Genomic DNA, 121,055 nt, shown 5'->3' with positions numbered 1-121,055 from the left:
TATATATATCAAACATTTCTCAATGGCATATACTATATCCCAGTAATCTGTGTTTATGCATCCAAAGTAAATATTTAAATCCTTGATTACTGTAAAAATCTTGCATATTTACATAAAATATTGTTTAAAAACAACAATCCTTACAGAGCAGTTATAGAAACTATAGTTAAACTGCATATAGAAACAAAATAATAAAAATACAAAAAAATTGTACTTGTTTTGAAATGTATTAAAATGTAAAATATAAACTACAATATTAAGAAAGAGCTGAGAGTTCCTGTGGCTCTCAGGATTTCAGATAAAGTTCTAAATGTTTGAGTCATGTAGACTTTGGGATTCTGGGAATCATGATTTCAGTGAACTAGAAGGCCAGACTAATAAACCTTTAGATTTAAAAAAATTTAACGGGGCGAATGCCTCATTCTCATTTCTTCAGTCAGCTGAATGTTAGACATGGTCAAGAAATGACTGATCACTGGAGACTTGATGTACACTTTGAAGAACTGCACTGTTCAGAATTGATTTGATGTCCTTCAGCCTCAACTAGCACGCACACCTTCATGGTGCATGTGGACGTTGGCAGTCGATGTGGAGCAAAATGCATTCTAGATGTCTGTTGTGGTGGTGTCACCATTGTTTCCAATTTGCTGTCAGTTAAATACCATATAAAAATCCAAGAGAAACAAAGAGAATTTTTGTGTGTATGTACAAAGCTAGTCGGAAAATTCAAAAGATTGTTGTGCAAGTATTTAGCCTGTGTGGGCTTGTTTCACATTGCAGATTAGCATTCAGCTGCTTTACAACCTACATATAAATGTAAGCCAGAAGAATGACATCAAACAATATTTTGTTCAAACTGCATTAATGTGAGAGCCGTACAAACTTCAAAGAATAAAAGTAAGGCTTAGTAAAGTAATTAAGGTACACTGTAACATTTCATTTCCCAGCATTGCCTGTGTGGAGGTAACACTCTGATCTTACTAAGTTCCTGGTGTTGCCAGAACTAATTTCATGCATCAGAACTAAATATGCCCAGTGTTCAACCCACTGCTCATCACCACTGTCCCCATAGTGAAGACACAGGCCAGTGTGACGGGCAGGGAACTGTTCTTGTGACCGGAGGGTTGTGGGTTTGATTCCCTGGCCTTAGGCCAAGAAGTGCAAGGCCCCTAACCCCAACTGGTCCTGGGTGCTGGGTTAGGGCTGCACCACTGTGCACCACAGTGCACCACAGCCCCCTAGTGATCACTAGTGCATGTTCTCACTGCACAGAAGGGGAAAATGCGGAAGACTAATTTCGATCGGGATGGAAATCACAATTGACAGTATTCCAACTTAATCTTAATGGCTGTTTGCTGTGCTGTTTTAATTGAAGACTTTCGGGGAGAGGGGACGCTGCCTTTGTTGTTGGTTGGTGATCTGTTGTTAGCTGCTGACATGGGAGTTTCCATTACAGAGGCATTACTGTCTGGTGTGAGAGAACTTAGCTAGACTGGGCTTGGTAGTTAACTCCACATAAGCAGCATAGAGGGTCTGAAGGGGAAAAAATAAATAATAACAGTAAATAATAGTTATTTTTCTGATGATCTATGATGTAGTGCTAAGTAATGTATTTAATATGTCCTCATAGTTTTAAACTTGCTTTTCGGTCTGCTTGTCTTTCTTACGTACTTCACTTGTGCCATATGTTAAGTTCAATGCTAAAAAGGCCTTCAGGGTAATTACTAAAGTGAGAAGGACTGAAAGCAGCAGAATGGCCTCTAGGATTCTTGTGAATCACCTTTCTGCCCTGTTTATCTGAAACATGTTTAACTGTGATGGGTTTCAGCTGCTTCCTCATGTCCTGAATCCTGCAGCATTCAACATTCCTCCACTGTGAGCAGGACATCTTCAACATTCCTCCACTGTGAGCAGGACATCTTCGATTCCTAGATTCCAATTGTTCAGTACATTGGTTTTATATGAAGCAATTTGCTCATTATGTCGATATATGGAGATACCAGAGTGCTGAAATGTTGTCACGATCGACCATCAGACACTGTTTGGGTTCTTGGGATTCTTTGTTGGTTATGTTGCTCTAAGAAAGTAAAAGTAACTAAATACAGTATCAATGTTTTTATGTAAAGTTTTTTTTTATTTACACTACAGATAAGCAAATTTTCTATTTTAACTGGGGACATTTCTATCTAAGAAATTGTGAATAATCTACTTTTGAATTCACAAACCTGCCAAGGAGACACTTAATCCCATGTGGCTCTCTGAAGGATCATTTCTGCTGTCCTTTATGATACTCCATTCTGTGATATTATCCTCCATTTAACCAGATCCAGACATAGTCAATTAAAGCCCCCTGTGTAGGTAGAGTCCATGCTGTGTTTTCCTCTCACGTCTTGCCTCCAGGGTCTTTCTTCTCCTGACCTTGTGTGTAAAATATGACTGTGCTTCGTTCTCTGAAGAGTTCCATGTGTTGATATATCATTCATCCTGCTGTGAAGCTGGGGCCGAGACACTAGACCTGTGTGTGTGTGTGTGTGTGTGTGTGTGTGTGTGTGTGTGTGTGTGAGAGAGAGAGAGAGAGAGAGAGAGAGAGACTACTGGAGTCCTTGGCTATGAGTAGTTTACTTGTTTGCTCATAAAACAGCTCTCCTTTCACTAGAAGTTGCCCAAGCATTCTCTGATGAACCTTTGGGGGAGGAGGGGCTTTGCAGGTGATGGCCTACAATTGGCCTGTTAGGTCATATTAGTCTCCATGATCTTGAAAGTGATTTGGTTGGAGTTGAAAATGTCTTAGTCTTAACTGTGATAGTATAATGATACATGATACATTAACAACATTCCTGCATCCATTTGACTCGTTCCTCCCTCTTCCGTGATGGGATGGAATTCTCTTCTATGACTATTTGCATCTACAGTTTCCATTCAGCCCTCTTCTTACCCCATAAATAGTTTTTCCTGTCACCGCTATGCAGAAATGCACTTATCATCTGCAGCTCATAACCAATCATAGCCAAACCAGTTGGCTTGAACCTCTGGCCGTACGTTGCTGAATATTTTCCTTTAGACACACGGGTTGCTGTTCTGCAGGTATCATTCCACTCCTCTGGGCTTGGGTTTGTCTTTTGTGCAGCGTGTCTCTGTGTATTTGGGAAAGCAGGACTCTGTCCTTCTGCAGCTGTCTGCTAACTGGGACCACATGGCCGTGTGACCCTTCACTAGCACCTTTGTCTCCAGTGTCGACTCTGAGGCGTCAGCTCAGTCAGGGATTCAAAGGGATTCATCCATAACTGCGTAATCATTTTGGGGAATAATATAAAATGTATTAATTTCTGAACTAATGTTTTTTTTTTCTCATACATGCCACCCCCCCCCCCCCCCCCCATCTTGTTATCTTGCTTTTTGTCATTTGAATTTTGAAAAGAAGAAACTATGATTCAAATTTTAATTATGGATACTTTGATGAAAAACTGTCTGGCACACTGCGTAGGGAGGATTATTGTAATGCCTACAAGAGGAGACCGGTGAAGTGTTTGTATATCCCATTAAAACACTAATGAGACTAGCCAATTAGCAGCTCAGCTGCACAATGTAAGCAGTCCATCTCTTCTAATTCATTTGCAACCTCAATATTTTTGACTTGAATCAAATCCCAGAGCCCCAGAAACCGCCTAAGATTATTATCCACTTATCTGAAATGTGAATAGTCTCAAATCAATAACATGATTTGTCTGCTGTGGCATTTGCCATGTACTGTGGCTGAGGCGGAGAGTGAAGAGGGAGACAGTGAAGACTCCCACAATGCCACGACCCTCCACAGACAATATGTACTTCAAAATGAATATTAAAATGTTCTTTTAAATGGTTGATCTGTGTTGTTTGTCTGCCTTTAAGATTACACAGACAAATTGCAGTGTGTGGTTTTATCTTTGCTGATAGTGGCAAATCGCTGCTGAAAGTGAAGAGATTGAGCAGCACTGGTGCTGGACACAGTGATGATGACAATATTGGCCCACCATCACCTGCCCCTGGTCCTGGACACAGTGATGACGGTACTGACCCACCACTATCTGTCCCTGGTGCTGGACACACTGATCATGGTACTGGTCCACCATCACCTGCCCCTGGTGCTAGACACAGTGATCACGGTACTGGTCCACCATCACCTGCCCCTGGTCCTGGACACAGTGATGACGGTACTGACCCACCACTATCTGTCCCTGGTGCTGGACACACTGATCATGGTACTGGTCCACCATCACCTGCCCCTGGTGCTGGACACAGTGATGACGGTACTGGTCCACCATCACCTGCCCCTGGTCCTGGACACAGTGATGACGGTACTGACCCACCACTATCTGTCCCTGGTGCTGGACACAGTGATCATGGTACTGGTCCACCATCACCTGCCCCTGGTCCTGGACACAGTGATGACGGTACTGACCCACCACTATCTGTCCCTGGTGCTGGACACACTGATCATGGTACTGGTCCACCATCACCTGCCCCTGGTGCTAGACACAGTGATCACGGTACTGGTCCACCATCACCTGCCCCTGGTCCTGGACACAGTGATGACGGTACTGACCCACCACTATCTGTCCCTGGTGCTGGACACACTGATCATGGTACTGGTCCACCATCACCTGCCCCTGGTGCTGGACACAGTGATGACGGTACTGGTCCACCATCACCTGCCCCTGGTCCTGGACACAGTGATGACGGTACTGACCCACCACTATCTGTCCCTGGTGCTGGACACAGTGATCATGGTACTGGTCCACCATCACCTGCCCCTGGTGCTCTGGTGCTGCTGGGCCTCTCAGGGTCACTCCCACTGTCCTGTTGTTGGGCTCAGGATGCCCCCACAGCTCATGTTTGGGTGCACTGCCAGGGTTAGACAACGCCACTAATTGGCTTAACATGTTTAGATGATGTTTACTGTCTTTGTGGTGTGTGTGTGTGTGTGTGTGTGTGTGTGTGTGTGTGTGTGTGTGTGTGTGTGTGTGTGTGTGTGTGTGTGTGTTTCTCCTATTTCCTCCATGAGATCAGAGGGGAGAAACAGCATTCATTGGTGGTTCTTTGCTGATGCTGCAATAATATGAACGAAAGCTTTTGTATTATTTAGCATTCAAACTAGGAATGACTTTAAACATAGCATGACCTTGCCAGAAAAAAATGGATTAGTTCTGAAAATCAAGGTGTTAGGAATTTAGAGACATAAATCTTTACTTATTTCAACTTCATAAAGGTTAACTTCTTCTCATTACATTCACTCATTCGTGCACAGAAATTCATTTAATCCCAAAAGGTACACAGCAGCCAGAGACAACAGATGCCAAGGATTGAGAGCAACGTTTGTGCTTGAGTGTGTGTGTGTGTGTGTGTGTGTGTGTGTGTGTGTGTGTGTGTGTGTGTGTGTGTGTGTGTGTGTGTGTGTGTGTGTGTGTGTGTGTGTGTGTGTGTGTTTGTAGTGGTGATGAGCCTAACAGCTGTCCTCCCTCATGCAGGCAGCAGTGTCCGGTTAGAGCCAGAGCGCGCGCACACACACACACACACACACACACACACAGCCTGAGCAAGCCTGCCCTCCCCCAGCTGCCATCACTCCACACCCAGAAGGAGGCTGAACAAAATAACACTTCAAATGGAGTACAGACAATGGCATTCAAGTGGAATGATGTTTTAATGTCTGATATCATGAAGGGTGTTTGGATTTAGATGACCGGGGCACACTGAGTGTCAAGAATTTTTCAGGAATGGTAGTTGAAACAGAGGTTTGCTGTTATAAAGGGGAGAGAGTCTGGGAACATGGTTGCAATACTGAGGTCGCTGTATTTGTGTAAGTCGATGAACAGAAGCTAAAACCAGAATTCTAGTTAAATGCTTCTGATATACAGAACCCAAGGCACCCTGTCAAGGTTTACTTAAAGGGCACATGTGTATATTATTAATGCTGATTAAACTACTTAGAATTTTAGAATGTGTTTCATCATGTTTGCACTCACAGAATCTTTGAACTGTTTCCCTCCTCCGCCTCCCCAACTGATGAAAGTAAACAACTTTTTTAATGAAAGGGCCAAAGGTCCTCTTGGTATCATTGTGAGGCCATCACAGTACTGGCACAGTGAGATAATGTGTGTGATTTAAGTATGTAAATGTGTCTATGCAACTCAGTCTACTCAACTAAAATACCTCAAGGGTTTATGACAAAAGCTGTGATCTTACTGTGATCAGTAAGAAATGTACCTAATGGCTACGTTGATCAGTTAAATGAAGCTTGCCGTGTGACACTTCCGCTTCCTTACAGGTCCCGGACCTGTCCGCTCTCAGAGAGAGACAGAAGTGTCAAAACGACAGAGAAAGAGTGAAAATAGAGCAAAAGGGATCAAGGAAAGAAGAGAGGAAGCTCCTGGTTTATTCCAGTCTAGCAGAGAATTACAGCCTGTGAAGCATTGGACTGTGGTCGCTATTTTTTATGTCTCCCCACACAGAGCACAGAAGAGCAACGTCTTCATTATGGTGTTGTGTGGGTTACACTAAGAGCGCGCGGGCCCTGTGCAGGCTCGGCAGGACGTGGTGGGGTGACGGACGGACTTGCTGCATGTAATTGTCTCTCTATCCCAGCTCCGCCACCATTAAGCCTGGGTGGAGTGCCAGTGGGCTTGCTTGTTGCCCCTTTTGTTACAGTGAGCTTTGGCCGGGGGTGACCGGTTGTCCTTGGCTAAGCCCAAGTCTATAAGAGTCTCTGTGGGCATTCCAGTGGCCTGGAACACAGAACCGCAACCGCCCTGCAGCAGGGCATGGGGTTAAAACGACTTCACCGCCCCCCCCCCCCCCCCCAACAGAGTGATGGAGAGAACGATGCCCCGGTTCACTCTGCTCATCATCTCCAATGGGATCATCTCATTCTCTCTTTTTTATAAATGGACCGATCCAAATGACTCAGTTTTAGATGAAGTGATAGATTGGTGAAGCAGGGCTCCTGTTGGGTTCATTTGTATAGAGATCATTAAGTGCCAGAGGTGTGGATTGTAAGAATGGGTGAATGTCTGCTGTTCATTTCACCCTCACACGCTGTACTACAGGCTGTGAAACACCTCTCGAAGCCTCATCATCGCCATTAACTCATCTCATGCTCTCATGCCTGGATTTACGCATTTGATCATTGGGAAATCAACTGTGCTTGCCAACTATTACACACATCTATTAAATTATATCATGTACTTTAGGGACATTAGACAATGGTTTGGTTATTCACTGAAATTACACCAAATAGAGCCTAAAGTTCTATGATGAAGTGTTGGTAACCATAACAAGAGGGGAAGTTTGTGCCTGTTCCGCCTGAGTTATAGTGTTTTGTGATTAAGGCCATCTCTCTGGAGTCATCTTAATCACAATCTGGCCCATAGCAGATGCCTTTGAAATGATGTCTTGGGCCCAGGGGCACCACACTGCTTCTCAGTGCACTAAGTACTGAATCCTAAGTACTGAATACATAGTACATTTGCCACTGAGGGAAACACAAGCTGATACTTCACTTGTTTTAATACAGACATATTTTTCATAGTTGAGTATTTGTATTCTGTAAAGTAAATACAGCTGGGCAGTACGCCAACAGACTTTGCCCAGAGAAACAAGAACTTGGAGTTTAAAGGTAGCTGAGTCCATGAAACCTCTATCATAAGACTATGACTTATTCATGAAAGTGAGATTGGAGACTGTAAAGGGATATGTTTAATCACACTGCATTAGTGGTAAAATTGTGAATGTGTAAATGTGGTGTGTGTGTGTGTGTGTGTGTGTGTGTGTGTGTGTGTGCCTGTGTACGTGATAGAGAAAGAGAAAGCAAGAAACATAGAAAGTTTTATTATATTGTTTTTGAAATAGATGTGACTAAATCTAAAAGAGGACTTTCACCCATTTACTGAGTTACTGCAGATAGTTTAGATTATTTCTGGAAGTGTTGCAGACTGTTTAAATTAAGAAGTCTAAAATAACAATTGTACATTATTTGTCTGAATTCCATAATATTTACTTTGTACCAACTCTTCATGTCCTAATTAAATTCAGCTACCAAAAAAGGAGTGTTTTTTGGACAGCTAGTTATTTTTGTGATGTTTTATATGGACAAGGCCAGCCAAGACCTTAGTGGAATGGGAGCTGAAACATCAGTATGAAATATGCATTTCTGAATTATGGATAAGCTGGAGTGAATTTGTCAAAGCTCAAAGAAGAAAAACACCAGGAGAGGCTACTTGTGTTACACTCCTGTGGGGGGGGGAAAGAAATGCTTCACGTCAAATGAGTCTGTAAGAAAAGCAGCAACCCATGAAACTGGCCAGAACAATAATAATGTAACTGTGCCATCTGCTGAAATGCTTTGGTGCCTTGGCACTAGGACTGAGCTGTAGTTTTCTGCCGGGCTGAAAAAGCCTGGAGGTGTATAATGAGCCGTGAAGACACAGAGAGGAGCTTCTGTTCTGTTTAAACCAGCACACACAGAGCCTCTTTACTCCAGCCCACGTGAAGGCACAGGCCCAGGACCGTTGAGATCAGCTCCGCGGTGAAAGAGTCCACTGGGCCCAGTGAAGGCTGGAGTCCTGCAACTGCCACCTTCACTCGGCCTTCAGCCTCCCACAGAAGGTTTCACAAGGAGATCTGGAGATCTGGAGACTGAGACTACACAAAATCTTACAGACACATTTAAAAGACCAAAAGGGGTTTAAGTGAATTTCAGTTTTGCTGCACACACTGATTATAAGTGCAGAAATTATTCTAACTTGGTAAGTAAAGCTTTGCTTTAATTGTGTGATGAACAGTTTCTTTTTTTCTGTCTCTCTGTGTCTCTACATTACATAAACTGGACAGGACTGTGATATCGCTTTGCTCTGTTGATGTGAAGAGAGTTCCACTCCACAGCTGGAGTTCTGCCCGGATGGATGAAGCTTTAGCAGGTGGCGGGACATTTTCCCTGCCTTTCTCTCTTTGACAAAGCATCAGCTGTGTTTACACTTCCTCTCTTAACGCACACCCAGCTGTCATTTGCATGTTTATTTTTAATCTTCCAGTTTTTGTTTATCTTATTAGGACAGTACACACTGTGCAGTTTTATTATATAATGCTAAACATTTCTTCAAAATTGCACATTCAGACAACACAACGTAAATTATTGCTATGATCTTCTCACACACTGAGCAGCCTGAAACACCAGTTTGCCTATAGAATTGCATTTCCCAGTGGGGCACTTCAGAACTATGCGTATGTCATGACTGTTGGAGAAACATGGCAGTGAGCTACACTGGGCCACTAAGCTGAAGGATCAGTCATGCGTGAGATGTGTTTCGTCTGGGTTCCAGCTGGCTGAGGCACGCTTGTGCCCTGCTCCTGTTAGCAGTCCTGCAGTGATGCGTCTGAATCTTCTCACACTTTCACATGCATTTACCCCTTAAGCTACCTCATTGCTCCTCATTGCCAACAGTGCACCAAGACACACTCACCATCCTGGACAGTGTGAATGGAAGCGTGCGCTCGGGACGGGCATGTCGGAGGAGTGGACGGTCCCATGCTCCTGTCCTCCGCTGCATGGCAGGAACGAGGAGTGTGAGGAGGGTCCGTCCCCACGGCTCCTGGAGCATCAGTGCCTGCACCAGTGTGACCCATCGACTTCTACTGGCACCTTTCTTTGGCTTGAACCTATTGCGAGAGCGTTTTGTTGCAGTCCGTCAAGTTTGATGGGTCATCGAGCGCAGCGCCCAGCCATAGTACAGGTCTGAATCTGCACATCCCACCAATTTGCCAGTGCTGCCAAACTCCCAGTTGCTGGTTTTGGGCCCATACGTAGAGCTGGCTAAGGAAATTCAAGATGCCTGCAATGATAAAGTTTGTCTAAACAAACTTTAAACCATATGATTACAATGGCTTATTCAAGTAGATGGTGTTTTAGTAGTGCTGTTAGAAGTATTGTAAGGTCCCATCCAAACATCAGTTTTAGGCCTGTACATAAGCACACAAGGAAGCCAATGACCCCAAACCCCTCAAAGAGGTCCCCCAGTGCTGGGAATTTATAGTATTCTGGAGTTTACGTTGCAGCACCAAGGCAGTAATATAAACAGCCTTACACAGCAAATGCAGATTACAAGAGAAACAGGCACACTGATTTCTAGGGAGCTGTATTTCAGAATTCCAGGATGCTATAAATTGCTTGCCAATGCAGTCCCATTCCAACATTCTAAAATAGTTTATATCTCTGATGTAAAATAAACATTTCAGCAATGATTTGCTGTACGGGGGAAGAAACATTCCTATAGCAAGATGTTCAAGAAGTGGAAGATTTCATTTTCACTGCAATTGTCTCATTGGTCTTTCCATGCTGTTAATTGTGGCAAACTATTAATAGATAACTGTCTGAACACTTTAACTGTCAAACTTAAAATTACTTGGACCACACCAATACAAAATAATCCCTATATAGAGACAAAGAGTCTGAGGAATCTAATTTCTGAGAAGGTGCATTAGCTGGAATAGCGATGATTGTGTTTTCACTTACTCAGGACAGTGAGTAATGGAGGAAAACTGAGCAAGCACTGCGGGTACTGTCAATATACACGTGTGTGTAGTTTACTGTCAATATACACGTGTGTGTAGTTTTACTGTCAATATACACGTGTGTGTAGTTTCACTGTCAATATACACGTGTGTGTAGTTTTACTGTCAATATACACGTGTGTGTAGTTTCACTGTCAATATACACGTGTGTGTAGTTTCACTGTCAATATACACGTGTGTGTGGTTTACTGTCAATATACACGTGTGTGTAGTTTTACTGTCAATATACACGTGTGTGTAGTTTACTGTCAATATACACGTGTGTGTAGTTTTACTGTCAATATACACGTGTGTGTAGTTTCACTGTCAATATACACGTGTGTGTAGTTTTACTGTCAATATACACGTGTGTGTAGTTTCACTGTCAATATACACATGTGTGTAGTTTTACTGTCAATATACACGTGTGTGTAGTTTACTATCAATATACACATGTGTGTAGTTTTACTGTCAATATACACGTGTGTGTAGTTTTACTGTCAATATATATATGTGGGTAGTTTTACTGTCAATTTACATATGCGTGCAGCTTTTGCATGCATGACAGGGTTAAGAACAGATGGCACATTTTTTACTCACAAAAAATGAGAAATCGCCCTTTTGAGGGATTTTTCACCCTAGAATAATCATGAGAAGGAGTTTCATCTGTGACAGCTGTAATCACTGACTCTGTGCAATTAACCAAATTACCTAGTCTTTTTTAGTTCAAAAATACCACTTACTCAAACTTTGAGGTTTTCGCAAGCTTGCAAGGCATGTGTCATTAGGCAACACTTACATGTGTAAAGTAGGCCCTGAAACCTTCCCCTGAACTGTTACCCTGAATGATCTTTGACCTTTGCCACTTATCTCTTGTTTGAATGCAGTTTCCATCTGCATTTTGTGGAAAACTTTGAAAAGGTTAAGCTCGTGGAACTTGCATTCAGTTCTTAATGCCAGTTCCCTGTTCCCTTTAAGACTTGTGTCAAAGGTCAATGTGCAAATGATGCTGAACAGAACATAGATTCATCCAGGCATGTCCGAGGAGCAGTTACTTAGTCGCTCATTAGCTGGTCACTGGGCTTCCCAGCTGACTGCAGACATGGGCCAAGCATTATAAAGGGGCTTTGGGCAAAGATCTCAAGTTCTTCAGTGCTGCAAGTTTTTAATTAAGAGGGACCCGAGGGACGCCATCCACAACCCAACGGACCGGCGAACAGGAGGCAGTGGGTGAACTTCCAGCAGGGTGTTGGTTATAATGCATACTGAGTCAACAGGGAGGGGGCCAGGCCCCAGACAGCGTGATGAGTGAGGTCAGGGCATCAGCTCGACGCAGAAGTACTCCAGGTGCTCATAGCCGCACGTGTGCATGCAAGAGTGCACTGCGTCCTAACTTGTTTGGACCCTCTAGGGGGAAGGGTGGGTCTCACCTGGTACCGTGATGCAGTAAAGCTGCTAGCCTTACTGGACCCCCCCCCCCCCCCCAACCCACCAATCAACAGCATACTTATGTGCCCCTGTTATTATCTTAATCATAGACCTTACAGCCACTGCTCTCACCACTATCTCACCACAGACAAGTGAGATAAATCTGCACAGACGCTCCTCCTATAATGTTTAAGGTAGCGTAAGGCTGTACACTGTGGTCAATTCTGAAAGTACTTGCATTTGAAAGCACTTTATCTGGAACATTGAGTTTCAGTGTTTTGTCTCTGATGTACTTTTGCTAGTGCAGAGAGGCCAGTCAATTAAGGAGGCAGGGGGTGTCCATTAGAGGTTAAGGGAGGGTAACAGTCATATCATGACACTTCATATGGCCTCACTCTAAATACAAAAATTATTTTCCCATTTATTAACTGATAATGAAGTCAGGTTGAAAAAGGATAATGACTGATAATTATATCGTAAGAGAAGCCATATGATTGAATGAGTATGAATGAATGAATGGCAAGACAACATTTAAAATATTTACAAAGCTCTTTAAATCTTGTTAGATTTTGGTTGCTTCTTATAGTATTAGTATTTCAAGACGATGCAAGGTGGTATAGAATACAGATACATTCTTTATCTATATCATACGCTGGTGGTATGTGATGGTTTATTCTTCTCCTTCATACACCACTCACTCATACGGTACTATGGCAGCTGAAATGAGCTCACAGTAATGGAGAGAGAGGCCTGCAACTTTAGTCACCATCTGTGGATTTCATTATGTGCAGGGAGAAAGCTGGTAGGCCTATCTCTTTATTTATACTGTGTATATAGGGCCTTGAGGAAAGATTGTATGTTTTTAAAGAGAAGAATATAGTGAGGCTCACCGTCCTTGGGGAAGAGAGAGGAATCAGGAAGCAGTTCAGCGAATAAGGAGATTAGGGTCGAATAAGAGGGAATAAGCCGTCTGATTGGCAGGTCTAGTCATGTGGGCAACATTAGTGAGCCAATGGAGATTTATGAAAGACATCAGGATGTGCAGACATCTGTGAGTTCACCTCACCCATTGTCAACTGTCCATGATGCCAGTTATTTATGGTTTTCCATGCAGTCAATTGAAGAAGCATCAGCCATAACCGCTATGCTGCTATTTGGTCCCATTTTGGAGACATTCCTGGCTTTTTATTAAACTGTTCACCCCCGTCTGTCAAGTCAACGAAGAGGAAGAACTTGTTGACGTTTGCCGTGCCAGGATTAAATGGCCCTTGATTTTCTATCATTGTCTGATAAACAAATTATCCGGATGTTAAGCTCCAAAGCTGGAGGACTGAATGTTTTAAACAAACTAATACCCAAGTCCTTATGATGGATGTGGACAGTGGCCTGTACAAGAGGTTAATCAACTCTTACAGCCATCAGAACGTAGTGGAGGGGAGTGAATTAACACGGGTGGAAATCATCTCCTTTGTTTTTTTTTTTTTTTTTTGAAGACCAGGAATAACTGGGAATTTTTAAACATGCATGGACTGGTTTCCTGCTGGCAGACCAGTGTGTTTATGTGTTAGCCAAATTACAGTTCAGAACACTACAAGGCAGCCACAGAAAGGCTGAGCTTTCTGTCTCGAGGCGACTTCCAGCTATAGTAACACGCACGGATGGGGTGAATCACAGTTCTCTTCTCTGCCAGGGCTCACAGCATAGTGTGTTAGACAGGTCATTTCAAAGATGACTTCAACCCATTGTAGCCCCGCGGTCTGCATAGGAACTATTTACAGGCACAAGAGGGACAGTCATTGACAGGAACAAACAGGGAAGTCCTGAGATGTTTCTACAGTATGTTACTGTATTCACTAACTCAACTTCACCCTCTCTCAAAACCTCACTCTCTCTCTAATCTCACCATCTCATTTGCTATTTTGCTTTGATTGTTTGATAATATAGAATTTGCTCCTACTACTATATAGTTTTATTCACCTGAAAAACAATGCTTCCTCTCTAGATGAAATTAGTATCTATCTAGTACCAAAAATGTTGCCAGTAGCAAAAAGGTGGTAGTATGTTCAGAGTATGAAGCACAAGTATTACACATAATCTTGAGTTCAGGGCTTGCCAAAGGTTTGTGAGATCCTGCAGACTATGGAGATCAAATGAAGATGGTTTTCCAAAAAGGTTTCTAAGATAGCTTTATTTTTCTAAAGTGAGAATTATACCCGCAGATCCCATTTTAAGTAGTGTATTTCTTATTTTGCAGCATAGTTGTGGAGGGATCACACAACACAGACCTGTATCTACATTTGCAGTACCAATGATGTGCAGGACAGCACATGTTAAAATGACCTCTAATTAATTATTTGTACATCTGGCTTCAAAGTTACATCAATACCTTTTGCCATCTTTTATGTTTTACTAAACAATTCATGATTTTATTTAAGTTCCTATTAAAGGGTCAGTCAAAGTGTCACATTTGAAAAGTAGTTGGACACAAATGTATTTCTGAACTGAACCATCATGAGTATCATCAGGCATTAAACTCTCAGCCCATCCTCAGGCAAACATCTGCAACCTCAGGAGGGAAGAGGAGCACCAGGCTCCCTGACGCCAGGCTCATGTGACCGGCTGGTAGAGGCACAGTTTGTTCTTTATGTTTTTGAGACGACCAATATGAAACTATCAACATTCATCATTGATGAAACGTAGAAAGATATGAAGTTTCCCATGACATGTTAAATATTTCTTGGGGAAAAAAAGAGAATTGCTATGCAAACATTTCCAGAAGCGTGTTTTAATGTTTTATAATGAAAAATAATTTTTAAAAGTATAAAAGTATATATTATAAGGAAAGTTTCACAAAGAAGGGGTTTTACTTTAATGAATTTTCAAAAGTAATTGTCACCCATCATCAAATTGTTTTAAAACATGGTTGCTGCACCGGACAGCAGTGAAGCGCTTTGTTACCCTTTCATACCAAAGCCTGCAATTACCTCACAGAGCATTTGGAACTTCTCTTTCAGCTGGTCTGATTACTGTTTTAGCCTTGTGAGCTTCTGACAACAGCCTCCATTACAGGCTGCTAATGACAGCCCCGGCACATCTCAGGAGGGAACGGCAGCTGCAAAACCTCTGCAGCATACCAGCCTGAACCATGACTGAAATGGGACAGGATAACTTACACTCCGTTCGTGACTGAAATGCCCACACCCAAAGACCAGGCTGGAGCTTCGCCATGTCATTCTGTTGATGCTTTTAGAAGTTGCATTCTGGGAGTCCCAGTCCCAGTGGTGGGTTTTTTTTTATCTCCGTACCAATGTGCTGCCTCATTAAAACATCTTACAACAGCACAACTACCATTTAAGAAGTCATAGGGGAGCAGTTCCTTATCTGCTGCTTAAAGTAGTTTGTGATAAAATCCTCTTTCGCTTTGGTCTAAATAGATTAAACAGTCTATGTCATTAATTTAGGTGCAGGCATTTAGCAATTCTCAGTGACGTCATCTATTTTGCAAGTAATACTTCTTGTAAACAGCTAGCCTTCAAGAAACTTTGCTAACATTTGAACTTTAATCTTTATACCCTCCACAAAGAAAGGACTTTTGATGAGTGCTTGTCAGATTCTTGAACACTGTATAAATAATCAGGAAGTTTAAAAAGCAGCTTGCCATGGCTTTTCAGAAACTGCAAAATTTGGCTGGTGCCTTGCATCCAGAAGTGTGTGGGGGGTGGGGGTGTGGGCTATGCTTGCCTGGCAGAGTATCGAAGTGTTTGTGTAATCCCAGTACCCCTCAGCCCTCCCAGTCCTCTTCACACTCCCGCAGTGAAGGGAAGAACACAAGAGGCCTTTTACTGGTCCAGTCCTGGAGCTTCAGGAGCGGTTCAGACCATGGCGGGACCGCATCAGTCCCCTTGAGCCATTTCCTGTTTGAAGCCCTCCCACCTAATACCAAACAGACCTTTCCTTCTGCATGGGTTCCCTTCATGAACTCACCAACGGCCATGCAATAGCATCAGAGAAGAAAGCAGCATGGCACCCTGAACCTGCTCAACCTCCTTATAGTATAACAGATGTTGGTGAGTATATTTAGAACATTTAGAGCATTTATGTTGCAGTGTACAGCTGAATTCCACTGTAACATACCTATACCATACCTATCAAGGAGCCGTCTGTATATGTAGTTTCACTCAAGGCCTTCAAATGGTGAGCAGGCTTCACTAGAGATTAAGAGACCGGTTGGCAGATATTTCATTATTGAGCTATACGTCATTGGCGTGATGTCTTCTTTTGGTGTGAATGTTCTAATACGCATGTGTGGTCTAAAGAGCCAGGAATATTTCAACATAGCAACTGGTGGTGGAGCACAGTTTTCCATAACTCCCACATTATTTTCACTTGAGCTGAAATTTCTGAGCCTTTTGGGGTGAACCATGTGAGCTCTGTAGAGCATGTGTTTACACTGTGTAATTCTCACGTGTTCCTGATCGAATGTAGCAGTGAACTCCCTAAGTCTCAGCCCCCTGAGTGCTGTTTCAGCATATGGCACTCTTGTACAGATTACCATTATTCAGTGGTGTTAGGTAACCTTCTACGCTAGTCTTGTAGCTAAAGTAAAAGCTGGCGGTTATTGTTGGGCAGATGCAATTATCCTGGTCAGTTTTCAGGTTAGTGGTTGTCTTGAGAAATTACAACTGCAGCACGGGCAACAATTAATGAGGTGATGGAGCATGTGTTCTTGCTTGCACCAAGAACTGAATGTCCAATGTGTTACAATATGGCATGGGCTTTGTACGTTTGTGTCCATCAGTTGAAGTACTTTGTCTGTAATCTTCCTTAATGTGCCATATCTCACAAGCCCTTGAGAACACTGGTATTGTATATCTGAAAGAGTTTCCTGTTAATGCCTTCAGCTAGATAATTCTTTTTCATATGAAGCACACCTCAAGTTCTTTGCCTTACATACCACCAATGTTAACTGAGGACCATGTAATACTTATACACCTGTTAAACTTTTAGCACCTCATTTCAACTTGGTTTGTGTTGCTTATGAACAAGTGTGATCTTGTCTCTGGTGTCTCCTCATAAGATTTTAGTATCATTTCATACAGAGCAATAATGCAGCCGTTAAACATAATATCCTCTTTATCTCTGTTTAAAAACCCCATTCTGGTGATGAACGCACATCAGTGTATCCAGCTGCTGAGTCCTGCTGTAAGGAATGCTGAAGCAATCATTCTCTTGTGCTAAAGGGGAGCGCTGGGTTTATACAGGATGAGTCCAGATAAGCCAGCCCTGACAGTCCTCCAATCCCTCTGCCTGCCCTGGATCATCCACCCCACACACCCCACCACATGTCAGCACTCTGCAGGGGAGTAAATCAGCCTTGAGCACAGGCGGACATATGCCAGCCATGTAGAGAGGTTCGGCCCAGAATGCCATCACGAATGGAGTAAACCAGAAGTACAGGAGTGGCTGGGCCTTCCTGAAGAAACAGTGTAGCACTCTTACAGTCCTCCAAGGTCCATGGGTTTTCTTTTCTACTTCCTGGCTCTGCCTGGCCCACTCCCTCACAGAACTGAAAGGAAGTTGAAGGTGTTCCTTGCGGTGTCTCTCCCTTTCTGTCTTCGACAGTCTGGCTGAAACACAGAGAATTCAAAGCATTGAGAAAGAAATGTGAATGTTTCAGTTGGAGCATTCTATTAATACCCTAACATGCCTTCTCATTTCTGCCATTTTCTAACAAAAGCACAAAAATGCTAATTTGCTTTTGACGGAATGCAACTTTTAAAAATCTGGCAATTATTCTTATACAAAGCTATTCATTCATCAAGTCATATTCTAAACCATTAATTAAATTCAGGGTTGAGATAAGTGAATTGTATCCTGGCTGCACAGGGCACAAGGCAAAACAATTGTACAGGGTTTCAGTCCATCGCAGGGCGTGCACACACACACACACACACACACACACACACACACACACACACACACACACACACACACACACACACACACACACACACACTGGGCCAATTTAGGCCCTAATTAACAAGTTAATTACTCTTAGTCTCTACAAACATCTTCCAGAGGTGATTTAGGAGGAATCAGCAATGGTCGTCAAAGGAATATTCTGAATGCTCTCAGAGTGGATCTAATCAGAGTCTATCTGGGATTACTTCTCTTGAAGATCTTCTAAAGTACGAAGTTCAACAGCAACCAGATCTTTAGCAAGGCAATAGTGGACCTTCACTGATTACCACATGTAAATAGGATTTAGTATCAAAATCAAACTAAAACTTAAAGGCTATAAAAAAAACTTACAGTTATTAATGAAATGTTGTAAAGTTCAAGTCATTTTGTCCCCACCATTTTATATGTGTATATCTTGCATATTATTGATGTACTTCACAAATTTTCATTCACACATCATTTTAAGAGTTTGAAAGCAACAGTTTTTCCATTTCATGTAAAAGGGAACATGCCCATTTTAGTGAATACTTCAGTCACCGGCTCCATTACTCCACAGTAATGTCATGTTTTATTCAGTGTGGAAAATCTTAGTTAATTGGTCTTGGGCTGACTTTTCCTGACCGTTTCCTTAACAACATGGGAAAGACTCCCCCCCTCCCCCTCCCCCCCCTCCCCAAACCCCGCCCATTTTCAGCTGTTCCTCCTTTTCCCCTCCTGCTCACTGCCTCAGTCAGAGCACCGTGAGACGACTCTTCCCGCAGTTTGTGAGACACGGTTTGAAAGGAGAGGGCTCTGTCTGGCTGTAGCTGCTGGCGGACATCTCTGCCACCTCCATGGGCTTCTGAAGTACAAAACTAAACACTTTAAGTACAGTGCTTGAGCACCGTGGAGAAGACTGTGGATTGTGCGCTTGTCCAGGAGTGTATCCGACACAGAGAAGCTCTACATTGTTTAAGTTGAATGATTTTTGTGTGGAATCAGATCTGGACCTCACAAACTTTTGAAAAATGTTCTAAGGAGAGTTGTCCTAAAGTAACTGTATGGTGAGTATAAAGCAGATCTTTTGCTACATATTTTGATGCATGCTGCAGTGAATAAATTGTGTGAAAGACTGCTGGATTATTGCATACATATTTAGTGCAGCTGTAGCATGGCTATTACATGCTTTTCCTCACCTAATATGGAACAGGATAATGTCTAAATGTCATGGAGAACTTAATGCATTCCCAAATGTGATGTGCCATATATCCAGTGGTGTAGTAAATGTGCATGAGATAACTTTCTTGTGTGCAGCGTTTTAAACAAGTTGCTAGTTACTGCATCTCCTCATGTTGCTATTTCTAAGATCTGTACATTGCAAAAATGATTTACATAGAAACTGTAAGCTGGAGTTTATTTAAAATTTAATTTAATTTAAAATATGAAATATTTAATTTAAAATTAAATAAGCTTTTTTTTTTTGTACTTCAGTTAAACCGAATTCAAATTGTGAGGGGAAAAAATTGTTCTAGCTTTTCTACAAACTAAGTCAAAGCCATAACATTCCAGCCATTATTGATAGTCCTGTGCTGTTAAAAATCATTAGAAATTTTATCACACTGACACAAACCTCCTGGCCTGCCTACATTTTTTTCTACTGGAAAAGTCAATGATAAAATAATTAGATCAGGAAAACTGAGGTGAGAGCTTTATGCTTTTATGCTTAAGAAATGTGCATTTCCTGCATTAGCAGTGTATAGGGATGTAGACAGCACAGATCCATGTACCAGGATAGCAGTGGTAATGCATATCCTGGCTTTTCTTTGTTATTTTTAACTAGCATTTCAGAATTTATTAGTGAACTACTTTAAATAATTGTCTATAATGCTTAAATAAACTCTTAAGTCAAATGAGACACCTTTTTAAAATGTGATTGTGAGACTGTTTGTTTTGACATGCTATGTTTGATGAGCTGCTTGATAGAAAGACCAGATAAGCTGTGCATCTGCTTTCTGTTTTGGGACGGCTGACTTGGAGGGGGATCAGCTCCCTGAAGGCACCCCTACCATAACCCCCTCTCCTGTGTCAACCCTCCACTGCTCCTGTCTTATCTGTCTCTGCTCTACTACTTAACATACTCTGTGGATTTAGGTGGGCCAGAGGTCAATCCTTCCTTGTTTAACTACTTGTGTAAATTCCTGTCAAAAGCACCAACCTTGCGAGTGTACACACATACACACCTTCATTCGCAAGGGACACATACCTTTCTGTAATTAGATGTGATATGTGTGTATTGCCCTAATGAACCAGAAAGCCGTTCATCAAATTGGCATTTGATTGATTCACAGGCACCTTGCACCCTGAACCTTCTGTTGCACCCTGACCCTTCTGTTCACCAGGGGATGATCTTGAGTACGATACTAGGTGTGCAGTTTATCACGGCCCACACATTCTCACTTGTCCTCTCTCCACAATGAATATGTGGTCTGCCGTGTCAATAAATAACTTCACACTCTTTTTATATAGAAATTGATTAATCAATCATAACTATTCTGTCCTCAGAACATCATTGGCCAGTTTTAGTAATACAAGCAGCTAGTGTCTGAGGGGAGCAGTGCACTGCAAGCGTGTAGTATATCCCCATGGATGGGGCAGAGTTAATGATACCCATAGCCCCATGGGAAAGACAGAGCACATGTTTTGCATTGTACAGTAATATGAAGGTCTGCATAATGGATCCAGTATGTGGGTCTGCAGGGCCCCATTGGCTCACATCGATCTGTGCGTGAGATCATGTTCTATTTGTGGAGTTTGACACCAAGGATCACGCAGGGGATTCCTTGTCCTTTCACTTACTCTGTACATACCTGCCCAAGACCTTACATGGCCTCTGAAAGTCATCTAGTTCAGGCTGTTTGTGCCTTGCTATACAAGTTGTCCGTAATGGGAAATAAATGTTTAATTGATGGAAGGTTGTTTAAGGTCATACTTGGAAAACAAATGTCTGCATGGTTGTAAAAACTGAGGAATTCTAAGTCCAGTCAAGACGGAAATAGCATCGGGTTTTGTGATTGATGAGTTGATGTCTTTAGCAATTCCCATGGATTGAGGGGCTGGAGTGATTCATGAGTTTAGATGGGATTACGGTCCTGCTGCAGATTGGGGAGGATAAGGCGGAAGGGATTGAATGATGTGGTCCATGTGGTTGTAAGGAATATGGGCCTCCCAGGTTAAAGTGTCTCTTCAGAATAAGCAAAGGACGTATTGATGCTCTGTGCTCCTCCAGACGTATGCTTGGAGCATGTGAGCCATGAGCCCCAGCCTTTATCCCAACCCAGCTCTAGCTGATGATGTGACAATGCAACTATGACTAGCTCCGTGTAAGATAACCAACTTGGAGAATGAGTCACTTGTCTTTTGAAGAAAGGCAGTCATTGATAAATATGTTATGGGCAGATGTGGAATGCACATACAGTAGCCACATGCAAGACCATAAGTGAATAGAATATGGTGGTATGGGTATTTATATTTACTGGAGTTTCATATTAAACTAAGTCTGGAGCTAATTAATTAATATTAATTGAAATTATCATCAAGGAAACAAAAAAACAGAGGAAGATTTGTATAAGTCAACATGCATATCATCCATTTCTGGAGAGACATATTTAAGCATTCAGTTGTGAAGTAGTATTTGTTTAGTGTCTGTTCAGCCAGCTGGCATGCAGTTTGAGGGTCAGCGCCATCTTGAGTGCAGAGGTCAAGGACCTGATGGCAACCACATGTCTGACCTGGTGCCAAATGAAATTCTGCCCTTACAAAAGGACCACTGGCAGGACATGTGCAGAATCCAAAACTTAAAAATGTTCTTAGAAAAGGTTGAAAAGAAACACGCATGGAAATCATACACCAGATACCTTCACCATGGACCTTCCCTGAACACTTTTACAGGCGAGTCAGGCTTGTTCCTTTGCTGCAGAAATGTGTCTGGGTTTATCAGGTGGAAAGTCACCCCCAGAGCTTCTGCGGTTTCAGAGAAAATCTTGAACTTCCATTACGCTGCTTCTTTCCTACTGACAAGGTGCCTCAAGACTCCATCAGGTGATCCTGGTTGGCTCCCATGACGCACGTCATCATGGTGTAGGCTACATGCAGCACTGTTGGCACTTTTGCCACATGTTTGCTAACACTAATGCTCAAAGACCAAATACTAATGATACAATAAAGGAATGATTAAATACAATAATGTTGACTTTTTATGGTGTTCTATAGTACTCTAGGGTGCATTTAATATAATGATCCTTCCACATACTATACATTATCCATACAATTTTAGCTTATATGAATGTGAAGTGTCCATAGCTAATGTCCCTGACCTTTGAATTTTTTTTTGCAACATGCAATAAAAGCAAAATAAATATATGCAATCAAATTAAAGTTTTTAAGATACATTAGCCATCAAATCCATGCCAGGCCCTGAACAATCCTCATGTATAGCAGTGGCTGAGCCAAGATATTCCTGCAATTTCAAGGTAATTTCCAGGCATCACAAATATCCATTTGCTTCTCTTGGCTGTCATTGTGTGCTTAGGAAAAGCTAGTTCACTTATGTTTTCTCAATTACTGCATGATTCAATTACAGTTCTAATTCACTGAGTAAATTTCTCTCATCCACTGTTATTATGTTTTGAAAGAAAGTCATGTGGTCAGATTGTTCATGAATAATTTGTCCCCAGTGTTCGAGCTTCTGTAAAAGAGAGGTTCCTGTCTTGCGGTTTCTAGGACGAAGGCTGGCTTTACTGGCTTTCTATGGCTAGCAAATCATCTACTTAGCTTCCTTATTCCTATAGACAACTTAATAAGCAACTGAGGATCACAGAGTCTAAACAGGCATGAGTAAAAGATAAATGCCCTTGGCGGTACTGGAGTTCTTCTTAAGCCGCAGATGGTCTTAGCAGACAGAAGTAAACCCAGGGGAAGGAAATGCTATTGTTGTCTTCTCATTGTGGAACGGACCTGAAATATCACCTGATATGACAGTCCCTGCACTTCCTTGTAGCTCCTCCTGCACACACACAGAAACCCACCCCAGGAGCCAAACAGCTTTGCTTTCTGTGGCCTCCTGCACCGTTTGGCTTGGCAGTGATTTGAATAGTGATAGTCCTCTGCTCTTTGTGGACAGACTTAAAATGGAGTATTCAAAGTTTATGCTTATTTTTTCTTCATGCCTTCAGTTTCTGCAATGTATAATTTAAACGTAATATCAAATGTTTGTATCTTTTAATGTTTGCTGGAAGCACCTTGATGATTGAGAAGGTTTTCCTTTTCAGGCAGGAAGAGGCTGTCCTTGACCAAACATCAGGAAATGTTGATCTAGTACATTTTTCAATATCTTTTGAGATGAGATTTTGAAACTTGGAGACTTTTGGGAACTATTAACGGTGTATCTTTAGACCCATGTCCTAAGTCAAAGCGGTATCATGTGTTTAAATCCTCAATCATTTGTGAAAACTTGTGACGGTTGGGAACGTGGAAAAAAATGTGGTCATGGCAGGAAAAATACACAACTTTACTCGAGTCATATAGATGAAGGTTATAGTTTGGAGCTGAAAGTTAGAGCTGAAAGTTAGAGTTGACAGCAGGTAGCCTGTTAATAATTTCCTCCTGAAAGGAAAAACAAAACAGAAACACAACAACTCAGCAGGTTAATGGGTGTTTAGACGTTCGGTTTTAAACAAGTCCCAGGCTGCTGTTTTCTCAAATCAATAGATGCCCGAGCCTTAGGTTTTGATTATATATTATGGTTTTGCTGACTATGCTAGTTAAGGTGTTTCCAAAGGACGGAAGTGTAGTGGTAGGATGCACTTGGTTCCTGTTACCTGGCATATCCCCCCCCCCCCCCCCCCCCCCCCCCCGTGGGCCGTCATGGTGAGAGGTGCTACAACAGTGACCTATGAATCCTGCTTCCTCCCAGTCATCTGGAGCGAAGGGGCTGCCAGGAGTCTGCAGGACCCAGATCAGTAAAACCCAGCAGGAGCTCTGCTGAACCTCTACTGGCACCTCCAGACCAGAACTCAAAAGAGAACTCTTGGTGAAGTGCATTCTTTACTGCACTTTTGTTCAGCTTTCTGGCTGAATGCAGAATGACTGGGATGCAGTTCAATTTGTTTTGGTTTGTTAATTGTGCAAAAGCAGTTCAAATTCACACCACCTGCATTAAAAGGTTGCCAGCAAGCCTTTTTATTTATCGTGTTCTAATTCAGTCTGAAATATACTCACCTTAATTTTACATTAATATTAATAAAACAAGAGAATCATATTTAATCTGTGAATGGCCATCAGTGTAAATATACTAGACGGATCATAACTTCCTGTGAGCAGAGCACCCGTTGGACATGTGTTTGCACAGGCCTGGAGTGGGCCCCTTTTTCAGCCCGGGAGTTTCATGCCCAAACCCAGCCCACAAAATAATTTTTCCCATCCAGTCAGTCCAAACTCGGGCTTGACATGAGGCGACCCAGAGAGAATCCCCCCCAATCTCCCGATTAGCCACTCCGGCTCTGTGTTTGCACTGCTGGTGCCTCACTGGCTTTGGACATGATTTGCTCTAATGTCTGTCTGTCCCTGTTTGCTCTTATCTTTGTCCAGCCAAAGGACTGAGTCAGTCAAAGGCCGTAGCCGCAAGTCCACTGGGTTAAAGGCCAAATCCAACCAGTCCTTCCAGTGTATCATGAACATGCTCTGAGAAGCACAGTTTCTATGGTAAGACAGTATGCATGTTGATATGTTTATTTAACTGACTTTGTATTGTTTGATAAATTAACAAAGACAACTGGGATAAGTAAGGGATAAGTAAATGTAATTCATTGTATAATGTAATGCAGTATCCTAAGTTGTTGTTTTTTGTGTTTTGTAAAAAGCACATAAATGTGATGGTAGATGCTTGTTCCCATGACACTTGATTCAAATACAGTTCATCCCAACATCATCAGCTGATGTGGTAGTCTTCTTCACATGAACCCAATAGTGCTGTGGTAGTCTTCCTCACATGAACCCAATAGTGCTTCCTGCTTGCTCGTTGCAGTGATGTCTTGTGTGTTGGGAACAATAGTGAGTACGACAAGAAAAACCAAAGTGAGCAGGAAGTGCTGTGTGACGCTAATAGAAGGGGTAGAGTGTGTGTGTGTGTGTGTGTGTGTGTGTGTGTGTGTGTGTGTGTGTGTGTGTGTGTGTTGGGGGGGGGCAGGGGGCAGGAAGTAGGTTAAGAGCCCAGAAGAAAACTCCTCGCTATCCTTCTATTAAAGGCTCTACCATGACCTGAGGCTGTTGTATTTCCTGTGACGCACTCTAGCAGTTCTCTTGGAGCGGAGCCAGTTCACAGCCGAGAAAGGAACAGGGACATACTGATTTCATTAAGCTAAAATCTTCCCTCATCTTTCCGGGTATTCACCCACTCATACAGTACAACGAGGGTGTGGCCTTGCTTTTTCTTTTTTGGAAATTCAAGCCTTCCCTGGGAGTGTATAAGACGGAGTCATTGTCTGGACGTGATACAAAACACAATGGAATTAAACAGGTGGTTAAAGAGGATCATCTGGTAGTGTGTACAAATTGACACTAATCCAGCCAACAAACATGCGTCTGCCTTCCAGACACGATTCATCATTTGTAAAGGAAATGGGCTTCCTTGCCTGCTGATAAAAGTGACCCCATGGTCTTACAAAAAAGGTTCACATGCTGGCTGTACCGTGAACTGTGTTTGGGGAAGAGTCAGATGTGCCATGCAGTCACTCTGGCCTGCCAGTGGTTAATGCTACGCTTCCACACACACGCCCACACCCTCCAACACACAGGGAGGTGTCGGCTGCTAAACGTTCAGTGCATTGCAGTGGAACAGAACAGAAGTGCCACTTTAGACCAAAAATCAAGGGTGGAGCTGCACTCGAGAGAGAAAATGCATTGTGTGTTGGTGCTGTGTGGTTTGCCAGTGGATTAGTAGTTGTACGTCTACAGCAAGGATCCATGAGAAACGCACAAGGTAGACGAAGATTGTAACGTCAAAACATATGCTTCTACTTATTCTGTGTTTTAATTTGGCAGTTGTGAAAACTCAGGATAAGTCGAGATGGACGCAAGAAAGAAAGAGATGGACCTTCTAAGCAACAGCATTGCTGCTTACGCTCACATCAAAGGTTACTTTCAGAACTATTTACTGATTATATTCATCAGTGCATGTTTGTTTTTGTCTGCAAGTGGTGTAATGACATGAGCTGGGATGTAACGTGTGTGCTTGTCCCTTTCAGCCAACCCCGAGAGCTTCGGCCTCTACTTTGTCATCGGAGTGTGTTTCGGCCTGGTGCTCACTCTCTGCCTGTTGGTCATCCGAATTTCCTGCAAGCCTCGGACCAAAACCGCCCCCGCCACCCCAGAGAAAAAACAGCTGAAAGACTTTTGCGAGGAGGAGGACGACGAGGAGAGTGACGACGAGGAGGAGGAGGAGGAAGAGGAGGATGTGGTGGATGTGGAGGCCCCAGCTCCACCCGCCATCACGGAGATGCCCGTGGGCAACCATCACGGCACGCCGGACGGTAGCGTGAACGTCTTCACTTCAGCCGAGGAGCTGGAGCGTGCCCAGCGTCTGGAGGAGCGAGAGAGGATCATCAGAGAGATCTGGAGGAACGGTCAGCCAGACATCCTGGGCACAGGTACTGGCACCATCGGAAGGGTCCATTACTATTAGTTCTCAGTGTTATTGAGAGGTGGACCGGCACACGACGTCGAAGGACAATGTCAAAAACCCCTTTAGGAAGGTGCACTGTCTGTTAGTTTAACCAGTGTCCAGTGCCCCAGCCCAGTACAACTGTAGCATGCACACCTGCTGCACAGGGGCATGTTTTGGTGCTATGTGATACATTGTCACTGCAGAAGTGTTGGGCGAGCTGCTGTTTTTGTAGCCATGTGAAAAGCACAGACTCCCCCTCAGGCTTCTTCAGGGTTAAGGGGTGGATATATTGCAATGTACAATGATGTTTGACATTTCTAGATGATTCCAGGACTGTGCTCAGTCTTTTGCACTTTTCAACTTTGTATCTACTCATTTTTATTGTGCCTTTGAAATGTATCTGTGTGAAAGTATTATTGTAATGTATAGTTTTATTAATAAGCGAAAGATTAATTTAGCATTTACCAACCATGTCACACTTCCAGGGCCAAATATCAAGTCTTAACAAGTTTTGATTTTTAAGTCATACAATATTTAGATTTCAATTTGAATAATTAAATTCAAGTCAAAAATGAAATTCAAATTTTATTTTAATTAGTGAACAGGGTTTGTCAGCCAAAGATTAAACTTTCTTTGTTGGTGTTTTATTTGTATTTTAAAGAACATTAGAAACTTCATTAAACATGTTTACAAAAGCCAAAATTAGGCACATTTTATCATAGAAATGGACCAATAAGCACTCTTAAGTTACAATGTAGTCTGCAAATAACTGAAGTTACATAGTTTTGTTGTTTTGGCTCTGGTCTGCATGAAAAGTTACAAAAGGTTAAGGTTCAAGCTAGTGACCTTTTTGGCATGTTGACCTTTTCTTACAACTTGTATTTGCTCAAATAACGTCTCGCATATACAGTGCTTCATTTTTTGTGAGATCACATTCATATATCATGAAGAAAAACTAAAACAAATCAAAGTGACCTGCATAGGAAGAACTGGAGAGATGAAGGTGTGTCCGTAGCGAAGGAATGAAGAAAAGGTGTGCAGAAAAGAAGGCAGGCTCATGTTCTGATTCACAGCATCTCTTCAGTGAAATGATGGATGAAGCGTGTTGGGACGACAGGAAGTATCGTAACAGATTGGACCCAACCAACTGCCTGGGACGGCCTTTGTCAATGACCGTTCAGTTTGCAGCAGAACAATTACCTCAAACAAACTGGTTTTTTTTTTCTTCACAGCCAACAAGCATATTTTTCATGTAAAATCATCCTACCTGAATTTTGCTTTTTTTGAAGGCTCCTCAAACAGGGTTGACCTGAAAATTGCTGCACTGATGGTCTGACAGTTTCACTAGCATGATATCTAGCTTGATGTCTGTGTCTAACGAAGTATGTAATATAAGAATTTTTTTAAGATTAGAAATTTTCTGAGGGTTACTTGAAATGGTGGTGGCTATGATCTAAATAGATCTAAATGGCTATGATCTAAACAGCCATAAATTAAGATCTGCACTTTAAAACCACTATGATTTAAAATTCTATTAAAGTCTTTGATTCTACTAATTCTGTGTGAGAACAGAGCCAAAACAACAATCCAATGTCCAATTAGTGTTCCTTAATTAAAAGAGCATTCTACATGAGTGCTACTGTATTGTTCTGGTGGAATAATGTCCTACTCACATTTCTGTGTGATTGTACTTTAAATCAGTTGAAATTTTTTAAATATTTTTTTATCATGTTTTCAGGTAACATGTGCTTGCATTCCAATTTGACTATTCCTCATGCTATATGCTGAATAAATTTGCCAGGAACTGATTGAATGTAACATGTAGCAAACAGTGACAGTTGGATGAAACTGTGAGGTATATTTATTAAGGCGTTACCCAGAAACAGTGGTCAAGACACTCATTTGAAATAGAACAATGAGGAAGCCACAGCAGACATGTTCCTTATGTGCCTTTTAGTCTTTCATCAAGTAAATAAATTTGAGGGCCATATAATAGACCTAAAATAACAGTCCTGAGAATTAGGTGAAAAAATGTGGCCTTCTTAAATCAAATAGTGGTACCACTGGAATCAGTTGTATCCATAATACATTTATAAGACCATGTGAAATCATTTAGCTTCTATTGGATTTTGCTCAAGATATTCCACTCCTGTTGATTAGTCAGTAGCAGGCTTGCATGTTGTCCAAATAGGACTCTTAGTTAAGTAATCATAAATCATTACACTTCACAACCTGAATTCTAAGGTTCCTTTATGGCATTAATTGTTTAGTAAATATTGCTTTTGTCCACAGATTAAAAAAAAATGTATTCAGTTATTCAGTTCAGCGATTTGCTTGTGTGATAATATTTCATAACCTAAAGCCAACCAAATTGTCATAAGTGACATCTGGGAAACAATATTAGAGCAGAATAAATGTTGTTTATGAACTGGGCTGTAACTGTGAATTATTCCAGGGCACTGACAATTATTTGCAGGTAGGCCTATTGCTTTGTTCTAACTGTTACAATGATTTCTTAAAAGTCAGAACCACTACAGCCAAAGTGTCAATTATGAGTAAGATGAAGTGAGATGCAGAGGTTTGGCTGATTTCTATTGTGATATTTCTTGTTGCACTTGCATAAAAACCACCATAAATATTCCTGCAATCTTAATTCTTGAAGAGCTGATAACTGTCACCCTCTTTATGATAACAGAGTATTGCAGCCAGGTAAATCCAGAATGAATGGAACATGGTAAAGATTAGGGAGAAAGTAAGCTACAAAATGCTTTGAAAAAATGAATGTTGCTTATCAACTTAATTTTGCCCTGAAGAGAGGAGGAAACATTATAGCAAGGTAAAGTGTAGTAAGTTATTCAAATACCTTTTAGGAAAGAACACCACTGAGAAAAAAAACATTTCTGTTACAGGAGACTTGTCACCTTACAAGCTGAATTCCTGTGTAGTGTTAAACTATGAATTCACCTTATTAGATAGATAATGCGTAGATAACTATACATCTCAGAACCTAAAGGAAGACCTTAGAAAAATTTTTTTCCAGATGAGAGTATTTCACAGATTTCTAATCTCATGTTGTGTTGTTGTGCATGTGTGTGTGCACATGTGTAATTTTTTAAAAGTTGAGAGAACTGTCAAAGTTCAAATTAAGACCAATACTGATAAAGGGTATTTTACACAGCTAGAAACAGATATACTCACTTTTAACATAGACTCACCATTAAAGCCCATTTAGCTTGTAAAGGTTTTTTTCTTTCTTTCTTTAGAGTCCTTTATACATGTATATAAACACATATAACTGTTCTTACTACCATGGACATCAATATTGTTCTTCCCAACACCATTACAGAAGAGGTTTGTAAGTTGGTTCACCTGTAGGAATTGGTTGCATCAATTTCTAAAGCTTAATTTACATGGGTGCAGTATTTTAACCAATATTTTAACCAATATTAACCAATATGTTATGCGAATAAGAAACAAGATCTGGTAACCACACACACAGGGCAAGAGGAAATATGCAATGTTTTATTCATTTATTCATATATAGTAACTCGCACCTTAAAAATTGTCTTGTATCTAAAGTAGGTGAATTCTATCTATAAAAAGTCATTAATTCATAAATAATAACAGGCACCTTAATCATGGATATTATTTATCTAAAGTGGGTGAAATATTCTGTAAAAAAGTAAATAGGTAACTTGCACAGCAGAAACATTATGATTCTAGAAACATGGGATCACATCAGCAAATCTGAAAGAACACTCCAAATAATTCAGAATATTTAACTGAATCAGATCAAAATATACATTGTGTTTGTCAGTTACCTTCATAAACGTTTACACTCTGCTTTATTAAAAGCCAGCAATGACATCAGAACATTTCAGTGGAGGAGGTCACATCTCTCTCCTCTATATTTGTGTGAATAGCTTTAATAATGGAAGGCCTTAGACCTTAGAAATGTTTGTTCAGTTGAGTCTTTTACAGATTTCTAATCTCATGTTGTGTTATTGTGCATGTGTGTGTGTGTGTGTGTGTGTGTGTGTGTGTGCACATGTGTAATTTTTTTTTAAGTTGAGAGAGCTGTCAAAATTAAAACTCAGACCAATAACTACTGATAAAAGGGTTTTTACGTTGCTATTCAAGAAAGTTTTGCAGTCATGGATATGGGTGATGTAACTAGGAGCTTCTATAAGTATAATGTCCACACATTTATTATTGAGAGTCCAGTCTGGGAACAAACATCTGCAAACTCAGACTACACAAACTGTTTATTTATAAAAAATAAAATGCACCACACTGTTGCTTCCAGGTCAATAACTGTTCATAACACAGATAGTCTCATCACAACCAGCTTAGATTTATACACATTAAATAACACATCATGTAAATATAAGGCCTGTGAACAAGAAAATCCCACTTGGTGTCACAGAACAAATCCCCAGGAAGCACCACATGTCTGTGAAGGCATAAAGCAGACGTTTGACCAAGAAGATCTACATGCACAGATGCTAGATGTAAAGAGATGTGTATGACTCATAAATAACATGGCTCAAACTCAGGGAGAAAAGAACAAAAAAGTAACACTGGTTCATTCCCCATATATTAGCCTTTAATCAGTGAGTTCTATATATACAGTGTGTTAATTTCACCCATCAGTATCACAGATCCTTATATGTACAGCCATGATTCTGGATCCTTCTCCACAGAGACATAAAGGACTCGGTTGCCTCTGAGCTGATGAGAGTGGAATTAGAGGGTCACAGATGCTGTGTGTCTGAAGGATCCCATGTCATCTATGCTGTTGCCACACACTGTCATGCTGTTTCAGTATCCCAGTGGGGGCAGCAATATAAAAACAACATTCTTAACGAGTCAGAGTCCAAACGACTGCTGGGTCTTCTGGGGTTACTTTTGTTTTTTCAGTAGCTGTACCTCATCCTGCAAACATGGATCATTTTAATATCTGCTTTAATAATTACTTACAAATGCTCCACAAAAGCTGTCAGATTCTCATAATAACTTTCAGTAGTGACTACAAAAGTGTTTAATATAGTAAAAACTGAATATTTTCATTATAGCATTTGTAAATCCACTCATTCGCATAATACATGCCATCCATTATTCTACGTGTAAAGTTTAATACACTTCTGCCCTCTAGAAGCTGGCTGGGTACAGCCATGAACTGCAGGAACATCCTCATGAATATGTCCTTATGAATCATATGGGTACTTTGTAATTTTGTAATTCGTACTGTGATCAGGTCAAGGCAAACTTATTCATAAAGTGCTTTTTACACACATTTTGTCATGTATGGATCCAGATCCATGATGAACAAGCCATGAATACTGACTGAATAATGTAACTATGACCTGGAAAAAAAAAACTTTCAGTAGCCGACTTACCTGCAATTTCATTCGTTTGTTCCTCTCCTCACTGAGCTCATTCTTAAGATCTTGTATGTCTATACTGTTGGGAATAAAACCATGAAGCGTATTAAGTGTATTATGATGATGAAATGTGAGCTACGTGCTGTGGTGTGGTATTAGACTCATAGCCTCTGGCCTCTGACGGCGCAAGCATGGAAGTGCTACTCACGTGTGGCGGGTTTTGAACAGTTCCAGTGCCATGCGCAGTTCCTTAACCTCAGCCAGCACCTGGTCCAGGGAAGGTTTCTCCTCCGGGGACGTGGCTTCATTCTCAGCTGTGGCTGGAGTGGGATGTGGGGGTGCTGAGGCGATGACAGGGTGCTCTTCCTTTGTAGCTGATGGTAAATGGTTTTCAGTGTCCTGTAAAAAGATCATTTTATTTTACGTATTGAATATTTCTTACATGTTGAAAACCTAGAATTTGAATTAGACACAAATTACTTTAAAATTTATGAACCTTGAACATATTATTAAATGTAATATTTGTTAATGTGAATTATGTATTCATGTATACATAATGTATACGTATTCATTATGTATCAGTACATAAAAACTACTGTACATAGCCTTTATTGTCATACCAGAATATTGTCTGAACATTTACACATAGTCATTTTCATAATGTCTATTGGAAGCAGGAAGCATTTTCTGGCTAATCTTCTTGATTTCAAACCTTGGCAGGAGCGGGAACCTTGTGAGAGCCTGCATCTGTTTCTGCTGCTGCTTCACTCTGATGCCCATCAGTGGAAACCTTCAGAGAAACACAGGCCATTAACCACATGTCCACACCCGTGTTACTGAACCACATCTCCATTCTGAAGCCTACAGTACTAGGACTCAGCAATTATAATGACATAATCTTTGAAAATTCTAATCAAATCGAAGTACCTTTCACCTAAACAGTTTAATAACAATAAAATCATCATTTTCAATAATTGTCCACCACTGTCCAAGGCCAGGGGCCAGTACTTTGGAGCTGCTTGTTGTAATATAATCAGATAACATTTTCAGGCGTGCTTGGCTGTTTTTTTTCGCACACATAATGCCTGTAACAAAGACGTCTATGAGCGCTGGCTTTAAAAGCATAATCACATTAGTCAGTACTCATTTCCCTGCATTGTGTGACATTTTCAATGTTTTTCAGAATGTCACATGAAGCAAATTCCCAATCTTGAGCAACCTTACACATAAGCAGTGATGGCTTAGTTACCTTGAAAAAGTAATTTGATTACTGATTACTCCTTTAAAAAGTAACTTAGTTACATTACTGGTTAGGCCTTCTTGATTTTAAAAGTAACTACGTTAGATTACAAGTTACTTTATCATTTTTAACAGTAACAATGTATCTCCTGACATTATGTTTGTGTCGCTGCGCTGTATTATTTGTAAATGTATTTGTAAACGTAATACAAGCGAACTATTCAGTCAAGTAGCTATTTGTTGTTAAACTAAATACAATTACAAGTTTAAGCATTTAAAAGTACTTTAGCCAAAATTCCAGCACTTTTCAAACCTGGAACACAAAGCAACATTAAAATTGGTCAGGTAAATGTTCCTTCCCCTGTTTTTGAGGGGTATTTCTTTACACTACCACATATTGTTACGGAGAACATGGCATAGAATGACGTGAACACACTCACGCTCTCACAGGTTCGCGCGCAGCGTACGGAGTCGAGCGCTACAGCCAGATGCAAAAGTATAACTGAGCCAAGAAGAAAGCAAAAATAGCCTATATGTTTTTACTAAGGAAAATAAAAATAGTAACGCACAGTTACTTGGATAAGTAACTTTCATCTGATTACTGGACTGGAAATTGTAACTCATTATATTACTGGTTACTGGAAAAAGTGGTAAGATTAGAGTAACGCGTTACTGTCATCACTGCACATAAGCACCTGTTTATGGTTTTCAATTTCCTGTTCTGAGGACAAACTAGGACATTAATTTGTTTTACTGGTACTAACGCATCTGATCCAATTGAATAATTGCTTGATGATTAGGTCCTAAGAAAACACTGCGGGGTGGTGGGTGTTGTGGACAGGGAGCAAACATTTCTCTACAGGACCAGAATTCATAAGATTGAACTTTAGTAATTAAATAACAGGATGTTTTTACTTGACCGCTTGTGCCGACATTTGTTGGTGGTCTCCTCTGAGGTGGCTTGGCCCTGTAGGCTGTGGGATGGCTAAGTTTGGCTGAAGACACGTCTACTCCTTCAAACTGTCCTGAGTCTTTGGCTTTATTCTCTGGAAGCTTTGGTGAGGGAGGAGGTTGTTCATCACCGGTCCTAAAATATGAAAATACAGCCCTGTCTGTAAGATTGTGAGAAACCTGCATGGCGTCATACATGCATGGCTATAACAAGTCTTCATTTGCTGATAACATTGCAGGTGTAGACAAACAGGTCACCCAGACACATGAGAACTTGTTCTAAATTTACCATGAAATCTGAGCATTCATCTTTAAGAAGTATTACTAAAAAGTTATTATAATATAAGGTTAATATGAATGTTATTTATTTAAAATGTGTCATGACATAACAGTAAATTTTTGATACAATAAACAAGTTGCTCTAATGGTCTGTGAGGAATTCCTGGATCAATAGTTTCCACAATGTGTCAGTGTTACATGAGCACCGGGTGATGTTTCTCCTGATAAGTGGTATATAGTCTACACAGTATGCATGCTTGAAGAACAGGAAACACTCATTTTAGTTGCAAAGTGACTCATCTAGTTTTTTCATTTCTTTCCTTTCAGATTTTCTAAAACCTACTTTCAGACACCTCTAGTCTGGCTTTTTTAACACAAGAGAAAACATATATGTCAAGGACGAGTCTCTTATTAGTCTGCAGAGGTGGGACCAAGTCAGTGTTTTGCAAGTCTCAAGTAAGTCCAAGTCTTTATACCTCAAGTCCCGAGTCAAGTCTCAAGCAAAGACACTCAAGTCAAGTCAAGTCTCGAGTCAAGACAGGCAACAGTCAAGTCAAGTCCCAAGTCTGAAACTTGGAATTTCAAGTCCTTTCGAGTCTTTTTTTTTTTTTTTTACCAATGTTGTAGGTATATTTTAAATGTAAATATGCATTCTTTTTTAAATCTGTATTCTCCTCAAATCTTGATAAAACATGTGCAACTGAAAACACGAAGTATAAAAAAAAATTAAAATTACACCTCTTTATTGCACAGTTCAATTTGTTAAACTTAGCTGCAAAAATATTCATACTTTAAACTACAATTTACCAGAAATAAATATTCTGTGAAAAAGTCATAAGTAGAACTCCATGTTCAAATAAAAAGTGCTGATATTTTCACAGTACAATACAAAGAACCAGCATTTTCCCTCTCTTCTCTTATCTGGTTTCTTGGAGAACATGTGTGAGTGACACAAGACAAACAAATATAAGAACTGAACAATTAACAGGAATCTGCAACTTTAGACATTTCAGTAAACTATTCTGCATTGCATTTGCTGGCCAAAAGTCTGTATGTCATTTGTGCATGATGAATGATGTCCCCACTTTTGTCAATATATTTTTTTCTCGGTAGATGTCTTCAAATACACAATCCATGCTGAGATAGAACTGGATATTATGATGGTGACAGAGAGAGGCTCTCTTCCCCGAGTTCAGATACAGAACCCAGGGTTGCCAACTCTCACGCATTAAGCGTGAGACACACGCATTTGACCGTCTTCACACGCTCTCACGCCACACATCCGATTTCTCACGCCGGAAAAAAATCTAGTTTATTTACCTCTGATCCACATCTATGATTCAATGAGTTACTAGTTCGCTCTGGCACCAACCACTGGCGATCGATCGACCGCGATATAATACTTAATTTGTGTCCATTTTACACCCCGCCCGGTAAAAATTTACGTTCGCCAACCCCCCATTTGATTGGTTGTGCTGCAGCTCACGCACACACACGTACAGAGTGTGGAAAAGCAGAGGACTGGTCTGCGTCAGAAGGACGGAAATGAAATTAATGGGGCGCACTTTATAAATATTAATATGCGTTTTAAAATTTAAATTTGGGGTAAAAAAAAATCAAGTCTTTGCAAGTAAACAGGTTCAAGTCCAATTCAAGTCCCAAGTTATTGGTGTAAAAGTCCAAGTCAAGTCTAAGTCTCTGAATATTTTTTCAAGTCAAGTCAAAAGTCTTAATATTAATGACTCGAGTCTGACTCGAGTCCAAGTCATGTGACTCGAGTCCCCACCTCTGTTAGTCTGTATTTAATAGGTGTTACATTTAAATATTAACACAAAAACATTTTAACCAAAAAATAGCAACCATGCTTTCGATGCTTACATAGGGACCATGCTTTCTCTGTATTTCATTACACATGACTATTTAATAGATAATATTCACTGTAAGTGTGTTTACTAACTGTATTTACTATATTCACTGTATAGTTTCTAAATATAAGTACACTATGAAGTGAACATGGTTTTGATGTTGAAAAATACGATGTTTAGAGGTACGATGTTTTAATAATCTCACCTTCAGATTATTCTCAGTAGCACAATGAAAGATGTACAGGGTCCATTTGCAGAAGATGTCTCGTGTGTCAGCTACAGAGGGTCTGATGCTCACCTGGAGAAGATGTCTCGTGTGTCAGCTACAGAGGGTCTGATGCTCACCTGGGGCCAGATTTGTGGGGTTTGTCCTTCACTGGAGGAGGTGGGAGTTTCGTCATGCCAGGCAGTTTGATTTTACCAGGCATGTCTTTGACTTGTGGCTTTCCATCTGCACATAAGAACAAAGCGCTCATAATCACAGTGCATTGTCAGTCCATACTGCACAAAGAATTAGGGATTCTTCTAATAAGAATTAAAATAAGTAGTTCAGAGTACATGTATTTTATTACTGTTGTTTTTCGTATTATGTGAAGCCTTCATTTCACAGCCATTGATGGAGACAAAGGCAAAGTCATGGCTATGATATAATGGTTTCAAAAGCACAATTATTTGACATGGCAGGTTTGGCATTTATAGTCATCTTTGGCATAAATGTGCTCTTCACACTGACGACACTCTTACCTGTGGTGTCAGTCTTCACAGCAGCCTCAGCTTTGCTCTTCTCCATCCCAGACACTTGTTTTACTGTCATATAAAGATTTTCATTTCATTGTTGACTCCAGGGAAAATGTTAAACAACATTAATGCACATACTGTTGCAGCTGAGTTAACTAAATAAAGAACGTTTTACGGCATAGTTCTAATGACATGGTGTGAGCTCAGGAGCTCTGGAACCAGCATGAGAATGTCAGAGGTTTCCTGATGGAGGAAGTGACATGCTGTTTCCTGGGGCTACTCAAACTTTTCACGAGAAAAAAAAAAAAACCTTGGGAAATTCTTCACTCTGTGAAACTTCCTGATGGGATATCGCGAAGTCACATGGTCTAGAACTCACTGCTAATGTATTTTGTTTAACGATCCATTAAACTGCATTCAACAGTTTGGAAAATCACTGTTATGTCAGAATTTCCACTGTGTACTGCCTCTAGTTCCCTAGTGTCTCACAAACAACTGAATTGGATTAAAGTCTTAAAGTCATGGAATTAATTAATAATAGAGCACTTGCATCTGTTTAGGTTTGCCTGATAGAGTAGTTCATAATGTGACCATCTTACAAACAAATGCTCATCCTTTCTAGTTAGACATCTGCAGAAACGGTTTGTGACCAGAACAGTGTGGGTGGTTGGGTCTTAAATACACCCAGAGAAGCTACATTTTATACTGTTGCTTTGCTAATGTCCAAAGTTATCCAAGTTGTGAATACATTAAACAATTAAACATAAAAAACTAATGAATCCTTAAAGGATTTCTAAATGCTACTACTTTGTAGATATTAATACTCTCATTTAGCACAATATTAATCTCTACAAAGAATATTTACATTTTACCTAGAGTGACATAGATTTATTAGAGAATTCATTTATCAAAGAAAACCTATTTAAGTGACAACAGCTACTGTATGTTAAGTGAGTCTACATACCCTGTCAGAGAAGGGCAAGTCTTGCTTCTAGCTCCTGCACATGTCACAAAAACACGCTCAAGTGAACGTGCACTCCAAGTGCTCAGCTCACACAATGTCAGCAAGGCCTAGAACTTCCTGTGTATCGCACACCTAGAAGTGCTGGCTTAATGTGTGTGGCAGGTTCTGTGAACTATATCACGGCGAACGTGCAGATCTAATAAGAACATGAAGGTTATCTTGGAGAAATCAGGAAATCAGTGCTTTTAAACCATCCAACAGAAATAAATCGAAGAAGTCTTTACTTTTATACTGAAATTCCTTTTAATGTAAAACAGTTTCTGAAGGGGGGGAAACAGCCAGAGACAGGTGTTCTTGTTTTTTTAAGCTTATCTCTGTCAAAAAGCCACTTCCTGCTCCTGTTGTGACAGCTGTCAATAAGCATTTCACATCCTTTTTCACAAGCTGACACAGTAAGTGCTGCATGAGTCAAAGCGTGTTGTGCATCTCTGATTACAGAGCATGAATATCAGTTTTCGCAAGACACAGACCAAAACCCAACCTTGTAATTGCAAAGGATAAATGAAACCACAATTTGAGGGGTTTTTTTTACGGGGGGAGGGTGGCAGAACAATACTGTCAAGACATTTATAACTTCAGCTTCTAATATTAAACAGAAGCAGTAGCAGAAAAGGTGTCATAGTGCACCTGTCCCAGGAGGGGCAACTCTAAGCCCAACACTATACAACCATAACCCCAACACTATACAACCCTAACACTACTAGGGACACTCCCACTCCCACATACACACCTTCCTCCTCTCACTCTCATGTACCATTGCCACAGTATTAGTTCATTCCGGTCACCTGTACTTTATTTCAGTTAAACCACCTTAAGTCACTATTTAAACCCACAGGCTTCTGACATTGTAGCATTGAGTCCTGAGACTAGAAGTCACAACACAAGTCCCTACGCGGTGGCAGCGGCTGTGTGACCTACATGACACTTCCTTGCTGCAAATCCTGACTTGTGTTTGTTTGACTGCATCGTTAGCTATTTGCTTTTTATTGTTGAAAGTTAAATGAGAATAAAGACTTTAAACAAACTCATCTGCCATTTTTGACATTTATCTTTTTGTATGTTGCATGTATATGATCATTTGACACATATCACGTGACTGAATTATATCTCATGGCACTGGGTTCTAATTTCTGGGTTTGTTTTGCACAGAAAACCACAGTGGCAATGAGAGCATCTTCTAAGAGTATTGCAGAGATGTCTTTTTTTTTTTTTTTAATGTCTTTTAGATTTCCCATGCCACACTTGAAAGCATGCCTTTTCATGAAGCCCTGGTTTGCCCGGATTTGCTGAATTTTTTTTTTTGTAAGCCTACTGCTGAGAGTCATTTGAACTGCCCCCATGTGAAGTGTTTTCACAACTGAAGACATGCTCTGACTCTATGAACTTACACCCCACATTGGGGTTGCAAAAATACAGTGGCTTCCTGACACATCTCACAAAATAAATCTCCCATATGAAAAACTCAGTATATTGACAGCAAAAACTTATATGTGAAGACTTGTGTTTAAATCCAGTGAATATATGATCCCCGATTACCAGTTCTACTAGACCTACTGTTTATAAATAGAATGACTGCCTTACCTGTTTGCTTCTGTGAGCCACGTCTCAGCGGTGGCTGGCTTTTGTCCTTAAAGTGACAGGAAAAAATAAAAATAGCATTGGTTAGAAGCAGTGCCAGATTAAACCTCTTTCCATAGTAGCGACATCACGCCCCTCCTTTACTCACAGACTAATGAAAATCACTGATTCTATCCACTCAAAACATGCTTAAAATAACAGCAAAAAAATTACAGCCCCAGAAAGATTACAAGAAAGTTCTTTTCACCAAAGAAAAGTGAGAAACCAGCTTGCACCGTTTATGTGAAATAATTGCATGTGTTTAGTCAAAAAACGTTTTGGGAAAATCCTAAAGACATGTTGAGAGAGAAGACCCTCCCATTTTCATACAGAGCTAGTGTGAGAACTTTTCTCCATCCCACTCACTTGGAGAGTGTCCGTCGGGATCACCATGACAAAGTTGTCAGGGAAGAAGCCTCTCTGACCGTTCAGCTCTCCCTCCCACCATCCCTCATCATCAGTGACCTGGAGCCCGGAAGAACAGAACATTAAGCAAAGCCCTGGTGTCCTCTTACACACACACACACACACACACACACACACACACACACACACACACACACACACACACACACACACACACACACACACACACACTTACTCTAATAACAAGAATGCTAAAATGATAGGAAGACTCTTGTACTACCCCAATGCATTACAAATAAACTGTATTATACAGGGTTTAAATTCATATGATGTAATATATGTTGAAGTTAGGTATTTAAAAAAGGATTTTGAGCAATACAGCTATTGTATTTTCTTGCATGCATATCAAGCTGAAAGACTACCGGTATGTCTATTGGCTTCACAGACAGAAGAGAGCATGCAGCAGGTATCTGACATGCATATGTAATACAGCATACGGGACAGAGTTATTTAGGGCATATCAGTTTATGGTCTGTCAGTGGGAAACCTTGTTGATGATGGTGACGGTGTCTCCTTTCTTTAGATTCAGCTCATCTTCAGTAATGGCTGTGTAGTCAAACATGACCTGACAGCATTCTTTCACTGGTACACAAGAAGAACAGGAATGTTCAGTGTGTTGGGTTGACGAACACTGTGACAGGGTGCTAAAGGAATGTCTAACTGGAAACTTGGGGAATGTTAATCATTACCAGCAGAACGGGAGGCAAAAACTACAATCTCACACACAACCACTAAGACCATTAGCGTGAAACATCTTCAGAGATTTATCTTGTATGTCCTGTATCTTAACAAGTGCCATTATGACAAGTGGAGATCAGTCATTGTAAATCACTGATCAATCATTTTAAGATGAAATATTTTTTAAATGCGACTACTCAAGCTGCCAGCTCATAATGTGACTATATGAGCTGCTGACTCATACATGCTGATCAGTCTTCACTTTACTGATTGTCTTCAACTTCACAACAAAGTCTCACCATCCATGCATGTAAAGTCCTTAGAACAGGACAAGTAGCATTTAAAGTGCCGGAAGGTAATTATAGGTCTGTTCTGTTGTCCAAATGTCAAACAATTTGATATATGATAAGATATGAACTCACCATTTGTTTTTTTGCGTGTGCTGACTCTCTGTGTTTGTATTCCCTAGGCAGAAACAGACTCATTAGATCTCAATCATGCATCACGTTTTCTTCTAGCCTGTGATCCAGTCTGGTACCTGTTTAATGAACACGGCCTCAGAGAGCTTGGGTCTGGATTTGCCTTCTGTCAGCTTGGCATCTGCAGAACATTGACAGGGCTCAGGTAGAGACACTACGGAAACGTCCTATGAGGAAACCGTTCATTATTACTGGCAACATTTGAGTTATGTGACAATCCATCCGTCATCAGGCGAAGGGATTACGTGACCAATCCCGGCATCATCGGGCATGGGCGAGGAACACCATGGGCAGGTCACCAGTCCACCACAAGGCCAAACAACATACATGTACACACTCACGCCTACGGGCAATTTAGAGTGACCAATCAACACACACGTCTTTGGACTGCAGGAGGAAACCGGAGTATCCGGAGAAAATCCACGCAGGCACTATGAGAACATGCAAACTCCACACAGAGTGGACCAGACCGGGAATCGAACTGAGACCACCTTGCTGTGAGGCTGCCCCGAGTTATGTGACCAACAAATTAAAATATTCAAGAATGTCCAACTCCAAGAATGTCAAACTGTAAATGAACCTTTTGGAGAGACAATTTCTTTTACAAAATTGCATGGAAACGCTCCTATTTTGCCATTTTTCTTTCCCATCCACCAGCCATCTTCAATCTGTGGACCAAAACAAAATAAAAGATTTGACAATGTGTCATTTCAAACAGCCAAAAAAACCGTGACAAAATGAGAAAAACAAGTTACAGTAATTGCCTAAATTATGACAACTGAACATTACAAAGAATGACCTTTTGAGAAACATGTTGCTAACTACCTCTTTGAGGATCTCTATGGTCTCTCCAACAACCAACTCGAGCTCATCTTCATGTGTTGGTGAGTAAGCAAATGTCACTTCGCATTTCTTACACTGCTCCTTCGACATCTTCACTGGAGTGGCTGACAAGCAAAAATAAACATCGGAGGAAGGAAGTCTGAGTTTAAACAAACAGCTAAGAAAAAAGACAAGTCGAATGGATTCCGCTTCAGTGTCACATGCCTGTTTAACACTATTTACAAGACCATTTCTGCACATATAATTAGCACTTGGCCTTCAAGATAGGATGTGGTCCCAGTGGAGGAAGAAGTCTTTCATTACTTGGTTCTGTTTATCGTTGCTGCCGACACACAATTCATGAGCAGCTACGGGCTCTGAAGCCTGCAACCTACGTCTGTTTTGATTCTATTGTCTTTTGTTTTGATATATGTAGGTCTCTACATTAGAGATACGGATGTTTGGAACATGTAGGTCTCTACGTGAGAGACACATATCTTTGGAACATGTAGATCTCTACATGAGATACACATACGTTTGGAACATGTAGGTCTCTACATGAGAGACACATATGTTTAGAACATGTAGGTCTCTACATGAGAGACACATACGTTTGGAACATGTAGATCTCTACATGAGAGACACATATGTTTAGAACATGTAGGTCTCTACATGAGAGACACATACGTTTTCTCATGCTCCGCGGCTCCCTCTGGCTGTCTCCAGTCAAGTAATTGGGCACCTCCTGAGCAAACAAAAAAAAACAGAAGTGATGAAGAAACAGCTTACTGAGAGGCTGACCACACTGTGAGAAGGCCAGCCTCCGGCCCAACCCAGACCCGACTGCACGTGAAGAGGATCAGACCTTGACAAAGTTGGAGGGGAAGATTCCTTTCTTCCCACGGAGCTCTCCCAGGAGCCAGCCCTCTTCGCCGGACGACGCCACGTTGGTCACCACGTCACCGGCGTGCACCGTCAGCTCATCTCCCATCGTTCCCTCAAAGTCGATGAGCACCAGCACCTCTGAGGAGACACACAGGCCCCCACGGACGAGAGCGCAGGTACACATACTCCATCAATCCTTGGTGCTGAGTGTCACATGCCTGTTAGTGACATGTTCACTACAGAACTATTTACAGCCACTGCTGATGTTACTCACACAACACACGCTTTTTAAATACACCATGATGTATGTTGTTTGTTAATCTGCCAAACATAGCAGTGTGTGACGTGCTGTTACACGTTGTGCCATTTAATTTTTCAAAATGCTAGATCACAGACAAGTGGGGTGATTTACCCTGTGCATTCAGCAGATATCCACAACATAATGTGTTTCAACAGGCCAGAAGGTATGTGGTATGCAAGATATGACTGCAGGTGGAGTTTGTGGTAGACTGAACTAGCTGTAGTTACTAAACAGTAGCCCTTATAGTAAATGCCTCAATTCAGCCTTCGGTAGTCTGCTTACAAATGAGTAAACTAGCCTTACACGTTTCTTATCTGTTGTTAAATCACATATTGCTCAAGTCATAATACTGAGGGAAACTCGAGCCAGAGTAGCTCAGAAAAAGGGAAGGCAGAAAGTCAACAATTCACTCCAACTAACAGCATTTTCAGCATTCTGACTACAAAATTTGGAATTGAAAGTAGTTCACTTACATAAAATATGTTCTTAAAGAAATCTCAAACCAATGAACCATCAGTAATGAACACACACTCACTCAGTCCATCTACAACATAGCTAATGTATAACCCTGGCATAATACAATCTGATTTTATATTTCAAAGAGAAACTAATTTTTTCGGTTTGAAGCATGTCAGTCACTATGAGTAGGTAAAAGTGACATAGGCTCACCCATTTCTTGTGAAAGTTGTGCTCAGTCCTTCTCTCTGTTCACAGGCAGAAGTCCTTCTCAGCCCAGCGGTCTAAAACAGCTGGAGTAAATGCAGTTGCACAAGACGCAGAAAGAGAAAAGGCTTCCTCCTTCAAATATTAACACTGAGAAGCTTCCCAGCTAGTCAGGACAAGCTACACACCTTTCTGAGGTGGATGTGGACAGAGAGAGAGAGACAGAGAGAGGGAGAGAGACAGAGACAGAGAAACAGGTGAAACAGGTTTCTGTTTTTTCTTCTCAGAAAATGACGTAAAGACTAAAAGAAATAGAAAAACAAGCAGGAACCCCTCAAGTGCTGACCCAACGTTTTAGTTTTGACATGTGAGGAACATAATATGTATGTTTGGCATTGAATCCAGATGATCCTTACAGAAAAAGCTAAAAGCTCAATGACATCACACACGATTGTGTGCTGGGCTGAATCTAAAAAGCCAAGTACAGGTTCAACTGGAAGAGCTAAAGCTTGAGAGCAAAATGTCATTCATTTCACAACCTTCTTAAGCTTTAATTGATGAAAATGATTAATTCAAAATTTATATCTAAAAGACTGACATTTATTTTACACTGATCTATATAACACAGATCTATATAAGTAGCATAAATCAATCAATAAATCAATCAGTAAGAGATCTGCCCCCAGTTTCTACTGTACTGATATAAGGGTCTATATTAAATTCTGATATCCAGTATAAGTACTATAGACCTCTATTCCTCATAATAACCCCTCTGACTGTAATGACACTAGCAGTCTATCACTCAGTCATGCATTCCTTCTTTAAGTAGGCTTTGAAATGTTTTTGTTCGCACTCATGAATCAATCTCAGGATTGTAACTCAGTAATAATCAAATATTATTTCCCTTATTGCATAGATCTGATATAAAACAAATTGCTATCAGTCCGACGTTTGCAAAGTCTAAAGTCCTAACCTGTCCAGACGCTTCCCATGTTGACTTAACATTGTACATTGTAAACATGCTACTTCACCCCACGACAAATTATTCTCTATTACAGAACACACCGTTTCATGTGGGAAAACCTTGTTTTTATTCTCGAGTCAAACAAGTTTGTATTTTATAAGAATACACACCTAGAATACAAACACAATAAATGCGTTTGTTGGACATGAAAACATGAAAAATCTAAACCATATTGTTTTCTTACATTTTTCAGTAAAAAAAAATAATAAACTTTTTACTGAGATGTTTAAGATTCCACTAGACATCCCCAAAACATTACATAAAGTGAATAAAGAAATAACAAAGTATATTATTCCAAATAGAAATTGTTCTACACATTTTAAAGATATCCTCATTAGGAAACTACATGTTCATTGACATTTAAATCATTACATATCCCTATTGCCCAAGAAAGCAATGCCTAAATAGCAAAATAACACACATTTTTTCCAAACTGACAGGCCTATGGTGAACACATCTATTATGCTTAAAAGATACTTATATAGAGCAAAAGAGAAGTTTTTGACATCACAACATGCTGTATAACTAGATCTTGATGGGTGTGGTTATATAGTGTTCTTGTTATTGTTTGAAGGCCTTTGTGGTTGCAGTACCAAAAACAGGCTTGCTAGCTGCACAGAATCCTTATTGGGGTGTTGACATATCCGTGTCCCTGATAAAGTCTTTTATGAATTCAGTTCTGAAATAAACATAGAAGGCAGGCATTGTGGCTGTTAGCTGGGTGGATCTACAGTAGGCATAACAGATCGATTTCCTTGTTTTCCTTAAATACAATGTCCATGAGAGGGACATGACCTGCTGCCTGCAGTAGTTTGGGAGGAGTCATTCACAAAAGTAATTCCCAATCTCTCATGAAACGTGACCATCTGCATATCATGTTGTTACACTTACATTAACATCTGGGTGCAAATTTACCAACCTGTAAAAATGGACACCACTAGTGAATATGCAAGGAACATAGTAACTGAAAGGTGAACAGGAGAATGTGCTGTAGGTATTTATGTGGATAAACAATTTGCAAGCAACCAAGAAATTAATAAGCTATAAATAAACTGCCCTGACATACAAGTACCTGGATACACTTAACAGACATGGTGAGTGACTCAATATTCAGATTTATGATAAAGCAATATGTAATGCCGTGGGCAAAATCGACCACAAACACAGTGACTTTTATTTTGCTTATGCGTTTGCTCAAAATGTACTTTCTGTTTATTGCTGCAATAGATTCACATTAATCTCAGACAGAGACAGACCATGTTTTCAATGATGTGACATGCTACTATGCTTTCCCTTAATATCATTGATTTTTAGCAAACCCAATTCAGCACACTCCTGTCTTAAGGCACTCGTTGTATCCCATACCATATGACCGTCTGTAACTTGCATAACTGTACATATAAAAAGGGAAAACACAACCACTTTCCACTGCATAGTAAGACTGAACCTAAGAATCTTTTACAAACACGTAGATAACATCTTAATGAAGAAAAACATTACAAAATGCCCAATAGTAGAAACATGGGCGAAGTTCTAATGGTCTCCTACTGAAAACATGTTTCCCACTCTTGATGAACTGCACACACTGATGCATGATGATTCCCTGGTCATGTCCATCAGTGTGTATGGTATGAAGTCCTGTCCAGCCAGCGTAAACGTCTCACCCCCTGCTGGCTGGGGCTCGTTTTTTTAAAATGTATTATTTATTTATTATGGTCTTGCTCTGTGTTGTTACCAGGGTGCTCACCATCCTCACTGCTGGCCTGGGACTTGTCGTGGCTCCAGTGAGAGCCGGAGCTGTTTGTGGCAGCCGCACTGGTGGGCCTGCGCAGGATGAAACGCCCCTTCACACGAGGGACACCTGGCTGGCCACGCCCCCCGGCTGGCGCCCACTTTTTCTCCCTCTCGCCGTCCTTTCCCACTTGCTACAACCAGAAAAAGGGACAGTATATAAAACACAGTGTAATCACAAATCAATGTGATTCTTTTATCATTCTTTTATCATTCAAAGGAACAAATGTTAATCTAGTGAATTGCTGTATTATTTGAAGAGAACCCAACTGCAGAGTTTGCATGGTCCATACACTTTACATATTTGAGAGTCTACATAATGATTATTTAAGAGACGATGACCTACCAGGCAGTATTTCCTGTTTTTCTGCGTGTGCTCTGAATCCCAGTCCTCAGTCTTCGGACGCACTGTCACATAAGTCTTGCTATTGTTATTGCTATTATTATTTCCAAAGGGATGGACTTTGTTCCAGCCTCTAGCTTGTGCTCTGAACTGTTGCTGTAAAAGAAAGAAAAACAGAAACGCACAATGAAGCTCATAATCACGAGATCCTTGTGCTTGACATGACGAATGACTAAATACACAGCAATGCGTCCTTGGAGGCCAGTAAAGTGCTAGAGGAGGCCAACAGAGCTCCACGTGCCTGTCCCCTGTCCATTGCCCTGGTGCATTCTGGGAGCTGCAGCTGGGCCATGCTGAAGCCCTCCTCTGTGGATTCAGCCTCCTCCTCGTGAGAAAGGGCAGATGCGGAGGACGAGGAGTGAGAACACTCACGGTTCTTCTTGCTTTTTCTGGAGGGTCAAACAGGAGAGCTCACAGGAAACGGGGATTTCAGCTTATTATAATGGCAACATTACAAAAGTGTACAACGTTGGATATGTAAGCAAAGCATTCCTCTGAAGTCTGAGGACATCACACTGGCATTTTGCACTGGATAATCTAATTAATTGGGGAATTAAAGAGTTTCTTTTAAAATGTATTAAAAGATGTGTTAATTAATCCGCACACTTTCCCATTTTACTGACGCCACCTGATATAACAACAAACAACAACATAAACAACAACAACAATAATGCTCAATCTGTTGTCACGGTGTGCTCTACTCTAAAGCTCTATTTGAATGTACTGTATGTGTCTACACTGTGAGGCTGCTGATCATTAGTGACAGCAGGTAATTACTGTAGCCCCAGAGAAGACCGTGATATGATTGTATAGATATTCCAAATAACTTACTTAGATTTTTTAAGGTGCTTGGAGGATTTCTTAATGGACAACTCCATGTCTGACCCAGGGGATCCCCCTGATTCTCCATCACCTTCCTGTTTGACATTGGGGTCTCTTATGTACTTTTTACGGCGCTCAATATCCAACCGAAGGTCCACGGTATCTCCTTTCGATTGTTTACCATCAGCCTGTGTTGAGGAGACAAAACGGTGATGTGGACAAACGAAAAATTAGTGCTGTGTTCCAGAGGCCTACTGTAAAACTACTATGAGATGGTATTGAGGCACAGGACACATGAAGTCATGCAACTGGACCAAACAAAGCGACTTTTGGTGAACACCACCTCCAGAACCACTAATGCAGAGCTAAATGGAGAGCTTTCATTCAGCAAAGAGCCTAAGTGCTAAGCCTACATATAAGAAAACCCTAAAGACCTCAGAGGTCCATCGTGTTCCAGTCCCCTGCCATTCCACAACTTAAACAGTATTGAGAGAATGTAGAGAATATGCATCAGAACATTAAATATGATATCACCACAGTACAAATACTTTCAGTGGTGCACATGAAAGTACGTTAGGTTTGTTTGGCTTGGTTTGCTCTTTTCGGGCTTTGAAGAAAAATACTTACTATGAAGTTTGATAAGAGTCCACTGAAAGGCTCTGACATGGGAGCGACTGGCCACTTCCATTTATGACCTCTCTTTTCCATTTACGACCTCTCATTTCTTGACTCAACTGCCTTAGGAAGGCTCGTACCCACAGTAAACCATAACCATCAATTGTTGTGGGGGGGGGGGAATATAAAACACAATAAACCGAGAGTGCGCCTCTTTTCAGATCTCACTTTCATTTAGCAGCGGGCTTACGTCTTTCTCTTGTGAGAGACAAGCAGGGGCTTAGAGGAGGAGAGAGAGGCAACGCTAAAGGCACTCTGGCTCACTCACTGTCGCTGCAATCTTTACCAAAATACGTCATATTGCAAAATTTGCTGTCACCTTGAAGCTGCTATCCGTGGAGCATTTCAACTCATCAAACATGACAGAGTGCCTCTTAAAAGCACTGGGAGAAACATCAATTCTCCTGTGAAGAAAGAGATACGATTAAGAAACATGTTTTGAAAATTGTTCCAGTTCCCTGAGCAGCTGGGTTTTCACGAGAATATAGATTCTCTTGGTGAGGTGAAATTAATTGGAAATTATTATAAAATCTTGATGACTGACCTGCATGTATTGATAAATGGGTCAGCACATACAAGTAAGAACAGTGAGAGAGTTCAGCGCAGTTTCTACCTGTGAATCTCTGGACTTTTCCTTGGCTGGGTGATTTCTTTCTCAGCAGCTATTCTTTGGTACATGGCAAATCGATCATTTAAAGTCATTCCAGAGGAAGGAAAATGTTGAGCTGTGAGAAACACAAAAAACAATGTATAGGATTTTGATTTGTTATAAATTAAAAGTAAACCAGTTTGCATCCAACTTCTTAATTTAAATTTGAACACAGGGAAAATATGATACAATATAAGCATGCAACATTATACCACTTTCACAACACAGCTGATTCCTTGAGTTTTAAGTGACACTGTATGACAGTAAATATCACAGTGGACATGAAAAATACTTCCATGGAGGTATTAGTTCAACCTGTGAAGATCTACTTGGATTACATTGTTAGAAACAATGTAAGAAAAAAGTCAGATATCTGTGCAGTGAGAACACACACACTAGTGATCACTAGGGGGCTGTGGTGCACACATCCCAGGGTAGTGGGCAGCCCTAGCCCGGCACACGGGAAGCAGTTGGGGTTCAGTGCTTTGCTCAAGGGCACTTCAGTCATGGCCTGGGGCCTGGGAATTTAACCCATGACCCTCCGAACACAAGGCTGGTTCCCTAACCACCACGACTGCCCCAAGTACTTATTAACTTATCTGCTGGACCGATCACATATATATGTGTGTATATATATATATATATATATATATATATATATATATATATATATATATATATATATATATATATATATATATTTAAAGTCACCTTTGATATGATGGACGATTGCAACTAAATGCTGAGCAAATAGCTCTGATGGGCTCCTACATAACGTATTACACGGAAGGTGCTGGAAGACTGAAGGGAACTCCTTTTCCTTTTTATCAGGGTGCACAAACTCCATAGCATTCCTCCAGTCATTAGACAAAACAGAAGATCTACAAAACATAGAAATAAACTATAGTTAGTGGCTGAAAATTTGCTGACAATAGCATAAATATGCAAAAATCAAACACAGGTACATTAGAATAAACATGTACAAACAAATGAAAACAAGAACCATGGACAAGCAAGTAATGGAGGGACTAATTATAATCTCTTCATTAATAATCATACTCCCTTGAAATATGTCATGTCTAAGTCAATCTAAACCTAAACATTTACTACTGAAATAATCTAAAGAAAGAACAAATTGACATACAGATATTTATATTGAAAATTTGCAGTTATCCATTAGCATCTAGCAAACCTGCACCAACTGCTATATTAATCGTGAGATCCAACAGGATGTTCTTTGCAAGTGCTTCTATCTGTCCAACAGCCTTTTTTGAAATTTGACCACAGCAGGCTTCTATCCTCAACCTTGTGACTCACTCAGCTCTATGAAATGCCAAATATTGTGGCTTCTCAGATGTAATGACAGGGCGGTGGCAGCTTGTACCTGGCCAGGTTGTCGCTGAGAGAGTCCATCCTGAGACTGAACTCGGTCTCTCTTTTGCCAGAAGGCCTGGGTGGGGATTCGTCACTCATACTCATGACCATGTCTCTCCCCCGCCGCTCACAGCTCCTGCGGGGTACAGCTGCATATGTGGGAGAGGGACTCAGTGTGGACTTCTCCTTCCGTCTCACCTTCGATGGTCTTTCTGGAGAAAGCTCCCTGAGCTTACGGGAGATCTTCTCCCTCTTAGACAGAGCAGCCAATAAGCTTGCAGCTCTCTCCTGCTTCCTGCTCAGCAGAAAGGCCTCGAATTCATCATCGAAGTCAAACCTGCAAACCTGCTCCTCAAACAGTTCCTGGGCAGACAGCGGGAGTCTGCTTCTGCTCTTAAAAGCAGCACTCTCCCCAGCCTGCGTGGGTAAATGGGGCTTGGTCTCCTCATCCTCCTCTTCCTCGTCTCTGGCTCTGTCGACATGTTTGTATTTCTGACTCTCCTTTTTGTTGCCGTGGTCTGTAGGCCTACACAGCGCAGAGGACCGATCCGAAGCGGCTTCAAACTTCTTCTCATCCGACCCGTTCCCACTCTCTGCCGCGCTGCGTGTGGAATTATGCTTTTTATTCTTCTGTTCCTCCAAGAATCTAGTCAGTAAAGGCAAGAGATGCAGATGGTTAATTATGTCTGCACAGAGGGAAAAACGGTATTTATGTGCCGACCCCAAGATGCGATCCAGCTTCTACATTCTTGAGGTCTCATTAAAACATTGAGTGCATTTTCAGCATGCAACACGACACGACATGTCTGCACTTGCACAGTGCTGAAAAGGTGACATGGACCCTCATGGGGAATGTATGATTATGTTGTATATATATTGTATAGGGCCATTCATACACATAAACCTATGAAAGCTATGAACAGCCATTTCTCCATATTCACTATTTCCCCATCTTACCCAACTGTGATTCTGATCACAGATGCTTTAGTGAATGTTGTTTCTAATGAGTTTTATATTTGAGTTCTAGATTTTTTAGTAGGAACATTTGCCAAATTGCCACTTTCTTGTTCCAAAATGACAGTATCACAGTAGATGATCTGCTCAGACGCAACTGTAGCAGTGAAGATGTTTCTGCCTGATGGGACACCCACAAAGGGTTTATTTCCATTTATACTCTGACCTAGAAAATAACTGAAGCACAGAAGCAGTGATGTATATACCAGTTTGACACAAAAGCTGCTTTATATGACTTTTGATTTGTTTATCTAATAATACTCCTCTTTCGAGCTCCTTAAAGCTCCTTATATACATGCACTTTCTAAATGAATATGTATATATATATATATGACAGTAAACAAACTGCACAAAGATATTAACAAAGGATATATTTGTTATTCTATCTATAAATATCCCCTTTATGCCATGATAACTTACTTTTTAAATGCCATGGACATGGCAATAGTATTTGTATCCTCTTCCTGGTCAATGTCTGAAAAAAGCCCAAAGCCAGAAACTTTAGAAGGACTTTTCTTTGACAGGCTGGTGGTGGAAGATGTAGAGGCGACAGTCTGCCAGCAGGTGGCGACATTGCTAATTGTACCTGAGCTCACAGATACAGGATGTGCTTCAGCAGGAGCTGGATCAGTAGTGACAGCAGAGCAAACCTGTGGGCCGGCCCTCTTGGGGCTGCTATCGAGATTCACTGGAAGTGGCGAGACGTCGGGTGTTCTTCCTCCTTTTGTGCCCTCCTCTGCCTCCGCTCGACTCCCTTGCTCCTTCTCACTTTTTGTACTCCTCTGCGCCTCCGGGCAGCCAGAGAGAACCTCTCTTGCAGCCTTACAGCCGTGCTGAGCAGACCCAGACCGCTGTCTGGAGGAGCCGGAGGAAGAGGAGTGGTGTGAATGTGGTGAAGAAGACCTGTCAGAGCGGCGGGAATGGCTGCGTGAGCGCTTCTTGGGTGTGTCTGAATTAGAGTGCCCCCTCCTGGGGCTCTGGGCACACTGCAGCTGCTGCTGTTGCTGCTGCTGTTTTTGCTGTGGCTGTGGGCGATAATTCTGCCAATTATTCGGTCTGTAGTTGTTGTTGTATCCCCCTCCTCCACGCTGAAAGCGGCCGCGGAAGAAGCCACGGCCTCTGCCCCGGAAGTAATAAGGCCTCCGGAAGCCTCTGTGGTAGCCTCTGAATTCACGATGGTTTTGATATTCCCGTGGTTGCTTCCTCTCCCAGTTGTGGGGCGGAGAATGTGATTTTGACCGAGAGCGGGACCTGGAGCTTGGAGAGAGAAAGAGGGGAGGTTGAGTCTCCAAAAGGTTCTCAAACAAAAGAAAAGCAATCGATTTATCTACAGGAAACATATCTACATAAAACATTCAGTATTCTTGTTCATGCACAAAACACTACTGTACAGTACTATACAACATTGCAAATTCAATTCCAGCACCGCAAAACAAATCTTAAAGACCCTTGAAACACGTGAAGCATATTAAAAAAAACAATGTATGCTAAAACACTTCTGAAATGCCAATCAAAATGGCTAGACCTAGCTGAGCATGGTCCTAATATTTCAGTGAGCACACATCATTCACAGCCTGCTACATTAGGCCCAACTGGCAAGTGATACACCCACATGTGTACAAACCTACTGATGAGCATATTGTTGCAAATCACTGTGAAGTTCATGCACCAGATAAACCTTGTCCCCAGAAATGGTAGGATTTAATGTTTTCTGTTAGACCTAAACACAATTGGCCAAATCCATACATGTTGAACAGTACTCATTACCTTTGAGTTTTTTCTCTGTAGTTAATAGCAGTGTTAACACGTGATTCAACTGTATGCCGGTCTGGGTGTCACTGGGTGTTTTGTGAGACGTATAAACATTTTTAGGTCTGCGAGGAATCTGTTACTCTAAGACAATCATGGCACTAAACTAATACCTGCAAGAGTCGAGCAGAGTTGTTGCTGCAGAGCCTGTTCCGTCCACAAGGTGGCCATAAAACACCGCGTAATCCACGACGAACAAAAACAGTTTTTCTTGACGGCTAATTTGTACGACAAGCACTTGGAAAACGAACCACAATACTTTTTAACACTTTGGATTGATTTAACTACCAATTTCATTCCAGCTGTGTATCATTCCACACATAGTGCATGTCATTCTCAGTCCCAATCTGAAAATGGCTCAACACAATCCATATGCAGAATGCATTACAGTGAATCAGATCACAGACAGAAACAGACTCAAGGTCTAGAATAACTCTCAGAATTTTCTCACAACTGCTACCTTGTAAAATAACTAATTAAAAAAATATTTTTAAGTGAAACTCATCTTAAAATTAAAAATAATGTTTTGAATGAAAGTTTTGAGGTTTATGCTCTCAAAGGATCCTACAGTTTTGCGAAGAAACATCTAAGCATGCTGACCATCTTTTTCCAGTTTGTCTGTAAACCAACGTGCCAGTCTTCTAATGCTCACAACTACTTTACCACACCATTTTAATTAAATTCAAATGCAATTTAATCATTGATTTTATTCACTTTCTGCCAGGTTCCAACAAACAACAAATAACACACACTCAAATACAATGACATTTCTACAGCAGTGTTTACCTATGTACCTGCCTCCTTCATATAGACCGAGGAATAGTTTTAACGCCCTGTTCTACTCACCCAGTGGTCTTTTTCATTGGGATAAAGGACAAGGTGGTAGTGCACAGAGCAACATTGCGTTCTCCCGGAGAGCGAGAGCAGTTCTGCGGCTCAGCGCTGAGCCCGGATGGAAAGACCCAGTCACATGGGTCATATGGGAAAGATTTCCACTCCTACACTGCCAGGCAAAGTACACATTCTTGGGCTGCCAATTACACCAGTGTCCTTACCCAGAGAAGTCAGCTTAAAGTAATAATTAAAAGAGCTTTGAAAGCTTCTAAAAGATATTTTGGTTACTTCTGATAATTTATTGTAGGTTAATTTAAGGAAGAGCTATAATCCATAATTCTGGATAACAGGGAGTTGCAATTTTATTCTGTTCAGTTTGCTGACAAAGAGAACAAAACATTCTGGCTTTATATTTTAGCTTTTGTTACATCATTGACATTAAGAGATTCACAAAGATGAACATATGTGTCCTACACACTGTGACCTAGCCAAAGAATTAAAATGTCTCACACTCAGGGCATTACAAATGTCCCACCATCAGGGCATTACACATGTCCCATCATCAGGGCATTACAAATGTCCCACCATCAGGGCATTACACATGTCCCATCATCAGGGCATTACAAATGTCCCACCATCAGGGCATTACACATGTCCCATCATCAGGGCATTACAAATGTCCCACCATCAGGGCATTACAAATTCCCTCAAGCCAAAAGTGAAAAGTCCATATGAAAAAAACGTCCAAATGAAAGTCCACACATCCCTTGCACACATCAATGTTATATAACAACGTAAACCGTCCCACAATATTTTCATGTTTTTGAAGAAAACAGTTCTCTTTAAAATTTAACATAATAGTCAGGCAGAATAGCACAAATACGCAGAGAATGTGCATTTTTAAAGACAGCAGTACCCAGGGGTGGCCAACCTGTCAGAGACCAAGAGCCAATTTTTTTACTGTGTTACATCAGAGAGCCTCATCATACATGGTCACTTGGAGTGTGATTGTTGAGCGGGGGGTGTTTGGCAAGTGTAAAACTACGCCGGTTTTAAAAGTATTAGCGGCTTGCTAGGCTTGTTAACAAACCGCGCACCACGAAGATGTAGCAGTGTGTCGCCCCGTTTGTGCAGGTGAGCCCGCGGACCGGCTGGCGAGCTGCATGAAACCAGGCAAGGAGCCGCATGCGGCTCGCGAGCCGCAGGTTGGCCACTCCTGTCCTAGGCCAAAGAATCAATGTAGGCCCTACAAAGCACCAATCATCCTGAATAAGATAAACCCTGCATGATGGCTGAAATATCTCCCATATTCTACAGCCATCTGAACAAAGGGAGTGTTCAGTTGAAGAAAATGATTAAATGGGCCTAATAGAATATCGATTTTATGAAATGCATCATTTAGGGAGGACTGAAAATCAACTTGCATAAATGAGATCCGTGAACTTCCTATTGGTGCTCTGAGACAAGCTATAGAAAATTCACACCGATATAAAAAGTTTGTCATGTAAACTTGCACACAGTTCTTGAGTTTGTCTATCAAGCCATTGCAAATCAGAGTATGATGGAAAGAAGTAAACACTGAAACATTCTAAAATTGGTCCTCATGGGTTCTGTTTTCTTAGACTGAACAGGGTTGATCTTATTATCACTGAATCTAGGGCACTGACAAAAGCTTGTGTTCACAATGGCAATATTAAGTAATACTCTTTTGGTGCAAGTATCTTTCACTTACGTGAATTCACTTTGTGCTTGTGCACCTAGTCAGACAAGATCAACAGGTTGCAGATACCTTCCCTGTCTTTATTACCACACGATCCAAATGTGCAAATCCTATAGCCTGAGTCACACTCAAAGATCATTTCCATCTTGTTGGCATACCGACAGGCATACAGTAAACAGAGAAACCTTTGATGCCTCTCATTTGATGTAAATGTGGGTGTTTTGCTGTTGACACAGAATGCATGTTATCGAAACTGGGGAATGAAACCGGAATGTAAGAGTCCATCTAGCAAAAACTGAAATTAGTGCCCATCTGTATCCACACCTGTGCTTAATGAGTTTTCATTAACTTCACAGGCAAATATTTGCAGCTGCACAGGAAACACTCCCTAACCAAAGACTTTTAGGTGTGTATGGACAGGAAGTTACCCGTAGCGGTGTTTCCTTGAGCGTGACCTCGAGCTGCTTCGTGATCTGGACCGAGAGCGTGACTCAGATCGCGACCTCGACCTAGATGGGGAGTGGGAGTGTGTTCTGGATGTAGATCTCGCTGTCTTAGACATCACTGCTGTGGAGAGATCACAAGTCATAAGACAAATATTAGTCTAATTAGCAAATATTAGTGTAACGACAACAGCAAATATTAGCAAGTATATACAAAATGTACAATATGTAAATGTTCTGGTTTTTTTTTACTATAATATTTTATAAAATTGAGACAATGTTTTACATGTTTAGAGCAAGCTAAGTCTCAGTTGCAATGCAAAAAATGCAAAAAAAAAGAGTTTACATGTATGTATCAAATTCTTTGGGGGGGGGGGGTGTTGGCAAAGAGTTGCTGGACATGTCTGAGATGGCAGAGCAGGTTTTGCAGAACAAACCTGCATTGTGTTAGACAGAGCATTATGCTGATTCTTCATATATATACCACAGATATCTGCAGAGGTGTTGAAGTGTTTCTGTTTCTCTTTTGTCTATCACCACTATCCACCAGACCAGCGGTGGTGTTTGATCTACTGGGAGAAACTCCCACAGAACTACAGCAAATAATGAACTCCTCAGTTATCCAACACTGCTAGTAAAAGCAATTATTCACCACTGGCCATTTAGTCCCTTTTGGCTCAACATCATATATAAACGCATCATAGACAGCGGATATAAATAAAAAATAAATCAAACATTAAATGTACTGAAACTGCTGAATAAATCAGCTGATTTACAATCAGCCTAAACGTCATCGTGCTAATAAATATGTCCACAGGCACCACTGATTCTTGATGACATTTCTTACACTGAATACCTTTTCCAAATATTCAAACTAAATTTAAAACAAAAGTTTTGCTTTTGTTTCTGGGATTGTGTTGTTGTCAGGGGTCATTCCTCACGTCTCCAAACCACCTCTCAGACCAACCCACCTGCACTGCGTCTATTCAGTAATCCGTGAAGGTCCCATGGAAATAGAAAATGAATCATTGACAACTTTTTCAGCCCTTGTTCATCCTAATATATTTGTGACATTCATATGTAGGTGTGCTGGGGACCATAGCCCTCCTGAGGCTTACAATATTTGATCAGTACAGGTGATGGTAGAAGATCCGTGGGCAGGTCAGTCAATATAAAACAGCAGCCTGCTCACTAAAAGCCAACATGTCATCTTTGCTCCGTGCACACAGGGGCTGAGGTGCATCTCTCCTATTTCTATGCACAGAGAAATGAATCCTGGCCGTTTATGAAGTCCCGGCTTCCTTCATTTTGGGCAGCTGTTGCTTTTGGCTGCCCTGCTGTAATTTCCTGCAGACTCAGACAGGAGTCTTACTTACTGCCTTCTACTGTGTGAAGTTGAACAGAGTTGAAAGGTGCACTGCACTTCCATGTGGAGACGAACCCAAGGTGCTTTTAACTTTTAGTTTCCAGTTACTGTGACAAGGAAATGAAACTAACTCCTCCCATTGTACACTCTCTCAGGCAGACTGTGAAAGAATTTATGTTTTTCACCTGCCGGTTAACATAACAGATTTGCCGCTGGGGTTTTCCAAAGCCAGTTTTACATGCTGTGGAAGAAATGTCCAAAAACTGCAGTAAAGAAACAGCCAACATTAGCACATATATGTTTCACAGGAAAATAATATGCCATATTGATGTGAATGAACACAAAAAATTCATATATTCATATATATATGAATAACTTTACTCAACTGAACTGTAGACATTGGATCCACACTAACAGTACTATACACACCGAATAGCTTTAAGGTCAATAGTCTGATTTTTTCAGTGCCCCTGTACATTAACTGTATACAATATGTTGGGTGATCATTGATTCTTCTCCGACAAAATTATACAATCTTCTGTTGGGGAAATTTGTGAGATACTTTTGAAAGTTGGAGAAACAGTTTGCAGTAGAATCGGAACAGAGCAGCTGTCGTCAACGTGTAAAAACTGCCACAACGTATAATCATCAGGATCTCGGTCACCTGTGCTGCTGTTGCACAATCAAAACACACACACACACACACACACACACCCCTTCTTTCCTCCTGCACCATTCTCACATCCCCCCTTCACACATTCTATCTTTTCTATCGGCAGGCATGCACCAACACACACCTCCCCAAAATGGCATCCGTGGATCAAGCCTCATCACCTGTTCGATTGAGAGGGTGAAAGTTGATGCAAACAATGGTGGAGACACCCGATATGGAAGTACTACGAACCCACCAGTCAGTCCGCTCTCTGTCATCAAGGCCTGGGTCGCCACACGGGGTAATAGCACCATTATCAATGGTCAAAACAACCGCAACTTTTATAAACACGGAGCAGATGTAGGAAAACTTCATTCAGCCCCCCATTGTAGATACAATTTCAAGGCACATTAACAGATTACAGTTGGACCACTAATTTCTCTACAGGACCCACAAGGTCAGGATGTTGTCTGGATGACCATTCGGGCTAGGGGGCAGATATTGGGGCTAGGGGGCAGGCATTCGGGCTAGGGGGCAGATATTCGGGCTATGGGGCAGGCATTCGGCGCTCAGCTTTATTTGGAGAATTGTGATGAATTGCTGTTAATGGTCTTGGAGGAGTGCAATGCATTACACTAAGCCTTCATTTTATAAAAAGCACTGTAATTTCACAGGATGGACCACACAGGGGTTTCCTCTTAAGAGCCTAGAAAGGGTTTATTTACACTCACTCACTGATGTTTCCAAAGATATTACGCTGATGACAGATCAGTCCTTTAATCAACATATTTATAGAATCTGCGGCTTTGTGTTATCGTCGAAGGTCATTTTTAGTAAGCTATTCTAACCTGAAGTAGCTGCAGCACTATGCACTGTTGTTTCCCTCACCTCTAAAATAGGGAGGGCCTTTAGTTCTGGACTGTTCTGGCAGAACCAACAGAACTTGACAGATGCAGTGCTGACAGTAAACTAAGACACATGGCCTCAGCACACAAGGATCATCCTCCCACATATCTCTCCATCAGTGCCCCTGAGTCAAATGTTGATTTAATGTTTTGTTTTATTTAATATCATATTCATTGTAATAAATTATCTTTTATAATAAATGTAAAAGATACTTAATAACACCCCCAACACACATACACCTGAACAGAGTGCATGGCGAATGCTTTGTAGGGTGAAAATAGCCTACTACACAACATCCTAACAAAGAAAACATTATTGACTAATCTATATTTCTAATCTTGCATTGCTAAATGCAGGTGAGAATAACCACGGCCCGCTTGACCTTAGTTGCACTTTAAGAAGAGCGTTTATATGAATCTACTGTAGGCTTTAGGCGTTTCATATTTGCTTAAAAATATAAATCCAACAAAACCTGATTCACAACGTTGTATCCGTTGATAGCATAGTTTACTGAGACAACTGGAAATACAACATTCATCATTTGTAGCTAGTTTTACGGTAATTCAAGATTACAAAACATTCACAAGGCTAAACCGGTCAAGAAACCAACAAAACAGGATTGTGTATGTATAAACATATATATATGTATGTGTATGTGGAAACATATATATATATATATATATATATATATATATATATATATATATATATATATATATATATATATATATATATATATATAATGTGAAACTTATATATACACATAATATGTAATATAGTAATATTACTATATTATAATATGTTACTATATGTTAATAATAATATATAATAACAAATGTTACTATAACGGCATGACACACTTGTACTTGTGAATATGTTTCTTATCTAACTGATGTTATAATATTTGAATGATTATCTCGCTGATGCCAAAGGAAACAGCAAATGCGTTAGAAAACACTCACCGCCTGTCTGCTCCAGTGCAGTAGTAATGCCAATGTGGTGTTCTTCCACACTTCCTCGTATACTTCTAGACGTTCAATTAAGTCTCAGTTATTAGCCAATTATTTTCAGCAAAACGTCTGAAAGGACAAATCCCTTTTGTGTCACCGCAAAATCCACCTACTGCTGTTAAAACAGAGAATATCACACCAAGTCCCCCACACAACCTGCTTCAGACGACACACGCTGCATGGTGAAGCGCATTTGTCGCGTAATGTCGGATTATGCAAATACGACACTGATGTGGAAGTGAACCGACACCTCTGAGCTGTGAGAGCGACTGGTCACGGCACCAACTCCACCAACTCCACCAGCGAGACGCTCAAGTTACTCCCCGGATTCCCCCTGGTTGAACAAGTCGAGTTTGACAGATTCTCCCGCCCCTTGGAGGCTTAAAGAAACAGTGCCTTAAAGACCACTGGGAACGTCTTCCAAGTATTATCGATTTTACATCATCAAAATGGATCTTGTCATCCTGCTGAATTGTATGCTAAGTCGAGAGCAGCAAACATTTGTGAGATATAGAGTAGATTCGTATAATGCACAATGCATCTGTAAATGAATATGAACATTTGAAAGGCTGCAATTCAAGTGTATTCATTTCACTGTCTTGAAGTAACCTAGTCAGTTTTATTCTAATAATGTGAATATTATGTATTTGAAGGGTTGTTTTCAAAGAATTTCACAAGCAATGAAAATAAATGGTGAGAGCATCTATATTTTTCTATTAAAACATTCAATTCTACAGAGCAAAGTGGAAACAAGAAAACACTTATTAAGGTGTTTAAACTGTTGATCAGTAATCAACAGTTTGGCTCATTGCATTGGCCATTGAAAACACCCCACTTGTTGCAGCCTAACATGGATTCGAGTTTTATTTGTGCTTTGCGAAGCAGAGTTTAGCCACTGTGAAGTGAACGCAGAAACGTTTAATCAGACTGTGTCTGCCAGGATTTCCTGAGGCCCCTATAATCATATAAAAAAATAAAAGCTTAGCAGTTGCTGTATTTTATTGTAAGGATGTCCTACATTGCTATTGATTCTTATAGATTTTACTGTCGTAGTAGAGGTTATTACATATTCAAGCTCCTAACTGACAATCGTTAGACTTTTACAATTACACAATTACAATTACACAAAACCTCAGAGCTTTGTTTGTTGTCTTGACTGCCTGCTATGCAACATACAGTATGTGAGTGCTGGGTCTGATCATTCTAATTCTAAGGTTTAATGCTCTGATTAAACCTACCTGACTATGGCACCTTCTAAGGTTTCACTATCCACCCCAGTCTGTGCTGACATAGGTTGGTCTGACCTGACAAGGGCTAGACCTGCAGATACATCTAGAAGACCATGAACAGCTGGGTGAAGTGTCTCTGGTGTCATGAACAGAACCCCACCCACTCCCCCCCCCCCCCCCCTCCCCACCACCCCAAACATTATGTACAAATGTCATTCAGCCATTTATGGTGCAAACAGGTAATCAGGTAATAACAGACTTTGACCACTGACTCATGTCTGAGCACTGAATAGTTTTTTGTCACATGCTTCTGTCACATGATGATGAACGGTGAATGGGACGTAATAATTTCTAATTTCATTAGTGCTTCTACTGCATTTATATCTTCCTGACACAGAAACTGTTGAAGTTGAATGACAACCATCTTAAATGTGAGTGACGACCCTTTTGTCCTACATTTTTGTGATTCCATATAGGCCCATCCATTGGTCCTGGTCATGCTTTGATGTAACCGTGTGAGGCTCTGTGGATGCAGTTCAGTGGGCCTAACGTGGGAAGCCCGGGACCGTAATAGTAATGGTTCGTGGTGAGCGTACAGGTGCTATAGATCCTGGGTCCTTGAAGGCAAACTGAATACAGTAGTCGGAGGACACTGGACAGGAAAGAGTGTGTTGAGTGAGTCAGTGGAGTATGAGATAGTTCCAGAAACGCAGCACTGCTCTGTGCCTGGTGTTGGTAAAGCAGGTAATGGAGTATCAGTGGCAGGACAGGACCCAGAAATGCCACTTTGTTATTTCTAAACATGCTCTTTGTATTACTTAAGCAATAACAAACAATAAAAGCATTGATTCCAAGACTTACTTTTTCCATTAAAATGAAGCTATATTACGTTACATAATAGTATGAGAACTCTGTGACCAGTATGGTAGTGTTGTAATAACATGTGACATTAAGTATACGAGGTACCGACACAATTTATTGTCCACCACCATCTTTAGCTCTAATTCAGTTCTATCTATATTGCACAACAGTAATAATATGATCAGGATTTACGACTTTGGACCGCTCTAGTGCTCCTTTCTCCATAACGACACTCTTAAGACATTTTGTGCAATGATAGAAATAAGGGAAAAAATGATGTTTCAAAGGATTCTAACAATATTTCTTCAATGTGTACGTTTCATGCATAAGCCCATGTAGACAAAGACATTGCAGACGTCATGTTGATGAAGGGATTCCAAATCAAGATAAAATAACCCATAATTTACTTTAAATAATTATTTGCAGTCATTACGCATAAACTGTAAATGGTATTATGTATCATATAAATAAAGAAATTACAGAAAAACAAGGAAAACAATGGGGCTTTGAGCTGAAGCTGAATCTGATGTAACAGTTAACAGATGGACAAAGATGCTGAAAAAGTTTCAATTGTGAAAAAAAGAGCATCTTTGCCAACTGGAGTGTACAGTATTACAGACTAATACATGACTTGGGAAACAACCCTGAATCCTTTGTTCCTCTTGACAGTATCCATGGAAGGGTTATGAAATCCCCCTCGCAGTCAACAGAATGTGCTAATGTCCTCAGCGATGAAGATAGTGTTGCCCTACCCAGTAGTATTCTGCATCTGCTGGAAGAACGTCTGATTAACCTGATTATATTTTAAAAAGTAGCCAAGTCAGAAACTGTAAAATTAAAATGCTATGAAAAAAATGAGTGAGTGAGTCTGAAACCTGTGTGCTATAATAATCCACTGAGACCTGGTCATACTAATTTAACATGGCGGTAATGGCTCAGATCTTTGTAATATTTTGTTTTAGAGAATTTATGCATGACATATGCCTGCTTTTTGTATCATGAAACTGCAAACATGAATAACTTGCAATTTTTCTTGTTTAATATCATGGGAAATTTGTAATTTTGCTCTTATGAATACAATATAGCATAGCATTTGATTGGCTGGCTCAAGGGTATCTTGAATTCTGACCAATCTACGCTACTACCTAGGATGCATTATGTGAACAACTGCAAAGCACTTTGTAAGTCGATTTGGATAACAATGTCTGCTAACTGCCCTAAATGTAAATGTTAATGTTAAAAATATTTGAAACGCCCCACAGGCAGTGTGACTACACTGCTGTACAAGACCTGTGTGCTTTCTGGGTGTGATTCTTGTTTGATTAATTCATTAAAATAAATTCCTCAGTCATGAATCTCTGTCCATAAAGTATATTCATGTGGACCCTTTATTAACTTATCCTGTTAATGCCACTTAATTGAATGACTGACATGTTGCTGTTTTCACAACATTCACTTTTAACTTTTCAAAGGCCAGAAGGAAGTTCATGAAAGGAATGAGACATTCCACAGCCATCAAAATAAATGATCCACATACTGAGAATGTTAAAAAATGCATTGCAGACCATATGCTGTCATGTTTAGAAATTACTATAATAAATTTGAGAATGAGTTTTGGGAAATGTAGCCTAAATATTCCTCCAGTCTTTGTGCTAATATGTCCATGTATGCTTCTATATGGGACCAGGAGGTTTCTGGTGTGGACCCTGAGCAAATATTTACACTGATTAATTAATTTAAACAGGGTAAATGATTTGTGTTCAGGAGGTTTCACTCCAGCTTTATTTCTGCAGGCAACCTTCACAAGTAGCCCTAATGTACCCACACCAGGGCTGCGTGTCACAGCGCTCTGCCGTGTTTGACACGTTTAACCTCATGTAGAGAACACGTCAGCTGCACGTCCACCACTACGGCTAAACATAAACAAGGGTGTATGATTTAAAACGTTCTCAAAACGCATTAAAACATTGTTATTCTTTACAACCTTCAGATGTTCCGTGGAATACTGAATATATTTACTTATGATCCAGGCATTATAAAGTCTGAAAAGTGTGCAGAAATCAACAGGCAAATAGGCAGATACCACCACCACCACTCTGTGCTCTTTAAGCAAAGTTTCTCCAGCTCTCCCAGCTAGGCCTCTGGCCTTGCCTAACTTTAGTTCCTAAGCCCCTACTTAGAGCTTCTTGCCAACCATCCAGACTTAAATAGCCTCTTCTTATAATGCAGCGTGGTGTGCTCATAAAAGCGGCACTCTCCTCGCGGGACTTGCTCCGGGCAACTGTGACAGGTGGAGACCCTGCTAAAGAGCAATGTCTGCGTCAAAACGCCTTGTTGGGAGGCCCCACGAATGGGCTTTTGATCAATTGGTATAGCATTTCTGTGGGGAAGCCTGGTGCTAAAATTGTCGTGAATACTGGATGAATGTGACACCCAACCTCTGAGAGCTTAAAAGGGGGAGTTGGGGAGGTGGTCGGTGGGGTAAATTCACCACTAACACAATTGGACGTTGATTGGGTCGTAACTCATTTCAGCAAGAAACAAGAGAACAGCTACTGGAACAGGCACCGGTGACAAACCACTGAATTAAAGTGTTCTTGAGTGAAACATAAAGCAAGTAAGAACAGAACTTTGTCAGTGGGTTTTTTTTTTCAAGAAATCAATGGAGAAATCAATTCCATGGAAAATTTGAGCTGGTTAGGCTGTAAAAGAATTCAATTTATCAAATTTTCTCATACAAATTATGCAGATGGCATGGGCCACCTAACAGGACCCAAGAAATTCATATATTAATTCACAGTTGTGAGCCAAAAGCACAGATTCAGATATTCCAAAATCTGTAGGCAGGAAGTGCATAGATAGTGTAGTGCAGATGTGACAGTGGATTTTACCCTTACAGCATTTACACATTATCCCTTCCATATGCTGATGAACTCCCTTCATATGGATTTTTATAAGCAGTCCTGTCTGTTACCATCAACCTATTGAGACCTACTGACTCTACCAGTATAGTTGTGGCCTGTTGTTGTAGAGGCAAGCGACGACGGTGTTTGTACCAGCAGTCCATGTGCCCGTAGGCAGTGCATGTACAAATGGCAAACACAGCTGCCCCTCACCACTGAGAACTCCCAGAGAGACATGGATGCTGAGCTGAGGGTGTTATTGAGTGCCAGGGGCAGCTGCTCCCTGCTCCCCAGACAAGGGTTAACTCACCAAACTGCGAACTTATCCTGCACCTCAGTCCCAGAACAGGGACGTCGTGATCTGTTATTTCAATAAAGAAAATTACAAGCAAGAGGCCCCAGCCGGCTGCTGTAAACACTGCTCTGTACACTTAAAGTGAAACCATACCAACAACACTCTCTGGACTTTCCATGCAGCCATTCAGGCACAGTTCGTCTCACCGTGCAGGTTGCCATGTACATCCCTTTTCCCCTGCGTTAGGGGTAAATTTAGTGCCCGTGCAAATCTCCCTTCCACAGATGCCATCTCTCCCAGCACTGTCAGTCAATATTGAGCACTGTTAACGGTCTCAATTACGGTTAGCGTTCCAGCATGTCACTGGTAATCTGAGAGAACAAGTGAGACTAGCCAATGGAGAAATCTTAGGACTGATTGGGTTTCCATGGTAAAACACAAACATTGTGGTATTGATCCTGTCTTTAGCTACATTGTTTAGGTATTACTTATCCTTGTACTTATTTATACTTATACTTATTACGTATTACTTAGCTAGGATAAAAGTAAGGTTTTCTGATTCAAATAGCTAATATTAAACTTTTATAGTTGACATTCCTCATTTGCCTGTGAGTCAGCATCTTTGGGAGGTACATATCAAAGTACGATATCTCATTAGCATCTTGCTAACTGATTGGTACTTGTAGGCCCCTGTTTAGAATGAACTCTAAATTTAAAACAGGGTGTTTTTACATTACATTTTTATATATATTTCTTACATTTTAAGGTCTTAGGATCAGCAGATAAATCATGTTCATATGATAATGTCATCCCCTTTTATTTATTGCCCTGATTTTTTTCAAAGGCCATCACCTTAGCTGTAACCCAATATCAGTAATCAAAAGTTATAGGTAGTTATTTATGCTAGTGTCATAAACCCTAGATCTTGGCTTCATCAACTATCTTCCAGACCTCAGAGCTCCTCGTTAGAGCAGGTCTCATTTAGGCCATGTGTCACTGAAGCTTCTAAAGCAGGCTAATATAGTAATATAGTATATCTCTTGTAAAACAAGGTTATATATACCCAAGAGTGGGACTCTGAGGTATGGTGCCCTCTGCTTACATTGGATATGTCAGAGCTGCTACAGCCAGAAGCTTCCAAGAGCAACGCGCGCTTGAAACCACGGTGAGTCATTCCTGGTCGTCCGTCAAGCCCTGCCTCTTGTCGCCATGTTCTCAGGAAACGGCAGTGTCCTGGGCAGAGTCATGGGAGTTAGGGGAATAATAAGGATGTGAGAGGAAAAGCACAATATTTTGGCATTCAAGGATCTGAGAATCTGAGAACAGTTAGAAAGAGAACAGTCTTCATTTCAGTTTGAAGTTAAATGCTTCTCACCATTACGGTCTCTGCTGACCCCAGAGACCGTAATGGTTTAGCCCACGTCATAGTGGCGCTGTGACACATATATCTTTAAGAACAGGCGATCGTGATGTTCCTGCTTGGAGATGGAGTGGGTCAGGGTGGGGTGTGGTGGGTGGGGAGGGGGTGTGGTGTAGCCCTCGTCTTCCTCCCCACACAGCTTTGGTTGCACAGGCCTTTAGAGCCAGAGAGACCAACAGGGCTAACAGCCTGGAGCTATGAATCAGCACTGAATTATGTAACATGGAGCATTAGAAACTCCAAGAAGCCAAGACCCTAACCTCAGACATGGCATGGAGAGCTGATTTTTTTTCAGAAGGTTAAAGGTTATGGGCTGGGTGTATTTTTAGCTCGTTTTATCTCACTCCTCTGTGTTTTTAATAAAAAAACATTGAACTCTCCAAGAAATACATAGCTCATTATATGATTTTGCTAATAAGAAACATTTTCATCTTGTCATGGGGTAAAAATCCTTTCTAAACACTATGGCAGGGTGGTATCTTAACCCACAGTTTGTTACATAGCATGTTTTGCAGGCAAGACTGCACTGTTGTTTGAACATTGTCTGTAACTGTAACTAAGCTAACATTACTGACTGGTGAATTAAAGCTGTTTACTAAATAGTCTGTTCCTCATTAAAACCTTCCACAGTGGCACACAGTGGAAATCTGGTGTACAGGGACAGGACCTCCACTGCAGAGCTGCTGTCATTCAATGTTGCAGCTAGATGTGTCTGTTATTTCCCGAGCACACATTAATGTATGACTGAACTGCTTATTGTAACTGAAACCCGTAGTTGTCAAGAGAACACCACACAGATGTCCCTTTAACAAAGCAATAAAATGATACAAGAAAGCATGCCATTTGAATTGCATATTTTACGACAACAAATACTCAAATGAGTAGAAGCTGTACATCTAGACGAAATCATTTGAATAGTTTGAGCAGGTTTTTTTTACGTGTGTGTGTGTGTGTGTGTGTGTGTGTGCTCTCTCCAGAATTAAAAGCATGTGGCAATCAGACTGTGTGAATATCTTGTAAAACTAGTACAATCAAGACTTCCTGCTAAGCGTTCACCTTCAGAGTTAGATGGAGTAGTCCGATGTCCCCTCCACTTGAATGTGTTTGCCATAACGTGACCTCAGCCATCTCGTGCTTTTTGGAAAAACAGTGCTGAACTCCATTCAAGAAGAGAGTTTATCTGTGAGTGAAATAATTACTCAGGATGCTGACATCTGAGACAGTATTGTTCAGTGTTTACGGTTGTTTGCCTTGTGTTGCATATGTAAATGTAATTATAGCATTGCAGTTATATAAATAAAATACGTATCCAGACTGTCCGTCCATCCATCCATCCATCCATCCATGAAAAATCTTACAATCAATCATCCACTTCCTGGAACCTAAGGGGAGTCAGCAGAATCATCACCCTGTCTAGGTAACATTATGAGCATAAACTGCATGAATCATAGTCTATCTGCACATACAGTATTCAAATTATTTCTCTCTTGAATCTTGATTCGAGGCTCATTTTTCCCTATAGAGGGAAAATGCATTTTTAAAATGGACCTTTTGTCATCTAAAAATAATTACAATTAATCTCTGAATGTTTGCTTTTTAGCAACAACAGCAATAATAATAATACTTTCTCATTTTCTGCCATCTCATTATGACAGCTATGTGTCTACCTATCGGCTATTTTCTTTATACTTTGCAAAGCATTTTTGCCTCTCAGGAAAACCCCAAATTCCATCACAGTCCTAACCATGAAGTTCAGGGAATGAGGGAGTGAACAGGGAACCACAGCAGCGTGTGATGCGGCCTGAGGTCCCACATATCACAAACACGATGGCAGAAAGTCAGAGCACCGCTCACCAGGAATGGAGTACACGAGCCTCACGTCACTTAGCAAAGTGCTACATGGGGACAGGGAGGGAGAGAGGCAGGAGAAAAGGAGGAGAGAGGGAGGAGGGAGGGAGGGAGAGAGTTTTATTTACACTCTTTATTGACAAAAGAGGAGGAGAAATGAAAAGCTACGTGTCTAAATGCCCTAATATGTCTATTGTATTTAAACAGAAAGATACCTGAGACTTATTTGAACTATTGAAAACAAAGACTTACTGTATTATTTCATTTACAATTACATTTGGTACATTTATAGGCTTGGATGAAATTAATTTCCATTGTACTGGAGACATTTAACCAGTTATGCAATAGATAAAAAGTTGAAAATTTTCGCTCTCTCCTTCTCTTTTAAAAGTTCTCCCTTGATCTTCCAGATATAGCCAAACCCACAACAGCGACAGCCAAAAAGCACATCTGAATATCATTCCACCATATTTGGTCTCTTATCTGAAAAGAATAATTTCCCTAAACCTCCCTAAAGCCTTCTCTCTACCTGCAGGCCTGGCTCAAGGTCTCAGGAGGTAATCGTTCCTACGAGATTGTGTGCTGTCCCATGTACTTCCAAAAAATGTGTTTGCACCACAAGGTCTGATTGCCGTCTCATTGGCGTAAAATTTGTATTGTGGTTTCAAGTTTGTGTGCCCGGCGCATCATGGTAGCCAGATGGTACAGAACAGACTGCAAAATGTTTTTCACTTGCTCCCACACATACACTCACACATACTCACAAACACATGCATTCACATACAGACACACACAAAACACAAAACAAACAAACAAACAACAAAAAAAAAATCATTTGAAACATTATAATCTTCCACATTTAACAGTGCTGGGAAAAATGAATAAAACCTCCGTTGCACATAAGAGAACATGAAGAACTATTTCCTCCCCAGGAGAGGAAGGATCAGGGAAGGATCAAAATAAAAGGTCAAATAACCTCCGCTGCTGTTTTGGAAGCAAAAAGGAAGCATATTCTGGGTTTTTTTTTGCGTGTGTGTGTGTTTTTTGACATGATGTATTAAAATGCAGTGATCTCATTTTCTACCCTTTAAAATGATGCCAGGGAAAATGGTTGGTTTGAATAGGCCTACTGTTCTGCCTCATGCTGTAGTCCACAAGAAGACCATGATGCTTGTTCCAGAGCTGCTCTTACGGTTTCTGGTTGCCTTCCAAAGTCAAGTAACCGAGCATTACTCAGATTCCTCCACAGCACCTTCTCATATGCATACATACACACAGCCAGACTCCTAGAAGAACCCCAACACACGCAGTCCATGTCACACGTTGCTGTTGTTTTTACTGATCTTTCCGTCAGTACACATCAGTTTGAAAGATCTCATTTCAAATGCAAAGACTACCCAAAGCCTTCCATAGGAGAAACGAAGGTGGGTCATCATGAAAACATGGAGGTTAAAGTCTTCAGAGACCTTCAAAAGTGACACCTCTGTGAACCCAGGGAAAAGGGAGCGCTCCAAAATGGCTCTCATAAGCTGTCCTTAAGCCCTGTACGAGGTCCTGACACCAGATTCAGCCTCAGGCCAATCAGCTGTTCTGTACTTTTACGTTTCACTCACCAGACTGATTAGCTTGTCAGGTCGGCCTTGAAAACTCAAAGGTTAATCTGTAGAAATTCATTAAGGCAGTATCTAAACAGGCCCTTAAATACATCGACCCAACATTTACTAAGGCAAAATTAGGAAACCAGGAAGTATATTTTCCTGGAATTCTATAAATTACCCTGCACCCTCATTGGCTGTGCATGACTACACAGGCATTCACTGATATAGACTATGACAGTGAGAGCATGATTTTTTTTAACAGTCACAGTTTCAAGGAGCTTAAGATCAAGATTCTAGATGATATCAACATCTTGAAGGAGCTTACACTACTAATGCCCACTTCTCAAATAACATACATCTTACACCAACTGCTCTGTAGCTTCAAAGCTGTCCTGGGCCTGCTCAGCAAACGTATCAAACTTTGTTTTTCACCTAACATGCTTTTCAGTAGTATGCGTTGATGCCTTGAAGAATTCCTTAGGCAAATTCTGAGCAGGGACATTGTATTTTATCATTTTGAATTGTGAGACTTCTTTCTTGTGAAACAGTTGAAGCAATACTCTTTTCATCTTAATGTATCAATATGAACAAAGAACTAATTATCTTCCAAAGATGGAGGATGAAGGGATGGAAAGGTAGAAACAGGGACATCACTTTAAGGTACATGGTAGCTACAGAGCTTTAGTTCTGGGTTTTGTTCCAAATGTTTCTGATAAGAACAGCAATGGTGCCCATCTTAAACATGTAGACTAAGCTCTCCAAATCTATTCTTTACACAGATCTTTGATTTCAATGGTGTTTATGGAGAGTTCTGGCTTTGTATTAAAATTGGGCATGACATAAATGCCCCAGAGATGCAGTTCTTGGATTCTGTTACCATGGGAGTTGAAGCCCCTAAGAGAGATCTAAAGGTACACTCATGTCTTTGCCTCCTCTGCTAAATCCCAAATGAGGACCACATGTTCAGGAACTCTTTAATTTAAAGAACAAAACAGATCTTCTGTTGGGGAGTCTTCATCACATTTTAGCAATGACTCAACAATATGGTGAAATATTAGTAGACTCCATAAACATCAGATAGCATTCCACAAGACAGCTGGACAAAGGATGCACTCAGACATGCCCATAAGGCCTTATAGCACAACAAGGTAGAGATAGATATCTAAACTAACATAAGGGTGGCATTCTGAGTGTAAACAGATTGGGTTTCATTAGCACTAAGTGTCTTTGATGCTGTAATAACCCTTTAAGGCAGTAATTGTTAACAGATTGCTTGTTCTGCCACATGGACCAATTGTAATTTACATTTCCCTAGATGAAAATTACTTAGATTCACAGTCATTGTATCTTTGTTGAAAGAGAGGACATCGGTTCTAAAAGATTTTTTTGAAATCCAATCCTGCTGATACTAAGGTGTCCTGCCCCAGTAGCCTATACATCTGCTGTTTCATGCCCTACTTGGCTGTAGTCATCCCAGACAACTTTACCGCAGCCACAAATTTGCCGAAAAGTTTCTGGATTTGAAACAGGCTCATTGCTGGATTAAATCAGATAAAAGAACCAAAAGAAGCCTCCAGCATTCCACTCTTTAGCCAATGACCACAGTTAATGACAATTCATGCTAGCCATCAGCAGCTATATTTATCTGCTTGGAGACATACTTCACAGAAGTCCTAATTTAAAGACTAGAAGACTAGTTGTGCTGATGATTTTCTTATGGAATTAATATGTGCAGCCCTCAGTCCATAGGAGATTGTGCATTAAACATCACATTGAGTGGGCCGACACCGAGTGTGTGTCCTGCAGAAGATTCCTAGAATGTGGGAATAACTTTCCCACAATGCCCCACTTCCACTCCCTGGAGGAAAGACAGAGGCATGATGAATTTAGGGAAGGTAACATGCACAAAGCTGATAAATCAGGCGCACAAGCACACTTAATATGTCGGGTGGAAAAAGAAGGACGTGGCGGTGCTGACATCTTTGTTAGGGACTAGAGTTCCTAACACAAGTGAGACAGCCTAACATTTCTTCTGGCTGGGGCAGAAACCTGACTCGCAGCCTGGGACCTTGTTACCGTGGTGGGTGTTCAGAAGAAGTTTATTTTTAATAAGCTGTGGTGTGCCAGGGCTAGAGGAAAGACAATTTGACAGGTTCCAAAGAGCTGTGAAGGAGCTCTAGAAATGGACATTCTCCACAGTGCTCAACATATGGCCAACCTGATGAAAATGTTCTGCACATAAAAACTGTCTGACTAATCTGTCCTGAAACTATCAAACTGCTCTAGGTCAAGATACTTATTATGTATCAATTCAGAAATATGATATTAAGATATACTGAGAACAGAAGATAGACTCAAAACCCTAAAAAAATGTGTCAGTGAAGTGATTGTCATGAAAAAAAAGATAAAAACAGGTATTGGTGCACCCACTGAATACACTGCAGCCCCACTGCAAATGTCTTTGTTTCTGTTCTATTTAGCTCTATAAAGTTCATACAAATAGCATTAATGCGTCAATTGGATGATGAATACGGGCGTGATAAATTATTAGACTTTTTCCACTCTGTTGCATATGGTTCAACAGCCATGTTGCCCAAAGGGTCAGATTTCTGAGAAAGATTCCTTATTTTACCGGCTTCAACTCAGTGAGGAACAGGATGGGGGGAAAATTTACCTGGGAAACGATGACTACAAAGATGGGTCGAAAATGTGCAAGGAGCCTTATTGGGAAAATGAACCCATCTGCATTGAGCAGTAAATCAAAATGCAAGAGAAGAGAAAATTTGAGGAGTTAGAAAAGAAGCAATTATATTCTTTTCAATGTAATTTTACCATAGATAATGTCCTAAAACTCAAGGATTTCTTGTTTGCTGTCTGTGACTAAAACAGGATGCATAACACATTTACAGATTTTATTTCATACTTACCTGCATGCATAAAATAACACACTTCAGTCAGATTGGTGTTGCAAAGAAGAAAAAAAATGAATACATGACCATCCCCCCCAGATCTGAATAAAAATACAGAAATACATAGGCGCATAGCACTTTTTTCCCCCAATTTATATTTTGGGCTTTGCCATGTGTCTTGTTAAAATGTGTGGAAGAAGCATCTACACACAGAATGACATTGTGTGAAATGCTCACATTAGCGTGGTAGTGTAGTGTATGTCTACAAAGGTATTGATGAGTGGTCAGAGAGCATGTCTGTTGTTATACTCACTAATCTCTGTGGTAAATCATAATGTTGACACTTGGTGGTTGACATATCGTAGTCCCAACACTGTCTCATACAGTTTCTTAGCAGATGTTTAGAAGAAGAACTTTAAGGCTTCACTGCAAGTAGTTTCACTTCTTCATTCCACAGGAAATAGTTTCTTTAAGGTCATCCATAATTGCAGTATTTATAATAAAATACAACGGGTTATTTTAAAAGGCTAACCATGCACCCCACATTGTGATAATATTCCAGTGAAAGTCCATTGGAGTATCTTAATGAGTGGTGTCTCACCCAAAGCTAAGTGTGTGCAGGTGAACGTCTCTGAATCATAATGCATTCTGTCAGGGATGTACCACATTGTACAATACACAGTCTGTTCTCCTGTGAGTCATAATGTATTCTGTGCTGGCCTACAGCATTGTGCAACACAAGCTCTGTGTTCTGTTGTGCATGAATCTGGCACCTGTGATCCTTCACGACGCACACGTCTTCTGGAGACTGCAAGAGAGAAGATTTGTTCTGAAAGGTTTGCCACAGTAAAAATGGCATGGGGCAGTTCAGAGGACAGTTCTCCCGCTCTGAAACTCGCCAAACTAAAAGCTGTCAAAACAGAAGTCAGAGAACTGCTGGCAGTTGGCCTGGTCAAAAAGCATATCCAGTGTCAGCCTCAGGATTAAGAGACCAGCACACGCAGGACTCAAAGCTGTGTCACCAAACTCATTTAAGACGAGTGACGCATACAGAAGAGAGGCACATGTAAAACCACCACTCTGTTCCATCCTGACATAAGGGTGGAGAAGCTACACTTTCACTCCCATCTGTGGATGCTCCTCTGGATGGGTAATGCTCTTTCTTCTTTTATCATCTTCTCTTTCTTTGCCCTCCCCCCTTCTCAGATTTGACAGTATCAATGAACCTTATAGTCGACTAATATGTTTTAGCAAGTGTTAACACAAAATAAGCCAAACCAGATTTAATTCATATACCATCAAAAGGCAGAGCAGAACTTTGTGTTGAACTTTGTTTGTAGGTAAACTGCTATCCATCAAATGCTCATTTTTAAGATACCAGTCATCTAAGATAAGATACCTGATACCTGTCATTTTAAGATAGCTGAGCTCCCCACTTGATTGACCTCTGGTCCTGGGCAGAGTTGCTGATTTGCTGCTTAAAAAAATAACTATCTTCTTCCTAACAGCACCAGGTTTGCGGGTTATGAGGTGTGAGTCATTGTGTACCAACTGCACACATGGAGATGAAATGACTTACTCCAAGCAGATAGGCACCACATGGGCCGTTTCAACAACCAAGAATTTTACTTGTTTTCAAGACTCAAGATTAGAACTGGCCTCATTGTCATATCCAGCCATTGATCAGCGCCTCATGCCTCAAACACATTAGGCCACAAAGTACAACTTCAAAAAGCCGACCTGTGTACAAATGGAAAGTTACTTTAACAAGTCCAATGTTATATCCAGCTGCAACCCAAATAGCACCAGCTGGTTGATGACCAACGCTGCAGTCATCTCCTATATACTGTGAACTCACAGGCAAATTTATCAACCGCTACAAGGTAGGATGTTTGGGGTTCAACCTTCAAACATGTCTTTCACGAACATGTCTTGAAAACCCTGACTTTCACCAACATGACTAGAAAACATCCCTGATTGGACAGGACCCAGCACAGACCGAAAGCATGCAACAATGCCCAGAGGGGTTAGTGCGAGTGCCATTCCCATTAATAGGCCGCCATCAGATAACAGCTGTGGGAAAGGGGCCTGTTGCTTGGGAGATAAGAACACAAGTGAGTGTGAGTGAGTGAGAGATGACTGGGGGTTTGACATAAGTTCGGCCAAAGCCCTTTGATGGTGCCAGTGCTTCTATAGTTACACCTGTGTTCTCAGCTGTCCCAGGTCACAGCATGGCCTCTCGCTCTCAGTGCAAACACAGGAAGCACATGTTCTTCTCCCCAACATTTGGGATTCCTCGAGGTCCAAACGGGATAACGGACCAAAACGAAAATAAAGAAAAGCAAATGAATATGTGCCATAGCACAAGAGGTTAAAAAGGCTCTTCATCACCCAGAATAGCAGCAGATTGCTTTTTTTACTTGTTTAACAGAATACGACATTTAAATCACAAACGCTCAATAGAATTTTTTAATGTTCAAGCCGGGCTGTTAGTGACCCAACATGCTAATATGGGAGCCCAGGATTCCGCCTCAGGAGATAATGAGCTGTTGATCAGCTTGTTGTCGCAGCACCCAACGCTTCACCATTCCAGGACTGCTGGAGTGACACGGCTGTGCTGGATTGACAGGACTTTTGTCCTGCTATATATCCGTCAGAGCCTCGTAATCATATATCACCCACCCCACCCCCCTCCATTCTGTGAATTAAATGCAGTGTCCTGGCATTGCCTCACCATTAGCAGTCCAACAGCAAAGCAGTCCTAAATATAACCCTTCCTTTACCTTCTCAGCCACCCCACACACACACACACACACACACACACACACACAGACAACTGATTTTAGGCTAAAAGCGGTTTCCAACAGGGCCACATAGTCACTCTGAATTCTAGATAAAAAAAATACTCGGTCTATACTTTAAATTACACTTTGGCAAAAATAAATGTTGGCAGCCACTTTGAAGGGTCTGATGTGAGAGAAATCAGATCTGAGGCATGGTGGTGTTGCAGAGGTGCTGCCCTCTACTGTGCTGGAATTCACTGGAGGACCCATGAAAGACCATTAATAGACCTTTTCCTTAATAGACCTCATCATTAATAGACCTTATCCTTAATAAGGTTATTAAGGAGGATAATATCCGACTGAGGTCAGTGTTATACTGTTTCAGGTGTCACCTAATGTGCCCAATCCCATACAATAATGCCTATAATTTCCAAAAACTGAAACCGTCACAAAACTGTTCTTAGGTCAAGATGGGTTCATGCACTCAGAGGCACCGAAGCAGCGGTGAGAGCATGAACTCTCTCAACCATCATAAACACGAACGTCACACATCTGTAGAAGTGATCACAGTGCAATGCTGTATGCAGGTTTTAAGGAGCAGTGTACAAACACACCAGGCTTGTAGCTATAAAACGATGACACATCAGACAAGGTTTGGGGAAAGGACAGGAGACATAAACTGTGGAAGTGGTGTTGCCGGGATGGGACTGTGTTCTGGAAGCGGTGTTGCCGGGATGGGACTGTGTTCTGGAAGCGGTGGTGCCGTGATGGGACTGTGTTCTGGAAGCGGTGTTGCCATGATGGGACTGTGTTCTGGAAGCGGTGGTGCCGTGATGGGACGGTGTTCTGGAAGCGGTGTTGCCGTGATGGGACTGTGTTCTGGAAGCAGTGTTGCCGTGATGGGACTGTGTTCTGGAAGCGGTGTTGCTGTGATGAGACTGTGTTCTGGACACGGTGTTGCTGTGATGGGACTGTGTTTTGGAAGACCAAGGTGCTCATACTCGTGCCCATTTCCAGAGCCCAAGGGAACACGGGGACACCCACCAAGACTTCCTCCAAACTGCCTGTGTAAGGAGGACAGTTCCAGACTACCCAGAAATACACATGGAATCTTCTAGAATGTTGCCAGAATGCTAAAATGCTCAGGGCCCCAATACGTATACATCAAACATCAAATGTAACCCTTGCTCTCTTAGTCAGACGTACATTTGTAATATAATTTACAGGTAATCTTGAGAGATCATTTGGAGAAAAGTTCAGGTTTCATATAAATTTTTTTCTCTAAAGAAATAAAAAGCAAATGTTTAAGTATTAATAAATGGTGCAAGTTTGATACAATCACACTGTATATTAACAGTATGAAAATAAACTGTACACTTGCATTGATGTCTGAACGGAATGTGAAATCCATCATTGATCACCTTCCAAAAGTTGCACAATATTCCAGCTTCTGTATTTGTTTGAATCCCTCAAAATTGACATGAATACATGCAAACTGATTTCTCAGAAGCTCAAGTATATTATCATCAAGTCTTTGGTTGGAAATTGAACTCTTATAAACAGCCAGGGTTGGCTTAATCTTACTTATGTGGCTCTGTTCATCTAATACAGCTATGGACTGCCCAGATAATGACTGGCCGCACCACTGAAAACTGAAAATCACTCCAGTAACATCTGTGGAACATGTTTTCAGGCAGTATGGGCCTACAGGCATAGCCCAAACACCCTCTTTGAGTTGTGCACAGACATGACACTCCCTTTGATAGTTTTATTCCACAAACCACCAGCTCCAGTACTCCAATTTACATTATTCACATACAGCTGTACCCAGTAGTTACAATTGTCCTCACATTAAATAACTAAACATTAAAAACAAAATAGCCAAAGCACTTCTCATTTAAACTTATGAGGATAAGAAGGAAAACAGCCAGAAATCATTTAGTCATGTGTTTAACGTTTGCTCTGCTGATCATGAAGCTACATGGAGTGGTCTGGCTTGGAGTCGCACGTTTGGACCACAGAGTGGGCCGTGGCGCTTATGCCGATGACTCATCGGTGGGTGGCGACACTCGGTTTACTCGAGACTGACTGCAGCATGGCTTCTTGCAGTCGCACCTCTTTTGCCGATGGGAGCTTCAGACCATAGCAATGCCTAGTACACTCTAAACAGCAGTTAGTGATGGACTTGGCACGGTTCGGGCCAGCCTGTAGTTCATCACAGGCGCTTCGGGAACCGCGCGGGAAGAAGGTGTGTCTCCATCCAGCTGTGGCTCAGAGCACCTCTGCGGGGGACAGAAGAAGTACAGGACATGGGGTTAGAAGAAGAACCACGTGAAAAGCATATTGCATGTGCTAGAATATTACATAGAAGTCTCAAACATGGTATAGTGCAACATGTTGTATTTCTCTGGGCTCTTATCAGGAAACAAAAACTTTTTTTGAAAATATTTTGGACCTCTGAACATGCCGGAGAAAAATGCCAGATGTTTTTACAAAGTCACGTACACAAACTAACTTGTGAGATATGCTCAAATTATGACAAACCTATGACAAAACTAGGAGACTTGAAGAATACAGGCCTAACATACCAACACAGGCTGAAAAGGGCAGACCAGGACACAGTACCACACCAGACTGAAAATGCCAGTTTATGGGAGCTGACCGCCCTGAGGCGTGACCCCTTTTGTGTTTGCCTTGGTGGTAATTTACAGTCGGAGCCTGTCCGCAGAGAAGCAGCTGGTGCACAAGGGGCAGGGGGGGTGGCTGGTAGTAATGCTGACTATCCCAGAAAGAGGAGGCAGAGGGGGCAGAGGGGGGCATACCAGAGCCAGGCTCCTGTTTCCAGCTCTGACTGCCAGCGAGCCCAGACTGGGTCTTCTTGCCACCACTCTAGCAATGCAGCGCGTGGCAGATCTTCTGCAGAGAACGTCCGGCAGGCGCTGTGGCCCCGTGCATCAGCCCCATGTCAGGCAGCCATGCCCAGGGCTTAAAGCCCTCATGCACACCTGCTGCGACATCCACACCTAAGAAGATCAGGAGACGGCCCAGAGGACTCGAGCCAAGACTAACGCTTCAGATATGGGATGTCATGCGGTGCCGATGGCCAGGCCTGCAGACCCAGCTACGGATGTAAAACGTGTCCGAATGTAAAACGTGTCCTGGGTGCTACTGCTGTTCTACTGCAGTCTACAGCACTGGATGGTCCACCTTAAGAAGAACTGTCCGTCATGGAAGGTTTCATTGGAGATGCTGCATGTAACCCAGATAACAGCACATCGCTGTGACACAGTGCATTTGGAATAATGACACATTCCATCCAACAGTTCATCAGTAATGAACGGCGGGAAATTCATCCTTGAAAAAACGGATTTCAGCATCAACATGTTGGGTTTCTCCTATAAACATATCTAGGGAGCCCAAGTAGGAGGGGAGGCCAGCCTCCATCATGACCAGATCACAGGGGAGAATGTTCCTTTTACAGCAGCTGACGAAACTCAACCTTCCACGAGCTCCCATGATCCGGTTCTGTATAGCGATCGTCAAGTCCATCCTCACTTCATCAATAACCATCTGCTTTGGACCCTCCCTTTCATAACAGGGAGCCAAACCGTATCGCATAGTGAAGACAGAGAGAATCATTGGCTGTAGTCTGCCAGTGCTTCAAAACGTCTACACCAGCAGGGTCGGTGTGTATGGTGGCACAAGTCCGAGCCCTCTCACCAGGGATATCACCTCTTTCAGCAACTTCACTCTGCTAGAAGATTCTTATCCAGCAAAGCCAGCACATCTAAACATACCAACTGCTTTTCCCCCCCAGAGCTGTGGCATTCACGACCACAGGGGGCTCTTTGCACCATAAACTAAACCTTTTAAACCTTTTGAGTATTAATAATTTTTATTTGTTTTATTGCCTTTAAATTTAATTTAACTTCAATCTGTTTTGTCCAATATATGTGCCAAGTGTCAGTGAATTCGTCTGGTCTAGTTAGCATGCTAAACACAAGATGTGTGTGCATTCACCAGGACAAATTCCATGTATGGGTAACATACTTGTTGGCATAAATGTTGAATTGAATGAAGCACTGCTGACAGCAACACAGAGATTATAAATTAACATAGTACTGCTTGAAAGTTTGTGAACTCCTTGAGTAGTTTAGATTTTTCTGCCGCTTTACCATGATTCTCTTATTTTATCACCAGTTTTTTTGTATAGGCTATGCAATGTCAGGTTTGAATGAATGAAACCGGACATTTCAGGTTTGAATGAATGAAACCAGACATTGCAGGTTTGAATGAATGAAACCAGACATTGCAGGTTTGAATGAATAAAACCAGACATTTCAGGTTTGAAATTGAAATTTGAGTTGCCAGTAGACGACATGAAACATGGAATCAGAGTATTTGTGAAAGTAAATGAACTACAGCTATAGTGGTGAAGTCAGTTAGTTAAAATGCTCAGGTGAAACACATGTGAGTGCTCAAAGAGTCAATTAGCAGACCATGAGACATATTTGAGGAGTTATGGTGATTTGAGGAATTTTTTTTTTTTTGAAGAATTTTTGAGGAAACTATTTGAGCCACACTGATTAAAAGGAAGAGGAGACCAACCAAACCATTGTCGTGGTAAGGTGTAAAGCACACAGATCAACAATGCTGAGAAGAATGGCGACATCCAAGGAAATCAGGAAGAAGCTACAAGACCATCTCCAAAAGATTACAGCTTCATCCATCCACTGTAAGACAGACCTCTGATAAATGGAGGGCACTCACATCACCATAACTCTGCCCAGAAGTGGACGGCTATCAAAACAATTTAGGTAAAGGCCAACCCACACAGAGCTCTCTGGCAACATCTTGGATAAATGCACGTGTCTACAATAAGGCAAAAAAATCTATAGAGATGGCTTTCATGGGAGGGTTTGTAGAAGTAAGTCTCTGCACTCAAGAAAGAACAAAACTGCCCATTTAAACTTTGCTAGAGAGCACTTGGACAAACCAGAGGTTTTCTGGAAGTCCATTATCTGGACAGATGAGTCCAAAACTGAATTATTTTGGTCAGTTATAGGCACCATGTTTGGAGAAAAGTCAACACTGCAAATGAAGAGAAGAACCTCCTCCCAATAGTGAAGCATGGTGGTGGGAATGTGAAGGTCTGGACCTGCTTTTCTGCCTCCAGACCTGGACAACTCCATATTATCCAGGGAACCATCAATTCCCAGGTCTATCAACAAATTCTTGACCAGAATCTCCTGCCATCAGTGAGGGAGTTGAAGCTGGGATGGAAATGAATTATGCAACAAGATATTGACCCATTCCAACAAAACTACCAAGAGAAAGAGAAAGAAGATTTGCACTCTGGATTGGGCCAGTCAACGTCCAGACCTCAATCCCATAGAAATGTTGTGGCAAGATCTGATGTGGGCGATACATGCCAGATGTCCTTCAACCTCTCAACTGTGGAGTTCTGCAAGGAGGAGTGGACAAAAATCCCAGAAAGCATATGTGAGACACTCGTTTGTGGTTACAGAAGATGTTTGGTTGAAGTAATGGCTGCAGAAGGAGGTGCCACAAGATACTAAGAGTTCACTTACTTTTGCACTTGGCAGATTTTCAATTTTTTGAAAGAGAAATAAATAATGAAAGTACCTTTCTGTGTGTCCATTATTTGGTGGGGGTTGCTTTACAAAATAAGATTTGCATGTTCATGTTCATTTCATATATTTTTTTTTTAGAAAATAATGACCATGTTTGGGTGGTTCACAAACATTCAAGCAGCACTGCATGTAAAACCACATGACAAATATAAATAACTATTTAGAGTCCAAATTAGAGGTGTGACAGGCAAAAGAATTCCACCAATTTTTTATCTATCAAAAGAACTGTAAATGTTTCCAGAATTCTAACAGCCCCTTTTGCCTGTTCTAAGGACAGAAAAGGTTAATTCTATCAAACAGAAGAAACAGTGGCTGAAAAGTCAGACTCGGTGTCAGGGACAGATGTGTGAAAGTATGACTTGAGTCATCTTTGCACATCTGGTCAAGATTTTCTTCTTAGGGCGCCAAAGGTCTATCTGCACTGTGTATTCCAATAAGGTTTGTCTGAAAGGGTCGGTTCTTCGATAAGTTGAATAAATGTTAAAAGCCTTTTTAGTAAAACACATTGTAATGTACATCCATCCTTTGGCAAACACTTATATTGCTGAACAGAAACAGATATATCTGGATATATTTAGTCTCACCTGCAACATGCTGAGGTTTCATTGGAGCCGTTTTTTTCAGAAAAGTGCTCCCATCATCGAAAGCTACAATTGTCTCATCAGGCATGTTGGTGTCCAACTTCTCCTGCCCGATGCTGTTGGTCTGGTTGGACAGCTGGATAATCTCTTTATACGGGGAGGCCTCACCAACTGAAGACAGTCCATTCTCATGTTGGGAGGGCTGAATCCCATTGGCCACAAAGACTGAAGAACTGAACAGGAAATGGGAAAGTTGCAGTGTTTAGATAGACACGCTCCCTCAAGCACAGGCACATAAAAATAGACTTTACCACTCATCTATTTTTCTTTGTATTCAAGCTCCAAAAATATCCAAGCCACCAAATCGACTCTTGATTTCCTCATTCAAATACAAAGAAATGCAGGCTGAGCCTCCTTAAGAGCTGTGAATAGGCCCTCTGTTTGGTTTGGCATTATATTCCTGCCTCCAAATGCAAAGTACCCCAAATCAAGTGATTAAACAACAATCATTTCATATGACTCAGAAAAAGGTTTAATAACAACTTTATTACTTGCCTGTCTTTCATGCCAGTCTGTGAAAGGCTCTCCTTTGTCAACTCTGTGATTGGATGGGAGTCACCTGATGCTGCAAAAGAAAATATCATAATTTCAGTTCTATAAATGAACTCCTCATTCTACTCCTTAGACACTTGGCTATAAGTTTGTCGAAACAAACACATCATCTGGACTCGTTTAAGAAATTCTGAAAGCACTCACTGTACTTTCTAGTTCATGACAGATCTTGGCATACCAATTTTATTTGAAAAGAAAAGCTCAAACTCTGCATCTACTTGATCCACTTGATCTACTCGATCCATGTGAACTGAATCTATGTCTAGGGGCACGGATCCAGCTGCTTGATTAGGGGATAAGAAATCATGCAACCATATCAGTGTGACGTCATAGATTTAGCCATGAAGCAGTGTTGTGCTCCCGTCCAACATGCACAGAGAACACACTCCCTCAGAAAGGCAAAACCAATAAGATACACCAAGTAGCAAGGCTGGAGAACAACTGTTAGTGTGTGCTATGTAGCTCCCTCTGTAAGGAGAGGACTTTGAGACGCCCTACAGAGTGTAAAGAGGCCATAGCCCATGTGACTCACAACCGACTAACTCAACCCTGGCGAAAAACCCAAAAGACAACCCACTTGTCCATAATAGCAGATGTGTTTTATGGGGTTTGGCAAATCAGCAAACATGCACCATGATGCTGATTCCGTCACAATAGCATCTCTCATAGCATTTACTGATTTTGTAACAAAGACTAAAGTCTCTTGAGCAACCAGCCTGCCAAGACACACAAACTTAATTAAGGAAGGAAAAGACAGTAACGGTATTTAGGGGGTTACATATTTCCATCCAGCCCTAGAATGAATGTTTAACAATGCCAAAGACTAAGAAGGAACTTGAAATTTTTTTTTCTATAGTAATAAAAAAAGCTAAATACTTTAAAGCTTTAACCTTTAGTGCTCTCCACTTCAGGCTTGGAACTTCCACCATTGACCTGAGCAGGAGGTGGAGATTTTGTGTCCTTCTGCAGAGACGAGGAAAGTGGAAAGTAAATTAGGTTAGAATTACAAGGCCGAGTCGTGCAGGGAGGCGTCTCCAAATGAGAACCGTACCTTGTCCCCTACGTCTGTTTTGCGTGTTCTCTTCATGATCTCCTCCAGGCGCTGGTGAGAAGGCAAAAGAATCATCAGAAAAAATAAAATAAAAAATATTCAGATTGCAACAATGTCTCCGCTTGTCTCCCCTCGTCTCCCTCTCAGGAGTATTTGTTTGATACAGCACCAACACACAGAGCAACAATAAGTGTTCCCTAGGGACAACAACACTGGGTTTGGAACAAGAACCATGTGAGGACGTATATAAAATCCCTCTGAAGTCCAAAGGCTAATGGCACTAAATGAACACCAAGTGGATCCAGTGAAGAGGCGCACTGTTCTGGTGGGTTTGCTGGCACTGGAGCGGTCAGAGAGAGAGAGAGGCAGGCAACCGCACGCCTCTGTGGTGGTTTCACAGAGTCATGGTCATAGCCCAGCTCAGAACCCGGTAATTAGCTGCTCATCAGGGCTACTACTGTGGGAGGTCATGAATGAGCGCTCAAGAGGAAGTGGAGAGAGGAGTCACGGTGGTACGGCTCCGTGCTTACGCGGCACAGAAATAAACATCTGTCCTCGCTGGAGGTCTAAAGGCGACATTCCCCCTGCAAAGGAGCGAAGGTTCTCGGGGTTCCTACCTTCTTCCGGGCGAGCCTCTCCTGCTCTTCCTTCTGGAAGTGCTTCTCCCTGTCCAGGCGCTGCTTCTCGGCCTCCTCCCGCGCTCTCTCCTCCGCCTCCTCCCTCTGCAACACACACGGCCCCAACATGACGGCCATGTCGGGCTACTGCTGAGCACTGCCCTTCAAACACTCAAAATTCCTTCATGAATTCCCACCCTTTTAAGTCTCTGTGTAATGTATATATGCCTCAAATATGCATAACAGTGAATATGGCTTCATGTATTGTATTGTTCACCATGTTGGACACAAGGTGGTGCCAGAACTGAAAGGAATAAACGGTCTACCCTAAATTATTTTACTTCTTTTCAAACACACTACAAAACACACAATGGCAGCTCAGTCTTTTAATATTATTTGTTATTCGGACTGGTGAGAAAGAAAACATGCAGACATCAGACAGTAGTGATCTAGTGGTCTGACTGCCACTGCGGACAGTACTTTTTTCCCGCCCCGCAACTCCCCCCAGAGCACCACATGATGGAGTTTCTGCAGACTGATCTGAGACCAGCTGCTGAGCAGAAACTCTCCAAGTATGGGACACAGCAGAGGTGAGGCGGACCTGTCTGTGAAGACGCTCGTTCTCCTCCTGCTGGGCCCTGGCTCTCTCCTCCGCCTCCTTCTCCTGCTGCAGACGCTGGGCCTCATCCTTCAGTCTCTGCTCCTCCGCCAGGAGCCGCGCCTGCTTCTCCCTATGCTCCCTCTCCTCCGCCTCTCGTGCTACACGCTGCTCCTTCTCCAACCTGCCACACACAACACACACACACACACACACACACACACACACACACACACACACACAAAATCAATCATCAATCATGTTTAACAAAACAGGCTCACATACAGGCTCCGCCTCCCCCAGTCATGCACACATGCAGCACATTATAAAGTGTGCCTGTCCAACACAGGGAATTGGAGAGCCTGAAGTTAGCAGATCGGTGGCCACTGCAGGAACTCTAAGGACACTCCAGCCAAAGGCCTTCCTGTCTCATAAACACCACCACAAACAGCTGCGCTGGCCTTCCTTAAACACCAACAGCTCCTCACCACAGGCAATCACACACTACACACCAGTTAAGGACTTATTCTTCTACGTAGCTCAGCCCTAACATGAATCATGTCCCCACAAGCAAGACATTTTTTTTGTGAAATATAAACTGAGCTTTATTATTAAAATCACTATCATTATTTTTATTATTAAAAAGACTTGGAAGTCATGGCATCTCTTGGAAGTGATGGAATCTCATGGAAGCGTGCCACAAGGCTAAGGTAGTGTGTGTTTTCAGGTCGTGACCTCTGACCTCTCCCTCTCCTCCTGCTCCCGGCGCTCCTGCTCCTCCCTCTCCCTCTGCTCCCGCGCCTGCCGCCTCTTCTCAGCCAGGAGGCGGGCGGCCTCCTCCGGATCGTTGGTCCCGGCCATGGGTTTGGCAGGGGAGGGGGACGGGGAGGTTAGGGGAATGCTGGGACCGACGCGGGACTGCTCAGGGATGGAGGACACCTCCTCCTTGACTGGAGCACCGGGGAGGCTTGGGGCGTCGGGCAAAACATCCGTGGCTGCGGGAGAGGAGGCTGGATGAGAAAGCAAGAGATGAGAGAGAGGAGTCATACACGTGGGAAGATCAAGACAGAAGGCCCTCACCACTGAGTGGGAAAGGCGTTCCATGGTCTGGAGCTCCTGCAGTAATGAATGGGGGCTCGGTGACGTTAGTGAACAGCACGGTCATTAGTGTGCACTGATTCAGGAGTTACAACAGCTGGCAGGGCTGCAGCAGACACAGCTATTCCCTTAAAGAGCTGCCTTCACTTTTCCACCTAATTAACAGCCAAGTAATCCACTCGCTTTGTAGCAATTGTTCTCACACACACACACACACACACACACACACACACACACACACACACACACACACACACACACACACACACACACACACACACACACCACTTATGTTTGTAGATTGTAGCTGTATGAATAAAAGTTCAATGCAGCAAACCATCACAAATCTAAATGAAAGGCTGAGAAAAGTGGACACTGTGGACAGAAAACACTGAACATGAGTCAGAAAAACTACTAAAAATGCCATGAAACAATGAAAGTGATACTAATGACAGCCGGTTCAGAGTGGTGGGGAGGACACTCACTGCAGGCCTCGTGTGGAGCGGTTGGGCCGCTGCCGTCTTGCTCAGCAGAGCTGGGTGTGGTGACACCCCCTTCCACTCCAGCAGGTGTCTTGGCCTTCTTAAGCTGTGCTTTCGGGGTGCTGGGCCTGGCCTGGGCTGAGGGGGGTCTGGGTGAGACTGCAGGGCTAGGTGAGGTGGGGCTCCCTCTGGACATGACGGGACAGGCAGCGATGCCTTTGGGTGTGATGGGTGAGGCGGTCCTCCCTCTGGGCGTGATGGGCGAGGCAGCTTTGCCTTTGGGTGTGATGGGCGAGGCGGTCCTCCCTTTGGGTGTGATGGGCGAGGCGGTCCTCCCTTTGGGTGTGATGGGCGAGGCGGGCCTCCCTCTGGGTGTGATGGGCGAGGCGGGCCTCCCTCTGGGTGTGATGGGCGAGGCGGGCCTCCCTCTGGGTGTGATGGGCGAGGCGGGCCTCCCTCTGGGTGTCATGGGCGAGGCGGGTCTCCCTCTGGGTGTCATTGGCGAGGCGGGCCTCCCTCTGGGTGTGATGGGTGAGGCAGCTCTGCCTTTGGGTGTGATGGGCGAGGCAGCTCTGCCTTTGGGTGTGATGGGCGAGGCAGCTCTGCCTTTGGACGTGATGGGAGAAGCTGCCAGTTGCTTCGATAAGGGGCTGGAAACCAGAGAGAAGGAGGCCATAAAACATCAGAATTCCATCCTGACTACTGAGTAGATGTTCTTAACCTAGCAGCGTTTGAGTATGTCGGTGCTACAAAAGGTAAAATAACAGGAAACGGGTAAGAACTTCAGCAAACACTACAGGTGTGTGTTACCTGGGCTCAGGCTTGCTTCTCATTGGTGGCATGGACTGTCTCTTCTTCAGCACCTTCTCTTTGGTGATGGCGCTCTTCTCCTTTTCATTCTCCCGCTCTTTCTTCTTCTTATCCATCTGCCGAGAAACAAAACAACAGATTTCAGATATCAGCAGTGTATCATGGAGCAATTCATGGTGCTGCAGTTCATGAGTGAAAGAGTAAATCATTCACTCATTCACTATACAGGCAGCTGTTCTTCTCCTAACATCCATTAGTACGTGTGCTGCATGGGAACCCAGGACCTTGTTACTCATGACGCCTCACTACTCCACACAATGGTCAAAGCCTGATGTGTACCTCAGGTACTCTGAACCTCAAGTACAGCTCAGTTTGAAACACCATGCTTGAAGTCTCATGGAAGACAAGCATTGAGACTCTTCTTTGTCCTGGCTCCCAGATGGTGGAATGAACTTCCACTGACCGGCCAGACAGCAGAATCCCTTAGAGTCTTCAAACGCAGACTAAAGACTCTTTGTGGAATATTTAAATCACCATTGTTCCTGCGGCTATGAAATTCATACGACAAACAAAACTCTAGAATATACTGTTTGATACCATTTGTTATTGCACTCATCATTGTCTGGTGTAGGTTATACTTTGTTTGCATTTCTAGGTAGCACAATTTATTCCTTCAATTCAACAGTATCCTAGATCAATGGTACCTTGAACTCCAACCTACAGTACTGGCTACTATACACTAGAATAGATAACAAAGCATTTTTGTAGGTCACTGTGGATACGAGCATCTGTTAAATGCCAGTATACATGTAAATATGTCTGTTTATGCATGTGTGTGCACATGAGATTTGTGTGTGTGGAGCATACAGGCGTGGAGTCTCGTCGGCGTTGGCGCTGGGCGATGTCTGGCGTGCTGGTCGTGACTCTCCAGCGTTCGGAGCAGCGGTGCGGCCGCTGAGAACATGCTGTGAGCGGACTCGCCGAGGCTGACCGAGGACATACTGGAGAATCTAGGACACACACACACACACACACACACACACACACACACACACACACACACACACAGTGTCATGCGTAGATATATACCATGTATATATCATGGCTTTATCCAATTTGCCCATAAGCTCCTCGCGTGCTGTTGGTGGGCTATAAGCAGTCAGGCCTGTGCGTCTGCAGGCTGAGCGCTGCCTTTGGGGCTGGTACTCACGGGAGTCTTTACCACTGTTCAGCACGCTGGCTGCACTGCGGCTGCGTGCCAGGAAGGAGAGCGTGGGCGTCATCAGCCGGTCCACAATGCTGCTCTCCCACGGACTCAACTCCAACCTGCGCGCTGCAGGAGGTCAGAGGGTCAGAAGGTCAGCATTCAGCCACACGCACGCAAACAGCAAGGACACACACAAGCTGGTAAAGAATAATGGATCCTCCTCCATTCCAGTCTAAAAAGGAGCCACCGTTCACCTCATGAGGAAATAAAGACAAGAGTCACTATTTAAATGGGAGAGTATATCACCAGGCCCACTGTTAGAATGACTGGGTATTGTGGGTATTGTGGGCTAAGGCGTGCAGTCAGGGTCTGTATCGTGTTAGGATTCTCTCGCCTGTAAACAGTGGACCACTCAACCCTGCAGTGACGATGACAATCTGCTTTGCCTGATAAACTAACATGTTTCCTGTCAAAAATCCACAGCTGTACCACTACCACGTCATGCCGAATGGAGACGCGTCCACGTCTCAAACACCATCTGTCCTCTAGTGATGTTCAGAGGTTTGCCTGATAAACTGCACATTTAAAGACAACTAGGCACATCAACTAAAGTAACCAGTCCATTGTTGCAAGGTCATTGGCTGAGGTCCAGAAGATGTACATTGTAACAGAAGCAACATATATATATATACTGGCTAGAAAAAAGCACATAAGACCCAGACATAAAAAAAAAAGTGCAAGACCATGCTCGAGATCAACAAACAGTTCCCAATGCACAGAAATAGTAACAGAGATTAGCATTGTACTTTCATGAACTAGCCACATGAACTGAAGGTCAAAGAGGTCGAAATAAAGAAAATGGATGCCTGTAAAACAACATGGGGAAAAATATTTATAAATAAAAAATAAACATGACCATTAAAAAAGCTACCAGTGGAATAATCATATAATAGATTATATACTGGCAATAATGCAATCATTTTAACAAAGCAAGAGAAAGAAAATAAAGGTTATGTAGGCGGGTCACCTTGGTACTGTCTAGGTTTCAGAGAGACTGCCGTCTCAGCAGACATTTACACTCCATTTTGGTTTTAGTTGAATATGCTCTGCTTTAGTTCAGGTACATGCAATACACAGACTGGTCTACTTGATGAACACAAAAGAATTATGCTCACAAAAAGCAGCTTGGCCCCATTAACCTACCATGAGCTGCTCATGCATTATCTTCATTAGGGTGAAAATGGTGTTATCAGTATTTTGTGATTCTGCACATAAATTACACTCGATACACTGAACAAAATGGAACGGGTCCGTTTGGACCACGATGAACAAAGAAAGAGGAGACAGAACCAGCCACCACCAAAAATGAACCATTCAGATGACGGAGTCCACGATGGGGAGCAACAGAAAGCAAGAGGCCCACGATGCACGAGGGGGAGAGACATCAACGTTCACACATTCTCACACGGGTATGAATGTATACATGTCAGGATTCATCAAAGTTCAAGACCCATAAGAGCTGGAGAGTGGGGCAGGGAGAAATGACTCGGTGACTGCCCAGCACAGGCAGGTGACAGGAGACCAAACGACAATCAAATAAAGAAAAAACAAATCATAAAATGTGAGGGGAGGAGCTGGAGGCGGCGAGAAGGGGGCGGAACCAGGTCTGGGGGGGCGTGGCCTTACTTCTGCTGGGGGAGTTCCAGAGGGTGGCAGAGGATTTGGAGAGGCGCTTGTTTAGAACAGAGTCCACGTGTTTGGGCAGGTTGACTGCAGATATTGAGCATCGGCCTGTAAAAGCCAAAGAATAGCACACACACACACACACACACACACTGTTGGAGCCTGCAGAGGTCTGAGGGGCAGACAAGCCCAGCAGCTACAGTGTGCCATCAAACACACACATTACAAACCCAGACAGTCAAATATGACGGCTGTACACACGAGCTTTTAGAAAAATTTCTACCAAAAAAAAAAAAACCTAATTCTATAGAATTCCATAAGGTTATTTCAGCTGAAAAGTTATATATATTTTTTACACCCATAAGAACGTCCGCACACAGAAAACCACTATTATCATCTCACACCATCTCACACAGTTTCACGGCATTTTGTCAGGCAACAGATTACTGGCTACGCTTCATGTCAGACGTTTATCTTGTTGGTCCTCCTCTGAAGTAAATCAAGTTATTTTGTATTCAGGAAACTGCATTTCAGGCCCCAATTTGTTTTTTTTTTCCTGAAGAGAAGAAATCTGCACGATTTGCTGTGAGGTCCAGGAGATGTTAGTAGGCCCACGGTGGTGGTAGAAGGTTAGGGTGGTAGAAGTGTGCTGTGCTGCAGTGATCTAGCACCGAGCCGCCCAGGACTGGATACTCTCATCATCTACTCCAGCAGAGCCAAGAACCCACAGCAGTGACCATAGGCACCCCAGCACTTCCATAGTACACTTCTATGTGTGGGATCTGATGAGCCTCTCTCCCTCTGTCTCTCAAAGCAGAGAGAGGTGTTTTAAGAGCGTCTTGCAGAAATATTTATATATAGTGCCTTGCAGAAGCATTTAACGCCCTTAATTCATCAAAATTCATCTGTTTACTTACCCAAACTGTTTTATCCAGTATTTTAAGGCAAAGTAATATACTCAAAGTAAATTCTTTAAGTGAAATGTTTAACTTTTTGTCAGCAGATGTAAATACTGAAAACGCTGACTGCATAAAAAAGCCATCCCAGTGTGATCCTGTCTCCCCATCAGTGTAGAGATGAAGACTGTTGAGGAATGAGCAGTGTTCACATTTTGGCTTTGAGTTTTGGCCATTTTGAGCAACGCGAAGCATGAAATCCCACATTTTAGCTGGTCATTCTGATGCAGTTTTTCGTGATGTTGTCATCGGGTCCGACTTCACGCCGGTCTCACCCACAGCACTCACTAGCCTCAAAAGGGCCTTCTGGGCTCTCTGGAGCCCCTTCTTGCTCTGACCCGGGGTTCTGAGGGACGGCCTTGCCCAGGCAGCGCCTGAACAGTATGCCCCAGATTCCTTCTCCGCGCTGGACCAACTGTGCTCACTGGGATAAACAAACACGCCTTTTCTATCTTGTGCAACTCCAAAGTTTTATGTCTCATTCCCTTAGAAGGCTTTTTGGTCTTCACTTTCAGAGTTTTTATTACAGTGCCTACTCGGACCAAGGGTACTTTGAAGTAAGGGGATATGGGATCCAGTAAAAGTGAACCTCTATAATGATTCACAGGTAGAGGCCAATTCTAAGACCACCGTGTCCTCATTAGGGCAATATATTTCAGCTGTTAAGCTTCCATAGAAGAGGTTGAATAATTAGCCAAACAGCATATTTCCATCAAATATTTTCTTAAATAAAACCAATATATTTTTATATATGATGTTCAAGTACTGTAATTTTTTCATACATAACTTTTTATAAAATAAAAAATCTAAAAATTTTCATTTTCAAAATTTTCAACTTTGAATATTTTTCAAAGCACTATAAATATGTCATATTTCATGTTCTTCTAGTCATATTTCATCTTCTCCCAAGCCGCAATGAAATAAGGCTTAATCTCTTTTCTGTTTTTGAGCAGAAACATTTTTCCATGCATGAGCTGTGCGTGTAATGGGTTGTGGCAGAAAAACAACAACAACAAAAAACAACAACAACAACAACCCCTACCACACCTTTCAGCCATTCGGGAACCTAGGCAACATTACTGCCGCCTCAAGCCCAACATCACACGCCTGCCAAAAACATAAAAAATCTGTTTGTTGGGTTTTTTGTTTTTTAGATCTTGAACAAAATAAAGTTAGCTGGTAATCTGCTACTGATGTACCCTGTTGTGTTGTGTGGCTGTATGAATCCTAAGGACAGTAACAGGAAGAGAGCGCCATCTATAGGAACTGCAGAGAGGTGCCAGTTGTTCATGCAGTCAAAAACTTTTTACTTGACTTTTCGTAATGGTGACACTTAATACATTTATTGGATTACCAGACTTGTGAGCATCTGATTTGTAAAGTATAACTAAAGTTTGACAGTAGCTGTGACATGCTTGTGCTCTTTTTCTCTGCATGTCAAAAAGAACAAATCACATACTTGTGTGCTACGCTGGTCTTATGTAAGAAAAAATTATGGTCGCAAATACTTTGGCCAAAGAACAAAATGTAGAAGTGTTTTTTTTTCCTTTTTACATTTCATGCTCAGTAATGTCAACAGGCTTCAGCTGGTATTTTCTGGTAACCAAATTTCCATAGCCCAGCCCAAACCAGCCAAAACCAGCGTCTTGTGTGCTGGTAAAGAGAACACCGTTATAGACCTGCTCTATTCAACATTAGGAGGCCCTGTGAAACATTTTACCCAGGACCCAACTCACTTTGGCTCTGACTGGAGTTGGCACTCAGCCCGCCGGCCCAGGACCATCTCTGCTGGCGAATCTCCGCCCACGTCTTCTTTACGGACCTCTGGATAGCCGCCTCGTATCGTTCCTAACCACAAACAGACCCGCTTAGCAATGAATAATCTCCATCTCTCATACAGGGCCAATAATATCAACTAGCATTAATGATGATGGATTGCTGAGCATAGAGCGTGTCACCAGAACGGTCTCAGTTTCAGTTCAGATTACAGTTCTGCAGGCACTACTTGCGTGGGCGGAGTGATGCCCGTGTGGGAGGAGTGATGCCCGTGTGGGCGGAGCGATGCCCGTGTGGGCGGAGCGATGCCCGTGTGGGTGGTCTCACCTTGTTCTTCTCCAGTTTCTGCCTCTGTCTCTCCTCCAGAGCGGCCCGTCTCCTCTCCGCCTTCAGCCTCTGCTCCTCCAGCCTCCTGCGGCGCTCCTGTAGCTGCTGCTCACGGAGCTGCCGGGCCCTCTCCTCCTTCTCCAACCACTCGGACTTCTTAGCAGCTTCGTAGAGGAGAGGCGGGGAAAGGAGTACACACTTAGCAAGCAGGGTCATGACCTTTCTCTTCTTTTATGGTTTTCTTTTCCTGTTCATGACTACCCTGCACTCTCTGATCGTTTCTCCACAGGAAACCCGGTTTTAGGAGGGTGAGGGGGGGGCCAGGACGGTACAACTGGTACAACCTGGTCTGTCGGGTGTCCCTTATTTCCATCAGTGCGTTTTTAACCAAATCTCTTGATCAGCTTTGAAACAATGTAACAACAACAAAGGAAGACCAGGCGTGACGAAGCGCCCCACATACGCCAGGCCGCATTCTCCGACTGGGCAAGAACACTTCACGTTAAACTTGACCTTTGACTTGTATCGCATCAGACTACACCAGCACATGAGGAACACAGAACAGACACTTGGTCTACCAGTAGTTTTCTTTCACACACTGTTCAGTTCCACTGTGAGATTTTCCACATGCAGAAGCCATTATAAACCTCATGAATCACTACTCACCAGCGTTTCATATGGTTTAGTCACTGCACATGATGCTGTTTAAAACAGAGCCCACAGCTACATGGTCCATTACTTTTCAGTGTATATACTTCAGCATATCTGCTAACAAAGGATACTGCTTTACATATACTCAAATTCACTTCTTTTACCAATTGCTTTGCTTCCCAAGTTCTCTAACTTAGCAGATGTCTGTCAGAAGATGCCTGTAAATCCCTCAATTTGCACATGTGCAGTCTTTCTATTTCTCAGTGACACAGTTACTTCCAGTCAAGTGTCCTAAAGAGGGTACTTTCTTATTGGCACCTATACACAGCAGCTGCATCATGAACAACATGCCGACACACACACACACACACACACACACACACACACACACACACACACACACACACACACACACACACACACACACACACACACACACACACACAAGGGGGATGATACTTGATCTGTTCTACATGAGCAGAATTACTAAGGGTAGAACACTATAATCACCACAGAACACACAGAAAATTCATAAAACAACACTGACCTGAAATACTGATATAAAATAAACACTAGTCAAGAAAGGCTGACTTGCCAAAGGTAAAGTACATAAATGTAATTTCTCCAACCAACCACATGCATTTCACTCAAGGGCACCTGCTGAGCGTTTAAAGGCCATTCATGTCCTTTGAGGCAATGAAGCTGTGATGTAGCCATGGTGTCAGTGGACCAGTTTTAATTCTCCATTTAATTCTCCAAGAATTCATAATCCACTTGCCATAGATAGAGCTGGGGAAAATTATAAGACAGCCTAACTTTAGACATTGTTGTCTTTCCAACACTGACAGGGTCAGCAGCAGAAGCCTGTGGCATGTGGCAGTCGTGATCTGGTGGTTAGGACCTGAGGGTCGTGAGTTAGATTCCCAGGCCCTAGGCCATGACTGAAGTGCCCTTGAGCAAGGCACTTAATCCCAACTGCTCCATGGGCACCAGGCTAGGGCATGTCTCTACCACAGCCCCCTAGTGATCACTAGTGTGCACTTTTGTAAGTCACTCTGGATAACAGTATCTGCTAAATGCCTTAAATGCAGAGTCACAGCCGTTTTAAGCAGTCCACAATGAAGTCATCCTGAAAGGATCAAATGTAAGAGCTACCGGCTGAACAAATATACTTATCCATCTCAAGAAATGCAGAAATATATTATCAAGCTAAAAATAAACAAAATGTCTGCCACTGCTACAAGCATCAAGCTTCATGCAAACATCCAAGCTAGTGGACACACTGCTCCCATGTGGTGGGAATCAACACTATCTGCCTTCGTGATCACAAACAAAAACACAGATACGTTCCTTGCCAAGATCATCCAGAATGAGAACACTGTCCAAGTGATATCTTGTAATTACAGAGAACTTAACACTGTTGCAATAACAAACAGTAACAAAATGCATAATTATCGGTTTTGTGGAAACAAATTCCAACAGTGTTTTAGCCTGTGACCGGCACATCACCCTAAACTTCATTTATTTACTGCAGACTCTCAAATGAACAGAGAAAACAGGTCTAAACTACCCTCCCCACTTAGGAGATTTTCTTCACATCATATACAGCCTTTACCTTAATATGTAGTTTAATATGTACCTTAATAAGCCAAGATGGGTTCAGTCACATTGTAAGAAATATTCTAGTACAAATATTAGTGTTAAGTAACAGATTCCCTAATTAAATTTCCTTAAAATAAAAAAAAACTAACTCTATAGAGCTATGGAGAGATTTATTGTCTTATTAGCCAGAGCAGAGTGTGAGGCAGAATAGCTTAATCAGGGGTTAACTGAGAAGATCCATTTCCCTAAATGACCTAAATGCTTGTGAAGCTGCCGTTTCCCAGGGGAGAGGTGGGACAGAAAGAGGTTATAGTGTTACAGATATAGTGCCGCTGGAGTTAAGAGAATGGGAGAAGGAAAGAAGTCACATTAAAATGATGAACTGAAAGGAGGAGAGAGGGCAGGAAGAAATGGGTGTCTCGACTGTGGACGATGCACAACATAAGTGACCACCACCACCACGGACACTGAGGGAAACGCTTACCTTGAAGATGGCCTTGCTGTTCTGGAGGGGAAGTGAGAAAGAAGACAAGAGTGCCTGTCAATCATGCAAAGCAGTGCGTGGCTGCCATGTGGACAGCCCTGACCAGCAGACCGGACACACACACACACACACACACACACACGACAGTCAGCTAGCATGAGATTCCCACTCAGGTCTCATAAGAAGGGTAATTATAGAAATGAGAGTGTTAAACTGGGAGCAAATTTACTAGACACGTTGTAGGTGTGTGTTCCAACTGAACGAGTGCCGTCAGAGACAGCAACTGCCGTCCCACTGCTCATCAGTGTCCATTTTGGACCGCAGGACCTGTGGACTGGATGTTTCTGGCTAATAGAGCACTCTCATCCTACTGATTCTGGATCAGCTGTGGACATGCTCTAGAACCGCGGTGGTGTAGGTGGTGTAAACACTAGGGAGGGACAGTAGTTGCTTTTCGATTGCCGAGAGAGCGACGTGCGTAGCCAGCCTGGGACTGGCCTGCCATGAGCCCGGCTGGATCAGGCTCAAGGCTATAGGACTCAAGGCTACAGCTGTGAGCAGAGTTATGATCATCTTTACTACAGCAGTGGCTCTGCAGGCTGTTCAGTGTAGGCCTATGTAACGTCAGGCCTATGTAACGTCAGGCCTATGTAACGTCAGGCCTATGTAACTCAGGGCCTGGGAACTTCACTTTTCTCACCAAGAACCACACATCTGCTATAAAAGGATCCTAACTAGTGAGCACAGGTGCTACTCTGCAGGCCTGGCCAGAACACCTGTGCACACGAAGGCCCTCAGGCATGGCAGTCTTCCTCACACACCTACGGAACAGCACATTCTTTTATTTCTTTAAAGAAAAAGGAGTCTGACCAGCAGGAGGCGCCATGCTCCTGAAAACCCAGTTCTCACTCACCAAGATATTTGGCCCTCTCCGCCCTCCTCTCCTTTGCCAGCTTTTGCCTGTCCTCTGACTTCACTGCTTCTGTAGTGACAGAGAGAGAGAGAGAGAGAGAGAGAGAGAGAGAGAAAGAGAGTGTGAGAGAGTGAGAGTGAGCTATGAGAATTGTTATGCAGGTTAGCCCAAGTGTACATCTGCAGAGCTATAAAATATTGGAAATCGGAACCCGACAGAAGGGACATGATATGTTCTCACAGCAGCTACGGTCTGGGGGCAATTCACAGCACACTTCCTCAGAGGAGACCAACATAATGAAGACTGATCTGAGCACGCCTTAGACATGCCTGGACTAACACACTGAAAGCAACAAGAAAAGAGAAAGGAGGCAACATTTCTGTGGCCAAAGCCGTTTGAAAATAATGAGGCGTGCTGTAAAGTTCTCTTTCTTACATTCGGTCATGTAGTTTGACCTACAACCAGATTCTTTCCGTGTCATTTCTGCTGACAATAGAGGCACTTGTGCCTTAATGGCAGACTGCGTCCGTCTACCTGTAATCTGTTCTAATGCTGCTGTGCAGGTGTTCCTCACATTAAATCTCAGTTCTGGAAACATTTTCTCTTATTCAGTTTGACTTGTCTCAGAGGTCTCCGAGGTCTCCAACCCCACAAATGAAGTTCTGTCCTGCACAAACACAAAATCTGACACGTTGCATCCTGCAACTTCAGGTCTCCAGAGATATTTTATACTCTTTTATCTTGACTAAGTAACAATGATGTGGAAGCAATGGACAAACAGCTATGAAACCCCTTATCCATGTGTGGGGGCGTGCGAGAGGGTGTCTACTACCACCCTCACGTCCAGCACCACTCCCCCCACTAACTACATGGACTTGGAGTTAAAAGAAGCCCGGCAGGTCGTGAACACGAGGGAGCAGATGCAGTCCGGTCTCCGCACTCCCCTTCACCGCTGCCATCAATCGCCGAGTCCCACACGCCACCCCGTGCGAACGGAATGAGCTTCTCCTCTCTTCCGTTCTGATGAGTCACGGAGCGCCTGCAACGTGCCCCTGCAACGGCCCGGCCCGCAGCGGAGGGGTCCAAGTCCATCAACAGGAAGAGCATGCTGATGCGGTCCTATTGATCCCGCTCATTCATTGGTTGGCACTGAAAGGGCCTCCTCGTGGAATGTGAAGGTGTAGGGGTGAGATATGAGAGAGGGAGGCTCAAAACTCACTCCTGCCGACTCCGACATGAGGGAGATTGAGGCTCAAAACTCACTCCTGCCGACTCCGATGTGAGGGAGATTGAGGCTCAAAACTCACTCCTGCTGACTCCGACGTGACGAGATTGAGGCTCAAAACTCACTCCTGCCGACTCAGACAATGCGAACGATGTCATTAAAGATAATTACAGTGGACACTAGAAGGATTGAGTTTGATGCTGTAGCCTCACACTGCAAACACAGCATGCGTAGCAAAAACACCACCCAAGCAGAGCCTGTTGTAAGTCGCAGGTACGCCGCAGAGCCACTCCGTGAGGCAGAACTATTTCACGCCTCTTTCCAGGGTAAAAAAAAAAAAAAAAAATCCAGGTCATGTCTCCATGGTAACCATCTGTGGTTCCACGATGAGCACTGTGACGAGCATTGCTATGTGCGGTGAGGCACTGGAAAGGGCCGGGAGGGACGTGTTCATTGGGCAGAGGATACAGCACGACCACCACACGGCCACGCCCCTTCGGCCCGGCTCCGCCCACTGCTGCATCACCACCGCTCACATTCGGGTTCTATGCTTAATAACCCTATTAAGCATTGATGCAGTTTATAAAAGTGCCACTGGTTGTGTCACATCTCATACCATGCCCTTGTTTATTAAGGGGAGTCTGACAGCTCCCCCGTGTTTTGGTGAACATTCCATCACGTCTGCTTGCTAAAGGGCTGTCGGACGTGCACGAACAGCCAGCTCACACACAAACATCTCCAGTTCATTTCAAATGGGTTCTCTGAGACCTGGGGAGGGCAGGCTGGTGTGGTTGCCCTTCACTACAGGACATGAACTAGGAAACATATTGAGGGGGCTCATTCTTACATACAATTCTGCAGCAGTAGAATGATGAAGCTACCTGCACTGAAACATCACAGTGACATGGTACGGCTGCCCTGATATCCCTGCAGTTATGAAGGAGATGGTGGAGGTCTGATTTGGCTAATCTTTCACCTTAGTGACAGTAGCACTGGTCCACATGAATGAACCAGCTAAACTGTCCCTAGAGACAGTGCTTTGATGCTAAATAGCAAGGTGTGACGAGTTGAACCTGTAATGACCTCTTTACCTTTCTGAAGTGACGCGTGCATAGTGGAGATCGCATCTCTCACACATAAGTAATTATAGTTCTTCATTTACTTTATAATCACGCCTATCTGGTCTAACACAGTCACATTTTCACAACAGTCATAATGTAAACATGAAGATTTTGCATTAGGTGGATAACAGGCCTGCCTTTTTTAGGTTGGGTGCTGGCATTGGGCCCTGGGCTGGGTGTCGCAGGAGACTTTGAAGCGATGTCCCTAGGTTCTGGATCCTTAACGGGGGTGTCCAAGTCTGTTTTGGATGGGGTCTTAGCATCTTCCCAGCCGGCTGTAGTGGGCTTTACCTCTGGAGAAGTGGCATCTAAAAGAGGGTGAGTGAAAGAGAAAGAGATGGTGGGAGAGAGAGAGAGAGAGAGAGAGAGAGAGAGAGAGATGGAGAGAAAGAAACAGCACATGTAAGCGGCATCCACAAAAGCACACTGAATAAGTACAGCCTGACTTAATTCCAGCTACACATAAAGAGCAGTAGAGTGATAATGGCTTTGATAATGACAGACTCATCACAGAACTAAAAATAGAATCCAATAATGTTCCTGGTGTTGGTTCTCATAAATTCTGCTAAACTCATATCAGTTTGGCAAATCAGCAAACGTTAAATTCAGGTGGAAATAAACAAAGTCACATGAACCATAAGAAGCCGAGAACCGTCTGCTGACTGCAGGCCGTGGAGCGGACCACTGACAGCTGCAATAACTTCACGGGTTCTAATGGTGAATTTGGCTGGCTTTCCTCACTCACTTCCCCACAGTGCTTCAGCAATGACGAGAGAAGAAAGAGTGATATGTGCTGACTTCATGATTACGGTCAAGACAATGTCATATCAGGGCACAGGGCCTGTCTAATAGTGAACGAGTGAATATAAAGCTCACATTATGTGAGACTACAGCCTCAAAGCAGACCTAACTACAGGCCTCGCTAAAGGTTAGTTTACACAAAGTTAGTTTACCATCAAGACAGCAGGCTAACAACCTACTGGTATAACATTTGAATATAGAGATAATACAGTTTAATTTCATGTTATCTGAGAGAATGACACATTCTTGCTTTGCCTGACAGTCTTACTTGGCCATAAACGGCCACAGAGAGAAACCTCCTATAAACATTACGCTAGAAACATGGCAATAACGAGGCATTCCTGAATATAATTCCAGAAACATCAAGACTCCTGAGGAGGTGAATCAGAAAGCAACCAAAAAGATTAGCTACATGTTTATTTTGACCAACACATGAAAATAGGAGCATGTTGCTATAAAACAAAAACTCTAAACCAAGTAGCACTTTTTTTACTAAATAAAATTTGCAGTTTGTACAAACCCTATGCCAAAATCAAGAGTGAAATCTAAAACCCTTTGATGTCACCTCCTCTTCAGTTAATAATTTCTTTGTCATTGAGTCACTATTCAATAGAAGCAACCAGATGTTTGGCCATAACATCCTCAGTCCGAGTGCATATGACGCTTTTGATCCAATCACTGTGCAGTTCCTTCTGAATGTTCTCGTCCAATGGGAGAACTGCTCCCACTGCTCACTCACATTACATCAACTTAAAATGACCTCACTCCTCACAATCCCAAACATTCCGGATCCCCCCACTGAGACTGTGAGGCCATCCCTGCTTTAACATAGCCATTCAGCAGCTGTGAGGCGGAAGAGTTGCACTTACAAAAGAGACGGCAGTTTGTTTTTAAGAGCAAGCAAAGGGGACAGAGTTGGGGACGGGGGGGAGCAGTCTGCCAACTCAGCCATGTGTACCACTGGCCAGCTAAAGCACAGCGCTCCAGCTAAAGTTCAGCTAAAGCTAGAAATATGACTAGGGGTTCCTCAAGTGTCACCGTTAGCCCACTGGTTTTTTTATGAGCTGACCGCTACATGACCGCTGTATGCTACATGACCCTGTCTGAGCCAGAACTGTTCAGCCTCCGCCACACACAGGCCAGACTAATCCAGAGCTTCCACAATGCTGCAACAGTCTTAAACAATTGTCATTCATGAGTCTCGTGACTTTCTAATTATCTTAATGAATCAGAAGAAGACACGGGTGGTACTGCAACTTTCAATATGGCCCACACTAGTTTGGCTGCCATTCCAAAAGATGTCTTACTAGCATTTAGTGCACATTTTCAATCATGAAAGGAAGCAAAATTAATCAATATAGACTACAGACCTAAATTATACTGTCAGTGGGGATTCTCCGGTAAAATGCTTTCTTGTTCTGCTCTGATGTTAAATCAATATACAGTAGGAGAGCATGCCGATGTAATTATACTCAGGATGAGATGTCAAACATCCTGCACCAGAATGTTATGGCATCACATGGGTCCTAACGGTCTCATCACGCATAACGAACCTCGTGGAACCCAAGAAGTGAGACATAAACATCTATACAAAATGAAACGATGCAGAATGGGGAGGAGCGTAAAAATGAGGGAGAGAGGAAGATCCACGACGAACACCTGATTCCTGCTCTCACACAAGAACAGGACCTGATCCATCTATATATAAACTTTACATGTGGTCAGGTAGTAAAAGGCTAAAGTGGGCTGTGAACCCATGTGAAGAAGGTTTGGCAGAATGAAACTCCGAAGCCCTAGAACAGAACGCCTGCTCTGCAAATAACCCTGTGGCAGGTATACAGAATACAGCAAGCAGTCAACAAGAACAGTTTCCCTGATTTTAAGGAGACATTTCAATGACTTATGAAGCATATCTGTTTCTTTAACAGTTGCACTGCTGAACCAAAAATCTTTGAGTGCATGATTCAAAATTCCTAGACCAAAAACCAGAACCATGCAGTAGAGGTCATATTAGGATTTTAGAACAGCCCTGCCAACAAGATGACAAGGGACTTCGAATGGACAAGAAAACCAGTCATGTTCTTTTTTAAAAGGAAATTGAAATGCTGTTCAAAAACATTAGGGAGCACTGTTAGTGAAGCCAAAGTTTGGGGGGGGGGGGGGGGTGGAGGGGTAGTCACACAGAAGAGAACTGCAGCTCGTTTGAGCAGGACGGCATAGCGAATGAATGACCTCATCCTGCCGTCTGCACCCTCTCCTCCCACCCCGGACGGGTGATGTAAGGAGGAGAGTGCACCTCACAAGAGGGAGTGGGAATGGACCCACACAAGACCAGTCAAGCTGAGGCCCAGGGTAAACACCGGCTCCTGGATCCATGCCGGGAGAGGACAGAAAGAAAGTGTTAAGGTACAAACATGTCTCCTCTCTAAATGAAACAGTGGCCTATTTTCAAACTAGTATTTCAAAATACTAAAGTTAATTAATACTCGGATATATGATCCTGCTATTACATGTTGATTTCATTACATATTATTACATAAGTATTTTGGTAGCTTCTCTCACTCTGATTCACTCAGTCTGTGTCTCTCTCTCTGTGTCTGTAAGTAACTGCGTTTCTCTGGAGGTGCGTCAAGATCTGAGCCACTGTCTGGGCCAATCTGTTCTGCTGTTGTGAAACATCAAGTCAAGGTACATCAGCTGGGTCTGGACATGATGAATGTTTTCAGCATGACTACAGTCCAGCCAAGACTGAAGTCCAGCCTCTCACTCTTAGCCTGCTTAGTAAACAGTGAAGAGTACAAGCAAAAAAGTGACAATTTTTTTTCCAATCTGTTGTCAAGGCTACAATTTTCCTTGCACATCCGTTTCTTGCAGTGTGAGCACAGTAGCCAGGGTTACTGTGCCTCTGTTATGCTCCAAGCAAGAAGAGACAGAGGTGTTGTTCAGTCAGCTCACGGAGATGAGAGCTATGATGGGGCTTATACTTCAGGTGCGGCCCCAGGTGCTATACGCCTTCAAACACCTCACCCTTAAAGACCGGCACAGACGAGTGCTTTCAGAGCTTGGGTGGGTCTGTTCATTTTTGTTGGATTTCGAATGCTCAGAAAAACTCAGAAAAAAAGTTAACAGTGCAATTAAGAGCATTAGTCCATGCCAATCCCCATGAAACCACTCAAAACATCACATGGTACAGCTAATCACTTCTTACTATTAGCTAATGCTAAATTACACACCACTGCACTCAAAAGAATGTCTACCTTTAGGGGTCTAGCATTCAGCAAAGTTTACATCCATTCGTCTTTATTTTCTCCCCAATTTGGCATGAAGTGTTTTGTCGTCTTGTACAAAATAGCCCCATTCTTATTCCCATCATAACATACAAACAAACGTCTCATATATGTTCATTTTATGATGCATCAAGTGGTGTGATAATGAAGAAATGACCATTTTATGACATGATGAAACTTTACATCTGGAAAAGGAAGAAGACAGCAGATGCTATGGTAGATCTTCCAGCACCTTCTGAGGAGAACCATCCACCAGTGGCGTTGGTGTTGATGCAGACGTAGCACAAGGGCTCAGAAGATGCAGGTCAAGCCATGTCACCTCTCTGGCCATGAGATTAGCCATGAGAGATTTAGCCATGAGATTTTATTTTAATATTTGTAAAACATTTCTGTTAATTTAAATTCTTTTTTTTATCTCAATTTTTGATGGGAATAACTATTAGTTGTCATTAAACTGTTTTAACTACTTATGTGGCTTGAACAATAATAGAAGTATCTGTATTAAATTCTAAATAAAATCTCTAATTAATGTGTCTGAAATATTAAACACTGATGAGCTCTGCTTATGGTAATGGTATTTTTAAAACATTTTATTAATTTGTGACTTACAGAAAAAAAAATCCGTTAAGGGATAGAAGTTGACTGACACTGGTAGTGACCATTATACAAATATGAGATCATTATGCACAAAAAACTCAATGTAATGCAAATACTTCAGCTTTAAACATTTTATATCACTGAGAACTTATCTGAAATGTTAGGCATGTTAGGGAAATTAAATGTTATGGTAAATCACAGTTGCACCATGTTATATTTATCCGGCGTAATATTTCAACTAGTGCGAAATATACTCTTATTTTAATATTTTTAATTGGCCTTTTGAAAATCTTTGTCATTGACCCTTAATCAGCTCAAAGACAATTTAGTTTAATTAAAAGGCTAACATGAGTAGTTCAAAAAGGCAAATGTACCCTACTGTTTGGGGTAGGGTCTCAGGTTCTCAAGGTCAGGTCCTCAGGTGAGTAAGCCACTAGGAAATGCCAGTGTGTATTCTTTTAAACACCTAGCATGTAATTGCAGACACAGGGATCTTCCTAAATACAGTACTTTGGTTTGGCCAGCTCCACCTAGCCATCCTGGGACTATCCCAAAATGATGGATCTAATTAAGGGCTCCATAGGAACACACCCAGCCAAAGAGCTAAAGCACCAAGCACATGACTGTTACCACCAGGCCACTGGGAACTAATGCATGGGTTAAAGCAAGAAATTTTCATTTGACTGAAAAATTTTTCCTGGCAAAAGACAATGCCAGCAATTACTGAAAATGTAGTGTAGTTGGGACACGGCCTCTTTTGCCTAATTCTACACAATAAACACATTTATAAAGTATATTTATCTAAACAGCCTGTGTAAGGAGAGAAGAGAGAATGAACACCTGAGCAATAAATGTACATAAATGTTTATATAATGGAGTTATCTGGGGGTCCTCTTCCAGAAAATTATTTAAAGATCAAGTCAAATTTAGTGAATCCTGGTGAGAGGTATGAAGCTCTCTTGTTTTTATCAGATTCACCATCGCAAAAACATAAGCCGTAAGATTACATGCTTTAAGTAGGTATGTTACAAAAAATTAACACCACTGGATAGAGCTTTTAAATACAAACAGAACAACACCATCCATGTTAAGCCTGGTTTAAGCCTTTATACTTGACGCAGCACGAGTGGCGTGAGCAGCGCGAGGGTCCGCACGCCGAAAATGACGTAATCGCGGTGGCTCCACCCGTGCGCGAGAGCCTCGCAGTTTTGTAACTTCGCGCGCACAGCGCTTCAGCGCAGTGAACCAAGTCATGTTTGCCGGGTTCATACACCTTTATAAGGTGGAATTAAAGCACTTGTACGTCACTTTCAAGGTCCATTTCAACGCGTTCTCAACGTTAAATTTAAGTTAAATATTTATACATATACTCGAAATGACTCGAAATAATTGGCTTTTTATCACATTATTTAATGGTGGTTTATTTTCAAAACGCCCAATCTTAACGACTTCACGTTCTCTCATGTTTCGTCCTGGAATTACAAGAGGCTCGTATTTGTTAACGTAATAACTGTTCAGTCAGACAGATATTTGTTGTGAAACGAAGTAGTTACATTTTCAAGCATTTTAAAGTACTTTAGCCTAAATTCCAGCACTAATGCAACATTACAATTGGTCAGGTAAATGTTCATTCCCCTGTTTTGAGGGGTGTTTCTTTATACTACCACATATTGCTTCGGACTACACTGCAAAAAGAATGTGACGCAGCAAGTAGCCTCCGCCGTTCGCGCAGGTGTACAGAGTCGCGCGCTACGATCACGCCAGGCAGGAGGGGGGTAAAAACTTTTCTACGTAACATCCGCAAATCTGAAGGCGGAATGAACCGCAAGTCAATCAAATGATACCGCCGTCATCCATCCAGCGCTGATGAGCGCCAGTGAGAATCATATTTCGGCCACAAAACAGATAGCACGCGCGTGTGTTGTTTATTATGATTTGACGGATTTTTTCCCCAAAAAAATCAAATGACGGAAATCCGTCGTAGTGACGGAGAACTTTAACCCATGAACTAATGACACAGCCCTGACTCTCAACTACAGAGTAGGAGTTCAAATGAGGGAATGAATTTACGGAGAGGCTATGAAAACATTATCCAATTCAATGTCCATTATCCAACTGGTATTTATAAAAACATTTTCCGGTGAACTGGATGGTGTGGTTGATGTTGCAGGCAGAGTTCCTCTGCAAGTAAAATTTCTCTGGTGCATAGGACGACAAACGCTACCTAATACTAAATCGGAAAGGCCATTTTTAGATTTGTACTGTAACCAGCCCCTACTGGATGGAAGGGACACGTTCAAGTCAAATCCAGGAACCTCCTTGAGGAGCTCACAAAGTGTTTGAGGAAAAACTATTTTGCCATGCACCTTAAATCTAATAGTAGAGTTATTTAAATCTTTACGTGTAACTTCATTTCACACACACGCGAACACACACACACAGCAGGTTTTTGCAGTGCTCTCGTGGCTCTAATATTAGAGGTCTGCTGACTATGTGAAGGCCGTCTGCCTCATGGTGTGATTTTCGTACTTCCAGACCATTCTTAAAATACACAGGTTGTGAATTCCCCCTCACTCTATCCTGCTTCAGGGGGGTACAGCTGAAGGAGACTAAAATTAGGCCGCCTTGATGAGCGGACAGCAGGAGGGCCACAGGTACGCAAGGAGGAATGGGACAGCGCCGACTAGAGGGCGAGTCAGAAGGAGGCAGGACGCCTCTCGAGCAGGACGCCTCGCACCACAATGTCAACCACTGATGTTTGTGATGTCTCCAGTGTGACACTCCAGAGCTCATTTGGTGAAGCTATTTTGATCTTCCTGAACGTGATGGAAAGTATGCTGGAAAGATGGCAGCGTCAGGCCTCGCGGGGCAACACCGACGCTGCCCCAACACACGCCCACACACGGACGGCCTCCTCACAGCCTCACCCACCTCGTTATTTTTTAAAGAACATGCAGGATATGACCTGCAAAAGACATTAGTAATCAAACACATTATCACAAGATTCATAGATTCTGCTCACTGTTATTATGGTTCACAAGTACCACTATTAGTCGTCCAAACATGACAAATATGTACACAGTTGCTTACTGCAATAGTGCCCAGTTATTTTCTTACTGTTTTTCCATAATCGTGTAGCACACTGCAATAATACATTTGACAAATTATTCAGTTAATAATACTACTACATGATTTGAATAACAGTTACTTTAGCTCGTGTTTAATCTGAATGGCCTGGCCTGTCCTCTCATGACCTTTCACTATGGTGGGGGACGAGAAGAGGGACTATGGGACATCAGAGTGTTCGCGTGAGACATCAGAGTGTTCGGTCAAACCCAGTGTGATTTTTGGCGTCAAGGTTTTGCTCCCACTACATGTTTCTATTCATTCATTCCTTCATTCATTCATTTATTGCCTCTAATTTCAGTGAGGTTCTCCCTCTCACTGATGAACCTCGGGAACAGAAGACAGACATTCACAGAGGAATGGTTTATATTCTAAGCACAGCAAACACACGCTTGCACCAGAACCAGCCCGATGCGGCGGAAAAGATAGAACGAACCATTGTGCACAGTGGCGGCTACATTACTGCTTGGCAATATAGAGTTAATGATACAGAATGCTGAAAGATTTCTTAAATGAGATTTTAAACAGAGAAGGATCTCTTTTCTTTTTAATCTGTAAAATTGTATTAGCACAGCAGGCTAGGTTAAGGATCTGTAACGTTCTTGTAGGGAATATTTGATCTGCAATAAGGAAGATCATAAGTACATTAAATTAACTGCATTATTGATTATGTAAAGCTTCCCCTAAGAACAAAAATATGCAGAGATATTTTACACATCTTACAGAGATTAATGACTGATCGAAGCTCAAGGTTCTGTTCTGATTTCCATGGAAACAGACCGAGACGGGTTTATTCCTTCTGCTTTTTTGGCTCAGATAGCCAATTAAAGGGGGAGAATAAGCCTAAATTGGTTTAACTATGAAATAATATACACTGGATTTGATTCGTTACCAGATATAGCAATTTATTATGGAGAATATAAGTTTGATACATTAAAGAATTTTATGTCACCATTAACAGTGGCCATGTCCCTGACAATCTGAGTGCAATTGTGTGTATGAAAATGTGTGTATGATACTATAAACCAGGGGTACTCAACTGGCGGACCCAATACCCAATACCCAATACTACTACAGGTACTCCTGTCCGGACCCAATGTCATTCCTGATTAACTGGATACGGACCAAAACAAAACCGTAGCATATATTTCAGGGCTATTGAAAAAACACTCCGTCACGAGTGTTACGTTCACGAGTGTTACCATTACCATCCTCAGGTCACAGGTATCTGCCAAAATTGGACCGCGGACAAATTTAGTTGAGTACGCCTGCTATACACCTTAGCAACTTTTAAAAATGCTATACAAAAAAGAGAAAAGGCCTGTGTGATATCATAACCTCTCAAGGTCAAAGGCCATGACGCGTCTTATTGAGAGTTCTATTACATAAAATGACTGTATCCAAGCAAAGAGCCATAACCAAACTATATGCACAATTGATGCAAGGTCAGTTTCACCAGATCTGAGAGCAGAACCTCTTCACCGCATTGCAACATCTACAGAGGTTGATACAGCAATTTATTTAAATCATTTTTTTCAATATTTCCATGACGCTACATGATGGCACAGTAGGAGCACTGCTCAAAAACCATCCTAGTTCACAACATACTAAAACGGTGACCCTGTGAAGAGGGATGTATCCAAGAAGGCCTCGAGCTCCCATTAGATCCATCAATCATCTAAACCCCACTCCCTCCAAAGCGTCCAGAAGAACAGCGCCTTGGTACACGCTTGCTGCCCATTGCGCAAGTGCCACATGGTGGGATCTATGGGCTGTTGGGCCAAGCGATCCTCTTCCACAGGCCTGACAGAAGGGGGCGCCGTAGGTGGGACGAGGCATGCTGCAGAAGATGCCAAAGCAGAAAAATGATCCCCTGCCGTTTTGGCTCCTCTCTCTGCCGCCTCGGTGTCGGTAGGGCCACGGAAACACACGCCGACACACCATGCGGTGACACAGCGTCCAGGGATGGTCACAGCCCAGCACACCAGCCGGCCATGTGCCGCTTGGTCAGGAGCTTGTTATGTTAGCCAACGTACCAGGACCAGATCACAGTTCTACACTGTTCCCTGAAAAACAAACTGGTCTGAGTCTTACTGGTTTATAGCACTGCTTTTGTTGAATTGATTCTCAGCAGTGTTGCAAGGATCTGGTTCAATTACAGCAGGGCACAATGGCTGTGAGGATAGTAGCAACATTTAGAGGAAGATTTGCCACAGAGTCAATATTTTGACAACAGGGCAACATTTAGGAGTATCCATTTACACCTGATTTTAAAATATGTACTGCGTATACACTCAAGATATCAGAGTCGTGTGCTGGGTTTTGAATCTAAAAAGAAACAGCTCATCTCATCTCATATATATCTACATCATCTCATTCACAAAGACTAAGAGATGAGGGACAGCTGCTACTACACTTTGCACATATTAAACAGAGTGATGCAATCTGGTATATTCTTATTACTTATAGGGACTTTGTAGCCTTTTGCAGTTTATGCACAAATCTGAATGACACATAGAAAATTGGTGCTTGTTGAACGCATCCCTGCAACAGTACGCTCATCCGAAGGTCTTGTATTTTCCTGTGATGTATAAGTAAGACATTTTTTAATGGGTGAGAGAAAAACAAAATCAGATATCTGGTCTCTACTCATTCATTACTTTTCCACACATTGTTAGAGATCAGTCTAAGATCATAGTGACCTAGTTATGCCAGGACTAGGAGGGGAGAGGGTGACGTTAGAGCTATACCGAGAGACCAAATGGCTTTACTGATTCAACCTCACTGCGCTCAGAGTCTCAGGTGAGATGGTGGGGGATTAAACTGGTGCGGCAAACAACGAAAAGTCCACCAGCACGTGAGAAGAGTCAGTTGGTGCTCAGCACAGAGTCGGTCGCCTATTGCAAACTATTGCAGATCAAAAGAAAACAGAGATTAGAAGATGTTCTTCAAATGTCCTGACAGGGAAAATTTTCTAGAGAGGCAGTACTCACTACAGTCCATATCCAACCCAGACTAGACATGTAGTGCATTACATGTGCTATGATGCTTTTCATTTAACAGCACTTAACTTGTATTCCTACTGCCAATGAATCACTTGCCATATCTTAACTTGGTTTTAGCACTGAATAACAGTGAAAATTAAATGAAATCAGAAGATTACCTTATGAGCTCTGAAGAATTAAAGAATAAAATTGAGGTATTGTTCACAGTGTGCAAATAAATGGGACCTTTAAACCCCCTAAGCACCAAGATCCGGTGGCCGTTAGGGCATCAGGGTAGGTAGCATGTATACGCTAAAGAACAGAGGACACAGTACGATCCGAAACTTGTAGAGAATGTTGCTCGTCATGCTTACGACACGTGAGGCAGATCTCCAGAAAACAAGAGCTTGATTAGAAAGAACACTAGTCAGCGCCTGTGTTGGGTAAATTTAGGTACATAACTATCGAAGAATTTTATTTTATAACGTTTTAATGCCTACTGTTTAGAAAGGTACAATTCACCATGGATGAAAGAAAAAACATTACTACAAGAGACACTCCTGTGGTGCTGTGTTTTCTTTGTTACATATATCTCATCTAAGACTATCAACACACAATGACTAGATCACATGCAACCTATACTGAAGGACAATGCATTTTGTTTTAAGCTCCTATTATCACAGATCTCAAGATCTCGAGTTTGTCCTCTGCCAGACGCACCCACCCAACTGGACCACCAAGCAGGAAGACGGAAGTACAATCTTTTGATGTCAGCAGAGAGAGATTCACACAGAAACCCCCTTATTTCCAAAACAATGTGGAGAGTAACACACAATGCAGGGGAGGCACTGCCCTGAAAATACCACTGCAGCAAGACTTCCTGCTCAGCTCAGGACACTTACAGGGAGGATCCGATTCAAGACGCCGCTTATATTCCAGAAGATATAAGACAAAAGCTAAATTCAAAGGAATTGAGTTATGTTTAGCTCATTACTCTGGACACCGGTGAGAAAATGTTTTATACACATAAAATAATCTTGAAAGCAAGATATCACTCTGGTCTCATATAGTTATATATAGGACAGTTAATTCCAATTTAATGCGTTATAAACCACATATGGGAAAGACATTAACATGCAAGCGTCTCCACCCTGCGCTAAAGATAAATCGGATAAAATCGTGCACCTCAAGTCGACTCACAGGCAAAGTCGTTTTGGTAAAGGCACGACAGCTTGCGAGTGTAAAGGACTTTCAGACAGGGTACGACTGCAGTCACATATACACCATCACATCGTCTGTCCCCCCGGGAGCTGCAGCAACACAACTTCCGAGGACACAGTTGGACTGATGATTACACACAGGGAGAATGTACGACAGCCTACAGGTTGCAGAAGCATCAACACACACGTGTGGACGTCGGAAGGGGCCGACAGTACCCCGACGGGCCGACGGTACGCCGACGGTACCACGTATCGGACATTTTAGTTAAACATATTTTCCTGCACATCTCCAGATCATCACATCACTGTGTGATAGAGATCGTCCATGCACGGAGCATCGTTGATGGGGAAGAAAAATCATGCAACCTGTATGTTCAATAACATAAATAAAACGCCTGTCAAATTCATCAGGTTCGCACCCTAATTGGGTTGTGCAATTACTGTATGAAGCGTCCTCAATGTTCAAATGATTCATTGTAAGATGTTCCACCTAAACTGTGAATCATGCCATGTGTACTGATGATTCACGGGGATGGCAACTTCATATCAGGATCAACTGATACAAACACACCAACCATATGAAACGATTATATGAACTAATGTGTTAGTGGTGTTAGAGGTGAAATGCACCATTCCCTTTAGATCTGCACCATCTGCAGTGGGGTCTACACACCACCACACGTCACATGAGTCTGTCCAACACCAGGACTTACGTGCTTCTGTTGCGACTATTCCCTTCCCCAAGTCAGTGCCAAGATCTTCGCAATCCATTTTGTTCTGTTCGATTAGGCGGATAGTCGTGTGGTCCCGATCAGCCGTATACTCATTCCTCCGGGACTCAGAAGATCTGAACAACTCGGGTCAGCTCGGTCCAACCTTCTCGCACGTCCACAGGCGAGAGAGAAGCGGGTTGTTTAAGAACAGTCTTGAAATGTGAGGAAACAGTGCGCTTTCTAATATCTGCCTCAAAACCGAAAGTCCTCTGGGCCTGGTGGGTGTTAAACGTGGAGAACTTTCACAGACACTCAAGAGGAACCGCCGCCCAGGTCCACAGCTGATGGTATGAGCGCAACAAGAACCCACCTACCTCGGCGCTGTAGTTCGACTGTACCAATAATACGGAGGGATGGGTGTACAAAATGCGTACAGCTTAATCGTTTAATTCCGTTTTATAGATAGGTTAAATTTCAGCTTTACATTAGTTATCTATGATACATTACTACTGTTATCTTTGGATGTAAGACTACTTTCTTTCCAGGCATTTAATTATTTTCGATGTTTGAGTCCCTACCTCCCTTACACATGAAGTGGATCCTACCCGTGATTTTAACTTATAGGCTACCAACTGTTTGCTCTCAGCTGATCGCTGGTACGCGTTAACGTGGACCTTTAAACGAGCTAAAACACGCACTGTATCCCATTGTCTTATATTCCACTGGTATCAGCGACTGGGTTCTTTGTAAGTAAGTATTTTGTTAACCTCATTAAGGGTCGCCAGTTGTTTAAGTGGATATAATCTTCTCAAGATTAAAGCAGACCTACTGGAACTATCAAATCTCAGGAACTAAACAATGAGGTCCTGTTGAACATAGATGATATAGTCTGACAGTGTGATCTTTGAAGTTTCCATCAGTCTTCCACTTTTGATTTCTACTCTCCACAGTATTTACGTATTCATTTAGATGTGTGTGTGTGTGTGTATGTGAGTGTGTGTGTGTGTGTGTGTGTGTGTGTGTGTGTGTGTGTGTGTGTGTGTGTGTGTGTGTGTGTGTGCACTGTTTGAGAGCAGACACGGAGCAGATGAGAGGAGGGGGTGTAAATGCTTGAGAAGGGACATCCCATCCCCAAAAACAGCCATTGAGGCTCCTTTGTGCAGCTGTTGGTCTATGTTAGCACAAACCCTGAGGAGCCACCTGGCACTACAACTGGACCCAGAGGAAGACGTGAAGGGTGGAGGGTGGAGGGGTGAAGGAGTGGAGGGGTGGAGGGGCCAGTGTCCTGCATTCAGAAGCCTTAAACCACAGACCTGCAAAGTATGTTGACTGAGAGACAGATTATAATCTGGGGTTGAAACATCAGAAAATAACTTTTTTTTTAAGTCTATTTTTTTCACAGTCAAATGCAAGCACAGATTAAATATGTCAAGTGATACTACGGTGTGACAGAGTAAAAATGCTACAAACGATAACAAAGATTTGGTGTAACTTGCCTGACAGCATGTCGTATCTGGACATGAAAATGCAATGAATGTGATTGTTGCCTGTGTCACATCAGTTCATGAACTGGACTTAAAATGGTTCTGTAAAACATGACATGGAGTAATTTATGTTATAGTTATTATAGCATTAAAAATAAGCAGTGTTGTATAAAGTATTAGAGACCCATACTTGAGTAAAAGTACAAGTACTCTATAAAAAAACTGACTTGAGTAGAAGATGTGTTCTTTAAAAACTTTACTTAAGTAGAAGTACAGAAGTATTCAGCATGTTTGTACTTACCTATTGCAAGTAGTTTATTCTAAAAATGTATTACTCAAGTACTGAAAGTAAAAAGTACAAGTATTGTGTTTTGAATTAATTAAAGAAAGCCGTCAAAGTTTGATTATCAATTGTTTTTATATATCTCTTACAAATCAAAGATGTAAAAGACCACAAATACAAGTGTTCTGTATAGGGGTGACCTGCAATAGTCGTTGATTCGACTATAGTCGACTATACCCCCTAGTCGACTATGAACGTCATAGTCGAATGTACCATTCTAACTGCATGGGGGTGCCCAAGGATGTTGCTAAGCATTAGTTGTTATATGAAATGTCTTTGTTTTCGTTATATATAGCCTTTTGTCAAATAAAATCATCCTAATTTCTGTTAATAAATATTTTTAAATGATGTGTGCGCATTAACAATAGGCATCTTCCTTACTACACATTAATAAAACACACCTTGCAGTTGTACAATCCAAATGAGCGGAGTTGAAAACACGCTACAGGATAGTCAGCATCTGCAGAGATTATAATGGCTACTAAAAAAACTTCAAAAGTGTGGGAGTATTTTGAAAAAGAAAAAGATAAAAATGAATCAAACAAAGTAAAGTGCAAGTTATGTCATCAACGTCTTTCATTTCACACGACAACAACCAACATGGCATACCATTTAAAACGCGTAAGGCGAAGAAAAAAAAACAGTTCAGTCGTTTGTCGTTTCGGTCGTGTCGTCTCGATGCGTCTCAGCAACTTACTTGCAGATCAAAAAAGAGACTATGTTGGTGGTCAGATGAAGAGTCTCAACCAAAACAAAGAGGCCCAAGAACAAATTACCTCGGCCACCACCACAAGTACACAGTAAGCACAAAAACACCCAAATATTGTGTAGGAGTAGGATTGAGAAACCCTGACATACCGAATGTTCTCTACAAATATATTAAACTCCAAATAATATATACATACATAATTAAAATGCACTGTCCCTTATCAAATAAATCAAATATATTTGTATAGCACTTTTCACAACACATGTTGTCACAAAGCGCTTTACAGGATTTACAAGGTTAACAATACTATGGGTCCAAATCCCTAATGAGCAAGCCAAAGGCGACAGTGGCAAGGAAAAACTCCCTAGATGGTGGGGAATAGGAAGAAACCTTGGGAGGACCAAGACTCAAAGGGGAACCCATCCTTCATTGGGCGGCCCGTTAACACACAAATTACACAAAAACAAATTATACAGACGAATACACAAGTCATAAACAAATCACATAATCAGGCTAAGTATAAGGTAACTAGAATAAAAGTTCTGGGTGTTGATATTGTCAATGTAAATGTCTTGTGATGAACGCCAGGTTTTCATTCCGTGTCGGAACGATGACACTGGTATTGTAGGCTCCAACTGCAGTGTTACTCCCCAGGTGAACCTCGGAGAAGAAAGATAAGTGATGTGGTAAATATGTAACAGATTATTCAAAGGCCAAACTAAACAGATAAGTCTTTAGTCGAGTTTTAAACATTGAGACTGTGTCTGAGTCCCGAATAAAGGCAGGAAGATTATTCCACAGTTGTGGAGCTTTAAAAGAAAAGGCTCTTCCACCTGCTGTGATCTTTGTGATCCTAGGAACAGTTAATAACCCTGCGTCCTGTGAACGAAGTGAACGTGCTGGGTTGTAATGATCAATAAGTTCACTAAGATACTCTGGAGCTAAGCCATGCAGTGTTTTATATGCTAATAAAAGTATTTTATAGTCAATACGGAATCTAACTGGCAGCCAATGTACTGACGATAGTACAGGACTAATGTCCTTACCTCTTCTTAGCTCCAATATCAAAACCACAGCTTACAGCCAAGGGGAAACCAGTAAACCCTCCAAACACTTGTAGGTACCTGATCATACCTGCATTGAAATACAAAAAAGAATGACTTAAATGTATTTATATTTAAAGGTACATGCCATTTATTCACAGCCCCAAGTCTACCCAGAGTAAGGCAGCATTGGATGGAGGTCAACTTCAGGGCACTGCCTTCATGTCAGAGTAAGATTTCACTAAACAACGCTAAAAGAAAAATATCAGCAATGTTAACATTCAATAAATCTCCTAGCAGAACTACTCGCACACAGAATAGGGGCAAGGAATCCAGTCGACACTTCTGAAAATGAGGAAGAAAAGTGTAAAACAAAGAAAACCTGCATACTTCCACATTATACCTACTAAATTACTACAACACCACATTTTAACCCAGTCAGAATGTGGATTTTAGAACAGAATGTGGATTTTTAGACATTTAGAATGTCCTCCTATCAAAGTAAGGTTATAGGGTACAGTAAAACAGATACTCCATGTAAACTTAGCTTGTTCCCTAAAATGCAGACAGTATCTGCAGTGTACCTTTATAAAGAAATTACAAACACATATGAACACACATGTACTTACCAAAGAAATATTCTTTCTATAGCGCAACAGCCACAATATGAGTCCTCCGATTGGTCTCGCATCTCCACCTCATGGTAGGACACATACTGAAAGTTTAAAATGTTTACTCTAAGCAGTGCAATATTACACATACACTGGGTCTTCATATGAAATATTTGTTGTTGGGCACAGTAGTTTAAGACAATGTCCTTATTTTATCCTTATTTTTGTCCATTGCATTGACTCTAATTACTGCATGTTTTTACTACTTTTTTAGCATCAAGAGCTCGCGCCTCAGGACGTTTAATACCCTCCCAGTGCACTCGTATGTTTTCAACAATTTAATTCCAAACTAAATTTCACTAAACATCCTTGCTAAAATTAAATATATCCATGTATATAATAATCTGAATACAAATCTTTTTGAATATTCATTTAAATTTTATTGTTGTGTATGTTATATATGTCACAGCCACTGATTGATGCATCCTTGAGGCTATTGGTGAGGTGCAGCTGCAACTGCAGCATTTAACTGCAGTTGTTCAGGCAATGGCAGGAGAGAGGATTTGTGAAATGTGAAATTTGTGGAAGAGGAAGATTTGTGAAATGTGGTTTAATATTTTAGTTTTTTTGCCTGTGAGCCAACTCCCCGGATGTTCCAAGATAGGAATTTTAATGTAGGCATCAAAGTGTTATTGTTAATGTAAGTTCTGTTAAGTTCTGTGTGTGAGTAGGTGACAATAAAACAGGTGGTGAACATATAAGGGGAAGAATAACATTAAATAAACAGAAAAGGATAAATGTAGGAGGGTGAGACATTTTGAGGTAGGGGATCACAGGATACATGTGCTGAGACTTCTTGGAGACAATAGCGTAGACTTATTCAACATTTTTTGTTGTGTAATTAGGGTAACCCTCAGGTTTGTTTAGAGTTCACTGGCTTGTGTGTTTATGTTGGTGTGTATGAGTGTATGGCTGCAGTGGTGTGATGATTGAGTGAGAGAGTTAGTAGAGCCAGTGGGTAGTGTCCTTGTTATTGTATAGTTGTCCATTAATGTATAGTTTGTCTACTATAATGAATGCTTTATGTCCTTGTTGAATCATTTCTTTGCAAATTGGAAATAATTTTTGACGTCTGCATGATTTCTTTTGGAAATTGGTAATTCAATCCGAAGTTGGTTCCTTTAAGCTCCTTTCCTTGTCGCTGTACCTGTATTTTTTGTTTAAAATGTTCGACTTTGCGACTATTCTCACCTTTAGCAGTTAGTGCAAAAAAGCATAAATTTTCTCCCAACCCAGTTCAGATGTCCACAGCCTGTATATGCGTGATAGATTTGGTAAAAGTACAAACCTTTCTGCTCCTCAGCTAAGAAGGGCTCCCTAGGATGCCGTGCAGGCGAACCCGGCTCCCTGTGACGCCACCCAGACTCCCCAGGATGCCGCGCTGGCTTCCCAAGCTGCCGCCCATCACGCCGGCCTTCTACGCCGCCGCCCATCACGCCGACTTTCACGCTGACTTTGACGCCAGCCTTCACGCCGGCCTTCACGCCAGCCTTCACGCCGGCCTTCACGCCTGCCTTCACATCGGCCTTCACGCCGGCTTTCACGCCGGCCATCACGCCGGCCTTCACGCCGGCCATCACGCCGGCCATCATGCCGGCCTTCAGGCCGGCTTTCAGGCCGGCCTTTACGCCGGCCTTCGGGCCGGCCATCGGGCCGGCCATCACGCCGGCTTTCACGCTGGCCTTCATGCCGGCCTTCACGCCGCCCGTAACCCAGCCACCCGTGACGCCGCTGCCCGTTACGCCGCCGCCAGTCATGCCGCCGCCAGTCATGCCGCCGCCCGTGACGCTGCCCTTCACGTCGCCCGTGACGCCACCCGTGACCCAGCTGCCCGTCACGCAGCCGCCCATCACGCAGCCGCCCATGACGCAGCCGCACGTGATGCAGCTGCCCATGCCCGCCGCCCGTGCCCGCCCCCGGGGATCCCGAGATCGCCGCCCGTGTTCCCATTCCTACTGATAAGAGTAAGTTCCTTTGAGATGGCATCCTAGCTCCTCGGTTACATTTTAACTATTTATAGTAGGTCTAATTACAATTCAGGTTGTTGCAAAATAGAATGTGTAAATGATTTATCCAAAATGAATATCATGAAGTAAGCGGTACTGGCTTTCATGTATGAAAGTGTTCATGATGCTGTTTTACGTCAGGGGCAGAGACAGGTAATTTTATGGGGAATATGTCTTTAGCTTTTGGTGTGATTAAGTTTGAGGGATTAAAACCATCTGAGGACATTATTACGATCGAAATCTCTGACCAATACTATTCTCACCTTTAGTGGTTAGTGCAAAAAAAGCATTAATTTTCTCCCAACCCAGTTCAGATGTCCACAGCCTGTATATGCGTGATAGATTTGGTAAAAGTACAAACCTTTCTGTTCCTCAGCTAAGAAGGCCTCCCCATGTCACCGCCCAGGCTCCCCAGGATGCAGCCCAGGACACCGTGCCGGTGAACCTGGCTCCCCAGGATGCTGCATCTGCTGCCCAGGACGCCGCGCCGGCTGCCCAGGACGCCGCGCCGGCTCCCCAGGACGCCGACCAAGAGGCCGCGCTGGCTCCCCAGGACGCCGACTAAGACGCCGCGCCGGCTCTCCAGGACGCCGCGCCGGCTCCCCAGGATGCCGACCTCAGAGGCGACGGTGACACCGCCGCCCGTAGACGCCCCCAGTGTTCCCCAGGAGGCCGGAACTAAATCTATGTTAAGACAACGCGAATACGGTTAGCGTTGAATTGAATACGGTTCAATCCGAAGTTGGTTCCTTTAAGCTCCTTTCCTTGTCGCTGTGCCTGTATTTTTTGTTTAAAATGTTTGACTTTGCGACTATTCTCACCTTTAGCGGTTAGTGCAAAAAAGCATAAATTTTCTCCCAACCCAATTCAGATGTCCACAGCCTGTATATGCGTGATAGATTTGGTAAAAGTACAAACCTTTCTGTTCCTCAGCTAAGAAGGGCTCCCCAGGATGCCGTGCAGGCAAACCCGGCTCCCCGTGACGCCGCCCAGGCTCCCCAGGATGCCGCGCCGGCTTCCCAAGCTGCCGCCCATCACGCCGGCCTTCACGCCGCCGCCCGGCACGCCGACTTTCACGCTGACTTTCATGCCAGCCTTCACGTCGGCTTCACGCCTGCCTTCACGCCAGCTTCACGCCTGCCTTCACGCCGGCCTTTACATCGGCCTTCATGCCGCCCTTCACGCCGCCCTTCACGCTGGCCATCACGCCGGCTTTCTGGCTGGCTTTCACGCCGGCCTTCGGACTGGCCATCACGCCGGCCATCACGCCGGCCATCACGCCGCCCATCACGCCGGCTTTCACGCCGGCCTTCACGCCGCCCGTAACCCAGCCACCCGTCACGCCGCTGCCCGTTATGCCGCCGCCCGTTACTCCGCCGCCAGTCACGCCGCCGCCCGTGACGCTGCCCTTCACGTCGCGCATGACGCCATCCATGACCCAGCTGCCCGTCATGCAGCCGCCCATGACGCAGCCGCACGTGATGCAGCTGCCCGTGACCGCCGCCCGTGCCCGCCCCCGGGGATCCCGAGATCGCCGCCTGTGTTCCCATTCCTACTGATAAGAGTAAGTTCCTTTGAGATGGTATCCTAGCTCCTTGGTTACATTTTAACTATTTATAGTAGGTCTAATTACAATTCAGGTTGTTGCAAAATAGAATGTGTAAATGATTTATCCAAAATGAATATCATGAAGTAAGCGGTACTGGCTTTCATGTACGAAATGTTCATGATGCTGTTTTACGTCAGGGGTGGAGACAGGTAATTTTATGGGGAATATGTCTTTAGCTTTTGGTGTGATTAAGTTTGAGGGATTAAAACCATCTGAGGACATTATTACGATCGAAATCTCTGACCAATACTATTCTCACCTTTAGAGCCGCGCCGGCTCCCCAGGACGCCGACCAAGACGCCGCCCCGGCTCTCCAGGACGCTGTGCCGGATCCCCAGGACGCCGACCTCAGAGGCGACGGTGACACCGCCGCCCGTGGCCGCTGCCCGTAGACGCCCCCAGTGTTCCCCAGGAGGCCGGAACTAAATCTATGCTAAGACAACGCGAATACGGTTAGTGAGATTTCACATTAACAACTGACAGACTATTAATTGTAAATTCCTCTCTTAATGCCATTTCACCTAAATTCGATGTTTTTGCGGGGTAGCTAAGTATTGGTTAAATATAACATTTGAGTGTGATTGTAGAGTGTGTTGGGTCGAGGAGGTAAAATGAGGATATCCATTTTGGAGTACCAGCTAACATTTTATTTCATTT

The 121,055-nt window shown here is 42.3% G+C and overlaps 4 protein-coding genes and 3 long non-coding RNA genes across 17 annotated transcripts; 3 read left to right on the top strand and 4 right to left on the bottom strand.

Annotated features, from left to right (window-relative positions):
• The first annotated feature begins 18,681 nt into the window (after positions 1–18,681).
• On the top strand, positions 18,682–28,476 carry eva1ba (eva-1 homolog Ba (C. elegans)). The gene is made up of 4 exons (XM_076971778.1): positions 18,682–19,013; positions 24,595–24,708; positions 26,047–26,138; positions 26,250–28,476. The coding sequence occupies exons 3-4, from the start codon at positions 26,072–26,074 to the stop codon at positions 26,684–26,686; spliced, it is 504 nt and encodes a 167-aa protein (XP_076827893.1). The 5' UTR covers positions 18,682–19,013; positions 24,595–24,708; positions 26,047–26,071; the 3' UTR covers positions 26,687–28,476.
• Positions 28,477–30,915: 2,439 nt separating this feature from the next.
• Positions 30,916–44,240, bottom strand: sh3d21 (SH3 domain containing 21). Its single transcript, XM_076971777.1, has 17 exons — positions 44,026–44,240; positions 43,036–43,193; positions 42,858–42,915; positions 42,174–42,295; positions 41,929–42,016; positions 41,408–41,469; positions 41,292–41,334; positions 40,679–40,773; positions 40,132–40,230; positions 39,730–39,775; positions 37,131–37,193; positions 36,732–36,837; positions 34,207–34,378; positions 32,765–32,842; positions 32,261–32,451; positions 32,068–32,131; positions 30,916–31,603 (listed from the first exon to the last, which is right to left on the bottom strand). Exons 1-17 carry the CDS (start codon positions 44,027–44,029, stop codon positions 31,571–31,573), a joined length of 1,482 nt encoding a protein of 493 aa, XP_076827892.1. The 5' UTR covers positions 44,030–44,240; the 3' UTR covers positions 30,916–31,570.
• Positions 44,241–45,080: 840 nt separating this feature from the next.
• thrap3a (thyroid hormone receptor associated protein 3a) lies at positions 45,081–68,474 on the bottom strand. Of its 8 annotated transcripts, none has more exons than XM_076971772.1 (12): positions 68,276–68,474; positions 66,902–67,032; positions 56,563–56,701; positions 52,192–53,028; positions 50,768–51,403; positions 50,095–50,264; positions 49,348–49,459; positions 49,054–49,138; positions 48,069–48,247; positions 47,479–47,626; positions 47,181–47,333; positions 45,081–46,968 (listed from the first exon to the last, which is right to left on the bottom strand). In XM_076971772.1, the coding sequence occupies exons 3-12, from the start codon at positions 56,694–56,696 to the stop codon at positions 46,747–46,749; spliced, it is 2,676 nt and encodes an 891-aa protein (XP_076827887.1). In that variant the 5' UTR covers positions 56,697–56,701; positions 66,902–67,032; positions 68,276–68,474; the 3' UTR covers positions 45,081–46,746. The 8 variants fall into 8 exon arrangements, with proteins under 8 accessions (XP_076827887.1, XP_076827885.1, XP_076827889.1 ...); XM_076971770.1 differs by lacking the exons at positions 66,902–67,032; positions 68,276–68,474 and adding an exon at positions 57,549–58,110 and having other exon boundaries at positions 45,081–45,722; positions 46,791–46,968; XM_076971775.1 differs by lacking the exons at positions 66,902–67,032; positions 68,276–68,474 and adding an exon at positions 57,549–58,108 and having other exon boundaries at positions 45,082–46,968; positions 52,192–52,246; positions 52,358–53,028.
• A 599-nt stretch (positions 68,475–69,073) lies between these two features.
• On the bottom strand, positions 69,074–74,350 carry LOC143474324 (uncharacterized). Its single transcript, XR_013120735.1, has 3 exons — positions 73,888–74,350; positions 73,340–73,407; positions 69,074–69,114 (listed from the first exon to the last, which is right to left on the bottom strand). It is a non-coding gene; the product is annotated as an uncharacterized LOC143474324 (long non-coding RNA).
• A 3,761-nt stretch (positions 74,351–78,111) lies between these two features.
• Positions 78,112–112,667, bottom strand: map7d1a (MAP7 domain containing 1a). 4 transcript variants are annotated; one of them, XM_076971765.1, is made up of 19 exons: positions 112,534–112,667; positions 99,943–100,113; positions 97,460–97,528; positions 96,547–96,567; positions 93,810–93,973; positions 93,443–93,554; positions 90,754–90,858; positions 89,071–89,193; positions 88,728–88,870; positions 87,861–87,976; positions 87,054–87,700; positions 86,213–86,480; positions 85,474–85,654; positions 84,873–84,977; positions 84,256–84,306; positions 84,095–84,167; positions 83,148–83,217; positions 82,596–82,825; positions 78,112–78,639 (listed from the first exon to the last, which is right to left on the bottom strand). In XM_076971765.1, exons 1-19 carry the CDS (start codon positions 112,589–112,591, stop codon positions 78,629–78,631), a joined length of 2,718 nt encoding a protein of 905 aa, XP_076827880.1. In that variant the 5' UTR covers positions 112,592–112,667; the 3' UTR covers positions 78,112–78,628. The 4 variants fall into 4 exon arrangements, with proteins under 4 accessions (XP_076827880.1, XP_076827882.1, XP_076827881.1 ...); XM_076971767.1 differs by lacking the exon at positions 90,754–90,858; XM_076971766.1 differs by lacking the exon at positions 96,547–96,567.
• LOC143474321 (uncharacterized) lies at positions 102,892–104,355 on the top strand. Its single transcript, XR_013120734.1, has 4 exons — positions 102,892–103,012; positions 103,211–103,294; positions 103,481–103,595; positions 104,088–104,355. It is a non-coding gene; the product is annotated as an uncharacterized LOC143474321 (long non-coding RNA).
• Positions 112,668–116,291: 3,624 nt separating the features above from the next.
• LOC143474320 (uncharacterized) lies at positions 116,292–117,285 on the top strand. The gene is made up of 4 exons (XR_013120733.1): positions 116,292–116,342; positions 116,764–116,815; positions 116,998–117,045; positions 117,193–117,285. It is a non-coding gene; the product is annotated as an uncharacterized LOC143474320 (long non-coding RNA).
• Positions 117,286–121,055: the final 3,770 nt, after the last annotated feature.

The sequence above is a fragment of the Brachyhypopomus gauderio genome, chromosome 13 (assembly GCF_052324685.1).
Source record: "Brachyhypopomus gauderio isolate BG-103 chromosome 13, BGAUD_0.2, whole genome shotgun sequence".
Classification (NCBI taxonomy): Eukaryota; Metazoa; Chordata; class Actinopteri; order Gymnotiformes; family Hypopomidae; genus Brachyhypopomus; species Brachyhypopomus gauderio.
The sequence above is the reverse complement of the archived record's forward strand: the minus strand, read 5'-3'. Positions and strand labels throughout refer to the sequence as shown.

Coding starts and splice junctions, on each gene's coding strand:
- eva1ba (XM_076971778.1), top strand. CDS start 26,072: ATGGACGCAAGAAAGAAAGAGATGGACCTTCTAAGCAACAGCATTGCT. Junction 26,139..26,249: donor TGCTTACGCTCACATCAAAG/GTTACTTTCAGA, acceptor TGTCCCTTTCAG/CCAACCCCGAGAGCTTCGGC.
- sh3d21 (XM_076971777.1), bottom strand. Junction 40,231..40,678: donor CCGTCACCATCATCAACAAG/GTTTCCCACTGA, acceptor TCCGGGCTCCAG/GTCACTGATGATGAGGGATG. Junction 32,452..32,764: donor AGGTTCCCGCTCCTGCCAAG/GTTTGAAATCAA, acceptor ATCTTTTTACAG/GACACTGAAAACCATTTACC.
- thrap3a (XM_076971769.1), bottom strand. CDS start 57,606: ATGATTCATTTTCTATTTCCATGGGACCTTCACGGATTACTGAATAGA. Junction 51,404..52,191: donor ATGTCCATGGCATTTAAAAA/GTAAGTTATCAT, acceptor TTTACTGACTAG/ATTCTTGGAGGAACAGAAGA. Junction 48,248..49,053: donor CCACGGATAGCAGCTTCAAG/GTGACAGCAAAT, acceptor TCCTCAACACAG/GCTGATGGTAAACAATCGAA.
- map7d1a (XM_076971765.1), bottom strand. CDS start 112,591: ATGGATTGCGAAGATCTTGGCACTGACTTGGGGAAGGGAATAGTCGCA. Junction 97,529..99,942: donor CAGCACCCAACCTAAAAAAG/GCAGGCCTGTTA, acceptor CTGTCACTACAG/AAGCAGTGAAGTCAGAGGAC. Junction 87,977..88,727: donor GCCGACGAGACTCCACGCCT/GTATGCTCCACA, acceptor GTTTCTCGGCAG/ATGGATAAGAAGAAGAAAGA.